General features: G+C 40.2%; 9 protein-coding genes and 1 pseudogene across 10 annotated transcripts; 6 read left to right on the forward strand and 4 right to left on the reverse strand.

Annotated features, from left to right (window-relative positions):
- Positions 1 to 26,993: 26,993 nt before the first annotated feature.
- LOC131394621 (olfactory receptor 7D2) lies at positions 26,994 to 28,585 on the reverse strand. Its single transcript, XM_058526008.1, has one exon. It carries the CDS (start codon positions 28,325 to 28,327, stop codon positions 27,389 to 27,391), a length of 939 nt encoding a protein of 312 aa, XP_058381991.1. The 5' UTR covers positions 28,328 to 28,585; the 3' UTR covers positions 26,994 to 27,388.
- Positions 28,586 to 35,512: 6,927 nt separating this feature from the next.
- LOC131394622 (olfactory receptor 7E178-like) lies at positions 35,513 to 36,074 on the reverse strand (annotated as a pseudogene).
- Positions 36,075 to 46,776: 10,702 nt separating this feature from the next.
- Positions 46,777 to 47,735, forward strand: LOC131394623 (olfactory receptor 7D4-like). The gene has a single exon (XM_058526010.1). It carries the CDS (start codon positions 46,780 to 46,782, stop codon positions 47,716 to 47,718), a length of 939 nt encoding a protein of 312 aa, XP_058381993.1. The 5' UTR covers positions 46,777 to 46,779; the 3' UTR covers positions 47,719 to 47,735.
- Positions 47,736 to 61,043: 13,308 nt separating this feature from the next.
- ZNF317 (zinc finger protein 317) lies at positions 61,044 to 74,198 on the reverse strand. The gene is made up of 8 exons (XM_058525819.1): positions 73,960 to 74,198; positions 71,586 to 71,798; positions 66,371 to 66,493; positions 65,700 to 65,839; positions 65,107 to 65,233; positions 64,570 to 64,665; positions 63,266 to 63,348; positions 61,044 to 62,462 (listed from the first exon to the last, which is right to left on the reverse strand). Exons 3-8 carry the CDS (start codon positions 66,399 to 66,401, stop codon positions 61,143 to 61,145), a joined length of 1,797 nt encoding a protein of 598 aa, XP_058381802.1. The 5' UTR covers positions 66,402 to 66,493; positions 71,586 to 71,798; positions 73,960 to 74,198; the 3' UTR covers positions 61,044 to 61,142.
- A 12,358-nt stretch (positions 74,199 to 86,556) lies between these two features.
- LOC131394624 (olfactory receptor 7G3-like) lies at positions 86,557 to 87,636 on the reverse strand. The gene has a single exon (XM_058526011.1). The coding sequence runs from the start codon at positions 87,634 to 87,636 to the stop codon at positions 86,614 to 86,616; it is 1,023 nt and encodes a 340-aa protein (XP_058381994.1). The 3' UTR covers positions 86,557 to 86,613.
- Positions 87,637 to 101,388: 13,752 nt separating this feature from the next.
- LOC131394209 (zinc finger protein OZF-like) lies at positions 101,389 to 111,442 on the forward strand. Its single transcript, XM_058525436.1, has 5 exons — positions 101,389 to 101,488; positions 108,445 to 108,540; positions 109,155 to 109,237; positions 109,963 to 111,203; positions 111,313 to 111,442. Exons 1-5 carry the CDS (start codon positions 101,389 to 101,391, stop codon positions 111,440 to 111,442), a joined length of 1,650 nt encoding a protein of 549 aa, XP_058381419.1.
- On the forward strand, positions 101,428 to 122,264 carry LOC131394452 (olfactory receptor 7G3-like). Of its 2 annotated transcripts, none has more exons than XM_058525824.1 (2): positions 101,428 to 101,488; positions 120,065 to 122,264. In XM_058525824.1, exon 2 carries the CDS (start codon positions 120,078 to 120,080, stop codon positions 121,014 to 121,016), a length of 939 nt encoding a protein of 312 aa, XP_058381807.1. In that variant the 5' UTR covers positions 101,428 to 101,488; positions 120,065 to 120,077; the 3' UTR covers positions 121,017 to 122,264. The 2 variants fall into 2 exon arrangements, with proteins under 2 accessions (XP_058381807.1, XP_058381806.1); XM_058525823.1 differs by lacking the exon at positions 101,428 to 101,488 and adding an exon at positions 111,759 to 112,157.
- On the forward strand, positions 101,428 to 136,372 carry LOC131394458 (olfactory receptor 7G1-like). Its single transcript, XM_058525831.1, has 2 exons — positions 101,428 to 101,488; positions 133,790 to 136,372. Exon 2 carries the CDS (start codon positions 133,845 to 133,847, stop codon positions 134,724 to 134,726), a length of 882 nt encoding a protein of 293 aa, XP_058381814.1. The 5' UTR covers positions 101,428 to 101,488; positions 133,790 to 133,844; the 3' UTR covers positions 134,727 to 136,372.
- On the forward strand, positions 124,014 to 126,580 carry LOC131394453 (olfactory receptor 7G2-like). Its single transcript, XM_058525825.1, has one exon. It carries the CDS (start codon positions 124,100 to 124,102, stop codon positions 125,036 to 125,038), a length of 939 nt encoding a protein of 312 aa, XP_058381808.1. The 5' UTR covers positions 124,014 to 124,099; the 3' UTR covers positions 125,039 to 126,580.
- Positions 136,373 to 139,945: 3,573 nt separating the features above from the next.
- LOC131394454 (olfactory receptor 7G1-like) lies at positions 139,946 to 143,889 on the forward strand. Its single transcript, XM_058525826.1, has one exon. The coding sequence runs from the start codon at positions 140,075 to 140,077 to the stop codon at positions 141,011 to 141,013; it is 939 nt and encodes a 312-aa protein (XP_058381809.1). The 5' UTR covers positions 139,946 to 140,074; the 3' UTR covers positions 141,014 to 143,889.
- The last annotated feature ends 290 nt before the right edge of the window (positions 143,890 to 144,179 follow it).

Consider the following 144,179-nt stretch of genomic DNA (forward strand, 5'->3'; position numbering starts at 1 on the left):
TTTATATGTGTGTAACCATCAGACTTTAATTAAGCAGAAATCTCTTTCTCCCCACCCCTTATTATCTCCCACTCACTGGTTCTAATTCTCCTATTCAAATCTATGGACATAAACCATTTTTTTCTTTGATATGACTCTTCCAACATAATTGAAGACATTGAAAAACTTTTCTTTGGAAATATCCCTACTTTCTTCATTATAATAACTCTGTAATAGTGATCAAGACCTGGAGTTTCAACCCAAACAACCTTAGTTTTGTGAGCTGGTGCTTCCTATTGATGTCACAGTTAACTCTTATGTGTCATTTTTTTTTCTAAAAATGTAGTTATTGCTATTATCTTCTTTGTGAGGTTAGAAATGCCTTTATGTGGGAGTGACATCAGCATCATGTTGGATTAAGTTGTTCCTTTTGTCTCTCCTAAGTTACAACTAAAGAGACATCCATTAACTAACAGAGCATTCCCTACACAGCACAACAGGATGCCTGAGAGATCCATGCAGGTATACATTTGAAGGTGGGTGCCCTGGACCCTCAGAAAGCAGTGGAACTAAAGGAGTGTGCCCCTCCCCCTCCACAGCAGCGACCCAGGTCACGGATCTTGACAAAGCAGCCGGCATGACTGTGAGTGGGGGTGGGCCAGTCCAGCCTGCATATGAACGCTTTTGGAGTGGTATCCCAGCCTGCAGGTGTACCCACCCACTGCAGCAGTCACACCCACGCAAACACTCCCCACTGAATGGCAGCAACTCAGCCCATGCAAAAGCACCCTGCCCACCAATGCAGCAGCCCCACCCACATGAGCACAACCTGATGAGTGGCTGCCTGTGTGAATGCAGAGTGGCCCAACAGGCACAGCTACAGCAGAAGGGGCAAGAATAGAAAACACAGCTCCTGCCTACCCCCCAGGTTAGCAGGTGGAATCCGCAACCAGATACTATGACTAATGTGCTGGCAGAGGACCAATTCATCAAACATCATGAAGGAATACAGTAACACTACAGAACAGAAGGAAAATTACAACTTTTCAGAAAACAAATCTGAAGTCACAGAAGATTACAACCTAAATGACAGAGAATTCAAAATATCTGTCATAAAGAAACTCAGTGAGTTACAAGAAAACTCAGAAAGACACTTCAATGAGCTCAGGAATAAAATTAATGAACAGAAGGAATGCTTCACCAAAGAGAGTGAAGACCTTAAAAAAAATACAGAAATTCTGGTTATGAAGAACACAATTAATGAGATAAAAAATAATGTATAAAGCCTAAAAATTAGAGAAGACCTTATGGAGGAGAGACTTGGGACCTGGAAGATAGAAATCTAGAAATGCTTCAGGTGGAGAAGAGAGAACTAGGATTTTATTTTTTTTTTATTTTTTATTTTTTTATAATTTTATTTATTTTTTCCCCTAAAGCCCCAGCAGACAGTTGCATGTCACAGCTGCACAGCCTTCCAGTTGCTGTATGTGGGACGTGGCCTCAGCATGGCCGGAGAAGTGGTGTGTCGGTGCGCACCCGGGATCCAAACCCAGGCCGCCAGCAGCGGAGTGCATGCACCCAACCGCCAAGCCATGGGGCCAGCCCAAGAGAACTAAGATTTAAAAAAAAAATAAAGAAATTCTTCGAGAAATATCTAATTCCATTAGGAAAAGTAACATAGGACTATAGGTATCAAAGAGGAAGAAGAGAGGGACAAAGAAGCAGAGAGCTTGTTCAAAGAAATAATAGCTGAGAACTTCTCCAACCTGGGGAAGGAACTGGACATACAAGTACATGAAGCCAATAGAACTCCTAATTACATCAGTGCAAAAAAGACCCCCAAGGCATATAATACTAAAGTTGGCAAAAGTCAATGACAAATAAAAACTATTAAGGACAGTAAGGCACAAGAAAATAACCTACAAAGCAACCTCTATCAGACTTTCAGTGGATTTCTCAGCAGAAAGCTTATAGACAAGGAGATAATGGAATGATATATTCAAAATACTGAAAGACAAAAACTATCAACCAAGAATACTCTATCCAGAGAAATTATCTTTCAGATATGACAGAGAAATAAAATCATTCCCAGATAAACAAAAGCTGAGGGAGTTCATCACCACTAAATGTGCCTTTCAAGAAATGATGAAGGTGGCCCTCATACCTGAAACAGAGAGGCAAACGTTTATAAAGCTTTCTGCAAGGAGATAAATCGACAAAATCAGAAAATTTCGGCTCTATATCAGAATAGGTTACCAAACAATTATAACATAAAACATAAAGGAAAAGAAAGCCTCAAAAATAACTATAAACCGTTCAATTTAGTCACAAACTCAAGACACACAAAAAAAGTAATTTGTGACAACAATAACACAGAAGGGGAAGAGAAAAGGGATGGAACCTGCTTAGGCTAATGGAGATAAGAGGCTAACAGAAAATGAACAGTCTCATCTAGGAGATCTTTTATACAAACCTCATGATAACCACTAAATAAAAAACTGAAGCAGAGCCACAAATCATAAATAAAGAGAAAACTGGGAAAACCACAACAGAAAATCACCAAACTGAAATGGCAGACAGAAAAACAAGAGAAGGGGCCAGCCCAGTGGTGCAGCAGTTAAGTGTGTGCGCTCTGCTTCAGCAGCCCGGGGTTCGTAGGTTTGGATCCCAGGTGCACACTGATGCATCGCTTGTCAAGCCATGCTGTGGTGGCGTCCCATATAAAGTAGAGGAAGATGGGCACAGATGTTAGCCCAGGGCCAATCTTTCTCAACAAAAAGAGGAGGATTGGCATCAGATGTTAGCTCAGGGCTGATCTGCCTCATAAAAAAAAAAAAAAGAAAAGTGTGAAAAAAAAGAAAAACAAGAGGACAAAAACAATGGAAATATAGAACAACCAGAAAACAAGAGCTAAAATGGCAGTAGTGATCCTCATATGCCAATAATCACTTTAAATGTATCGGGATTGAATTCACCCATCAAAAGATACAGAGTGGCTGGATGGATTAAAAAACAAGACCCAACAATATGCTGCCTCCAGGAAACACATCTCAGCTCTAAAGACAAACAGGCTCAGAGTGAAGGGATGGAAGATGATATTCCAAGAAAATGGCAAGCAAAAGAAAGCAGGTATAGCCATATTTACATCAGACAAAGCAGACTTGGAAATAAGAAGGATAATGTGAGACAAAGAGAGGCAGTACATAATGATAAAAGGGAGATTCCAACAAGAGGACATAATACTTATTAATATATATTCACCTAACACAGGAGCACCTACATATATAAAGCAACTATTAACAGACCTGAAAGGAGAAATTGACAGCAACACAATAACAGTAGGGGACCTCAGCACCCCACTTACATCAATGGATAGATCATCCAGACAGAATGTCAACAAGAAAACAGTGGTCTTGAATGAAACACTAGACCAGATGGCCTTAACAGGTATATATAGAACATTCTGTCCAAAAACAGAAGAATACACATTCTTCTCCAGTTCACATGGAACATTCTCAAAGGTAGATCATATGTTGGGAAACAAAACAAGCCTCAATAAATTTAAGAAGATTGAAATCACATCAAGCATCTTTTCCAATCACTATGGGATGAAACTAGAAATTAACTACAAGAAAAAAGCTGAGAAAGTCACAAATATGTGGAGACTAAACAACATGCTACTGAACAACCATTGAATCAATGAAGAAATCAAAGGAGAAATAAAAAAACACCTGGAGACAAATGAAAATGTCAACATAACATACCATTCTTAACGGATGCAGCAAAAGTGGTACTAAGAAGGAAATTTATAGCAATACAGGCCTAACTCAACAATCAAGAACAATCTCAAATAAGTAATCTTAAATTACACCTAAAAGAACTAGAAAAAGAAGAAAAAACAAAAGCTAAAGTTAGCAGAACGAGGGAAATAACAAAAATCAGAGCTGAAATAAATGATATAGAGACTAAAAATACAATAGAAAAGATCAATGAAACTAAGAGCTGGTACTTTGAGAAGATAAACAAAATTGACAAACCCTTAGACAGACTGAATAAGAACAAAAGAGAGAAGACTCAAATAAATGAAATCAGAAATGAAAGAGGAGAAATTACAATGGATACCACAGAAATACAACGGATTATAAGAGAATACTATGAAAAACTATATGCCAACAAATTGGATAGGCTAGATGAAATGGATAAATTTTTAGAACCATACAACCTCCCAAATCAAGAAGAAATAGAGAATCTGAATAGACCAATCACAAGTAAAGAGATTGAAACAGTCATCAAAAATTTCCGGTGACAGATAAATTTAGACTATTGGTGGTGAGCATGATGCAGTCTATACAGAAATGGATAAATAATAATGTACACCTGAAATTACACAATATTATAAACGATTATGACCTAAATAAAATAACTGCGAAAAAAAAAAGCATCCCAAAGAACAAAAGCCCAGGATCAAATGGCTTCTTTGGAGAATTCTACTAACATTCAAAGAAGATTTAATACCTATCCTTCTCAAATTATTCCAAAAAATTGAAGAATGTAGGATGCATCCTAGCTCATTCTATGAGGCCAACACCACCCTGATATCCAAACCAGACAAGGACAACACAAAAAAGGAAAATTACAGGCCAACGTCGTCAATGAAGGTAGACTTAAAAATCCTTAACAAAATATTAGTAAATCAAACACAGCAATACATTAAAAGAATCATACACCATGATCAACTGGGATTTATTCCAGGGATGCAGGGATGATTCAACATCCACAGACCAATCAATGTGATGCACTGCATTAACAAAATGAAGAATAACACTCACATGATCATTTCAATAGATGCAGATAAAGCATTTGACAAGATCCAACATCCATGAAGAATAACACTCACATGATCATTTCAATAGATGCAGATAAAGCATTTGACAAGATCCAACATCCATTTATGATAAATACTCTCAATAAAATGGGTATAGAAGGAAAGCACCTCAACTTAATAAAGTCCATATACGATAAACACACAGCCAACATCATGCTTAATGGTGAAAAACTGGAAACCATTCCTCTGAGAACAGGAACAACATAAGGGTGCCCATTCTTGTCACTCCTATTCAACATAGTACTGGAAGTTTTGGCCAGAGCAATTAGGCAAAGAAAAGTAATAAAAGCAATCCATATTGGAAAGGACGAAGTAAAACTTTTGATGCTTGTGGATGACATGATTCTATATATAAAAAACCCTAAATAATCCATTAGAAATAACAACTACAGCAAAGTTGCATGGTACAAAATCAACATAAAAAAATCAGTTGCGTTTCTATACACCAATAATGAACTAGCAGAAAGAGACCTCAAGAATACAATCTCATTTACAATCATAACAAAAAGAATAAAATATCTAGGAATAAATTTAACCAAGGAAGTAAAAGACCTATACATTGAAAACTATAAGACACTATTGAAAGAAATGAAAGACATAAAGAAAAATGGAAAGATATTCCATGCTCATGGATTGGAAGGAAAAAAATAGTTAAAATGTCCATATTACATAAAGCGATCTATAGATTCAATGCAAACCCAATCAGAATCCCAATGACATGCTTCATAGAAATAGAACAAAAAATCCTAAAATTTATATGGAACAACAAAAGACCCCCAATAGCCAAAGCAATCCTGAGAAAAAAGAGCAAAGCTAGAAGTATCACAATCGCTGACTTCAAAATGTACTACATGGGCCGGCCCCGTGGCTTAGCGGTTGAGTGTGTGCATTCCGCTGCTGGCGGCCCGGGTTTGGATCCCGGGCGCACACCGACGCACCTCTTCTCCGCCATGCTGAGGCCACGTCCCACATACAGCCACTAGAGGGATGTGCAGCTATGATACACAACTATCTACTGGTGCTTTGGGGGGAAAAAATAAATAAATAAATAAAAACCTTTTAAAAAATAAAAAAAAATGTACTACAAAGCTATAGTAATCAAAACAGCATGTTACAGGCACAAAAATAGACGCACAGATCAATGGAACAGAATTGAAAGCCCAGAAATAAAACCACACATCTACGGACAGCTAATATTTGAGAAACGAGCCAAGAACATACAATGGAGAAAAGAAAGTCTCTGCAATGAGTGGTGCTTGGAAAACTGGACAGCCACATGCAAAAGAATGAAAGTAGACCATTACCTTCCACCACAGAGAAAAATTAACTCAATATCAATTAAAGACTTGAACGAAAGACCTAAAACCATAAAACTCCAAGAAGAAAATAAAGGCAGTACAGTCTTTGACATCGGTCTTAGCAGTATCTCTTCGTATACCACGTCTACTCAGGCAAGGGAAACAAAAGAAAAAATAAACAAATAGGACTACATCTGACTAAAAAACTTCTGCAAGGCAAAGGAAACCATGGACAAAATAAAAGACAACCCACCCACTGGGAGAAAATATTTGCAAATCTTATATCTGACAAGAGGTTAATTTCTAAAAGATATAAAGTACTCATACAACCCAACAACAAAAAAAGAAACAACCCAATCAAAAAATAAGCCGAGTATATGAACAGAGATTTTTTCAAGAAGACATACAGAGGGCCAACAGGCACATGAAAAGATGTTCAACATCACTAAGCACTAGGGAAATGCAAATCAAAACTACAATGAGATATCACCTTACACCTGTGAGAATGGCTGTAATTAACAAGACAAAAAATAACAAATGTTGGAGAAGATGTGGAGAAAAGGGAACCCTCATACTCTGCTGGTGGGAATGCAAACTTGTGCAGCCACTGTGGAAAATAATATGGAGATTTCTCAAAAAATTTAAAAAGAAATACCATCCGATCCAGCTATCTCACTACTGGGTAGTTATCCAAAGAACATGAAATTAACAATTTAAAGAGATTTATGCATCCCTATGTTCATTGCAGCATTATTCACAATAGCTAAGATGTGGAAGCAACTCAAGTGCCCATCAACTGATGAATAGATAAAGAAGATGTGGCATGTATACATATATATTATACATATATATACACACACACACAATGGAACACTACTCAGACACAAAAAAAAGACAAAACTGTGCCATTTGCAACAACATGGGTCAAACTTGAGGGTATTATGCTAAGCAAAATGAACCAGACAGAGAAAGAGAAACAGCATACGATCTCATTCATATGTGGAAGATAAACATATACATGGATAAGGAGAACAGACTAGTGATTACCAGAGGGGAAGGGGATGAGGGGGAGGGTGAAGGGGGTAACAGGGGACATATGGATGGTGACAGATAAAAACTAGACTATTGGGGTTTAGCACGATGCAGCCTATACAGAAACTGATATATAGTAATGTACACCTGAAATTACGCAATGTTATAAGCCAATATGACCTCAATAAAATAATTAAATAAAAAAAGAAATGCTGGGGCCGGCCCAGTGGCGTATCAGTTGTTTGCGCACTCTGCTTCGGTGGCCCGGGGTTCACAGGTTCGCATCCTGGGCACGGACCTACTCATTGCTCATCAAGCCATGCTGAGGTGGAGTCCCATATAAGGTAGAGGAAGATGGGCACAGATGTTAGCCCAGGGCCAATCTTGCTCAGCAAAAAGAGGAGGATTGGCAACAGGTGTTAGTTCAGAGCTGATCTTCCTCACACACACACAAAAAATGCCCTTATGCACAGTAGAATCTCAATAAATGATAGCTATTATTATCATTATTAATATGTTCCTTTTATGACAATTATTTTTGATATTTAGCTCTCCCAAAGTACAGTATAGAACTGTGATTTAGAAAATGGGATCTTGAGTCAGACTTCCTAGAATTGAATTTTGCTCCACCAAGTTACTATCTGTGTGACCTTAAGAAAGTTAATCTCTCTTAGCTGCAGACACCTCACCTCTACAATGGGAGTAGTAAATATTCCCTACATTGTAAGACTGATGAATGAATTAAATGAGATAATGCATGTAATTTTTCTTGTGATTCCTGTGACATACAAGGGACATGTGATAAATGGGAGCTTCTGTTCTTCAAGTCACAATAAATCTGTCTTGCATGGCTATCAATTATCAATATTTCTCTTAAACTGGGACAGTCATCAAAGATTGAATTATTATTAAACACAACAGGTCTGTTACCTCTTTTGATTGCCATGCAGCACTAATTAATGAAGATCTCTATGTCTCCCTCTTTCAGAGACTGACTGTCAGGTGGATTCTTTCAAGAGAGAGAAAAGCACGTGGACTACATAGATAAAAGGAGGGAACAAAATCAAAAAAACGTTAAAATAAACTACAAAGCATGTGAGAGTGTGTGCTCATGTGTGCATGCTCAGAAGTGGAAATGTATTGTATTAAAAATTTATGAATTTATTTATTTTTTTATTTTTGTGAGGAAGATCAGCCCTGAGCTAACATCCGATGTCAAGCCTCCTCTTTTTGCTGAGGAAGACTGGCCCTGGGCTAACATCCACGCCCATCTTCCTCTACTTTATATGGGACGCCGCCACAGCATGGCTTGACAAGCTACGCGTCAGTGCGCGCCCGGGATCCGAACCTGCAGAGCCACGGGCCGCCGCAGTGGAGCGCACGCGCTTAACTGCTGCACTGCCAGCAGGCTCCCAAAATTTGTATGTTTAATTGCAAAGATAAAAAAGATTGATAGATTTGATAAAAAATATTCAAAGATTCCATAAATCAAATCATCCTAAAAATTGAAAGGCAAATTTAAGATTTGAGAATAAATGTTTACATTCTCCATGTTAGAAAAAAGGTCAGTGTTATTAAGAGAATGCTACTAGAAAATGTTAATTAATTGAAGAGAGAAGAAAATCATTGAGGACAAATTTAGTCTGGGGAGGTGTATGGAAAAGGCCTCTCTGGAACATGAATATTTGAGCTGTGAGAGGAAGGATGGGTAATAGTTAACCAAGGGAAATAAGAAAAGGGCAAGCATTTTGGGTGGAGAGAACAGAATTTATGGTTGCCCTATGGGTTGGTGAGCTTGGAAATGGAAGGGATTTGAGAAGCCAGTGAGATGGAGAACAAGGGTCAGGAGGACAGAGTGGAGGAGGCCCACAAGTCCAGCATCCTGTACTATTCTTTCATGTCCCTCACACGTTGGTAATTTTATGTTTATTTGTGGGTCAGAGGACGTGACAGTTTTTGCTCACCATTCACCTTCCAGGTACTTACATGGTGCCTGGTACATAGTGGTGCTCAACGCTTACAAATGTTTGCATGAAATAACAACCAGGAGGCCGCTCACCGAATACAGCACAATATAACTGTTGAGAGAATTAGAACAGGCAAACTTAGCACCTCAGCCAAGTCACAGAAGAAGTGTGGAATTTGTGTGTGCATACAAAATGAGAGACACAACACCATCAGACTGCGGAGGATGGAGACTAGGACACTGAAGGACCAAGAGATTAGAGCCAGCAGGCCACAGAGGTGGAGTTTCATCACGACACTCTAGTGCGGGGGATGGCAGATGCCCACAAACCTATCATAGGCCATCACAGTCAGGAAGTTGTCCAAATACCCCAAAACCAAGAAAAAATACATTTGATGATACAGCCTACATAGGTGATGGCTTTGTTCTCTGTCTGAATGTTCATCAGCAGTTTTGGAACTATGGTGGAATTGAGACAAATATCAGAAAAGGACAGGTGGGAGAGGAAGAAGTATATGGGAGTATGGAGGTGGGAGTCAGAGCTGATGGCCGAGATGATAAGCAGATTCCCACGCACAGTGACCAGTTACATGGACAGGAAAAGCTCAAAGAGGAAGGACGGCTGTTCCAGATCCTCTGAGTGGCCCAGGAGGAGGAATTCTGAGAGACCTGTTTAGTTCCAGGATCTATATAGCTGATAATTCTGCCAGGAAACTGGCAAAGCAATGTTAAATAAAACCACCAAAAGGAGTCACCAAATATAAAAACATTTTTATCCTATTAATACCCAAAGGAAAACAGAAAATCACGAATTTTGACTAACAATCTAATATTCATTCATTGAGAGGTATTAGAAATGCCCTTATCTTGTACAAGTATCACTTTGGGGAAAATCTATTCCCTCCTTCTGACCTTTATCACATATTAGCACTGCCTTCCTGATCTATCTCAATAGACCATCAACCTTTGTGGTGTCCAGCTCAGCATCGGCCCGTTTCAGGTGTAGCACATCAATGGTTTCAATATTCTTCCTTCTTTGGGGCTGAATTTTGCCCCTTGGATAATTCTGCCTTTTCCTACATTTCTTTAGTATTTTAGCAGATTCATGTGTGCTGGTGGTGCTGAGGCCCCACTTTGCTTTGTGGTCCTGCCCCTTTATAACAGCTAATTGGGTCAGAGAGCAGTTTCTGGCCCAACCTGGCCAACCAGTTTCTCCCCTGAGAATTATAAAATTCAGATTTTAGTTAATTATCTGAAAGGGTAGACTTGATGGGACACATCAACCAAGGGTCTGGGGTTTAGGGCCAGCCATCACTAGGTTTCCAAAGAAGGCAGCCTATGCTCAGAGCCAGTGTAGTGAACCACTAGGCATGGCAGTAAGTATAACACTCAAAGATGGACCCTGGAGTCTGATTGCTCAGGCATGAATTCTGGCTCTACAGCTCATTGATTTCGGACAAGTTATTTGATCTCTTGGTGCCTCAGTTTCCTACTTGGTGATATGGGTTTTTTTATTAATAGTACCTACTCCATAGGATTGTTAAGAGGGTTAAATGAGTTAATTTTTTAAAGAACAGTGCCTGGTACACAATAGAAACCTATAGAAATGATGGTTCAATAAATTTTAAAAGCTTGGAAATATAGTCTGCAGAGAGGAAGGCAGTGAGGCAAGAACTTAGAGAGAATTGGATATCAAGGATCACTTGGCGTGAGAGAATGTGATATTCTGAGAGAGAGAAAAGGGAAGACACACAGAAGATAACCTTGGTTCTGAGACTTTCCAGTTTGAGGATCAGCCCTTTAAGACTTTTGGTCACATTCTTGCCTTCTATTCTACTCAAATATACTTGTATTTTCCTGATAATCTTACCTTTTCTATGGAATCTGGTTTTACCAGGTTTCTACAACTTGCATTCAAGAGAGCATTCACCAAGACATGTGCCTATGGAAAATACATCTTCTTGTTGACATTGCAACATTCAATTAGTTGAGGTAGTTATTCTAAAACATTCCTTCAGAGAGGCAAGGTTGACACTGCAGTTTAGAGGACTGTTTTATGAGTCAGACAGACGTGGATTTGAATTTTGCTCCATCACATCTTAGCTTTGTGACTGTAGGGAATTATAGGATCTCTCTGAGCTGTTAGTGACAAGGATGACAATGATGCAATGCCATACTAAATGCAAAGAACCTGGCACATAGTAGGTGTTTAATAAAAGTAATTACTATTATTATTTATGGACTTCTCCAATGACATAGTTGTTAATTTTTGCAGCCCATCTGTCATCTCTAGATTCAGTATTCTTTCTTGATATCCTTATTTAGAGACAGCTGACAATGACTATAGTAAAACACAACTGATTTGATAATTACAAAATAGAAAGGGCACATTACCTTCTTTGATTTCCACATGGGGTGTCTGTCGATGAAGATAGCTATGACATACTTTGAACCCAACTAACATAGCTTGTTAATTGGCAAGCTCTTGGTATGACTACTCACAAGTGGTCTAGAATCTTTGAACAATCCCCCTATTACTCTGCCTCATGAACACAAATAAAATGCAATTTTTGTCAAGATCCAGTGGTACTGAGCTAAATCAGTGCTCTTGTCTAATAAAGATATAAATAAAGGAAATGAAGGTAGTTCAAAACACTCCACTCTTAATGGGCTGACACAGGCTTCTAACAGTCAATACTTTCTCATGTAAGAATTGAGTCACATGTCTAATCATCTTCCCCAGACCCCACCTATAGTGAAACCATTTACAGATTTATACTTGCTATGCCCATCTTTTCACTCTTTTAGAAAATGGTGACAACCTTGGAATATTTCTAGTCATCCAAACCCTCTTTTGTTCATGAAAAGTGTTTCATCAAACTCTTTCAAAAGTTTTTTGTGTGCCATGGATGATGACTTGTTCAAATCCAAAGTGATTTCAAATTGTGAAGTGCTTACCTGTCTTCACCTCTTTTTACTGGGGTTTGTTTTCATTGATTAAAATAACACTAAGTAATATATACTATGGTATAACCATTTTTTCAAATAATACTAATATTATCAAGTAAACGTCAAATATCCACCTCATCTTTCCTTTGTCCTTCCTCTCACTTCTATTTAATAAATAGTGTTAATATTTTGGTGAGTTTCTTTCTAGATTAGCATTTTTTAAAAACATGTATTTACCTTCACATAGGAGTAGAGACAACCCTGAGTGATATTCATCTGATGTGGAACAGTGCAGTGGAACTGTGCACCAAAATACTCTTTATGTTTTGGCAAATAGCAGCTGTCTGGCATACCCCGAGTATTCCCAGTGAGCCCCAAACTAAAGGATTATCACCTGAAATCTCCAGAACCTGCATAAGCCTGTGCCCACAGCTGGTTGTTAACTAGTTTGAATATCATACACTCCCTTAGTTTGGCAACTTGCTTTCTTGCAATCCACAGTGTAAATCTCAGACCACCACCAGCATGTTGGATGCCTGAAAGTCCTGCTTCTCAAGTTCAGTCTTTACAGTGAGTCGCTGAGCAGAGGATGGATCCTAGATCCTGAAAGAAATATCATCCCCCCAAAACACCTCTGAGTGCTTCTGCCTCTCCCACCACCCACAGTGAGAGGAAGGATGGAAGGAAAAGGGAAACTTGGAGGCTGCACTTCCTGAGATTGGCCAGGAGCAGCCCCTGAAACTTACTCTTGACTATTGTCTTCAAAGATGCTGTAGGTTGCTTTTATCCCCATGCCAAACTCCTATCACAGCGGCCTCTGCATTTCAGCACTTCCGGTCTCTAAATAACAGACAACTTGCTTCTTGCTTAATGATGGCTATTGCATATATAATAGCAACAGGCACTGTTTTATGCACTTTACCAATATTAACTTCCTTAATCCTCACCACAACTCTAGGCAGCAGGTATTATTTTAACCTCTACCTTAACTGAGGTCCAGGGAGGTCAGATGACTTGCCTAAGGTCACACAGCCCATATGATACAGAGTGGAGATTTATAGCCCAGCACCCTGCTTTGTGCCTCTCATAAGTGGACATTCCAAAGTTCAACAAGTATTAAAGATTGTGCAATTTCATTAAAAGTAAAAGTGAATAGAAACAAAATCAAAATTCCCTATTTCATCTCTGAAATTACAAGTATTTTAAAATATAACAATTATCAAATTTATTAATCTCATTTCTGGTGGGAGAACACTTGTTAAACCAGTCACAGCCTGGAAGGGTCAAATCAGGAAATAATGTTTTGTATGTAAATATGTAAGTGCACACAGACAGGTGGCCACAAGTAAATGCATCAAAATGTCAATTGTGGTTAGACTTTGGGTTTCCTATCATTTATCTTATTATTTGCATTTTCCAAGTTTTCTAACATTGTTATACATTACTTTTTTGTATCATAAGGACTTAAAGTGTTAAAAGAGTTTTAAATATTGGAAAAATGACTAAGAAAATAAACTTACTGAAAGAAGCAGTAAATATTAAAAATAAAAGTGTAAATCAAAGAATTTTTAAAAACAAGCAAGTGTTCATATTGATTGATCCAAGAGCTTGGTTTTTATAAACAACAATAAAGTCAAAATTATGTCAAATCAAATTTAAAAATTTGAGAAATCCATACATACAAAATTAAGGAGATGGGGATATAAAATTAGATGGAGAGAAAAAAAGTAAAATTTGTAATCGATTATCACATAAAACTTTACATTAAATTGTTAAAATACCAAAGAAATAGATTACTTTCTAAAAAAATATGAAGTACCAAAATTCATTCCGATAAGAGATAAAATACACCAATTAAAAAGAAAAAGTTAGTAGAGTGATGAAATTATTTCTTTGGGTCACATGGCCTTTAAAAACTCTTCTGAACATATTAAAACTTTTCTATGCATTGATTTTATGATGCTGTATAACAATAATACAAAGAGCTGCCAAAGATAGTACAAAAAAGAAAATTAAAATGAATCCTATGTGACCAAGAAGCATTAATCCTCAGGGTCAAAGACTGCTTAATAAATAAGAAATCTTGGGGCAAGCCCCGTGGCATAGCGGTTAAGTGCTCACACTCCACTGCTGGCGGCCAGGGGTGTTCAGATACCGGGTGCGCACCGACGCACCGCTTGTCAGGCCATGCTGTGGTGGCGTCCCACGTAAAGTGGAGGAAGATGGGCAAGGATGTTAGCTCAGGGCCAGTCTTCCTCAGCGAAAAGAGGAGGATTAGCATCAATGTTAGCTCTGGGCTGATCTTCTTCACACACACACAAAAAAAGTAATCTATTATAGATGAATAAATGTATACCTCGCACAAATAGATGCATGCTGAAAAAAATGATACAACCATTTACCAAAATTTAATATTATTTGTAAATTTAAAAGTGCTTTCAAAGGGAAGGGGGTTAGAATGAAATGTATGTGGTTGGAGGGGCACTTATAGTCCATAAAGAAGGAGAGGCTATTTCCCTAAATGATAAAGACTTTATTTAGCTCCAACCAATAGGCAATAGCATACCATTGAAATGGTAGTTGGATTACCGTTAAAGTTATAAATAAGATAAGCTGTCTGCTGTCATCATCATCATCATTTAACTCACTCTAGATTCTAGAGTACAGACTAAGCCACAAACTTAAAATCACAAACCTAAAATCTTTAGGAATTTTTAATTAGACTCTCTTAGTCACTACACACGTCCTTGTTCCTGGAGTTACTGCTAGTAAAAGCCTTTTACATGTGCATGGTCTTTCCCAAAACACTTACTATTCTCAAATGGATCATCCAGATTGTAGCAGGGAAGAAGAATCTGGTTGCACTGATGGATGGAATGATGAATGGCAAGAGGTATCCAGAAATGGCAGAGAAATAAAGTTACTGATGGCATCCAAATAGACTGGGGTTCAGCAGGACCACAATATTATTCTTCAGTGAGCTGGGAACAAAGAGGCAGACGAGGAGCATCTATCCTTTCAGAGACATTCAGGGTTGAATTCTCAAAGCTCTTGATTAAATAAATGTTCTTATTGTTGCTCTATTTCTGAGAGCTTAGCTCCTTGGGAGAGAGAGAGAAAGAACCACAATAAAATGGAAACTGTGCTTGATAATTCTATTCCCACGTGGGAAATTTGGGGGCAGTTGTGTTTTTCTCACATTGGGAGATCTCCTCTGCTTATGTATGATCTCATAGTTCAGGACTCTCTAAAAAATATCCCATTAGTGTCTGATCTACATGTTCTTTGCCTATCAAAATATTTAAATAGCAATTGTGTAGGGCCCATTAAGTCTCAGACAGCACCCTAAACCAAATACCTGCCCTATCAGATATAAATAGAATAACACATAACACTGTCAATAAAACATTAACAAAAACAATGACAGTGAACACCACACACTTTATCATTAATAATATATAATAATATTATTGTTAATATTATTTAACATGCATAGCAACCCTTGACATGAGGGTTATCATTTCTATTTTAGAGATGAGTAACAGAAGTTGAGGGAAGCTGACCAACTGGCCGCGATCATATGCTGTAGAAGGCAGAGTTGAAATTAGACCAGGTGCCTGACTTCAAAATAGATAGGAAATTGTGGTATGGTAATTTGAAAATAAAAAGGTGCCTTTAGAGCCAGCCTTGATGGCCTAGTGGTTAAAGTTCGGTGCACTCCACTTTGGTGGCCTGGGTTCGGTTCCCAGGCATAGAACCACACCTCTCGTCTGTCAGTAGCCATGCTGTGACGGCAGCTCACATAGAAGAACTAGAAGGACTTACAACTAAAATATACAACTATGTACTGGGGCTTTAGGGGGGAGGGGAAAGATGAAGATTGGCAACAGATGTTAGCTCAGAGGGAATCTCTCCCAGCAAAAAAAAAAATAAAAGTTGCCTTTATAAGTCAATGGGAAAGGAAGGACTAGTATAAACAGTGTCAGAACAGATTAGTTTTTCATATGAAAAGAGTAGATCTTTACACCCCACTGAACAAAAATAAATCATGAGTGAAGTAAATTTAAAAAACGAAAACGCTTGATGTTTGGGCAGGCCTCGTGGCTTAGTGGTTGGGTACTTGTGCTCCGCTGCTGGCGGCCTGGGTTCGGATCTCAGGCGCGCACCGACTCCCCGCTTCTCCGGCCATGCTGAGGCCGTGTCCCACATACAGCAACTAGAAGGATGTGCAGCTATGACATACAACTATCTACTGAGGCTTTGGGGTAAACAAATAAATAAATAAATAAAATTAAAAAAAAACAAAAAAATTTATTTGAACTATTAGAAGGAACTGTTGAAAAATGTTTGTTACAAAAAATAGAGATTTTAACAAGGTGATGCAAAGTAGCGATCCATAAAGAGAAAGATTGGTAACTTTGAATGCATAAAAATGTATGACAAAATCTATCATAAATAAATTTAAAAGACAAGCCACAGATGAAAGAAGGCATCGAAATGTAGATAGCAGGCAAAGGATTAGTATTTGGAACGTTAAAAAAAAAAAAAGAAAAAAAAACCTGGATACTCCTCAAAATTGACAAGGAAATGTCAAACAGTCAATTGGAAATTGGGAAAGAGATATGAATTTGCAATTCTGAAGTAGAAATACAAATGATCAATGAAACAAGAAGAATGGACTGGGGCTGGCCCCACGGCTTAGCGGTTAAGTGCGCACACTCCGCGGCTGGCGGCCCGGGTTCGGATCCCGGGCGGTGGCCGGGTCCCACATACAGCAACTAGAAGAATGTGCAGCTAAGACATACAACTATCTACTGGGACTTTGGGCGAAAAAAAAAATTAAACAATTTAAAAAATAAATAATTATAAAAAAAAAAGAAGAAGAATGGACTGGAAGGAGGCACAACCAAATTATAATACCAAGAGCCTCCAGATAGGTAGTGAGGTAATTGTGAGTCAAAGAAGACTTTAGTTTCATCTCTAAAGTTGTAGTGCTCCTTTTTAAAAAAAAAAAAAAATAAGGATATACAGTATAGACACATGTACTCATGAAAATTACATTGGTAGTATATGTATGTATAATCCATAAGTAAGAAAAATGAAGGGAAGCAAATATCTTCTAACGTTAATATAAGATATTTCCGAGAGGTGGGGATACGCTTACTTACTATTACTCTATATACTTTCCAGTATTTTAAAGAAAAATCTCAAAATAATAAAAGAAAGAAATTACCCAGGAGCAATAATTTTCTATGATCTAGAAAATAAGTGAAGTTACTTTAAAATATGCCAATTATATCAAAAGATCTGTGAAATATTGTACTCACGTTCTACTTGTATAAGCGCATGTAGTAGAATTTTTTCTCATTATGAATAATAAAATAAGGATACAAATTTTTTTTTTAATATTATACATATAGAAAGAAAATACTTAAATGTGAATAGCTGCATGTTTGGGTAATGGGATTCATCATAATTAATTTTTATTTTCTCTATATTTTCATGAAAGATGATTCTAAAATAAAATACCCATTTTAAATTTTAAAAATTAGAAAATAAAATTACAATACATTATCATTACAAGTAAATACATGAAAAATTCTTTATAGATTAAACTTTTTTTAGATTAATTTTTTTATTGATGTCTTAATAGTTTATAACATTGTGAAATTTTGGTTGTATGTTTTTGTTTGTCAATCACCATATACATGTTTCCTTTCACCCTTTGTGCCCACTCCCCACCCCCTTTGTCCCTAGTAACCACGACACAGTTCTTTCTGACCATGTGTTGGTTTATATTCCACATATGAATGAGCTCATGCAGTGTTTGTCTTTCTCTTTATGGATTATTTCACTTAACATAATACCCTCCAGGTCCATCCATGTTGTTGCAAATGGGACAATTTTGTCTTTTTTTATGGCTGAGTAGTATTCCATTGTATATATATGCCACATTTTCTTGATCCAATCACCAGTCAAGGGACACTTGCGTTGCTTCCACTTCTTGGCTATGGTGAATAATGCTGCAATGAACATAGGGGTGCATAAGCCTCTTTGGATTGTCGATTTCAGGTTTGTTGGATATATTCCCAGTAGTGGGATAGCTGGATCACAGGGTATTTCTATTTTTAATTTTTTGAGGAATCTCCATACCGTTTCCCATAGAGGCTGCACCAATTTGCATTCCCACCAGCTGTGTATGAGGGTTCCCATTTCTTCACATTCTCTCCAACATTTGTTGTTTTTTATCTTAGTGATTATAGCTATTCTAATGGGCGTGAGGTGATATCTTACTGTTGTTTTGATTTGTATTTCCCTGAAGATTAGTGATGTTGAACACCTTTTCATATGCCTATTGACCATCTGTATATCTTCTTTGGAGAGTGTCTGTTCATTTCCTCTGCCCATTTTTTGATCAGGTTGTTTGTTTTTCTGTTGTTTAGTTGTGTGAGTTCTTTATATATTATGGAGATTAACCCCTTGTTAGATATACGTTTTGCAAATATTTTCTCCCAGATGGTGGGTTGTCTTTTCATTTTGATCCTGGTTTCATTTGTCTTGTAGAAGCTCTTTAATCTGATGAAGTCCCACAGGTTTATTTTTTCTTTAGTTTCCCTAGCCTGACTAGGCATGGCATCTGAAAAGATTCCTTTATGACCAATGTCAAATAGTGTGTTGCCTGTATTTTCTTCTATGAGTTTTATAGTTTCAGGTCTCACCTTCAGGTCTTTGATCCATTTTGAGTTAATTTTTGAAAATGGCGATAGCAGATGGTCCACTTTCATTCTTTTGCATGTGGCTATCCAGTTTTCCCAACACCATTTATTGAAGAGACTTTCTTTTCTCCATTGTATGTTCTTAGCTCCTTTGTTGAGAATTAGCTGTCCATATATGTGTGGCTTTATTTCTGGGCTTTCACTTCTGTTCCATTGATGTGTGTGTCTGTTTCTGTACCAGTACCATGCTGTTTTGATTACTATTGCTTTGTAGTACGTTTTGAAGACAGGGATTGTGATGCCTCCAGCTTTGTTCTTTTTTCTTAGGATTGTGTTATGAGAGGTTCGGGGATTCGATCGGAGACGTAAAAGAAACTTTCCACTCCAAACAAATGGACTGAAGGTATATTTTATTATATAAAGGATAGTAAAGGCGATAGTCCGCAAACAGATCCAAATAGGTCAAATAATAAGAGGGAAAAAACATCAGCTCGACTGGAAAGGGAAAACATCCACATCGGCTGAGATAGCAGCAGATCCGAATAGGTCATATAATAAGAGGGAAAAACATCAGATCAATCGGAAAGGGAAACACCAGATCGACTGAAGGGAAATGACACAAATCAACCGGAAAGAGAAACACCAGGTTGAACGAAAAGAGAACACATCAAATCAGTTACTTCACAATAAATCAATTACTCACAACATCCACGCCCCACTGCCGGGAGATTCCTGTCAATCGACATGGCTGGTCAAGGATCACACATCCTGGGCAAGGTGTCCCTTCCACAGCTGGAACTCTCACAGGGTCTCAGTCTCCAGCAGTTTATATAAGCAGTTACAGAGTTTACAGAGCAAGCATCTAGTGTTCCCATGCACAAATGGTTATCAGTGGCGTATGTGCATTGAGCCCCTTGGCTAACGTCCCAGCCCAGTAATTGTGTACGTGCATTGTTCTCTTTGGTTATCGTCTTAGCCCGGCACAGATGGCCAGTCCATCCCGTGCTACCATGCTCCAAGAGCCTTGAAATGTTACAACTTGCAACTCTCTCCGTGGGAGAAGGGCCAGTTCCCACCACGCAGAAAGCAGTTTTTATATTTCTTTTTGTGCTGGTGGCTGTAGGGCAATGGAGCCGCCAAACATCGCTGTACTCATGTCAAGACAGATTGCTTTAGCTATTCTGGGTCTTTTGTTGCCCCAAATGAATTTTAGTATTCTTTTGTCTATTTCTGTGAAGAATGTCATTGGGATTCTGATTGGGATTGCATTGAATCTGTAGATTGCTTTAGGTAATATAGACATTTTAACTATGTTTATTCTTCCAATCCATGTGCATGGGCTATCTTTCCATTTCTTTATGTCGTTATCAATTTCTTTCAATAATGTCTTGTAGTTTTCATTGTATAGGCCTTTCACTTCCTTGGTGAGATTTATTCATAAATATTTTATTCTTTTTGATGCAATTGTAAATGGTATTATCATTTTGAGCTCTGTTTCTGTTAGTTTGTTATTAGCATACAGAAATGCAACTGATTTTTGTAGGTTGATTTTGTACCCTGCTACTTTGCTGCAGTTGATGATTATTTCTAATAGTTTTCCAATGGATTCTTTAGGGTTTTCTATATATAAAATCATGTCATCTGCAAATAGTGAGAGTTTCACTTCTTCATTGCCTATTTGGATTCCTTTTATTTCTTTTTCTTGCCTAATTGGCCAAAACCTCCAGAACTATGTTGAATAAGAGTGGCGAGAGTGGGCAGCCTTGTCTCATTCCTGTTCTCAGAAGAATGGCTTCCAGACTTTCCCCGTTGAGTATGATGTTGGCTGGGGATGGATTTGTCATAAATAGCCTTTATTATGTTGAGGAACTTTCCTTCTATACCCATTTTGATGAGAGTTTTTATCATAAATGGATGCTGGATCTCATCAAATGCCTTCTCTGCATCTATTGAGATGACAGTGTGGTTTTTATTGCTCGTTTTGTTGATATGGTGTATCACGTTGATTGATTTGCAGATGTTGAACCATCCCTGTGTCCCGGTATAAATCCCACTTGATCATGGTGCATGATCTTTTTAATGTATTGCTGTATTTGGTTTGCCAATATTGTGTTGAGGATTTTTGCATCTATATTCATCAGCGATATTGGCCTGTAATTTTCCTTTTTTGTATTGTCTTTGTCTGGCTTTGGTATTAGGGTGATGTTGGCCTTGTAGAATGAGTTAAGAAGTGTTCTACCTTCCTCTATTTTTTGGAATAGTTTGAGAAGGATGGGTGTTAGATCTTCTTTGAATGTTTGGTAAAATTCACTGGAGAAGCTGTCTGGTCTTGGACTTTTATTTTTGGGGACGTTTTTGATTACTATTTCAATCTCTTTACTAGTGATTGGTCTATTCAGATTCTCTATTTCTTCTTGGTTCAGTTTTGGGAGGTTGTATGAGTCTAAGAATTTATCCATTTCTTCTAGATTGTCCAATTTGTTGGCATATAGTTTCTCATAGTATTCTCTTATAATCCTTTGTATTTCCACGGTATCCGTTGTAATTTCTCCTCTTTCATTTATCATTTTATTTATTTGAGCCTTTTATCTTTTTTTCGTAGTAAGTCTGGCTAAGGGTTTGTAGATTTCGTTTATCTTCTCAAAGAACCAACTCTTTGTTTCATTAATCCTTTCTACTGTTTTTTTGGTCTCAATTTCATTTATTTCAGCTCTAATTTTTATTATTTCTCTCCTTCTGCTGACTTTGGGCTTTGTTTGTTCTTTTTCTACTACTTTTAGGTATAGTTTAAGGTTGCTTATTTGGGCTTTTTCTTGTTTGTTGAGGTGGGCCTGTATTGCTGTGAATTTCCCTCTCAGGACTGCTTTTGCTGCATCTCATATGAGTTGGTATGGCATATTATCATTTTTGTTTGTTTCTGGATATTTTTTTATTTATCCTTTAATTTCATCAACGATCCATTGGTTGTTCAGTAGCATGTTGTTTAATCTCCACATCTTTGTCACTTTCCCAGTTTTTTTCTTGTGGCTGATTTCCAGTTTCATAGCATTATGTTCTGAAAAGATGCTTGTTATGATTTCCATCTTCTTGAATTTATTGAGGCTTGCCTTGTTTCCCAACATATGGTCTATCCTTGAGAATGTTCCATGCGTGCTTGAGAAGAATGTGTAATCAGCTTTTTTTGAACGGAGTGCTCTGTATATGTCTACGAGGTCCATCTTGTCCAGTTTTTCATTTAAGTCCACTGTTTCTTTATTGATTTTTTGTCTGGATGATTGACCCATTGATGTAAGTGGGGTATTAAGATCCCCTACTATAATTGTGGTGTTGTTAATAGTTCCTTTTAGGTTTGTTAATAGTTGCTTTATGTACTTTGGTGCTCCTATTTTGGGTGCATATATATTTATAAGTGATAAGTCTTCTTGGTGGAGTGTCCCTTTTATCATTATGTATTGGCCCTCTTTGTCTCTCTTAACCTGTTTTATCTTGAAGTCTACTTTGTCTGATATGAGTATGGCAACACCTGCTTTCTTTTTTTTGCCTTTAGCTTGGAGTATTGTCTTCCATCCTTTCACTCTGAGCCTGTGTTTGTCTTTAGAGCTGATATGTGTTATCTGGAGGAAGCATATTGTTGGGTCTTGCTTTTTAATCCATCCTGCCACTCTGTATCATTTGATTGGAGAGCTCAATCCATTTACATTTAGTGTAATTATTGATATATGAGGGCTTAATGTTGCTGTTTTATAGCTTATTTTCCAGTTCTTTTGCATTTCTTTTGTTTCTTGTCCCATGTGTTTCAGCCTGCCAGTTCAGTTTGGTTGTTCTGTCTTATGACTCTTTTAGTTTTCTCTTTATTTATCCTATGTGATTTTGTTCTGATTATTTGTTTAGTGGTTACCTTGAGGTTTGTATAAAAAATCTTGTGTATGAGATAGTCCATTAGCTGATAGCCTTTTATTCTCTTTTACTAAGTCACTTTGATCTCTTTCCTCTCCCCCTTCTAAGTTATTCTTGTCACATCTTATTCTATCTTGTGTTGTGGGTGTGTGTTTAAAGTGATGAGGTTATGTTTATTTTTGATGATTTCCTTCCTTTGATCTTTGATTTTGGTATTTAAGTGGTTGCTATCCTATTCCAGTGGAAATCTACTATTTTTCTGACTTTGTCTACCTATTTTTATCCTTGCTCCAAGCTTTATATTCCCTTTCTCTTCTTTTTATCAGGCCTGAGGTCCTTCTTGAGCATTTCTTCTGGTGGGAGTCTCATGGCCATGAACTCCCTTAGCTTCTTTTTATCTGGGAAAGTTATTATTTATCCATCATGTTTGAAGTATATTTTTGCTGAATAGAGTATTCTTGGCTGAAAGTTTTTGTCTTTCAGTATTTTGAATATACCATTCCAGTCTCTCCTAGCCTATAAAGTTTCTGTTGAGAAATCCTCTGAGACCCTGTTGGGAGTTCCTTTCTACGTTATTCTTTATTCTTGTCTAGCTGCCCTTAATATTGTTTCTTTGTCATTGACCTTTGCCAGTTTTAGTACTATACACCTTGGAGTGGGCCTTCGCCTGTTGACATATTTAGGCTACCTATTGGCTTTACTTACTGGTATTTCCTGCTCCTTCCCCAGATTTGAGACGTTCTCAGCTATTATTTCCTTGAATAGGCTCTCTGTTCCTCTTTCCCTCTCTTCTCCTTCAGGAATACCTATAATTCTTATGTTACATTTCCTAATTGAGTAGGATATTTCTCAGATACTTTCTTCAGTTCTTTTTAGTCTTATTTCTCTCTCCTCCTCCATCTGGAGCATATCTGTATTCCTATCCCCTATAATGCTAATTCTTTCCTCCATATTGTCAGCTCTGCTCTTTAAAGATTCCAAATTCTCCTTTATCTCCTCCATTGTGTTCTTCATTTCCTTCAATACTGATTGGTTTTTCTTTATGATTTCAATCTCTTTTGTGAAGAAACTCATCTCGTTGAATTGTTTATCTGTGTTTTCTTGTATTTTGTTGAGCATTTTTATGATAGCTATTTTGAATTCTCTGTCATTTAGGTTATGGATTTCTGTGCCTTCAGGGTTGATTTCTGAGTGCCTGTCATTTTCCTTCTGGTCTGGCTATTTAATGTACTTTTGCATCATGGTTGCTGTATTGGCTTTGTTTTTCCTCACCCTGGAAATATCTGGTTGCAGTTTCCACCTGCTGTCACCGTGTGGGGGTCAAGGGCTGTGTAATCTGACCCCCCTACATTCTGCCATGGCCATTCTGCTGCCACAGGCTGCCCGCGCTCTGCTTCGCCTCGGCTATTCTGCTGCCGCGGTCCACCTGGGCTCCACCCTGGCTACTCCGCCACCACCGCGGGCTGCCTGCACTCTGCTGGGGCTGCTCAGACTGGTCAGCTGATCTGCAGTGTCGGGCATGCGAGGAGCAAGGGGCTCTCTCCATTGTCTGCTGGGTCTCTGGGTGTGGGGTGTTATCCACTCTCCTGGGGTGCTCAGATGTTGATGGCACCCCTGCAGCAGTTCTGAGTCCTCTGTGTGGAGTTTCTCACTGGCTGAGAGAACCTGAAGAGCTACGGTTTCCCTGCAGAGGGCCACCCCTCCCCTCTCTCTGGGAGCCACGCCACCTGAGTCACCCATCTGGTGGGGAGGGAGAGGATTTCTCCATACCTCTCCCCACTTACTCTAGGGGCCCCAGCAGGTCCACTCTTAGATGTGTGGCAGTGTGGGTATTTCCGATATCTCTCTGTGCAGTGTGAGTGTCTCTTCTTGGTCCATGCTTGATCCTTTTGTTACATCTTATTGGGGGAAGAGTTTACTGGAATGCTCACTCTGCCATGATGCTGACATCACTCCCCCAGATTAAATTTTTCTAAAAAGGATATACAGTATTACAAAGAAAATTTAAGAAGAGCCAAGGGAACAAAAGAATAGAAACTGTCGGAGTAAAAATAGACAAAGTATTGATTTGGTCAAAAAAATGGAGGGCTAATTCCTGAGGAAAATACTCAAACTTCTGGCAAATCTTATCAAGAGAAAAAGAATAACCAAATATATAAATTAAGAATAACAATAGCAGTAGGGGAAATTTTAAATGATCAAGTGAAAATTAAGAAATACGCTATTGAAGATTTGGAAATATGGAAATCAATAATGTACTAAAACCAAATTACTAATATGTAGAATGAACTAAAATTTAAAAAAGAAATTAAATAAAATTTAAAAAACTTCTTCAAAGCCATATGATTTGTCTTGGAGAATCAGTCATACTTTTAAGAAACAAGTAAATACCTACTCAATAAAAAATGGTCAAGTCCATTCTTCTAGATTAGCCACTAAAATAAATGTAGGGCCTAAGAGGTATGATTCCTGGATCTCTTTTCAAGAAAGAACTTGCCATTCAGTTTCAAGGAATATGGTTAGATGGCAGCCCATAGCTATTACTATTTTCAGGATCTGCCTGAGTTTTCAAGGCCACACTCTTCCCGGGGTAATAGGGCCTGGTCATATCTGCCCAATGTGGGACTCCTCCAAAGGGCAATCCATGTTCCAGAACACCTCACTGTCTTGGCTCAAACTGAGATCTGCATAACCATCTTTATGGACTTCTCCCTTTTGACATCCTAAGGAGATAGTGTTCCAGTATTCTTAGTATCCTTGGGCTTAACTTAGGAATCTTGTCCAAGCTGTAACCATTTGGGCTTCTCAGAGAGATAAAAGAAGTTTTGTTATCATTTTGGATAAAAACACTTAACTAAAAAAAAAAAAGCTACAGATTTTATTCTCATGTTATATGAAGAGCTATATGGATTCAAAGAATTTGGGGGCTGATCTAGGAAAAGATATGACCATAAGGGGTAGTTGCACACATCACTTTTACTGGGTGATGTCTTGACAGGTTTGCATTTGGGGGAAGTCCTGCGTAGCAGGAGTCTGTCCAAAGGCTACAAATGGGAACTCCTGGAGGAAAGGGGGTTGGAGAGGGGGCTTAAGTGTCTAGGTGATGTCTCTCCAGAGCACAGGGGAGTCACTAGGTCAGAGAGCTCCAAAGGGAAGGATCACAAAGCCCTATCTTATCAATAGGTAATAGCTGTCCAGTGAGGTTTTTCAGGGAATGCAAAGGAGGCAGGATCTAAATGGCTAAAAAATGACTAGATGTGTGAAAATTTGAGTTTGGCGCTGGCAGGCTTTTGCACTAAAGAGTCTCAGCCTGCAGTGAAGAAACATTCTAGGGGCCAAAATTTAGAGCCATCTTTGGCTCATTCATACAACAAAAGCAAAACATTTCTGGGGGAAGAGAAAGTAAACATTCTCTATCTTTATTTCATATACTTTTCTGTATCTTGGGAGGTGAGGACTCTGCAGGAGCACCAAGAAATCCCAGAGAATTGTATTTGCCCATAATAGGATAGACAAGTGCTATCCAATAGAATTTTTTTGTGATAATGACAATGTTTTATACCCGCACTGTCCGATATGGTAGCCACTAGGCACATGGGTTGGTGAGTACTTGAAATGTGGTTAACATGGATGAGAAACTGAATTTTTTTAATTTAATTTTAATTCATTTAAATTTGTATAATCACATGTAGCTAGTGGCTACCATATTGGACAGCACTGTGGTAGACTAAGAGACAACTCCAGAGATGGTGAGCAGCTGATTAAGTTCAGGGCATTCACATGAGCTTCAGACTAGCTTAGAAGTGACACATCACTTCCACTCACATTTTATTGGACAGATCAAAACACATTGCCACCCTTAACTTCAGGGGAGAAGGGAAATGCAATTCTTTTGGGTGTCCAATAGGATAGGATAACCAGAAATACTGTCAATAAGCAGTAAAATCCACAACAGAGATGTACACAACATCCAAATCCATGTGAAAAACTGTGCAGTCTATTAGGTAAGAATACAGGCTCAGGATCAGAGTTCCAGGTTTGAATCCTGGTTTTACTACTTGGTCCCTCTGTAACTTTGGGGAATTTTTTTTTTTAGCTCTTAGAGTTTCAATCTCCTCACCTCTAAAATGGGGACAGTATGCATTCCTATTGGGAAGATTACATAAGATATAGAAAGCAGCATAGGCTTACCATATAATAAGCACTAAAACATAACTATATTTTGATATGTATTTTAACCATACTTTATTTAGTAAAAAAAAAAACACTGTTGATGATACACACACATAAGCAACACATACCCACAATCAAACACCTAGAAATAAACTAAGGGAACAATCAATAATTTAAGTACTCTATGCCAATATTTGAGATAACAAAGCTGTAGTAAATGTTTCAAATCCAAGCTAAAACTCACCCATGTGGAAGTAAGAAAATAGACCAAGGACATAATTTTTGGAGCAGATAGGGCAGAAAGGTCATCATAGAAATTATAGGGAGACTAGTTGTTTAAAAGTGCATTAAAAACTAGGAGAGAGCAAAACCATAGATCCTTCAGGACTATGGTTTGGAGATGGTTATGGAGATTCAAGAGAAAGAACTTCAGAATAAAAGTTTTGGCCAGTGGTACCCACAAAACTTCTTAGTGCTGGGTCCAGTGGATTTATCACAGACAAGAGGCTGCTCTGCTGAGAAGCCTTCTCAGCGCCCCCTTCACATCCTTGTTCCTCAGGCTGTAAATGAAGGGATTCAGCATGGGGGTGACCACGGTGTACATCACTGAGGCCACTGAAACTTTCTGGGAGGAGTGAGTCACTGCAGAAGTGAAGTGGACCCCAACGCCTGTCCCATAAAATAAAGAAACAACTGAGAGGTGAGACCCACAGGTGGAAAATTCTTTTTGCTTTCCCCTGGATGATGACATCTTCCTTATGGATGAAGCAATTCGTGAGTAGGAGAAAAGGATCCCAATGAGGGGAAAAACACCCAGCACACCAGTCATAAAATATATGAATGTGCTGTTCAGGAAGGTATCAGAGCAGACCAACTTGAGAATGTGTGTCAGCTCACAGAAGAAATGTGGAATTTCAAGATCTCTACAGAAGCTCAGATGCCTCATCAGAAAGATATGAAGGAGAAATATCATGACACCAATGAACCAGGTAATAAAAACCAGCAAGCCACAGAGGCAGGGGTTCATGATGATTGTGTAGTGCAGGGGGTGACAGATGGCCACAAACTGATCATAGGCCATCACAGTAAGAAGCAGAGTGTCCAGGATAGGAAAAAACATGGTAAGATATACCTGAGTGAGGCAGTCCATGTAGGAGATGGCTTTGTTTTCTGTATGGATGCTCACCAGCATTTTGGGCACTATGGTGGTACTGAAACAGATGTCGACCAAAGACAGGTTGGAGAGGAAGAAGTACATGGGGGTGTGGAGGTGAGAGTCAGAGACGATGGCTAGGATGATGAGCAGGTTCCCAAGCACAGTGACCAGGTACATGGACAAGAAGAGTCCAAATATGAAGGGTTGCAGTTCTGGATCCTCAGAGAATCCGAGGAGGATGAACTCTAAAATTCTTGTTTGGTTTTCTGCTTCCATATAGCTGATATATCTATGAAGGAAGAGACAAGGGCAACAGGAATTGGCAGCAAACTGTTATCCTCCACATAATAGAAATGTTGACCACGCTTTTCACTCAAGTTATTTATTAAGTCAGTCATTTTGTGTAAGGGTTGGGTCTCCTTTCACACGTAAGTGGAATCCTAAGAAATGGAGTCTGTCATCTCCACCACTCATCTCAAGTATCAATTTTATGACAATAAAACCAAAATGGAATATTACAAAATGGAGTCTAGAACTTCCGGCTGCCTATTTTAAGCATCCATTTTATAACAATCCTGTCAGAGGGTCACAGAGCTTCAAAATGGGACAGATCAACATCATGTACCTCCTGGTATGAGGCACTGGAAAGGACACAATGTTGCTTCTGTGGGACTCTTGCCAAAGATGCAGGACTTCAATCTAAAGACTAAGGAGCTTCAGATGAACCCAAATTGAGGGATATTCTAAATAATATCTTATCTGTGCCCTTCAAAAATGTCAATGTCACCAAATACAAAGAAAGTCTAGGAACTGTTCTGGATTAAAGGAGGCTAAAGAGACATGGCAATTAAATGTAATGCATGATCTTGGATTTTTCCTTTGCTACAGATGACATTATTGGGATAATTGTTGAAATAGGAATGAATTCTGTAAATTTCATAATAGTTTTATATCAATGTTAGTTTCCTGATTTTGATCATTGTACTGTGGTTATATGAGGAAAATGTCCTTGTTTTTAGGGAATATTAAAGATTTAGAGGTAAAGAGGAACCATATCTGTAGTGCAATGTACTGTACTCTCAAATGGTTTGGGAAACACATACACACACACAAAGAAAAGGAAGAGAGAGAAAAGTGGATAAAGAAAAAAGTTAAGATGGTAAACATGTTAACGTTTGGGGGATCCAGTAAAGGATATACATAGGGACTATTTATATTGTTCTTTCAAATTTTCTGTAAATCTGAAATGGTGTCAAAATTAGAAGTTAAGAAATAGCACTTTCACAGAATGCCCAATTGAAGATGGTAGAAAAAAAGGAAGAAAATCCACCCATGAGTTGTTGTCAGAAAACGACTTCAAAGAACACTGCAGCTGAGGTTACCACTCACAGAATTACAGCCCACATTCACCTTACCTAGAAACCCCCAGCCAAAGAAATTTAGTCTAAAGTGGTCCTGGATGAATTATACCCTAGGCCCCAGGCAGAAGCAACACAAATCTGCTCTGGAAGATGCTTTCATCCGAGGATTTTTGCCTCCATGTCCATAACGGAGATTGGTCTGCAATTTTTCTTTCATTTAACACCCTTTCTAGGTTAGCCTGCACATTGTGGTTCCTTCCTACCTCCCAGTCTTAATAAGCATCACACCAGAAATTCACTCTCAAGTTGCGACACCTTTTGCTTACTTGGAAGTTCTAAAATTGCTATGATTCTTCCCCCAGCAATGCTGTGTAAATACTGCCCTCTCTGCCCAAGTACAGTCCCCCAATCCATGTCTTCATAGCCCCCTGTAATTTTCTTCACTGCACAAATCATAATTATATTTTTGTGTTAACTTATGGGATTGTTTGATGAATATCTGTCCCCCTCACCACTGAATCATAAATTCAGATCACATGTTATAAAGTTTACTTATCCTCATATCCCCAATGCTTAGTACTCGAAGAGCACAGAAAATTGAGTGAAGGCGGAAACCAAAAATGATCACATATAACACAAACAAGAAATCAACAGGTTAATCTCACATTGACTATAGATGCACGAACCTGAAAAAGGAGTAAGATGAAGTTAACTATTTGATAAAATAACATACTCCGTTACTAATTACCATTCATCTGAAGGGTGCTAAAAATGTTTAACATTAGAAAGCCTGATAACAAAGTATTTGCATGAATAGATAAAGGCATAAAATAATGATAGTTTCAACATAAATCAAAATTCATTTAATAAAATTTAGCAGTCTTCGATGGGAAGAGAACAGAGTAAAATTTCAGTCATGTAGAATAGAAGGATACTGCCAAAGGTGATAAAGAATAGTTATGTTAAACCAAGTGTTAACCCAAGATCCATCAGTCAACACTAAAAAAACAAAACAAACAAAAATAAAAACAAACAAAAAGCAGAGGGGAAATTATACCTGCTGTTATCATCATTATTTAACAGTTTCTAATAATTCAAAAGAAATGCCATAAGAAAAGAAAAGTGAATGATATATAATATCAGGAAATCAAAATCAAAACTGGTCACCATCAGCTGCTGATATGATCACCTTTTTATGACACGAAAGAAAGTTTAAACACAATTAGAACTAATCAGTGTCATCAGCTTTCTTATGTATCTGAAAACAATCATTAGGAAAGATAATAGACATAAAAAAGTCCGTTCACAATCGCAATAACAACATAGATAACTCCTGGCACAGAGTGGGTATTCAGTACATATTTGTTGAATCAAAGAGTGTAGACAACCTAGTAGAAACCAAGTGATGATGGGGGTGGGGTGGAGAAGCAGATACTTTGCTGGAGCAGAGGTTCTCCAATGATAGCATGCATCAAAATCACCTAGAGGGCTTGTTAAACAGATTGTTGGGCCCCATCCCCAGAGTTTCTGTCAATAGGTCTTGGGCAAGGCTTGAGAATCTGCATTTCTAACAAGCTCCCGGGAGATACTGATGCTGCGGCTCCAGGAATTCCACTTTGAGAACTGCTGTGCTAGAGAAGAACAAGGAAGGTATCAGCAGGTGGAATGGAAACTCTTAAGAAACGAGTACATTTGAGAGAGTGCCAATTCCTACTGACACTGAGAAAGTCATTAGTTTCCAGAATGAGGGTCCATCAGAGCTAGAGTTGACAGAAAACAGCTGCAGTGGAATCTACGAAGACAAATAACCAGAGAAATAAATTCAATAAATTAAAAAAAAAATTGTCATGGGTCATTATCAATTATGTTATCTCCTTCCCCCACCACCTTTTTAATCCTCATTTTCATCTACAGTACTCACCAGGACAGTGGACTCACTCGGCTGGCATTGACTAAAGAAATATTTGTGCAACCTCTTTCTCCTCTGACTGTTGGATGCTGAAGACAGACTTTCCCAGGGAATGGGGGGGAGATGGAAGCTGTCACAAAGGCGTGTCTGTGAGAGGCACCAAGGTCTCTTCCTGGTCAGTGTCACTGAACTATGGGTGAGGATGCTGGGAAGTATTTATGGTTTCTCAAGTCCCAGGAGGACAATTTCTCATTGTTTCTCATTAAATAAATTGGCCGTGTTATGTTCTAGTATTCAAGTCACTCACCTCCTTTGGGGTAAAAATCAAATGGCAGAACGGATCTGTGTGTGCTATTTCCAGGAAGGCAGCTTTGGAGCCAGATGGAACTCTCTGCCCCCAAGGGCCTCTTCTTTGGAAGAGCTTTCATCACTATTGATTTGGCTTTAAGGAAAAGAGGTTCTCCCTCAGGAACGTGTCTCTCCTGGAAAGACCCATCTCCCTGTAGCCACAGTACTTAGGGTCTGAGAGTAACAGAAGGAAACAGAGATGCATCTTTCTCGGTGAATCCCTTGTGGCTGTACAGGCTATGTGGTGTTGAACATGCTGTGATGGTAGAGATCAAGTCCTGTTTCAAGAGAGGGAGAGTCGTGTGTGTAAAATGACGATAGTAGGTCAAGTAATAAAGGCTGAACAATAGCCCTTGGATTTAGTGACATGGAAAACAATAGAAAGAGCAGTTTTGGTAGTGTGGTGGGGAAGAGCCTATATGTAGCAGTCTTGGGAGTGACTTGGCAGTGAGGAAATTGACCTCATGGGTATAGAACACTCTGTCCAGAACTTTGGCTGTGAAGAGAAAGAGAGAGAGAATAGTACCATAAGTTGTGTTTTTTCATTTCAGACATGAGAAAATATTTAAATGGGTAACAAAATGCTCCAATAGATTATAGGAAATTAAGTTGATACTCTATGATTTACCATAAAAATTGGAGTTCTGCGATATGTTTTTAAATGATTGAATCATTTATTTGATAAAATTTTTATTCTTAATTCTAAGTGAAAGGTATCATCTTTTTTTATTTATCTTTATCAGTTTATTTAGTCCCATGATATCAATTCTTGATCTTAATCCTCTATTAGCAGTTTTACAAAGTCATCAGTTTCTTAGTTAGAATTTTGTAATATTTTACCCAGTTTAGTTTTACTATCTGAAAGTCTATCTTTAATTAGTTGAGGAAATTAAAACTAAAGCAGTGAAATCAAAGTCAGAGATGTTATTAACACAAGTTTAGTAAGTAACAGTCATTTCCTATCACTAGGCATAACATGGTTAAATGAATAGTTTTCTACCATGTATACATAACTTGACAAACATTTATAATCTTCTTCTTTTTTTTTTTTTTTTTTGCTGAGGAAGATTCACCCTGAGCTAACATCCATGCCAATCTGCCTCTATTTTTTAGTATGTGGGTTGCCAGCTTAGCATGGCCGCTAACAGAGCGGTGTAGGTCTGCGCCCGGGAACGGAACCCAGGCTGCTGAAGCAGAGCTCGCTGAACTTAACTGCTAGGCCACCGGGGCTGGCTCCAAACATTTGTATTCTTAATGGTATAATCCAACAACCATTGGAACTATAAATACAAGACTTCAAATATTATATAGGAAATTCCTTTGTATCTTTTAGTAGACAGTCTTAGCAACAACTCCATTATGACAAGATTCAAAAAATCTATGCCATGAATTCATATTTTTAGGCTATGAATTGAACACAGTTCTTAATAAATTTGGAAATCCTTTGAGACAAAGTGTAGCAAAACGTTAATTGGGGGGCCAGCCCCATGGCATAGCGGCTAAGTGCGCGTGCTCTGCTGCTGGCGGCCTGGGTTTGGATCCTGGGCGCGCACCAACACACCGCTTGTCAGGTCATGCTGTGGTGGCGTCCCATATAAAGTGGAGGAAGATGGGCACGGATGTTAGCCCAGGGCCAGTCTTCCTCAGCAAAAAGAGGAGAATTGGCATGGATGTTAGCTCAGGGCTGATCTTCCTCACAACAAAAAAAAAGTAAAAACAAACAAACAAACAAAAACATTCATTGGGCAGGATCTCTTATACTGCAAAACTCAGTTAAATAAACGTACTTGCATTTTGTCTAATTTTGAATCAGTTGTTCTCCGATATTCTAAGAAAGGTCTTTATTCTATAGGCAATTGTTCAGTGGCTTAATTGAATCTTGCACATTAAAAAAATATCTTTTTTAGTCTTTTCCTGCTAATTTCCCAATAGAATTTCTATAACTGAAAAAATAACTTTTTATCATCTATCTAAAAAATGTTTTTCTTTATTTTGTGTGCACGATTCCAAGCTATTTTATAGCTGACCAAAGTTACAAGCTCAGATCTGTTAGAAAATGGTTTTAAAACATCCGTTGGTTGTACATCCATGTTCATAGCAGCATTACTCACAAGAGCCCAAAGGTGGAAGCAACCCAAATATCCAGTGACAGAAAAATGGATAAGGAAAATGTGGTAATACGTACAAGAGAGTATTATTCAGTCTTAAAAAGGAAGGGAATTCTGACACATGCTACAACACGGATGAACCTTGAAGGCATTATGCTAAATGAAATAAGGCACCCACGAAAGAACAGATATTGATTCTCTTATATGAAGTTCCTAGGGTAGTCAAATTCATAAAAACAGAAAGTATAATCGTGGTTGCTGGGACTGGGGGAAGGGAGAATGGGGAGTTAGCGTTTAATGGGGACAGAGTTTCAGTTGGGGAAGATGAAAAAGTTCTGGAGATGGATGGTGGTGATTGTTGTATAACAATGTGAATGCACTTAATGCCACATACTGTACACTAAAAAATGGTTAAAATAGTAACTTGTATGTTATATTTTTATATATATTATATTTATATTTCACCATAATACAAAAAAAGCAAGTTAAAAAAAAAGAACTTCAGCTAGATATTAGTCTCTTGATTTTAGGTGACAAAATTAATCAACTTTTTGACCATTGACAGGAAATTTCTTATCAAATTCATTAATTATTTGCTAAAAATATCTAATTTTGTCCACTTCATTGTCTCTGAAAAATTTTTACACAACAAACATCTTTTTCACTTTGCTCTACTGCAGCAAGTTGCAGTTGCCATCATTATGACACACCTTTTCCAGTCTCTTTTTTTTAAATATTCCAGTCATAGTATTACTTTCTGCGTCCCCACTTAATTCTGAATCAGTAGTATGTCTTCATTTGAAATTCAAAAACTTGTCCATACTTATTTTTTAAACTACAAAAATAACTTAATTGTACAACAATTAAATGTTTCAATTTAATTACTGGTTACAACGTACAGAGCATCACCGTAACTTGTGCTTTATATTCATATAAAGATGTTATAATGTTACATTGGTGCATTAAAAAAAAAATCATTCGAACTGAATGAATCTGTTGCACCAACTAGATGACCCACCAGACACATACACTACAATACAACTCACTATGATAGTGAAATGTAATATCAACAAGAAAATAGAGTTATATTTTACCCTGCTTAAGTTCATGTGTGTGTGTGTATTGGATACTTTTTTTTCAGTTGTGGTAAAATACAGATAACATAAAATTTACCATTTAACCATTTTTAAGTGTACAGTTCTGTGGCATTAAGAACATTTACAGTGTTGTGCAACCATCACCATGAATCCCTGGTAGTGAGATCCAGGCATGAGGATTTTTAAATCTCACCAGGTGCTTCCAATATGAAGCCAAGATTGAGGACCAGTGACACGCATTCTCTCACATAACCTGTTTCAATAGATTTGATCAATGTCAAAGTTTTTGGACAATAGACATGGACTGTGAAAAATGTTGAGAATTGTATATATATTTAAAAAAGAGAGTTGTGCATTTCACCAGGGTGCCTGGTCATAAGTAAAAAATACAGAAAATTCCAAAGGTGCTATAGGATTCAAACTCAGGTAGGATCCCAGAATATTCCTCCAATCCTGTTAAATGTGCCAAAAGAAGAAATATTCAGATATGAAACATGAAAAGGAATGAAATCCATGAGAGTTACAAAAATTAGATGACCAGAGAGGCATGCTTTCCAATTCCTGATGTTTGATTTTGCAATCTTTTCTAATCCACAGACCAAAAAATGGCCAGGTATTGCAAATAGGCTGGTCTGCTGAGGAGCCTCTGCATGGCCCTCTTGACATCCCTCTTCCTCAGACCATATATGAAAAGGTTCAGCATGGGGGTGACCACAGGCTACACCATCGAGGCCACCACATCTTTCCTGGGGGAATATGAAACAGTTGAACCAAGGTCCACTCCAATGTTTGTTCCATAAAATAAGCAAACAACTAACAGGTGAGAGCCACAGGTGGAGAAGGCTTTGTACTTCCCACCTGATGAGGGGACTCTCAGATAGAGGAAACAATTTTATAATAAGAGAAAAGGACTCCTCAGATAGGGAGAAAATCAGAGATGGCATCAACAAAAGACATGACTATGTTATTTGTGAAAGTGTCAGAACAGGCAAGGTTGAGGAGTTGAGAAGGGTCACAGAAGAAATTCGAAATTTCCACATCCTTGAAGCAGGTAAGTTGTGACACAATCAAATTGTGCAGCTGGGATTGCAAAAGGCTAACAAGAAAAGACACCAAAACTGAGAAGCCACTGAGGCATGGGTTCACGATGACTGGGTAGTGCAGAGGGTGACAGATGGCCACAAACTAGTCATAGGCCATCATGGCCAGAAACATACAATCCATACATCCAAAAAGGATCAAAAAAGACATCTGTGTCAGGCAGCCCACATAGGAGATGACTTGCTGTGTGTTTGGATGTCCACCATCATCTTGGGGATCATGGTGAAGATGAAACCAATGTCAACTAAGGACAGGATGGAGAGGAAGAAGTACTTGGGGGTGCCAGGATGATGAGCAGATTCTCAAGCATGGTGACCAGGTACATGGACAAGAAAAGCTAGAAGAAGAGAGGGCTGCAGTTCCAGATCTTCTGAGAGACCCACGAGGAGGAATTCTGAGACATGTGTTAGATTGTGTGGTTCTATGTAGCCTGGACACTTTGAATGTTGTAAATGCTCACAAATGGAAAATAATTGGTCCCATGCGTCCGTTACATAGACACAAACAAGCACTACTTTATCTTCTTTCTAGTTCAATGGGACATCCATGAATTTGTGGAAGCCATATTGTCTACACTCTATTGACCAAGGAAGGTTGTATTCACTATTTAAAAGAGATTTTTGTTTTGTTTTGTTTTTGATACCTCTTCTGTGCCAATAAAGTATGGGCTCCAGGGAATCAGAAATAAATGAGACCTGGTTTTTTTCCTCCAAATACTCAGTATCTACTTGAATGAGGACAAAAATAAAATGTCCTTTCAGAGAACAAGGGAAACCATAACTTCAGTTCACAGGATATTTAAGTTGAATGACACGAGGATCAGCATTATCATGACTGAAGATAATAATATCTAAAATTTATTTTGCCCTTACTTTATGCACTCATTACAAATGGATCCCATAAGGAGCATCCATTATTTGTTAATCATTATTCAGCACAGTTGTATCAACAAGGTATCAAATCAGATGACAATACTGAAGCTCTGAGATACTCTAAGAACTTGCCTCTTTTCACACAGATAATAAGTAGAGCAGACAAGGATTCAAAATTAAATTGTCAATCTCTGAGTCTGACTGCATTCAGATGACACTAAACTTCTTCACAGTATCCTGACCTGTAAAAAGTTTTAAGCAGCCCAGAGGTCTTAAACACAGGTACGTCTAGAGACATTCAGCTGTTTCCAGTTTCCTGAGTAGAAATGGAATCCAAGACCCTAAGTTTATTTCTCCTTTTGAGACTGAGTGGGCTGATTATACCTGAATGGAGGAGGAAGTGGACAGCTGGAGGGATATCCGGCAGTGGGGGCTTTGCCTTCAATTATCATGAGGCAACTCTTTCTGTGCTCTTTGGCTGTGATCTCAGCTATCCTTCCTGTAGTTGATGCAGCAGGTGCCACCCACTGCTCTCTGCTGTGGTCTACGAGAAACCTCCAAAGGGAAGAACACAGTGAGTAGGTGATCTCTTCCTGAAGTGTCCATGGAAGTGAAATAGCCATTTGGGTTGGCACGGAGTAGATACCAACCAGGTGCCCTGTGTCGGGAGTCAGACTGCCCGATTTAAACGTGGGTTCACTCCTTTCTACCTTATGACCTGTACAAATTACATAAAAATGCTGTGCTCCTTTCCTCTTCTATAAAATAATAATAAGGTACGCACCTAGATTTTGAGGGTGATTATGCAGATGAAATGAAACAAGCTACATGGACTGCATAGTTCAGAGCCTGGCACTTAGGACGCCCTCCAGAAAGGTTCAGATTTTAAGGTTACTATCATCCTTCTCTTCTTCATTCCCTCATTCTAATCATCCCCTTCATGATCCTTTTGGAATGCTTAGGGGATACTTTAGAAGGACCTATTTCCTGCTCTGGCTGGCAAGATGCCTGTGGGAGCTTGAACAGGTGTGGGAGAAAAGCAGAACTTTGGAGGAGACTCCTTGGACCCCCTGTCAGAACCAAGAACATAAACTCCACAGTCCTCGGTGCTGAAACTTTGCACATTGCTGCTCTACCATCTGTCTGTCCCAATGTCCTCTTTGTTCTGATGATGAGGAAAAACTGCTCCCGACAGTCCCTCTCATTCCTCCCACATACCTCAGAACCCCAAGTTAGGAATATGTAGTGGAATCCCAGGCTCACACAGACCCAACGAGTCTCTTTGAAGGTACAGTACTTCCCATCCTGAAATCCTAATGTCAGATCTGGGAGGAAGAAAAAGCTACTGGTGGGGTAACAGGCACAGGCTGGCTGGCTGGCTGCTCTCCTCTTTTTCTCTAGGCGGTTGGCATTTTCCTAGGGTCTAAGTCTTGGAAATTTGATTGTGTTCTTTGGGGATGATCAGGTCAGAATTAAACTAACTGAAAATACACAAGACAAATGGATGGATCAGAATGAAAATCTCCTTATGAGTATGGATAATTGTTGCTATCGCTCCCCAAGATGATGGCGATGTCTCCTCACTTGTCTCCCCATCTCCACTGTGGCGCCCCCTACAGCCCACTCTCTATACAGTGGCCAGAGCAAACTTAGAAACCATAAAAAGACATTGCATCACATCATGTTTGCTGCAAAGACTTCCAATGGCTTCCCACCTCTCGTATGTTAAAACCCTGACTCCTTACACGGGTCTAGTCAGCCCTGAATGGTCAAGGCCCTGATTTTTGACCACATCCATCTCACACCATATTCCACATTGGCCACTATGCTTCTGCAACACAGGCCTGTGCCTCAAATATGTCAAATCAGTTTCCATCTCAGGGCCTTTGCACATGATCTCTCTTCTTCCATGAGTGCCCTAGACTTTTGCCTGGTTGGCACTTTCTCATCATTTTGATCTTAGCTCCAAATGTCACCTCCTCTGACAAGCCCCCAGGCATGCTCCAGCACATAGCTCTATTGTATTTTAAATATACTTGTCATTATCTATTTACCTGTTAATTTGTTTATCTTCGGTCTCCTTGAATAACACCACCCACAACTAGAAGGAAATTCCATGAGGGCAAGGTCCTCATCTGTCTTATTGCTCTATCACACATGGAAAGTGCTCAATCAATACTTACTTGCTGAAGGTGCTCAAAAAATAATTATATGTTGAATGCCAAATGACCAAGACAGCATCTGTTAGGCTGACTGCAAAGCAGACCACAGGGCCCTGTGAAGGTCCCAACACACCAATTATTCAGTGACTCCTGACCGCAGGCTCACTCTCTCAGAAACATGGTGGTCAAGGTGTTTGTATCGGTTTGTGACTGGGCATGGTCAACATCAATGCCTTGTCACTCTGGTGGCCCTTTGGAAAGCTTGCCCTCCTCTCCACCCCTCCTCTCTATTGTTTTGATTTTTTGTTCCAAAGGGTGGTCCACAGCCAACCCTGGGAACCTTGGAAAAGGCTTTGGACACTGAGCAAGACTTGACCAAAGATGTTTCTTAATCCTTAGAATTGTAAAGAAACTAGCGATGGAGTGAGATGTTTCCTTAAGGGAAGGTGGATACCCCGGAGGCCACATCTAAGAGGAGAGGAATTGCTTTAGGAAGAAAAAAGCCCAGTGGGGGCTGAGGTGTGAGGCTGGAGGATGTGTGAGTGGGAAGGGCAGATCCTACATTTGGCGCTAACTCTGCTCCCACTGGGTAGACTCTGCAGAACAAATTACTCCCCTGACCCCGGGCAGGGGTGGGGGGAACTCTCCAGAAACAGATAGTCAAAACAGCAATATATTTAATGAGAGGTGAGAGTATTCAGATCCAAATAACCCTCCTGTGCCCTTTGGCTCAGGATCACCTACCCTAGGCCAGGAGGAAATGCCCTTGAGGCATCCACATTTAGCTCTCTGTCCCTGCTCCTCCATCCTTATTTATCCTCCATCAGAAGAAGCAAAGATAATAGAACTCAGACTTACAGAAATTCTATTGTGATATCCCAGTGTTGTTCAGAAACTGCTGTGGCAAAGAGGTAAGAGGGAGGCCAAAGCTTTAACTTGCATGCTTTCCCGGCACATAGGAAGGGACATGTAGAGGGAGGAAAGCCCATCAAAATCAAATCTAAGTCCCTGGCTCTGGACAGGTCTCTCCAAGCCCCACTACACCTTATATTCTCCTACCTCTATCTCTAGGTCTGCTCTCGTTTCCCTGCCTCTCAGTTTCTGGGCATGCCCCTCATAATCCTCTCTCCAGCCACTTGAACATCCCCCTCCCTTTTTTAGAGGGGACGTTTTCACTTCTACAGAGCATCTCCCTTGTGCCTAACACTGAGCTAGGTACTGCACATAGAGAGGTAACTGTAATGTATTTCTCTCCTGGGAGGATGAAAAGTCCAGAAATAAACACATGCATGCAATGTTATAGCTTGCTCCATGTGTAGTCCAGTTTCTACAAGGTACAGAGGAGGTCCAAAGAGACAGTGGTCAGCACTGTGTGGGGGTGTCCATGAAGATTTCAAGACACAGTGTGGAAGGAGGGGTGGGACTTTTCCCGGTGAATATAGGAGAAAGAGGACTCCAGGTGAGTGTACATGCAAAGGTCCAGAGTTATGAAACTGTATAGGATGCTCCTAGAATTGGAATATGTTGAGTATCTAATGTCAAAGCATTATTTTCCAATAGATAAAAAGGTGAATCCCATACAAATATATAATGAGCATGTGTCAAAGACTTATTTATTAATGAGGGAGCCAGGAGAGTAAAGCTAGTTCGCAGAGCACTTGAGGAACAGGAATTTATATAGTCAGAAAAGGAATGATGGAATTAGTGTTCCAAGTTAGATGCAGAAATACAAGAAAATAAAACCACAGCCTTTGGGGTTATATTTTCCAGATAGGGATGTCCCACAGGGCAATAAATGATAACCTCTGGGGTAATCTTTTAGCTGAACAGAAATAATTTGCACTTCCATTAGACAAAAATCATTTGCAATTTATTAATCTCCTATGAGTTAGCACTAACTTCACAGAGTCTAGGTCCCAAGCAAAAACATATTCCCCCAGAAAATCAGAGAATTAGGCAGGCCTATTAGTCAATACTTCAGCGTGATGGTGAAAGAAAATGTGGTCATCCTTTTGCCTCAGTGAAAAGTAATTTCCTTCTTAATACAAAGGATTGATTAGAAGACAAGAAGAGGATGGTGCAATGGGAAATGAAGCTGGAACAATAATACAGGGATCAGATCATGGACATCATTGGAGTTTGAGCTTTCTCCTAGAGGGATATGGAGCCACTGAATGATTTTTAAGATGCACACAATGATGAGATTGGAGCTCTTCTGACATCCCCTGCAGAATGGGCTAGAAGAGTACCAGTCAATTTGTAGCCCAGATGAGAGATTATGAGGATCTGAATTAAAGCAGCATTGGTGAGCAGAGAAAGTGTCCAGTGGCAGTTTATACTGCCATTTTGATACCAAAGACAGACTGTTCCTAAATAACAATCTTCATATATTCATCTACTTTATTACTGTAGCAATAGCCATCCTCACCCATTCCTGACTCCCCATGACCTACTGTATCTCTGAGTCTCAGATGTTCCCACTGGCAAAGTTCTTTTCACTCGTCTTCCTATGATCCATGGAATCCTGAAGCAATGAAATTTGCATCTGTCATCTAGGCTGATTGTATTCCTCCCCTATCTGAAAAACCTGCCCCAAACCAGATCTTTTATTCTGTATCACACACACACACACACACACACACACACACACACACAGAGAGAGAGAGAGAGAGACACCAACAATTATTCAAAATTAAAGTAAGCATATTCAGTTCTTTGCTGGAGTCAGGCCCAATGTCTGCCTCTCATCAAAGATGCTTGAAAGCATCGGACACTATTTGCAATTCGCAATCAGACTCATTATTATTGCAGCCAGGTGAAGACCTTTTTAGTTCTGCAGGCTTTTACCTTTGAATTGAACAAACTAATTATGATCTATACGATTCTGTGATGGTAGATATTTGGTCAAACATTATTCTGGGTGTGTCTGTGAGGGTGTTTCTGGATAAGATTAACATTTGAATCTGCAGACTCAGTAAAGCAGATTGTCCTTCTGAACGTGGGTGGGCCTCATCCAATCAGCTGAAGGCAGGAATAGAACAAAAGAGCTGTGTAAGAGAGAATTCCTTCTGCCTGACTGCCTTTGGGCTGGGACATTCATTTTTTTCACTGCTTTCAGACTAGAATTGAAACGTCAGCTTTTCCTGGGTCTATACCATTGTCTCTCCTGGTTCTCAGGCTTTTGGACTTTGACTGCAACTACACATAGGATTTCCTGGGTTTCCAGCTTGCCAACTGCAGATTTTGGGACTTGTCAGCCTCCATAATCACGTGAGCCAAATCTTTATAATAAATCTCTTGATACACACACACACACACACATACACACACACATCCTGTTGGTTCCCTTTCCCTGGAGAACCTTGACTTATTATGCAGTTTCTTTTCCTTGTTTTCATCTCTAAATTTTTGTTTCTCTTACTCTTGCTTTCCCTTTTCTTTCCTCTTCCAAATACTAGCATAATGGTTCATGATAAGTTCTCTCTCATTGAGGGATTACTCTATACCTGACCTGCCCCTGAGGAACTGGGAGAATGGAGGGGCCATCCTGAAATCTGTTCTAAGATATGAATATATTTCTCTATAAATAATTTTTTCTGATCACAAAGTAATATATGCTCATTGTGGGGAATTAAGAAAATGTAGAAAAATGGGGAAAAAAAGAAAGAAAATAGGCACCCATAGTCCCACGTCTCAGAGATACAAGCACATGACATTCTGATGAATTTCTTTCCAGTCACAGTTCATCTCCAAATTTTGCTGTTGTTCTATATGAATGGCGTTCTGTCCTATTCTTTCTCTTTAACATTATAGTATGGACACTTTGTCATGTTGGCTAGTGTTTTTCAACCATCCCATTAGATTGTTCAAAAATTTCACTACTATAAACATTATACTCCAACAGCAATGCTCTAAACAGTATACTTTAATAACAATACTCTAAGCAGCATATTCTTTTGTGTGCGTGTGTGTGTGAGGAAGATCAGCCCTGAGCTAACATCCATGCTAATCCTCCTCTTTTTGCTGAGGAAGACCAGCTCTGAGCTAACATCTATTACCAATCCTCCTCTTTTTTGCCCCCCAAAGCCCCAGTAGATAGTTGTATGTCATAGTTGCACATCCTGCTAGTTGCTGTATGTGGGACGCGGCCTCAGCATGGCCGGACAAGCGGTGCATCAGTGCGTGCCTGGGATCCGAATCCAGGCCACCAGTAGCGGAGCATGCGCACTTAACCGCTAAGCCACGGGGCCGGCCCAAAGCAGCATATTCTACCAGTAATGTTCTAGCGTGCATTCTAAAGTACCATAAGCAGTAATGTTATCAACAGTCTCATACCTAAATCTTTTTTGGCCAATTTGATAATCTTTTTTCCTAGAATTAAAATAGATTTGTAAGTATATACACTTGGAAGTTTCTTAATACTTACTAACTTGATCTCCAGAATATCTGACCCAAAAGGAGTCTTTTCATACACCATCATGCCAATTTCACTCATTATTACCAACATTCGATATTCTCATTAAATTTGGTGGGGTTTTTTTTTCACTATTTCTTTAAATGAAAACGTAGTCTTACCACATGATCCAGCAGCTGCACTCCTAGTATTGACCCAAGTGAGTTGCAAACTTATGTCCACACAAAAACCTGCACACAAATTTTATGCAGTTTTATTTATAAATGTCAAAAATTGGAAGCAACCAGGATGTTCTTCAATAGGTGAATGGATAAACAAACTGTGGTACATCCAGACAATGGAATATTATTTAGCAATAAAAAGAAATGAGCTATCAAGCCACAAAAAGACATGGAGGAAACTTAAATATATATTGCTAAGTGAAAGCAGCCAATTTGAAAAGGTTACATGATTCCAAACATATGACATTCTAGAAAAGGCAAAATTATAGTGATAGTAAAAAGATCAGTGGGGGCCAGCCCGGTGGCATAGCGGTTAAGTTCGCATGTTCCACTTTGGCGGCCCGGGTTTTGCCGGTTCGGGTCCTGGGCACGGACCTACTCACCGCTCATCAAGCCATGCTGAGGCGGTGTCCCACATAGAACAACTAGAAGAAGCTACAACTAGGATATACAACTATGTACTGGGGCTTTGGGGAGAAAAAAGAAAAAGGGGAAGATTGGCAACAGATGTTAGCTCAGGACCAATCTTCCTAAAAAAAAAAAAAAGATCAGTGGTTGGAGAGGGGAGGGATGAATAGGTGGAGCACAGGGGATTTTTAAGGGAGTCTGTATGATACTTTAATGGTGGGTAAATAACATTATGCATTTGGCAAAACCCATAGACCTGTACAACACAAAGAGATAACCCTAAGGTAAACTATGGGCATTAGTTAATAATGCATCAGTATTGGTTCATCAATTGTAACAAATGTATCATACCAGTGCAAAATGTTAATAATGGGCAAAACTGAGGGTAAGTCGGGGGTAATACAGGGGAAGTCTCTGTTCTTTCTGCTCAATTTTTCTGTAAATTTAAAACTGCTCTAAAAACTAAAGTCTATAAAAATGGCATTTAATTCTTGCTATGTTTTGGTTTTCATTGATTAGTATGGAACTTGAGCATTTCTTCGTGTTTTTATTCACTTGTATTGAGCCTCTTATTTTTATTTTTTAAATTTTTTTCTTACTGTTTTTAAGACCTTTCAAATATACTGTTACCACACTTTTATATTTTCTTATAAATTATAAATTCCCTCTCCTTCAGATTTTAAAATGCCTTTTAATGTCATTTGGTATTATTGATAAACAAATGATTTATTGTGTAGATTTGCTGATCTACTCCTTTGTGATTTCTTTCACTGCTCTTCCGTTTAGGAAGTTTGCACACTACAAGAAGTCACATAAATATATTATCTATATTCATTTCTTTTTTTTTAATTTTTTTTTCCCCCAAAGCCCCAGTAGATAGTCGTATGTCATAGCTGCACATCCTTCTAGTTGCTGTATGTGGGACGCGGCCTCAGCGTGGCCGCAGAAGCAGTGCGTCGGTAAGCGCCCAGGATCCGAACCCGGGCCGCCAGCAGCGGAGCGCGCGCACTTAACCGCTAAGCCCCGGGACCGGCCCTATATTCATTTCTGATGATGTTCTGATTTCAATTTTTCAAGGCACTCTCTTTTCTGTTAGTTATCTATTTTGAAGTACTTTTAAAAAGTTTTCTAGTTTTCTAAACACCATTTATTATGTCATTTACCTTTTATAGGTTGATTAGTGATACATCTAAATTGTGAACTAAATTCTCGTATCGTGTCTGTTTCTGGACTATCCAATTTGTTCCATCGATCTCTTTGTATTTATGTTTACCACACTCTTTTAAAAGTTGTCCATCCTCATCATTCATCTTCTTTACAAACTTTCTTGGATTTTCAACTAAGTTAATATTCCTTAAGCTTAACCAGTTTATGTTCCTAATCACTTTCCTCAAGTGGATCATAAGGATCATAATCAGAATAATTACTGCAGAGGAGTCAAAGGCAGTGATATTTCCATGGTACTCAAACCTACAGGAAGGCAGAGCCCATGCCTCTTATCTCTCTATACTTGGTCCTAACCCAGTTCCTGGTATACAGTAGGCACTCAAATAATTGTGGAATAAATGAAAGATGAGGATACATAGTCATTTGGATGTTTACAAATATTTAATCATCATGGCAAAGAGAAATGATCTTCAGAGAGACGAACTAAGATCATGTAAGTTATAAAGAGATATATCTCAACTCAAAGGAAGGCTCTTTTTCTTACATGTGTATAAAATTGAAGACAATTGCCTCTGAGTTTAGAAATTGTCTCTTGTTGTGGAGATCTAATATTCAAACAGAAACTAAGGTTTTTTTTTTTAATGGAGCGAAATTAAAAGTAGAAGGTTCATTCTCTTCATATTCAGTTGAAGAGCTTTCATGATAAATGTCTTTGTTCTTGGTTAAAGGGCTTTATGATAGGGCATTGCCTCTAGTATGCCCTGAAAATTTCTTCTAATCTGTCATTCATTCAACAAATATTTATAGAGCATGTATTACGTACCAGGTACTGTGCTAAGTGTTGGGGATATGAAATAGAAAAGACAGTGTCCTCCCAACCTAAAGAAATTTAACAACTACAATACACACATGCGGGGCATAAACAGAATGTATGCTGGGGGGTCTGATTTGGTCTTTGGAATTGAGGCATATTATGGCACATTGATCATTATGATGATGCAGGAGGGATAAACTGGAACAGTAATGGGAAGTTACTATAATAATGGAGGAATTATCTATAAAATCATTTCCAGTACCCTTCTCTGACAAACTCGAGACAGTGAACAGCCTGTTTCAAGACACTGGCAAATGGCATGAGGGCAAAAAGCCTCACTAATTTCTGCAAATCCCAATGATCTCCCTCTTCTCTCTATATTTTCCTGGGACTTGAAGAGACCATAGCTACAAGGCAGAAAGGAAGTGTTCATAAGACTGATGGTCTTTTCACAGGAATTATACAGCAGAGGTAGAATAGCCATGAGTTGGGGACGATACATAGGAGACCCTTGCATGGTGTGGGACATTCATCTTAAAGAGAAGGTGCTCCTGGTAGTAGAGGTAGAAGCAGTGAAGGGAGGGTATTATTGAAGAGATTTTGGTCAACCAAAGAAAATAAAACTTTTAGAGAAAACAGAAGAATTCATGAGTGAACATTCAGAGTGTGAAACATATGACACATTCCTCTTTTGTCACTGTTTTAATATTATTCTTGCCTCTTTCCAGGCAACTTCCATAAGTTATATGGAAGCGGGGAACCACACAGCTATTTCAAAATTCATCCTTCTGGGACTTTCGGAAGATATGGACCTGCAGTCTCTCCTTTTTGGGCTGTTCCTCTACATGTACCTGGTCTGTGTTATAGGGAATCTGCTAATCATCCTGGCTATCATCTCTGACTCCCACCTCCACACTCCCATGTACTTCTTCCTCTCCAACTTGTCCTTCACTGACATCTGTTTCACCTCCACCACCATCCTCAAGATGTTAGTGAACATCCAGATGCAGAGCAAAGCCATCACGTATGAAGGCTGTCTCACCCAGATGTATTTTTTCATGATTTTTGCTGGGCTAGATAATTTGCTGTTGACCGTGATGGCCTATGACCGGTTTGTGGCCATCTGTCACCCCTTGTACTACACGGTCATCATGAACTCTCACCTTTGTGGTCTCCTGCTTCTGCTTTCTTGGTTAATCTGCCTGACATATTCTTTGTTGCAAAGTTTGATGGTTTTGAGGGTGTCCTTCTGCAAAGAGACAAAAATCCCCCACTTCTTCTGTGAACTTGCTCAGGTCCTCAAGCTCGCCTGCTCTGACACTCTTGTCAACAACATCCTGCTATATTTTGTAACCGGCCTCCTAGGTGTTATTCCTCTGACTGGGATCTTTTTTTCTTATTCTAGAATTATCTCCTCCATAATGGGCATTTCATCTGCTGGGGGGAAGTATAAAGCCTTTTCCACCTGTGGTTCTCACCTCTCAGTTGTCTCTTTGTTCTATGGTGCGGGCCTTGGGGTTTACCTCACTTCTGGAACAGCCCACCCCTCCAGAAAGGGCTCCATAGCCTCAGTGATGTACACAGTGGTCACTCCCATGCTGAACCCCTTCATCTACAGTCTGAGAAACAGGGACATGAAGGCGGCTCTGAGGAGACTCTTCAGTAGAGGAGCTTACTCTCAGTGAGATCATCGAAGTTAAGGACAGACAACAGAGATCCAAAGTGCTGATAACTAGTGTTCCTGAATATGTAACCTGAAGACCTAGAAAAGATATACTATTCATGATATACTAGAAGACATTCCTGAACTGAAGACAAACGTGAAGCAGCACACCAAAAGGCTCACCACCTACCAAGGAGAAAGAATGGCCAACCAATAACTAAACTTCTCATGAAAATAAACTATTTCAAGGATACAGACTCCTATAAGCATCAAGGGAGAAGGCAAGTCAAAAAATGCAGCTGGAGGGGCTGGCCCAGTGGTGTAGCAGTTAAGTTCGCACATTCCGCTTTGGTGGCCCAAGGTTCGCAGGTTGGGATCCTAGGGCGCAGGCCTACTCACCGTTCATCAAGTCATGCTGAGGAGGCATCCCACACAGAAGAACTAGAAGGACCTACAACTAGGATGTACAACTATGTACTGGGGCTTTGGGGAGAAAAAAGAAAAAAAGAGGAAGCTTGGCAATAGATTTTAGCCCAGGGCTAATCTTTCTCAAAAAAAAAAAAAAAGGAAGTTGAGCCTCCAACATTCATCTTAAAAAAATGCAGGGGCCAGCCCAGTGGCACCGTGGTTAAGTTCACGTGCTCTACTTCGGCAGCCTGAGGTTCGCAGGTTTGAATCCCAGGTGTGGACCAATGCACCGCTCACCAAGCCACGCTATGGTGGCATCCCACAGACAAAATGGAGGAAGTTGGGCACAGATGTTAGCTCAGGGCCAACCTTCCTCCAAAAAAATAAATAAATAAAATTTTAAAAAAATACAGCAGGGGAAAAGAGAGGACTAGAGTGACAACAAACTTTTACACATTGTTGACTCATCTGTACCCCTCTCAGTTATGTTCTAGCTAGAACATAGCACCAAGCCTGCTGGACCATGTTTTTCCCTGGTCTGTCTGGAAATGCCATCTGGACTATCTCATACTGACCTCCATTGCTCCATAAAATTTTACTTACTGTATCTTCCTTTGGTGGTGGCCATTGACCTATACTGAGGACTTTAATAGGAAACTTTTTGTAGTGTCGACTTTAAGAGAAAGTAAATGCTAATCTTTGTCGACATGAGCCAGATCTGAAATAAAAGTCCAAAGCAATCTACTCGCTGTCTTTCTTGCCTGGGCCTCGCTTCACCAAATCTTCACAGGCCTGGCTCCTTCTCACAAACTAAGGTTCAAATCAAAACTGCCAGCTCTTCAGAGAGGCATACCCTGACACCATCCTACTATTCATTCCAGTTTTCATAGCACTTATATTTTGAAGGGAAGCAGAGCATAGAAGCTAAGAGGGCTCTGGGTTCAAATCTCTCTTCATCATTCACTAATGTGATGTTGAGCAAGTTACTTCTCTGTGACTCTACACTCTCATCAGTAACATGGCTGACAATACATTTCCTGGAGTTCTGGTGGGGATTAAATCTTACACATAAGAGAGCTCAAAATAGTGTCTGGCATAAGTACTCAATAATTCTTAGCCGTCACAAAATGCATGAGGGCAATCAAGGTCAATGTTGACCACACAAAGGTGCAAAGTGATTGTGAACAGCCAGCCAGGGACTCTTCTGCTGCTTTAACCCTATTAACTACAACAGCTTGCACTACCATGGGGTGCGGGCTGCAGTGCAGTGCAGCGGAGGGATCCATTACCAGCAGAACAGAGTTGGAAAAACTGACTAGAGAGGGTTGATCAGGCTATGGGTTCAGATGGGGCTGAGCGCACCCTCAGAGCTCTGACTCAGAGCAGCAAGGAAACCCTGCAGGTGAAGGGGCCCTGTCCAAGGCTCAGCCTTCTGAACAGCACGAGGAGCACCACATGCTGGAGGTCAGATCTGTAGAGTCCAGGAGAGAATGTTCCTGTACCTAGACACTAAAGATTGGAAATGGCTCCAGACAAGGACTCCCTACAATAGGGAACTGGAAGGACAAAGTATCCTTTATACTGGTTCAGCTCCATGGGGAGATTCTTTAGAACTGAAAGCAAAAAATTAAAAACCTTAAAACCTGTCTTGAAGACTGCTGAACCCTCTTGGTGATCAATGGATTAGGACACAGGCAGATTCCAATGTCTTAATCCTAATTTTACCATTTATTAGGATATTTACTCTCTGTCCTTAATCAGCCTCTGATTCTTCATCGGTAAATAATTGTTGGTGTGATCACAGAAAATCAGTCTCTAATGTACAGATTTTCAAAAAGTAATGTGTTCCATATTTATGAACATATCATTTATTTATTTGTGTCCCCGTCTTGTGCTACAAAGAGGTAATTCTATTGGCAGGATCCTGTACCCAAAAGCTCTGCCCAGCTACATCCTCCAGCAGGTGTCTGAGAGTGAGATACAAACTGATGGCTCCTGGGAAAAAAAAAATCCCTTTATTCAGTGCAGTAAGGTCTTAGCTTCCAACCATTCTATGGAACTCCTGGCCCTGGTGACCAGGGCTATTAGGATTAGATGAAGCCAAAAGGATAACACCATCCTAACAAGCCTGGAGGAATATCTGATTGTCCTCCATCTTTCAATTAGTTCCTGGTATAGAAATTATTACTCCACCCTGGGGTTTTTCAATCTAGGTACTGTTAACATTTGGGGCCAGATAATTCTTTCTGGTGGGGGCTGTCCTATGCATTGTAGGACATTTAGTAGCATCCGTGGCCTTATACACTAAATGCTAATAGCTTCCCCCACACCCATGACCCAGTCATAAAAATAAAAAATGTCTCCAGACATTGCCAAACATCCTGTAGGTACAAAATCACTGCTGGATGAGATCCACTGATTCCATGACCCACAGACTCCAGGAAAGGAAAACGCAGGAAAAATGAAGTGAGGGGAAGACCCTGGTTTTCCTAAGGCCCAGAACAGAATGCACCTAAGATACTGGCCTCTAGTTGAGAGCACTCGCATGGAGAAAGTGGCCTTAGGTCCGGAATAGAAGCACCAATGCACATTTGTTGAATAAAGAGATGAACAAATTTTAGTGACGTTGAAACTCCAGAGGACAAGAACCTTGTCTATTCATTGGCTATTGGGGGTTCACCATCTTGATTGTGGTGATGGTTGCACAAGTGTACATACAGGTCAAAACTTACCAAATTGCCTATTGTAAGAACATGCAGTTTATTATATGTCAATTACATCTATAAAAAGCTGTTCCCTCTCATTTGGACTCTTGCAACACAAACACTGGCCCTGTGCTGACTGCACAAACAGCTACCATTTCTTCTCTTTCCTGTTCCCACGCCCCATCTGTATAACTCTGAGTACACTTCCACTCTGGGCTCATTCATTGACTGCACTGGACAGTGGGGGGCAGGCCAACACAACACAAGCAAGGACTTGAAAATTCCTCATTTGCACCGCCTGGAAGCCTCCAGCAGCATGCGCACAGGCTCCATCTAGACTGCTGGAGGATGAGATCTGAGTGAAGAGCAAGTAGAGCCCAAGCCAAAGTGGCAGCTGATTGCAGACACAGGAGTAAGCCCAGCTAAAAACCAGCTAAGAACCACCCAAACTGTCAACCAACAGAACTGTACACTAAATAAATGGTGGATGATTTAAACCACTGTGCTTTGAGTAGTTTATTATCCAGTAAATATAAACAGGCCTCCTTCAGTCCATTCTACTCAGGGGCACGGTTTGCCTTTCTAAACTGCAAATCTCATCAAACCCAATGGATTTCCCTCCAACAAACATTTAAATTGAGACTGAGACACAAAGTGGCACGGGTTGCCTTTCTAAACTGCAAATCTCATCAAACCCAATGGATTTCCCTCCAACAAACATTTAAAGTGAGACTGATACACAAAGTGTTGATGTGTATGTGTCTAAGTGGGTGTGTGTGTTATATAATCTGTCCCATGTTACCCCTCCAGCTTTCTCTTCTACTTCCAAGATTGTCCTTTTATACATGTCAGAGAATGTGAGATATTTTTTCTGTCTTTGCACTCAGGATTGGCATGCTTATTCAAATCAGATCCTGTAAATAAGCCTTTTACACTTAGCTTGCACCACCTCTTCTATGCGGCTTTCCTTGACTGCTACAAGTTCAACATCCCCTCCTTGGTCCTTCCTGAATGGATTAACTGGCCACACTAGCTATCTTATTGTTTATATCTGTCTCTCCTCCTAGACAAAGTTTACTCCTTTAAGGACAGTACCACGTCTTATTGTTTTTCTCCCCAAAGCCTAATTCAGTGTGAGGCAGTTAACTGATATTAATTGGTTCCCTAGAGAGGAAAAAATCCTGAGTGGATTGGAGTTAACCAAACATTACAGAAGACAGAGCTGGTTCCTGTGGAGAGGATCCAAGAATCAGAAGCTATAGTGAGACAAGAAGATTGTGTGAGAGTACAATTAGAAGCTCCCTCCAGAGAGATTGTGTAAGGTATTATGTCTGTTCCCAGAATTGGAAGGGAATTGCAATGAAGTGCAAGAGCTCTGGGCCACTTAGGTGGAGATGGTAATTCAGCTTCCTTCTGCCCTGATAATTGATGTGATGGAGGGATTGGGCACAAAGGGAGTAGCTGCACTGGATTCCCAAGGCTCCTAATTAGTCTCCTGCTTTACTCAACGCTGAGAGAAAGCGCTTTCCTCCCCTTGGGCCTGGCCTCTAGGGTACACATTTTTTTTCAGATCTAGGCAAGAGCCAGTCAATGATTCCCATTTCTTCACTAATGAGCCTAGGAAAACTTTTGACGACGGCCTGCAACACATTCAGCACCTTCACTCATGGATGTGCAAGCGTCCTCACCACTCACCCAAAGATCTGCAGGGAGGCACTGCAAGTGGAAGAGGGAAGGGATTCCAGGAAGGCAAATGGAAGACAGAAGCCCTGGGACCATGCGCTCCTCCCATCCAGAAGAGATGAAGCGAGCTCTGACAGAGAGTAAGCACTCAACAAATGGGCCCAGGTTACGGCTGGCAAGCTGACTCTTCACACCTGTGTCTTCTGCAAGTGAATGACTACCTTAGTGTGTGGAAGACTGTAGTTAATCTATGTAAAGCAAATCTGCCATCTTCTTGGCTAAGGTGAGAAACTATTTTTAAAAAAATTATGACAAGTATTAAGTCAAAACAATTGTCAAAGACCCAAGGCTGGAACTCGCCTTTAGGAAGATTTATTTATTTATTTAGGTTCTCAAGGAGTAGTTGGGTAGGTTTAAAGAAAAAATCAGCTTTGATTCTGAGTTCAGAAAAGTAGCAGTGGGCTAAACACAACCATAAAGGAGCTCATGTTGCTTAAACCAAAGGGTGAGAAGGGTTTTCTTGGGCTCCTCTATAACAGGGCACTACAGTTAAAAGAAATGCTAGTCTTGGTCCCTGCTTAAGAACTCTCTAGAATAACCCAAAGAAAACAGGGGAGACAAAAATAAGGACACCAGAGGAAAACTTTAGCCTCTGACACAATAGCCACAGCCAATAGTAACCACAGGCTAATTCTAGCCAAAAACACATAAAACACCTATCTACTGCTGTTTCTTTTACCCAACACATCATGTCAAGTTTTCAACAAAAAATTGCAAGTCATGATAAAAGGCAAGAAAAAATAACGAACAAAAACGAGACAGCAAGCAGCAGAGCCAGACTCAATTATGGCAGAGATTTTGGAATTATCAGACCAGGAATTTAAAATAACTATGGTTAATATGTTAAGGGTTCTAATGGGAAAAGTGAACATTCAAAACAAATGGGTAAGGGAAGCAGGGAAAAAGAATCTCTAAGAATCAAAAGTAAATGCTAGAAATTAAAAACTTCCAAACTGAAATGCAAAGAGAAAAAAGAATGAAAAGGACGAACAGAACATCTGAGAACTGTGGGACAACTACAAAAGGTGTAACATATGTGGAATGGGAATGGGAATACCAGAAGAATCAGAGAAAGGAAGAGAATATTTGAAGTAATAATGGAGGAACATTTTCCAAAATTAATGACCAACACTAAACCACAGATCCAGAAAGCTAAGAGATCACCAAGCAGGATCAATACCAAAAAAATCTACATTGAGGCATGTCATACTCAAATTGCAGAAAAACTGACATATGAAAAACCTAGAATGAATTTATTAACAAAAACAAAAAAAGATTCTTCTATCTGAAAATTTAAAAGCCTCTTATTAACTCTTGAGTGAAAGGGGAAATACAAACTAAAATTACAGAATTTTAAAGAAATAATGACAATCAAGACTACATATCAGAATCTACGGAATGCTTTTTAGAGCAATGATCAGAGGAAATTCACTGCACATAACACTTGTCAATAAAATGAAACATTAAGAATTAATTTCCAGTTAAGAAAAGAAAAACCAAAAGAAAGCATAAAGAAGGAATAGAGATAAAAGCAGAAATTAATGAGAAAAACAGAAAACAGATTAGTCAAAACTCCATTTTGGGGGTAAAAATAAATCACTAGCTCATTTGGTCCAGGACAAGAGACAGTGAATACACAAAAAATAGGTAATGACCATTGAATTAGAAAATACTTTAAAAATCATGAGACTACTTCGCTAACCTCTTACTATGCTAGACAAAATGAACAACTTGCCTGGAAAATACAGATCAGCAGCACTGTCTCAATATTCAAGTAAGAAACCTTAAAACAGACCAATATCCATAAAAGAAATAAAGTTCCAAAGTAAATATCCCACTGCAAAGCACTTGACCCAGATGATTCCACAGGGAACTTTACAAAATCTTCCAAAACCAGAGTCCTAACGCTGTATCAATTATTCCAGAGCATTGAAAAGAAAATTCCTAATTCCTCTTACGAAGCAAGTGTAATACTAATACCTAAACCAGATAAAGACACTACAAAGAAAACTACAGACCAATTATCATTCATGAATACAAATGCAAAATTCTCAACAAATTACTAACAAACAGAATCCAAAACCACATTAACAAAATATAGGGGGTGGCCTGGTGGCATAGTGGTTATGTTAGCGTGCTCCGTTTCAGCGGCCCGGGGTTTGCAGGTTCTAATCCCGGTACGAACCTACTCACCACTCTTCAAACCATGCCCTGGCGGCATCCCAATACAAACGAGAGGAAGACTGGCACAGATGTTAGCTCAGAGTCAATCTTCCTTAAGCAAAAAAAAGGAAGATTGGCAACAGATGTAAGCTCAGGGCCAATCTTCCTCACCAAAAAAAATAAAGATAAAAATAATACACCATGACCAAGTGAAATTCATTCCAGCAATGCAAGATTTGTTGAATATTGAGAAATTTATTTTATTTATTTATTTTTTGTAAGGAAGATCAGCCCTGAGCCAACATCCATGCTAATCCTCCTCTTTTTTTTTTTGCTGAGGAAGACGGGCTCGAGCTAACATCTATTGCCAATCCTCCTCCTTTTTTTTCCCCCCAAAGCCCCAGTAGATAGTTGTATGTCATAGTTGCACATCCTTCTAGTTGCTGTATGTGGAACGCAGCCTCAGCATGGCCGAACAAGCGGTGCGTCGGTGTGCGCCCAGGATCTGAACCCGGGCCGCCAGCAGCAGAGCGCGCGCACTTAACCGCTAAGCCATGGGGCCGGCCCCAAGAAATTTATTAATATCATACACTATATTAATAAATCAGCAGAAAAGAATTATGACTTTTTTTCATTAAGATGTTTAGAAAAATTTTGACGAACTTCAACACCCATTCATGATAAACCATCTAAGAATATAAGATACCTTCTCAATATGATAAAATAAATATAAACCTTAGTTCTAAAAGACATTATCTTAATTAATGGAAAAACAATAGGGACATTAACCCTAGAACAAGGCAAGGACGCCCATTACCTCTGCTACTATTTACCACTATACTAAAGGTACTAGCCAATGCAATCAGACAAGCAAAAAACAATTAGAGGTGTAAGAATTGGGAAACAAGATATCTCAATTTGCAGATGATACGTTAGCATGCCTGGAAGACTCCAGAAAAGCAATAATAAAACTAACTCAAAAAAATAAAAGAATTCAGTGAAGTAGCAAGTTATAAAATTAAGATACATGTTTAGTAGCTTTCATATATAGAAACTGTGAAGAGAAGATGTTAACAGTAGAGAAAATCTCATTTACAATAAAAGACTAAATACTTAGGGAAAACTTAACAAGAATGTATAAAACTTGCATAAGGAAAATTTTTAAACATTCCTGACTAATGCTAAAGTAGACTTGAGCAAATGGAAAGGCATTCCCTGTTCTTGCATAAGACGACTTAACATTATAGAGATGTTAGTTCTCCTCCAAAGTTAACTTTTAATTCAAGGTAATGCCAATAAAAATACCAAAAAGCTTATTCAATGGAGTTGGACAAGATCATAGTGAAGTGCATATTAAAAAAAACAAACAAGGAAGAATACCTAGGAAAACACTGAAAAAGAAAAGAAAAACATAAGGGGAACCAGACCTCCCAGACATTGAAACTTATTATAAAGCCCCTTATAATTTAAACCCTGTGGCATGGTACATGAACAGAAAAACAGACCAGAATAGAATAAAGTCCAGAAATAGTACAAATACATATGGAATTCAGTTCACGACAAAGATGACATCTCAAATGATAAAGACACATTTTTTTAATAAAAGATGCTGGGTCAATATGGAGAAAATAAAACCTAATCCTATGTCACACAATACACAAAAAAATCAATTTCAGATGGACTGTAGATCTAAGTGTGTATACTAAAACAATACAACTTGTAGAAGAAAATGTAAAATATCTTCTTGCCCCCATAGTAGGCAAATATTTCTTACACAGGAACAGAGACTAGCGTTGTCCATAAAGATTAGATGACATTAAAATTATGAACTCATTTCATCAAAAGACATCAATTAAAACATGAAGAGGAAAGCCACAGAGTGTGAGAAAATATCTGCAAAACATATCCATCCATAGGGCTCACATCTGGAATATAAACTCAGTAAGAAAAAGGCAGGCAACTTTAGTATCATCTTATCTAACTCCATAAAATAGCTTGTTGGAAAAGAAATTTGCACAACCACTTTGGAAAACTGCCATCATCCACAAAAGTGAACGTATGCATCCCACAAGACCCAGTAATTTCAGTCCAGGTTATACACCCAAGAGAAACACATGTACTTGCGCACTATCAGAAATATTAAAATATGCTCAAAGCAGTATTATTCACAACAGCCCCAAACTGAAAAGTCTAATGTCATCAGCACAAACTGCTTAATAAATTGTGGAACATTCAAACAATGGAACACAATAAAATCTACCAGCCAGAGATACTCAAAACAATATGGATCAATTTCACAAAAATATTGGGAAAATTAAGACATACAGGGCCGGCCTCGTGGCTTAGCGGTTAAGTGTGTGTGCTCTGCTGCTGGCTGCCTGGGTTCAGATCCCGGGTGCGCACCGACGCACCGCTTCTCTGGCCATGCTGGGGCCGCATCCCACATGCAGCAGCTAGAAGGATATGCAGCTATGACATACAACTATCTACTGGGGCTTTGAGGGAAAAAAATAAATAAATAAAACTTAAAAAAAAAAAAAAGACATACACAAAAGAACATATACTGAGTGGTTCCATTTGTACAGGATTCAAAAACAAAAAATCCAAGCCATGTTGTCAGGGTCAGAATATTAGTTACCTGCAGAGAGTAGGGAAGGATTTGTCATTTGGATGAGGCAAGAAGGGTACCATCAGAAATGCTGGTAATACTTTTTCTTGCCTGATTACATGGATGTGTTCATGTGATAAGTCAGCTGTACATGAATTAAGCAGATTTCTGCATTTCAGTACAACCTGTTTTAAGTGTTACTACATACACAAAAGATTATCATTACACAACCACTGTAGAAACGACTTTCGCTTTATACTGGTAAGTGGAACATGCACAGAGCTTACAGCTCAGCAATTTCACACTCCTGGAACAACTCACCAATGCTACAGAAGCTATGTACACAATTTCTTTTTCTGTTTTTTTGTTTTCTTTTTGTGAGGAAGATCAGCCCTGAGCTAACATCCGTGCTAATCCTTTTTTGCTGAGGAAGACCGGCTCTGAGCTAACATCTATTGCCACTCCTCCTCCTTTTTTTCCCCAAAGCTCCAGTAGGTAGTTGTATGTCATAGTTGCACATCCCTCTAGTTGCTGTATGTGGGACGCAGCCTCAGCATGGCCGGAGAAGTGGTGCGTCGGTGCGCGCCCGGGATCCCTGGGCCGCCAGTAGCAGAGCGTGCGCGCTTAACCGCTAAGCCACAGGGCCGGCCCGTACACAATTTCTTAAAGCAGCATTTGCCCATAACTTGGAAAAATGGGAACTGTACATCAGCAGTAGAAAAGGTAAATAAATTGTGGGATAATACAAAGGATAACTTTCCAGAAGAAAAAATGAAACTACAGCTTTCTTCATCAACGTGACTAACTCTTAAACCACACATACTACCGAGAATCTGGGCACCAATATATCTGACTTGAGTACTGAAATGGCTTACTAACAAGTTTATTTGCGCCTTGTCCCTCTTTAGCCTATCAACCCAGAAGGCACTGTGACCCTTTTAAAACAGAAATTGAATAGTTGTCACTCCTGTGTTGAAAACTCCACTGATTTTCCACCACACTGAGCATGAAAGGTAAAGTCCTGCCATTTAACCCACATGACACTCCCACGATCCGGACCCTGATACAGCTCTGACTTCATCATCTTCCACAACTCCCAAACATGCTCCACTTGAGTCACACCAATCCCTTTGTTACTGCATGGCTGTCCCAAGCACAATTCTTTTTCATGGCCTTTGAACTGCTGAGAGTGCTCTTCCCCAGATTACAATATGGTGCATGCTTGCAGTTCATTCACATCTCTGCTCAAACGTCCTCTTAAATGAAATGCTTTCCTGATCCATCCATTAGTTCCGCTGAACTCCCATATTCCCTATCATCACCACATTTAATTTTCCCCCATTGCATTCACCACCATCTGACATCCAGTATTTACCCATTTGTTTATCAGGTGCCTCACTCCCAAGTAGAATGTAAGCACCATGAGGGCAAAAATCCTGATTCACTGTTATAGACTCAGGGCACAGAACTGGGCCTGACATAGAGAGGGATGGAATCAAATACAAGCACTACTACTTGTTAATGGGTTGAAGTTTAGACAAGTAACCTAACCTTCCTTGCCTCAGTCTCTGATGCTCCTCACGCAAAAGGGAGATACTGGTAGTACCTGCTTCTTAGGGCTTTTGTGAAAACTAATACACTTCTTTCAATTCAAGTCAAGAAAATAAATGTTTAAGTATATCAAAGATTTGAAATACAATTTAAAAACTTGGTTTAAACACTTTAAAAAGCCATATCCAACAACTGAAAGTATGAGCAGATTATACCCATACATGTAGCAGTTATGAAATCTCACTGATGACAGGTGTATGGGTTACAGACAGCATCCAGCTGAGTATAGCAGAAACCTCCCCCCACCAACAAAACAATTATTAAATAGATAAACAATCAAATATCCAAAGCAGTTTAAACCAAAAGTTTTATTTTGTCTCATGTAATAGCAAGTCTGGAAATAACAAATCCAGGGCTAGTGCAGACAGTCCAGGAAGCCACCGTGGAAGCCAGGATCATTGTGATTTTTCTGCAGTATCCCCCTTAGCTTGTGGCTTCTATCCTCATGGTCACAAGAGAGATTTTTTAACACTAGGTACTGGCTCTCCTCACAAAGTAAGATGTAGAGGGAGGAGCAAAAAAAAGAAAAAACCATGTAGAGAAAAATCCAGGTAAGAATGACCCCTTTTCAAGAGCTTTCTCACAGCCCATACAGCGACATGTGCTTATTCGTCAATGGTCAGGCTGTGGGACGTGGACTGTACTAGATGCAAGAAAAACTGTAAAAGGTTTTAAAAAGTAGTATACCTCACTAATCTGACAAAACTTGGATTTTCTTGATATGGAAGAAGATGAGACACTAGGGTAGCAACTAGAAGTGCACGCCACCCTTGGTTGGACAGGAGGCCGAAAACATTCCAAAAGGATCCATCTGATGAAGACATCATGCTCTGATCACAATGCATTTGAATTATACTCGTAACAAATAGGTACTAAAAACAGGTACTAAAAATACCCACGTTACACAGTACATAACATATTCTAAACAGTCTATTGTTCAAGGAAGTTATCCAAAAGGGAATGAACACATGTCAAGAATGAAGTTATAGTAAAAATACTATATACAAACGTTTCATGATGAGTCATAAGGGTTATTTAGAGGAACATCACCTTAAAAATAAAGCCTAAAAATTAATGAGCTAGGGTCTGTTTTCATAATGAAAGACTGATAAATGAAATTCCATATTTACTAGAAAATCCCATTGGGGTGTGAGTTCTCTTATGTAGAAGTGAGGACGCTGTGGCTGAAATCATGTCCACATATGGACTATCTGCAGCGTGGGTTCTCATGTGTTTCCTGAAAGAATTACACTGATTATATTTTTGAAGTTTTAAATAGAAATTTTTCCTAGTGTGAGTACTCAGGTGTTTCAAAAATCGAGGGATTGCTGTACGGCAACGTTTCTCAACCTCAGCAATACTGACATTTTGGGGCACATAATTCTTTGTTGTGGTGGGCTCCTGTGCACTATAGGATATTTTTAGCAGCATCCCTGCTGTCTTCCAACTATATGCCAGTAGCACTTCCCCTCAGTTTTGCCAACCAAAAATGTCTCCAGACATCACCAAATGTCCCCTGGGGACCAAAATCACCCCCAGTTGAGAAATACTGCGTAGACCAAGGTTTGGCCAAGTTTTTCTGTTAACGGCCAGACAGTAAGTAATTTTAGGCTTTGTGGGCCACCTATATGGTGTCTGTCACACATTTTTCTTCTTTAAAATTTAACAACTATTCTTAGCTTGCAAGCTGTACGAAAACAGACAGCTGGCCATAGTTTGCTTACCCATTACAGACTTGCCCCCATTCTTACTTGATAGATTTTTCTCCTCAGTATGATTTCCCCCACAAGGAATACAGTGTGAGACCAGGAAAGATTTGCCCAGTCAGTGAATTTACAGAGATTCTCTCTAGTGTGCTTACTCACGGGCCCAGAAGGTGCAAGGCAGTGCTAAGAAGACATTTCAACATTAAATACCAGGCTAGGGTTTCTCCCCCTAAATTTTCATGTTTTTTTAAGAGCTGAATGTACAGTGACAGCCTCTCGACACCACAGACAGACATTTTCTCCCCCAGCGTGAGCTCTCACAAATCTCCAAAGTGATGATAAAAAACTCAAGTCTTTCCAGGTCATCACACAAACTGAATTTCTCCCAAGTTAACATGTATTCTTTTGTGCCCAATAAGATGAGTTCATCAAGGCTCTCTTGCCTTCCTGAACCTGTGAGGTTTCCTCCCAGTCTGAGCTCTTGGGTTTTCTTAAAGATGTGTCATTGGAGCCTTTTCCACACCGATGATGCAAACAGCTTCTCTCCTCGGTGAGTTTTCACATGACTCCGAAGGGATGAATGATCACTGAAGGCTTTCCCACAGGCCAGGCATTCATAGGGTTTCTCCCCGGTGTGTATCCTCCTGTGCACATTAAGGTTCGAGCCTATGCTGAAGGCTTTCCCACAATGATCACACTCATACGGCTTCTCTCCTGTGTGACTTCTCATGTGTGTCTTAAGGGTCGACTGGTTTCTGAACGCTTTCCCACACTGTCTACATTCAACACGCTTCTTTACAAGATGAATGCTCATATGCCTTCTCCGGGATAAATAATCACCAAAGACTTTCCCACAGGCAGCACATTCATAGCGTCTCTCTTGAGTGTGTATTTTCCTGTGTGCAGTTAGGTTTGAGCTCGCGCTGAAGGCTTTTCCACATAGATCACACCCGTACGGTTTCTCTCCAGTGTGAGAATTCATGTGTGTCTTAAGGATGGACTGGTTTCTGAACGCTTTCCCACACTGTCTACATTCAACGGGTTTCTTTACAATATGAATTCTCATGTGTTTTCTCCGTGATAAGACATCACCAAAGGATTTCCCACATTCTTTACATTCGTATGTTTTCTCTACCATGTGGTTCTTCTTGTGCAAATTAAAGTTAGACTTCCATCGGAAGGCTTTTCCACATTGCGTGCATTCATAGGGTTTCTCTCCAGTGTGATTCCTGACATGCTCTTTGAGATGTGAGGGATGCTGAAAAGCTTTCCCACAGTCGACACATTCATAAGGTCTCTCTCCAGTGTGTGTTCGTTTGTGTGCAATGAGGTGGCAGCTCCTGCCATACGCCTTCCCACACTCATCGCACTTGTAAGGTCTCTCCCCAGTGTGAACTCTCATGTGTATCTTCAGGGAAGAGAGCGTTCGGAATGCGTTTCCACACTGACTGCAGTCAAAGGGCTTCTCTGTGAGGTGAGTTCTCGCATGACTCCTAAGGGCTGAGGGATCATTGAAAGCCTTCCCACAGGCGCTGCATTCGTAGGGTTTCTCTCCAGTGTGTATTCTCCTGTGCCGGGTAAGGGAAGCGCTTGTGGTGAAGGCTTTTTGGCACTGATGACATTCATGCATTTTTCGCCCATTGTAAATGCTCACATGTTGGGTTAGATGTGACCTGTTCTTGAGAGCTATCCCATAGCCCCGGCGGTGATACGGCCTCTTGCCAGTGTGTCTTCCCATTTGCTGAGTAAGATGAGTGCCCATACTGAAGACTTCAAACAGGTGAGCATATTCAGTGGATTTCTCTCCAAGAGGAGTTCTCTCCTGTTGATTAAGAGATGAGTGCTAAGGCATTTCCCGTATTCATTACATTCCTAAGTTATCCCCATATAAATTGGCAAAAATTGAAGCACAAATTATGATGTCATAATTTGCAGTGCAAAAGTACAGTTTCTGCCCCATTTGGGCTCTATCAAATAGAATAGGTGGATGCTATGCCCTAAGGCTCCAAGTGTCTAACTTTTACAAAGCTTTTTACACATACAGGTATATCTCACAGGTATTGTGGGTTCAGTTTCAGACAACCATAATGAAGCGAATACTGCAATAAAACAAGTCTCATGAATTTTTTGGCTTCCCAGTACACATACAAGTTATGTTTACACTCTACTGCAGTCTACTAAGTGTGCAAGAGCATTATGTCTAAATAAACCAATGTATATACCTTAATTTAAAAACACTATATTGCTCAAAAATGCTAACCATCATCTAAGCCTCCAGCAAGTTGTAATCTTTTTGCTGGTGAAGGTACCTGCCCTTCACACAGTATCTGCAAAGCACAATAAAACGAGGTATGACTATCCTTTGTTAACTGTTTACATCTGAACTGAGCCCCAACACTCAATATCTGAGACATAGTTAGTGAAATGTTTACTCATCGGAATTCTAAGTGGAGCAGTTTGCAGCTGGATTTAGGGCTTTCTCCCAAATTAGCAATACTCAGAGTCTCTGACACTACTCCCTCTTGAGCATGTCACTCGCCTGGTTCTTGAGCTGCTTTTGTAACTTAGCCTGCCTCAGTCTTCTCCCAATATGGAAGATCCAGAATTATCCCAAGGAAATCTTACCATTGTCACACCACTGGGAGTTTCCTTCCCAAAAATATCTTCCATGAGAATGGACCATTTGGTTTTAGATGGAGTCTCCCAATCTGAAAAAAATTGGGAAACTATTAATTTGTTGGAAAAAGAAAATGGTGGAATGATGGTCACAAAAATAAGTGGATTTCTCTGCAAATATTAACCCTAAAGAAGGAAAGGCAATGTGAAAGAGAAGAATGTACAGATGAGTATAAACAACTGTGAAAAATTTGGCTGCGTGAGATACACAGCAATGATAGGGGTGGACATTTAAGTCAATTCACTAAGAAGTAATTTTTCAAAGATTGATATTGATAATGACAGGAAGAGTACGATCAGGAATGTTAAGTTTGGAAGGATGGGAGAAAGACACCATGTGGACATGTCACTGTTAAAGATGAAACCCAGCAATTCCACTTCTGGGTATTTCCAAAGAAAACAAAAACACTAACTCAAAAAGATATCCACACCCCCATATTCCTTGCAGCATTATTTACAATAGTCAAGATATGGAAACAACCTGTGTCCATCAACAGCTAAACAGATAAAGAAAATGCAGTATACATATATCATTGGACTATTATTCAGCCATAAAAAAGGACATCCTGCCATTTCTAACAACACAGTTGGAGCTTGAGGGCATATTATGCTAAGTGAAATAAGTCAGATGGAGAAAGACAAGTACTGTATGATCTCATTTATATGTGGAACCTTAAAAAAAAAACAAAACCAAGCTCACTGATACAGAGAATAGATAGGTGGTTGTCAGAGGCAGGGCAAGTGGAGGGTAGGTGAAATTGGCAAAGGAGGTCAAAAGGTACAAATTTCCAGTTATAAAATAAATAAGTCCTGGGGATGTGATACACAGCATGGTGACTCTAGTTAATAATACTCTATTGCATACATGAAAGCTGCTATGAGAGCAAATCTTAAAATTTCTCATCATAATAAAAAAAATTTTTGTAACTACGTGAGGTGATTGATGTTAAACTATGAAGTAGACTTACTGTGGTGATTGTTTCACAATATATACAAATACCAAATCATTATGCTGTACACCTGAAACTAATATAATGTTATCTGTCAATTATACCTCAATAAAAATAATTAAATACACAGATAAATAAAGATGAAGGGACATAGAGACCAAAGGACTTGTGAGAGAATGGAGGGGCAGCGAAATAGAAGGAAATTCCAAATTTCCCTGGTGACATTTCCTCATGGATCTCCCTCTACCCCAATCACTGGACAGAGACAATACTCAAAAGCATTTGTGTCTGTCTGGTGCTTACCGGGGCAAGAGCCTCCGTGAAGTCCCCTCTCCTCTGTCCTCAGCTCCTCTTCTTGCTCCAAGTGGGAGATGAGGCTCGGTTTGTCCACCTGACACCCTACTCACGGGGAAAGACACGTGTTGAGAGAGGATCATGCAAGAGAACCTCTTTCATTAGACTGGTGTTAGTGTTTCAGTCTTCAGTGTTCTGAAGATGGACAAATCTGACTTAGGAGCAGCCAAATGATGGTGCCAAATTTCTAAGGAACACAGTGAAAGGCTTTCATAAAACACAAAACCACAAACACCCACACGTTTTGCCCTTCAGAGGAATGAGGGCTTAACTCAGAAACCTATGCTCAATCTCAGACACACTTGACAACCACCATGGTCAATGCAATGGACAGGTCTCAATATTCATGGGGAGATACCAAGAGGGTGGGCACCAGGTCGGCTGGTTCACAACTGTGTTCCGAATCCCCACATAGTTCCTGGGTCATGGTAAGTACCTAAAACAAAAACATCCGATTCATCAATGAATAAATGATGCCAGCCTTACCCACTGAGGCGAGGTTGCTATAGTTCTCCAACATCACATCCTTGTACAGTTTTCTCTGAGAAGAATCCAGCAAGGGCCACTCCTTCTCAGTGAAGTCCACAGCAACATCCTGGAAAGTCACTGATTCCTAAAATGCCACACACATTTGAGGTCAGTGAGAAACCAGCCTATGTGTTCACATATGGCTGAGGCTCAAGACTGGGCACGAGAGACTTGAAACACAGGGTTTTCAGATGCCGTTTGGGGGGTCTCAACATTTACTCTAGAAGTCTGCAAACTCTTTCCCATGAGGTGATCTCATCCCAACTCATTGTCAAATGCAACTCTGACACAGGACCAAATCTCTCTCCATTTCTAGCCTGGCCTAAGCACTCTAAGCTATATTATGAGAGAAACAACTGGTACATAAGTCATTTCCCCTAACAACTCTGATACCAGGACAGCCTCACAACATTCTTTGGCTCTTTCTCTTGTGCCCTGATCAGGCATCAATCAGCCTGAATGAAGATCTAAAAGAATTCTAACACGTGATATTGGGAGTGTTCTTGGGAATGGCCTCTCCCACCCTCAGAGGCCCTGAGATCTTGGTGTACCTGGGAACCACCAATGGTTTGCATATGAAGCTCCAAGCCATTGCAAGCAAACAGGTCCACATCTTGGGGACAGGAATGATCTTTTGAAGAAAAAGGAATTTCTGACTCCTGGAGACAGGCAGGGTCCTGGGTGGACATAGCTAGAGAAGAGAGGATCCATGAGGATTAAAGCCTGCTGGATACTCACAAATCAGGAAATTGCCCACACTATCAGTGTACAGTACACATCCCTCAATCAATACACACACATACACACAATGTTTTGTAACAAGCCAGAACAGTCCTGTTCCACTCAAGCACAGGTGGGCTTACATATCCATCAACAAAGTGATACATATTCTCAATTTATGATTTAAGTAATTAAAGCTCTAAGAGGTAAAGCTGTTACTTTGCTCAGATTTATCAAAGTAATAAATAGGATAGTGCAGGGTTATACATTACCTGTGTTCTTTACACACCAACTACACACCCTCCCTCCCTTACTGAAACTCACAAAAACCTTGAATCAGACACAGTCACCTGAGGAGCTCCCAGGGCTTTGCTTCCACCTCATTTCATCCATCCCCCACTGGCAGCCCTCCCGTGGCTATGCACACCCCTGACACCTCAGTGAAGTGTCAGGGGCCACTTAAGCTTGATTTCTGAGGGCATTCATCAACCCAAGAACTTACCACATGTGGGAGACAGATCAAGAGCTGCCATCCTGTGAGAATGATAGCAAATTTGCCTGAACAACAGGGCACTGGCACCAGGAAGCTATTCTCTTGCTGTCATGGGATTCCTCCAGCTGGCATCTGTAGTAAATGAGAAGAGACGAGACTACTAGGTGTAGTCAAAGGCTTTCTGTCTCTCCCACTCACAGGACAATTCTGACTTTTGTTGTCAAGCATTTCTTCTTTTGAGCAGCAAGTTCTGTATGATCTTAGGCCTTTATCTTACTTAGGCAAAACCTCCAGGAAATGTGGTGGAGGGCCCTGACCTGCCTCAAGTAAGAGTCAGATTCACTCTCCCAAGTAATTTGTCACGGAGCACAACTCTGTTAAACTCCCCCGCTCATTAAACATTCCAGTCCCAGACTTCTGTTCTTCCTTTCAACTTCAAAGCTGGCCATGGTTTAGGATGATTCTAGTATCCACGAGGATGGTCCACCTAGGATCACATATTCCAATCTCCAATGCTCTTTGACCCCACACTCTACACCAACACACACATGCAGGGGCCAGCAGCCTAGGCCTTGTCATTATTAGAATCAGCTTCACCTCACAGACAATGATTCAGAAATCTGTTCTGGGGACGAAACCTACACAACATTCTTTGCACATTAACTCTCCCAATTTAGAGAGTTTCAGGCCACCTGTTTTCCTACCATCTTGTACCTCTTCTCACTATAACACTTATCCAACTGAGATTCATCACTTCTACAATTTATTTGTCCAAATTCCTTTACCTCCTGCCTATTAGAACCCCTAACAAGCAAAAGACCAACACTGGATGATTCCAACCATCTGCCTTCTCTATGAAGGTACTTGGGAATACCTTCGGCACACAAGTCAGTCACACTGGTAGCTTCTGAAACAAAGTCACTAACCCTAAAAGAGCACCTACACTAAATAAAAGCATACTAGGCAATCTAATCTTCCCATCTCCCAAAACCATGTAAAGTTTTTCTGAACCAACAACTGTGTTACCGTTACTCTTACTTTCAGCAAATACTCTTATTTTCACTTCATAGTAATCACAACTAAAATAACGTTCCTCAGCAAAGAACTGGAAAATGAGACAAAAAAGTAATTCCACATATGATAGCAGAAAATATATAAACTACATTGAAATAAATCAAAAGCTGCACTATAAGATCTTGACAATAAAAACTATAAAACACTGCTGAAAGAAATTAAAGACTTAAATAAATGGGACGGAATATTATTTTCACAGACTGCAAGAGTCAATATTATTAAGCTATTCACTCTCCAAATTCATTTGCAGATACAATGCAGTCGCTATCAAAATCCCAGCAGACTGCTTTCTAGAAATTGAAAGCCAAATCTAAAATGTATATCAAAATGCAAAAGATCTACAAGAGCCAGAACAACGTTAAGAAAGAAAAACAGGGCCGGCCCCGTGGCTTAGCAGTTAAGTGCGCGAGCTCCGTTGCTAGTGGCCCGGGTTCGGATCCCGGGCGCGCACCGACGCACTGCTTCTCCGGCCATGCTGAGGCCGCGTCCCACATACAGCAACTAGAGGCAAGTGCAGCTATGACATACAACTATCTACTGGGGCTTTGGGGGAAAAAATAAATAAAATTAAAAAAAGAAAAACAAACTTGGCGGATTCATACCTACTAACCTTACCATAGTAATGAACAAGGACTGGAATAAGTATAGACAAATAGGTCAATGGAACAGAAGAGAATTAGAAATAGACCTAGAGGTGCAGGGTCAAATGATTTTCAATAAGGGATCAAAGCAATTCAATAGGCAAAGCAGTCTTTTTAATAAATGGTGCTGAAAGAACTCAATGGAAAAAAAGGAACTATGACCTCTATTATCACTGCATTAAAAAAACTAATTTGAAATTTTAAAAACCTTTTTGAAATGAATCAGACACCAAAAAATAAAATACAAAGAGATTGTTTTCACAACCCAGAGAACACAACCGTATTTTAAGACTAAACACAAATAGGGGGCCGGCTTGGTGGTGTGGCGGTTAAGTGCACGCACTCCACTGCGGCGGCCCAGGGTTCGGATCCCTGGCGCACACCGACGCACCGCTTGTCAAGGCATGCTGTGGCGGCGTCCCACATAAAGTGGAGGAACATGGGCACGGATGTTAGCCCAGGGCCAGTCTTCCTCAACAAAAAAAAGAGGAGGATTGGCAGATGTTAGCTCAGGGCTGATCTTCCTCACAAAAAAAAAAAAAAAGACTAAACACAAATAGAATTAAACAAAAAAAATAAATCAGACTTCACCGAAATTAAAAATTTCTAGTCATCAAATAACAGCACTAAAAAAATAAACAGGCTGGCATAAAAACGACACATAGATCAATGGAACAGAACTGAGAGCCCAGAAATAAACCTATGCATATACAGTCAATTAATTCACAACAAAGGAGCCAAGAATATACAATGCGGAAACAGTCTCTTCAAGAGAAAACTGGACATCCACATGCAAAAGAATGAAACTGAACCGCTATCCTACAATATACATAAAAATTAATTCAAAATGGATTAAAGACTTGAACATAAGACTGGATATCATAAAATTCCCAGAAGAAAACATAGCAGGTTACCTCCCTGACATCAGTCTTGGCAATGAGTTTTTGGATTTGACACTAAACGCAAAGGCAACGAAAACAAAAATAAACAAGTAGGACTACACTGAACTAAAAAGCTTCTGCACAGCAAAGGGAACCATTAACAAAATGGAAAGGCAACCTACTGAATGGAAGAAAATATTTGCAAATCATGTATCTTATAAGAGGTAATATCCAATATAAAAAACTCATACAGCTCAATAGCAAAAAAATGATCTAATTTAAAAACTGGCAGAGGATCCAAATAGATATTTTTTCTTTTTTTTTTCTTTTTTTTTTTGTGAGGAAGATCAGCCCTGAGCTAACATCTGACGCCAATCCTCCTCTTTTTGCTGAGGAAGACTGGCCCTGAGCTAACATCCATGCCCATCTTCCTCTACTTTATATGGGATGCCGCCACAGCATGGCTTGACAAGCGGTGCGTCAGTGCGCGCCCAGGATCCAAACCTGCGAACCCTGAGCCACCGAAGCGGAGCGCGTGCACTTAACCGCTGCGCCAATGGGCCAGCCCCATTAATAGATATTTTTTCAAAGAAGACATACAGATGACCAACAGGTACAGAAAGAGATGCTCAACACTACTAATCATCAGGGAAATGCAAATCAAAACCACAATGAGATATTCCCTCACACCTGTTAGAAACTATCAACAAGACAAGACATAACAAGTGTTGGCAGGCTGTGGAGAAAATGGTGCCCTTGTGTACTGTTGGTAGGAATGTACACTGGTGCAGCCACTATGGAAAACAACATGGAGGTTCCTCAAAAAATTAAAAACAGAACTACCATATGATCCAACAATTCCACTCTGGGTATTTATCTGAAGAAAATGGAAACATTAATTCAAAAAGATACATGCACCCCATGTTCACTGTGGCATTATTTACAACAGCCAAGACACAGAAACAACCAAAGTGGCCATCAACTGATGAATGGATAAAGAATGTGGTGTGTATACACACACACACACACACTCACACAATGGAATATTATTCAGCCACAAAAAAGAATGAAATCTTGCCATTTGCGACAACATGGATGGACCTTGAGGGCACTATGCTTAGTGAAATAAGTTAGACAGGAAATGATAAATACCACATGTTCTCATTTATATGTGGAATCTGCCAAAAAAAAACAAAAAAACCAAGCTCATAGACACAAAGAACACACTGGGGCTGCCTGGGGGGAGTCAAATGGGTTAAGATGGTCAAAAGGTACAAATTTCCAGTTATAAAATGAGTAAGTCAGGGGTCGGCCTGGTGGCATAGTGGTTGGGTTCACTTGCTCTGCTTCAGTGGCCCAGGGTTCGCAGGTTCAGATCCCCAGTGACCTGCACACTGCTCATCAAGCCACGCTGTGGCGGCATCCCATATACAAAATGGAGGAAGATGGGCAGGGATGTTAGCTCAGGGCCGATCTTTTCACCAAAAAAAAACCAAAATGGGGTGGCCAGGCCCGTGGCGTAGTGGTAAAGTTCACGCACTATGCTTTGGCGGCCAGGGGTTCACAGGTTTGGATCCCAGGCATGCACCAATGCACCGCTTATCAAGCCACGCTGTGGCAGTGTCCCACATATCAACTAAAGGAAGATGGGCACGGATGTTAGCCCAGGGCCAATCCTCCTCAGCAAAAAGAGGAGGATCGGCAACGGATGTTAGCTCAGAGCTAATCTTCCTCATCAAAAACAAAAAAAGAAAGAAAAGAAAAGAAAAAAATGAATAAGTCACAGGGATGTAACTATACAAAGACTGAACAAGATGAAACAATATTTCCTAACTATAAAATCCAACCACATGGGGCACAATGCTTATCTCAGAAAATGGCATCAATCTCTGACCACAGAGCAATGAAGTCAGCAAACAATAAGCAGAAAAATGTCACAGGAATGGAAATTAAAAGCCCTAAATAATTCTCATGCCAAAGAAGTCATAATATTCAATAATATTCAGAACTGAAACATAATATACTATCCCTGCAATTCTTTGGGATGTGACAGGTATCCAATGTAAGAAATTGAAAAGAAAAATCCCCAAAAAGTAAAAGGAAGAAAATTATAAGGAACAGAAAGTCTGAAATAGAAAACATCACATATCATGAAGTGGTTCAATCAAGCCAAAAGTACTTTGAAAAAAACAAAATCCTGGCAAGATTTAAAAAAAAAAAAAAACATATAAGAATGAAAAACTAGGGGCCGGCCCCGTGGCTAGTGGTTAAGTGCTCGAGCTCCGCTGCTGGCGGCCCGAGTTCGGATCCCAGGCGCGCACTGACGCACCACTTGTCAAGCCATGCTGTGGCAGTGTCTCATATAAAGTGGAGGAAGATGGGCTTGGATGTTAGCCCAGGGCCAGTATTCCTCAGCAAAAAGAGGAGGATTGGCACGGATGTTAGCTCAGGGCTGATCTTCCTTGCAAAAATAAATAAATAACTAAATAAATAAAAGAATGAAAAACTAGATAAGGTTGCAAATGTAGTAAGTATTAACAATACAATAACAGCATATGATTAACAACTTTGACTACACAATTTAAACCTTAGATGAAATGAATAAATTCCTAAAGAAATTTTACTTACCATATGAAATAGAGAACTTGGATGCCCTATGACCCTTAGGGGAACTGAAACAACAGCTTTAAAACTTTCCACAAAGAAAACTCCAGACCCCAATGGTTTTTCCTGGTGTAACTCCCTTTTAAGGAACAAGTGATTCTATTCTTAGGCAAAATATTCCAGAAGTTACAAAAAAGAGGGAACACTCCCACCTCATTTTATGAGGCTGGCACAAACCTGAAACACAAAAGGAAAGTTACAAGCCAATTTCACTCAAACACAGACCCAAATTACCAAATAAAATACTAGCAAACAGAAGCAGAAAATGATACAACAGACCCACCCTTTCCAAGTAAGTTATTTACCAAGGCAAATGTAATGTCACATTACAAAATCAATTGGTTTAATTCACCCCATTATCAGAGAAGTAAGAAAATCATATTATTCACTGATTCCATTCAATGTACCTATTACAGGCCAGGAAACATTTAAGATACTTGCAATACATCAACAAAGAGATATCAAACTAGATAGTGGAAACAAAAAAAAAAAATCACTTAAAAGCCTAAAGCTGTTCATGAGAAAAACTCAAACTAGGAAAAGAAGGGAGCTTCCTTGACCTAATAAATGCAAGTATTCAAGTTAATTACCCTTAAGGTCAGAGAGAAAACAAGACTGTCTACTATCCAAACTCCATTCGATGCTACTGAAATCCGCAGCCAGTCCAGCAAAGAAAGTAAATAATAAAAAATGTGTACAAGGCAAAAGGAAAATATATTTACTTATTCATTTTATACAGACAAAACTGTCAATGGAGAATATCCAAAATGGTACACAAAAATTAAGAGAATTATATACCTCAGCATGCTTGCTGAACCCAAATATACAAAGCTGTTGGGAAAAAAATGTAATTTCTTTCTTTTTTTTTTTTTTTAAGATTTTATTTATTTATTTTTTCCCCGAAAGCCCCAGTAGATAGTTGTATGTCATAGCTGCACATCCTTCTAGTTGCTGTATGTGGGACGGGGCCTCAGCATTGCTGGAGAAGCGGCACGTCTGTGTGCGCCCGGGATCCGAACCCGGGCCGCCAGCAGCGGAGCGCGCGCACTTAACCACTAAGCCACGGGGCCGGCCCAAAAAATGTAATTTCTGAGCACCAAAAAACAAAGTTCCTAGGAAAAAATCTAACAACAACAACAACAACAAAAACCCTTAAATCCTGTTTGCTGATACTCATAAAACTTTATTGAAAGGCATTATAGAAGATGTAAATAAACAAACAAAATTCGACTAACTGTAAGATTCAAAGGCATAATAATGTCAATGTTCTCAAAACTCATATAAAGATTCAACCCAACCTGAAAACCAAACCCCAGTAGGTGGAACTTTGTAAACTGACTCTAAAATTGAAGCCATGAGGTACCTGAACAAGAGCCGGTTGGGGTACATACTTCACCTACAAGATATTTAGAAATCTCTTAATTAAAATGTGTACTTGCATCAATACAGAAAAAAGTATGTCTCTGAAAACACTTAAGAGTGTGAGTTCATTCACAAATAATTACCAAAATTAGGAAATACATTTGGGGGAAAATATATAATGCAGTAAAATCCAATAAGAAAATCATTATGGAAGAACAGGAGGATGCAGTTTAGAAGGAGTACACAGGTTTCTGAGGTTTCATAACATTTTCTTTCTTGGCCTACTTTGTGAATTTACAATTTACTGTTGTCCTTTTAATTGTGTGTGTTTTCTGCATACATGTTCCATATCTCAATAAAAAAAACACTTCAAAGGAAAGGATAAGTAGAAAGCAACAAATAAATAAGATGGCAAAAATAAATGCAAAACATTAGTCATCACAATAAATACTGGTGGACTAACTCAAGTTACATAATATTGAACTCAATTTTTAAATCTAGTTATAAGCTACTTGCACGAAAGTCAACTAAAGTATATAAAAACAGATGAGCGCACCAACAAGTTAAAACATAAAACGCATTCAATACAAATGTGAACAAAAAGAAAACCAGTGTGCCTCTATTAATGAGACTAAATTGACCACACAGCAAAACGAAGTTTAACTTTGTGGTCTCCAATTCCCGACTCCCTATAATGTTCTGAACTCACTTCGGTCGGGCTTTCCCGTCCCCACCCCAAAGAGTCCGTTTTTTCGGCCAGATCACCAGTGCCTCCCCCTCGTCGCTAAACACAGAGGTCCTAAATTTCAATCCTCGCGTCATCAGCGTTTCATATCACTGATCACAGAGTCCTAACACACACTCGCCGCCTGGCTGCCTGGCTTCCCAGTCCCAGGTCCCCGTCCCCGCCTTGTGGGCCGCTCGTATCCTCAGGGAGACGGGGTGTAAAGGGTTAAGTGAGAAAAGCGGGGCTTACACGCCTGAGGGTAGAATCGCGGGCAGCGGAGGTCACAGAAGCTGCCGCCGAAGGGACAAGAAGTTCATACGGAAAGTCCGGTCTGTCGCGGGGAAGCGGAGGGTCCCCAACGGCACAGGGGAAGCCGCCAGAGACCTCTCGTAGGCCCATGTGTACAGCGGCAATCGCCTCCCCAGACTAATGGCTTCCGCTTCACTTCCGCCTTCTAAATCTCGCGGGACTGATTCACAGCCTCTAACCCGGAAGCCTGCGGGGAGAAAGGATTCTGGGAAATGTAGTTCTGAAAGCTTAGACGAGCCTGGTGGCGGTGCCCAGGTGGAGTCTGGTTGTAGAGCACATTTCTCCAACTTTTAATTGTTCCAGTGGCCCAGGACTCAGTTCTCAGGCTTATTTTCGTCTTATAATCATTCTCTCTGTGGTAGCAGCGAATCTCAACGGTTTAAGTACTGTTCTTATGCTCAAGACTCAAATTTCCATCCACAGCCCCACGCCTCTACCTTGAATTCCAGAGGGAATGAGATGTTCTCTCCCCACTAGGTATTTTATAGACACTTTAAAATGGCACAAATCAAACTCCTGACTCCACCTTCTCAACCTCAAATAATAGCAACCTCATCTTTCCACTTGTCCACTGTAAACCTTGGCAACACCCTCGATCTTTTTGCCCCATTGATCAATCAGGGAATCTTCAGTTCTACCTCGACCATCAACCCAGAACCTGATTATTTTGCCAGAAATCTTTTTCTTGTTCCTGAGTTAAGAAAGGTCATGGCAGGACTCAGAAAAGTCGAAGTTAGCGTTTTGTGGTCCTCTTTTACACTATCTGAGTCAGAAAGTTAGGAGGCCCAGCTTCAAAGTGAGGGCGCTTACCTGGGGGAGGTGAGCACGCAGGGAGCGGAAGAGAGGTCCTCCCTGGCCTCCTAGCGCTAGTTCTAATGCTAATTCCACCAAGGCAGGCATGTGGAGTAAATTGCCTATAGCCTGTTTCTCCTGTATAAATGAGCCATCTCCTAAAATTTTTGCCAAGACTCAAATGGGGAATGCAAGTAACTCTGATTACTGCCCGCAGGGACAAGAAGAGGGCAGAATGAGCCAAATGCAGGCAGAAAGGTGAGCAAAAATGGAAAGATCTGGGGCAGGGGATGCCCCGGTTCCAGGCTGGGGAAACTCCAGAGGAGGGAAAAGGTAGGATCTTCAAGATCTGGAGCCAGCACAAAGGAGGAAGAAAAGAAAAAATGATTCAATTAAAATTCAGGCAGGATCTGGGAGCATAAAAACAGAAATTGAGTAGTTAAAATTAGAAAACAGTGCTGGGTCAGGATTGGAGCTTGTCTTATCAATGCTGAATTCCAGTAAGTTCACTAGAAAGATTAATTGATTGAATGAATGAAGCACAAAAATATCGTTCACTTAACCCTTCAAAATTAAGAGCAGGACATACACTGCTGATGGGAGTGCCAACTGGTGCAGCCACTATGGAAAACAGTATAGAGATTCCTCAAAAAATTAAGGATAGAACTACCATATGATCCAGCTATTCCACTGCTGGGTATTTATCCAAAGAACTTGAAAACACCATTGCATAAAGATACATGCACCCCTGTGTTCATTGCAGCATTATTCACAATAGCCAAGACTTGGAAGCAACCTAAGTGCCCATCAAGCGACAAATGGATAAAGAAGATGTGGTATATATACACAATGGAATACTACTCAGCCATAAGAAACAATGAAATCCAGCCATTTGTGACAACATGGATGGACATTGAGGGTATTATGCAAAGTGAAATAAGTCAGAGGGAGAAGGTCAAATACCATATGATTTCCGTCATTAAGTAGTAGATAATAACAACAACAAACAAACACATAGAGACAGAGATTGGATTGGTGGTTACCAGAGGGGAAGTGGGGGAGGAGGAGGGTGAAAGGGATAATTTGGCACATGTGTGTGGTGATGGGCTGTAATTAGTATTTGGGTGGTGAACAAGATGTAATCTATGCAGAAATAGAAGTATAATGATGTAAACCTGAAATTTTTACAATGTTATAAACCAATGTTACTGCACTAAACAAAAAATTAAAAAAAGAAAAAAAACTCAACCCCCAAAAAAATTAAGAGTGGGAAAATTCTGCAATACTTCTCAGTGGGAAGCATTATTAAGGTAAACAATACCTCAGAAGGTTAGAGAAACCTCATGCACATTCTGTTTCTATATAAAGATATGATTATTGTAGGGAGATAAAATATTAATGAGTTAATACTGGTGAATGTCCCCCACCCTTGTAAATGAGTTTTAGTCAGTCATTCACATTGCCTAGAGAAGCTGGAGAGAGATAGTTAAAGTGGACTTTTATTTATTTTTAAAAAATTATTTGTTGAGGGGCCAGCCGTAGCATAGCAGTTAAGTGCACGTGCTCTGCTTCTGGCGGCCGGGGTTCGGATCCCAGGTACACACCGACACACCGCTTGTCAGGCCATGCTGTGGCGGCATCCCACATAACGTGGAGGAAGATGAGCACGGATGTTAGCCCACAGCCAGTCTTCCTCAGCAAAAAAGAGGAGGATTGGCATGGGTGTTAGCTCAGGGCTGATCTTTCTCACAAAAAGCAAAAATAAAATTATTTGTTGAAGTACAACAATCATACAGAAAGCCCATAAATCCATTTTTAAAGTGAACACACCTATGCACAAATCATAAAAATGTCCACAAAGTGCAAACACTTATGCAATTACTACCCAAGTTTTTAAATAAGAAAATTACCAGTCACTCAGAAGCCCCCTTCATGGTCCTCCTGGTCACTATATCCTCTCATTCTCTAAGGGAAACCCTGTCATGACTTATTATAATATCTGACAGGTTTCAGAACACAACTTCCTTAAAATATGCACCTTAGCATATTGGATATTTTAAGCTGAAGGAATTTGAGAAACGGCAGGTTCAGGAAGGACTCTCTGACCTTCCTTTGAAGCAGGTCGTGAGACCCCTATGTGGTAGGTGTCCTCCTTACACCAGGGGAAAGGAGTATTCTTATCTCCAAAGATGGAGTGACGGGGAGAGGAATCCAAATGAACAGGATTGCTAAATTTCCCACAGTTTGCTATCTTTCGCTCATACCATTTTGTCCTATCACATTTTCCATGACTCTTCATCAAACCTAGCACAAAAAACGCTGAGTTTTAACCACTTCTTTGCATCTTCATTTGCTCATGAAGGCTCCAGTGTTACATAAAACAAATAAATTTGCATGCTTTTCTCTTGTTAATCTCTTTTGTTACAAAGCCCCAGCCTAGAACCTAGAAGGATAGAAGGAAAGATTTTTTTTCCTCTCCTACATATCTTAGAAGAATTTTGCCTGTTTTTTTTTTTTTTTTTTGGCAGGGAAAGAGTTGCCCTGAGCTAAAATCTGTTACCAATCTTCCTCTTTTTTTTCCCCTCCCCAAAGCCCCAGTACCTGGTTGTATATACTAGTTGTAAGTCATTCTAGTTCTTCTATGTGAGCTGCTACCACAGCGTGGCAACTGAGAGATGGATGGTGTGGTTCCACAACCCAAAAGCGAACCGAGGCTGCCAAAGCAGGGAGCTTGAACTTTAACCATTAGGCCATCAGGGCTGGCTTAGCCTGTTTTTTGAACCTTACGTAAGGAGAATCCAAGCTCTCTCCTTTGGGATTGGTGCAAGAGTAGAAAATTGACCAATGCAAGAGGACAGAACCACATACACAGGGCCACCTAGTGTATGACACAATGACTACAGTGGGGCAAGGATGGTCTTTTCAATAAAGCTGGGTCCATTGGATATTCACATGGAAAAAAATTAAAATCGTCTCTATCTCGTACTATATACAAAAATCATTCCAGAATGATTACATAGGGGCCAGTCTGGTGGTGCAGCAGTTAAGTGTGTACGTTCTGCTTGGGCTACCAGGGTTCACAGGTTCGGATCCTGGGCGTGTACCGACCCACTGCTTGTCAAGCCATACTGTGACGGCATCCCATAAAAGTGGAGGAAGATGGGCACAAATGTTAGCCCAGGGCCAATCGTTCTCAGCAAAAAGAGGAGGATTGGCATTGGATGTTAGCTCAGGGCTGATCTTCCTCACAAAAAAAAAAAAAAAAAAATCCGGAATGATTCCAGAACGAAATGTGAAATGTAAAACATGAAGTCTGTAGACAAAAACATGACTTCATGGCTCAAAGTAGGCAGAGATTTCTTAAATTGGAGACAAAAGGGAAGAAATATTTGATGAACTGGAATACATTAAAATTAAGAACTGCTCATCAAAAGACATCATTGGTAGTAAAAAGGTAACCCACAAAGTGGAAGAAAAACATATATATCTAGAAAATAATCCATATTCAGAATATATAAAGAACTGTAACACTCAATAAGACAAATACAAACAACTCAATTTAAAAATCTCCCCCCTTCCCTACATCTGGACAAATCACAAAGCAGGATATCCAAATGGCCAATAAACATACAAAAATGTTCTCAACTTCTCAGGGAAATGCTAGTTAAGCACTCATTTAAACCATAATGAGACACCTGACAGAATGGCTATAGTGAAAAAGTCTGAAAACACCAAGTATTAGTAAGGATATGGAGGAAGCAGAACTTACATGTTGCTGGTGGGAGAGTAATTTGTTAGAGTCACATTGCAAAACTGGTAGAATCTACTAGAGCTGCCTGTGTGTAACTCCTATAAGCCAGAAATTCCACTCCCCAGCAAAAGACAAGTGCAAAAAATATTCACTGCAGCACTGTTATTAGTAGCCATAGTTTGGAAACTATCCAAGTGCCCATTCATTAACAGTGTAATGAATAAGTAAATTGTAGCATATTCACACACTGAGAATGAACTAAGTGCCACTATATGTAACATTCTGGATGAATATCACAAACATAATGAATTGAGCAAAAAAGCCAAACACAAATGAGGACATAGCATATGATTCTCTTGACACACAAAGTACGAAACAGGTAAAATAATCCGAACTGTTAGACATCAGGATGGTCATTATCCAGTGGGCAGGGAAATGTTGACTGCTAGGGAAACCAAGGAGGCTTCCTGGATGCTGATGGAGTTCTCCTTGATCTGGATGGATGCTGGACATGGGTGTGACTAGTTTGTGAAAACGTGTCAAATTATACGTCTCCTTTTCTGAATGCATATTATGGTTCAATAAAAAATTAAAACCTAACTCCATTCTCACTCCCATCCCTTAAGCTTCAGTTTCGTCATCTCAGAAAATGGCAGCTCTTTAGTTCAAGTCAAAAAACCCTGGAGTCAGTCTTGACTGCTTTCTTTCTCTCATCCCCCCATACCTCAAAAAATATTGATGGTCTACTTTAAAAATGGATCCAGAATCAGCCCACTTCTCACCACCTGCACTGTTATCTTTCTGGTCCAAGCCTCCTTCAACTCTCCACTTAATTGTTGTGATTCTTGCTCTCTAGTCTTCCTGTTCTGCCCTTATCCACACTGAACTCAACTACCAGAGTGATTCTTTCAAAACTTCAGTAAGATCGTATTAGTCCTCTGCTCAAATCTCTCTAATGACTTCTCACTGATGTTGGATATATTCCATTTGCTATTCTAGCCAATATTTGACCCTCCCTGTTGCCTCGGAAGGCTGTTTTTTATTCTACATCAAGATATTTCTTTGCCCTCTAGCTTCCCATTGGGTTGGGCCAGTGGGGAGGATTCACAAGAGATCACAGAGAAGAAGAATGAAATTCAGGTATTTATCCACCTATCTCCCTCCCTGCCGGTCACTGAAGGCTGGCTGCATCCCTCAGACCAAGATCTCTGCTCCTGTCATGCAGCCTTCTCTCCTTATTTTTTTTTTTTTGTGAGGAAGATCAACCCTGAGCTAACATCCGTGCTAATCCTCCTCTTTTTGCTGAGAAAGACCGGCTCTGAGCTAACATCTATTGCCAATCCTCCTCCTTTTTCTCCCCCAAAGCCCCAGTAGATAGTTGTATGTCATAGTTGCACATCCTTCCAGTTGCTGTATGTCGGACGGGGCCTCAGCATGGCCAGACAAGTGGTGCGTCAGGTGCACGCCCGGGATCTGAACCCGGGCCGCCAGTAGCAGAGCGTGCGTGCTTAACCGCTAAGCCACGGGGCTGGCCCCAGTGCAGCCTTCTCTTAAAAGCCATAGGGTACTGCACTACTCCTCGTGATTTCCCTAAACCCTGCCTATACCTTTGTAAATAATACCTTATTAAACTCTACTCAAGTTACTCTAAATTCAGTGGGTCATCTGAATCCTAGTGGGACTGGTGGATACAATAAAGGGTACCCAGGATTGGCCCCAAGAAAGAGACTCTCAAAATAGGAGTCTGGGATTGGCTTGGTTATGAAGTTGGGCACCTGAGGGGTGCTGTAGATATTAAATCAATTGGCTGTTTTTCCTTTTTAACTTGAGGGATGACTCAGGGGTCTCGAGGATTTGTGAGCTTGTTTTGCAGGAGAAGGAGAATGCCTCAGGGAGGTCGATGGCCAGCCCTCGGCAGCTGTTGAAGCCGAGAAGTCAGATTGCCAAGAGGCTTATTGGGAATGACCCCTTTGTTTCCCTAAAGCCTCTCCTGCCAAGCCTCTTAGCTCTATAAAACACTCCTCCTTTCTGTTCTTGGAGAAGTGGATTTGAGTGAACCCAGGCTTCCACCTGCTTGTTTTTTTTGTGTGTCTATGTGAGGAAGATCAGCCCTCAGTTAACATCCATGCCAATCCTCCTCTTTTTGCTGAGGAAGACTGGCCCTGACCTCACATCTGTGCCGATCTTCCTCCACTTTATATGGGACGCTGCCACAGCATGGTCTGACAAGCGGTGCGTCGGTGCATGTCTGGGATCCGAACCTGGGCCGCCAGCAGCAGAGCGTGCGAACTTAACCGCTATGCCATGGGGCCAGCCCCCTCCCACCTACCTGTTTTGGCCAATTCTAATAAATCTTTCTCCATCTCCAAGCGCTAATGTCTCAGTGTTTGGCTTGCTGGGCGTCAAGCGCACGAACTTGAGATTAAGGGATTTGGTATCAGTTATATACTTTAGGAGCTCATGGCTCATCTATCTGTGAGGAGGAAACAGGGGTGGGTAACACGTGGCAGCTAGTAGGATTACAATTACTCAAGTTATCATCAGCAGTTGCATTGGAGGATGTGCAGCTGTTAGCACTGGGAAATTAAGTGGTGTGGCACCCACTTCATTGCTGTGACAATAGTGATTATGAAGTTTGTAGAGTCCCCTGCTTCTTAGGATATCCCCAGAGAGAGACACATGGGCAAAGGGGGACATGAAAAGCTGTAAATATAAAATTGAGACCATGCATAGAAAGTTAGAAACCCTGGGAAAAGAATGGGAATTTGGAGAGTGTGTGTCTGGCCTTGTCATAGGTAACCAAGGGAGTCATCAGCAAGTCTTATCCAATCATATGAGCAAGGGAGGCTCTTTGCAGTAAGTAGTTTCCAGAACACAAAAGGGTGGGAGAATTAACTGTCCTGGTTTTCCAGCGGCACAAGTAAAGTTCAATATTGTCACTCTCCTTTATGTATTAGTATTTGAACCACAGATATAAATGACTAGCTTACTCAAAGATACCTTACCTGTCTTCATTTAAAATATTTCTTGGGGGGCTGGCCTGGTGACATAGTGGTTAAGTTCGCGTGCTCTGCTTCAGCGGCGTGGGGTTCACAGGTTGAATTCCGGGCGCGGACCCGTGCATTGCTCACCAAGCCATGCTGTGGCAGCATCCCACGTAGAAAATAGAGGAAGATTGGCATGGATGTTAGCTCAGAGCCAATCTTCCTCGAGCCAAAAAAAGAGAAAGATTGGCAACAGCTGTTAGCTCAGGGCCAATCTTCCCCACCAAAAAATACGTATATATATACACGTATTTTTTTGATCAGTTGTTCTCAACAGGGAATGATTTGGCAATGCTTGCAGATAGTTGTGTCACAACTGGGTTTGGGTGGGGTGCTACCGGCATCTAGTGGTGGAAACTGGGGATGCAGCTATACATTTCTGCACAGGACAGCCTCCTACGACAAAAGAGTTATCAGGCTGCAAATGTGATTAGTGCTGAGGTGTGTGTGTGTGTGAGGGGGTGGTGTGTGCAGAGGGTTGGGAAGAAAAATCGCTACCCACCTCTCCTTTGAGGACCAGGGCTTTAGACACTGGGCAACAATGTCTGAAAACCTAAATTCCTTCTGAGACGCAGAAAACAAGCAGGCTCTAGGATTTTTAAGCGCCTCTTGATTTTCCCTTGGAGTTACTGATCATTATTCATTTATTTGTTTGTTACCTTTTATTTGAAACACAGCAGCTCAAACTTGTAGGATTTTTATATGAAGTTTGTCAAATTTTAGTTGTAAAAACTCAGAAAGAAGTGAAACCAGCACATTGTTAGACATTGATGATTAAGTAGCTAGAAACTAAAGTTTCTTCCTTTTTGCAACCATTGGCTATAGCTTTTAGCTGTTTACCCACCCATTGTTAACTGTGCTCTTTAGGCAATATGCTATCTGACTCCCACTAGATTCCTATAGATAACTCCTCCCTGGTTATCACCATGGTAATGGATGTTAGCTGTTTTTCAGGAATTTGAACCCCTTGTCCATTTCAGACCTGTTGAGACCACCAACCCATCAACTGGGCTCGAGCAGATGTCCGATATGTGACCTTTTGACGTCAAGAGGCTAAAAACTCCATCCTCGGGTCATGCCAATGCCTCTATTTTGTGAACTTGCGTCCTATGAAGAGGCATGAAGTCTGACTATGCTTGCGCAGATCATCAATTACCTCACCTCTCCTCATCTCCAATCATCTATCTCCACATTTTAGACCACCTTGCCCATTTCCCCATAAAGATCCCTGAGTCCCTATTTTCGGGGAGGCGGATTTGAGACTTCTTCTCCCATTTTCCTCACCTGGCTGCCTTGTGATTAAACCCTCTGTCTCTGCAATCTCGCCGTCTCAGTGATTGGTTTTCTGGGAGGCAGGCAAAACGAAGCTGGTTTGGTAACAGAAGGACCTCAGACTTTAGCTGAGAACCAGGAAAGGGCAGAGAGCAATCTTTTTCCGTAAGGGATTGTATAGTAAATATTTTAGGCTTTGTAGGTCTAGAGAAAAACTCACTTTCCCCTGTGTGTCTCCTTGAATCTCACACTACACTCAATACTTCATTTCTGACACTTCTGGCCACCAAATGTGTGTGGGTGTGTGTATGGAAGGGGATTTCCCCCACGCTAGATAATTCTGACTCTCTGGACATCAGAGGGATGTCTTACAATTTAACTGAATTCTGACACTATCCACCTGGAGAGAATGTAAGATGCCACAGGTTAAGGGTTCAGTCCCACAAGACTGCCCCTCTCCCCACTGCAGATGTCAGTTGCAAGGCCAGATTGTCACCTGTGCTTGACCTGGCTATAAATCATAGGTTCCCTTGACCGCTCCCCTCAGTTTCAATTAATTTGCTAGAGCAGTTCACAGAACTCAGGAAAACAGGTTACTTACTAGATTACTTTGTTTCAGAGGATATTAAAGGATATGAATGAACAGCCAGATGAAGAGATACATAGGGCGGGGTCCAGGAGGGTCCTGAGCACAGGAGCGTCTGATTCCCTGGAGTTTTGGATGAGTCACCCTCCCGCCACGTAGATGCATTCTTGTTCACCAACTTGGAAGCTCTCCAAACCTCATCCTTTTAAGTTTTTATGGAGGCTTCATTACATAGAGGTGATTCGTTAAATCATTGGTCACTGGTAATTGGTTCAACCTCCAAGGCTTCTCCCCTCCCTGGAGGTCAAGAGTTTAAGGCTGAAAGTTCCAACCCTCTAATCAGTTTGGTCTTGCTAGCAAGCAGCCCTGAAGCTATCTAGGAGCTGCTAAGCCAAGAGTTATCTCATTAGCATACCAAAGGCACTCTTATTACTCAGGAGATTCCAAGGGTTTGGAGTTCTGTGCCAGGAACTTGGGACAAAGACCAAATATTTTTTATTATACCATATAGACAAAAACTGGCCCTCAATTTAAACAAGCAGTGTCCCCATCCTACTCTCAACGAACACACAGAACGCACCTCAGAAGATAGGTACCTCTGCTTGAAAAGACTGTGCCCTCCATGAAGCTGGCTTAGCTGGTGCAGAAATTTAGCTTCAAACCTAAGATAGCATTGATTTAATGATTTGTATTCGGGACTTCTGCTGCAGGTTGGGAAATGTGGACCAACGCTCCAGCTGAACACAACTGAAAGTCTGCGTGCAGTGTACATTAAAAAAATATATCTTAAAAGCACCAAAGATCTAAATACTAGAAGGAAATCACTGTATTTGAATGTAAAAAAGCTGAACTCATAGAAACAGAGGGTAGAATAGTGGGTTTTAAGGGCTGGGGGGTGGGGAAAATTGAGAGAGATTGGTCAAAGGGTACAAACTTCCAGGTAGAAGATGAATAAGTCCTGGGGATCTAATGAACAGCATGGTGACTATGGTTAATAATACTGTATTGTTTACTTGAAAGTTGCTAACAGAGTAGATCTTAAATGTTCTCACCACAAAAAAAGAAATGTCAATTATGTAACATGATGGAGGTGTTAGCTAATGCTGCAGTGATGACCATTTTGCAACACATAAATGTATCAAATCAACAAATTGTACACCTTAAACTTACACAATGTTGTATGTCAATTATATCTCAATAAAGCTGGGAAAAAAACCTGGGAGAGACAAGGAAAAAAAAAAAAAAGAAATCACTGCATGGAGACCAGGAGAGGATAGGGCTCCAGAGAGGTGAGTGAGATACCAGGGTTGGTTTTCTTTACCTTTGAGGTGGTCTAGAAGAGGCACCTGAGGGACCAATGTGAGCTTCAAGTGTCTGCAGGCTCAGGAGTGAAGAGTGAGAGTCAGGGACTCCCTTCTTTGGGCCCCAAAGGAATGTTTTTTAAGAATAGAAGAGAGGATCTGGCCTGGTGGTGTAGTGGTTAAGTCCCTGTGCTCTGCTTCAGTGGCCCAGCATTCGCAGGTTCAAATCCTGGGCGTAGACTTATGCACCACTCATCAAGCCATGTGTGGTGGCATCCCGTATACAAAATAGAGGAGATGGGCACAAATTTTAGAGCCAATCTTCCTCACAGAAAATAAAAAAAAAAGAATAGAGGAGAACTGGAAGCAAACCAATCATGGCATGGATTGCAGGCAGGTTTCCCATCACCTGAGAGGTCTAGGAAAACTTGTGTAACTACAGTGCATTACTACTAGACAAAGTAGACTTTAATGCAAAATCACACTCAGTGACAATAAACATAACTTCATAAAGATAAAAGATTCAATGCACCAGGAAGACATAACAATTCTCAATTTGTACACAGTAGTCTATTGATTGAACTACAAGCAGAAATAAATACAAAATCGCACTGGGTTATTTTAACATATATCACTCCATGATTGATACAAAGAAACAAAAAACATCAGTCAAAATAACTAAGATTTGAACATGATTAACAAACTTGACCTATTGGACATACATAGAAAATGCACTCGATTATTGTAGAACACACATTTATCTTTCAACACAAACAGACCATGTACAAAATTTGAACACAAGTGTTGCATAAGGCAAGTGTCAATAAATTTCAAAGAATTAAAATCATGCAGAATATGTTTTCCGGCCGCAATGCAACTATAATAGAAATCAATTCAAAGCATAAAAAAAAAGTCCTCCATGTATTTGGACATTAAGAAATACACTTTTGGGGCCAGCTCCGTGGCTTATCGGTTAAGTGCCCGCGCTCCGCTACTGGCGGCCTGGGTTCGGATCCCAGGCACCCACCGACACACTGCTTGTCCAGCTGTGCTGAGGCGGCATCCCACATACAGCAACTGGAAGGATATACAACTATGACATACAACTATCTACTGGGGCTTTGGGGAGAAAAAGGGAAAAAAAAGGAGGAGGATTGGAATAGATGTTAGCTCAGGGCTGATCTTCCTCACAAAAGAAAAAAAAAAAAAAAAGAAATAACTTTTCTGTAACTCAAGGATTAAATAAGAATCTCTATGGACTTAATTCAAGCATATTTCTCTGCATGCAATCTAGCAGAAATGAGGACAAAATAAAGAGGAAAATGAAGATGACTCAAAGAGGAGAAGGTGAAATGAGAATTCGTTTACCAATATCCTAATGTGGAAGCAAATGAGTGTCTACTGAAGTTTACTAACACATGGATTGTACTCCCCATATTTACTATTTTTTCCCTAGCTTTATTGAGATTTAACTGACTTTTTTAACATCTCATAATTATTCATTTAATTTTACTAGTGCTTAATAAGACACATTTTTGCATCTATAATATATTAAATTATCTCCTATATCCCAATATATGAGATATATTCCTAGATCACTGTTTGTAATATTACTCTGCCCATTTTATAGATGTTGAACTAAACTCAGAGAGTTAAGTTAGTTGATAAATGATGGGTAGTAAAACACAGGACAGCAGGATTTGATACTAAATTATTTGACTTGAAAGCCAGTGATTAATCACCTTGCTAGGAGAATTGAATGACGGATGAGTCAGGATTTGAGGCATACTTGGTATTTTATTCCCTTTGACTCATTCCAGAAGCCCACACCCAAGGCAGATGACAGGATCATGAAAAGGAAAATGTTCCAGAGATGAGTTTCCTCAAGGCCCCCTTCATGTCCCTGTTCCTGAGGCTGTAGATGAAGGGGTTCATCATGGGAGTGACCACAGTGTACATCACTGAGGCCACTGCCCTCCTCCTGGAGGAGAAATTAGCTGCAGAACTAAGGTAGACAACAACACAAGTCCCATAGAACAGGAAAACAACAGACAGGTGAGACCCACAGGTGGAAAAAGCTTTATACTTTCCACCAGTTGATGGGATTCTTTGGATGGAGGAGACAATTCGAGTGTAAGAGAAAATTATCCCTGAGAGGGGACCAACACCTAACAGACTAGTCACTAAATACACCAGGATGTTATTGATAAGAGTATCAGAACAGATGAGTTTGAGGATCTCAGCGAGTTCGCAGAAGAAGTGGGGAATTTTCAAGTCTGTGCAGAAGGACAGATGCAACACCATCACAGTGTGGAGCAAGGCATTCATAATGCTAATTAACAAGGAGAAAAGAATCAGAAGGCCACAGAGGCAGGGGTTCATGATGACCGTGTAATACAGAGGGTGGCAGATGGCCACATAGCGGTCGTAAGCCATCATGGTCAGGAGTATATTGTCCATACATATAAAAACCACAAAAAAATATACCTGAGTGAGGCAGCCTGCGTAGGTGATGGCATTGTTCTCTGTCTGTATGTTCACCAGCATCTTGGGGACTATAGTGGAGGTGAAACAGATGTCAACAAAGGACAGGTGGGAGAGGAAGAAATACATGGGCGTGTGGAAGTGGGAGGCAGAGATAACCACTAGGATGATGAGCAGGTTTCCGAACACTGTGACCAGGTACATGGTCAGGAACATCACAAAAAGAAGGGGCTGCAGTTCTGGATCCTCTGAGAGACCCAGGAGGAGGAATTCTGAAACTCCTGTCTGGTTTCTTGATTCCGTGTTGTTGACGAGTCTGGAAAATAGAGACATGAATGACAATGAAACAGACACACAGACTTTGCTTGTTTGAGAGAAGTCTTTCATTTATGCCTTCAATTCTACTAATATGTAAACAGTTCTTCCATTCAGGTTTTTCCTCTCATTCCTTCCTTCCTCAAGTAATTTTTGAGTGACCTCTATTTTAGCATACATTTTTCTAATGCTGAAATTAAAAAATGAAAACAAGCACTTTTTTTTTAGTGACTATAATGTCTGCATGCCATTTTATATCTAGGATTAAATCCTAGTAGTTTCTTCATACAGCATCAAACCTGGTTAGATGATTTCATTTTCTTAAAGAATCTTAACTCTGTAAGTAACTCTATACTACCTGAGTCTGCTTATAATTATAAATCTCAGGTACTGCTAGAAATTATAATCTCATATTCTCTGCTGCCTCAATGTGAAAAATAACATCATACATCCATTCCTTTAAATATTCTCTATTTTATAATTATACCAAACCACTCTATTGGGGCCCATCTATTTTGAAGGAATTGCTTCAGCCACCGAAATTGCTTTTGCTGGACTATGATTAGTCATTTGTCATCAGCCTACAGTGAAGGACATCATAAGGAAAGTTTGAATGAGTCTCTGTATTGTGTCTATTGTAGAAACGTCACACCTATAGGGGAAATTCCTGTCTGGTCCTTAAAACAAGAATAGCTATGGCTGGCCTAGTGGTGCAGCAGTTAAGTGGACACGCTCTGTTCCAGCGGCCTGGGGTTCACAGGTTCAGATCCCGGGTGCGCACCAAAGCACTGCTTGTCAGGCCATGTTGTGGCGGCATCCCATATAAAGTAGACGAAGATGGGCATGGATGTTAGCCCAGCGCCAATCTTCCTCAGCAAAAAAGAGGAGGATTGGCATTGGATGTTAGCTTAGGGCTTATCTTCCTCCCCCATCTCCCCCCAAAAAAGAATAGCTAATGTTTTTTCTGAACAACTGGTTTATTTTCTCTAGTAATCACTGTTTCTTTCATTTCTTTGGCTACTAGGAAGCTTAGAGCCACATATGTGGACCATGTCTTGAAACTCAGAGTCAGTATACAGCATATTTCTTTCAACTAATTTTTCCTTGGTAGCCACCTTCTAGGACATGTTCATATGTCAATGGTTTTGTAATTATCCTCCACCATCCAAGCACTCTTTTTTTTTATAATTTTATTTATTTATTTATTTTTCACCCACAGCCCCAGTAGACAGTTGTATGTCATAGCTATACATCCTTCTAGTTGCTGTATGTGGGACGTGGCCTCAGCATGGCCAGAGAAGCGGTGCGTCGGTGCGCGCCCGGGATCCGAACCCGGGCCACCAGCAGCGGAGCGCACGCACTTAACCGCTAAGCCACGGGGCTAGCCCCTACTCTCCATTTTCTAATACACAGGTTGTTATCTATTTCAACAGTTACTATTCTGGAAACATGAATGGAGGATATACATTTGGAAAATTTAAAGGTGCAAGAAAGAGACTTGACAACTTTTCTGCGTTAAAATGTTGAAGGATTTCTCAAAAAATTAAAAATAGAATTACCATACGATCCAGTAACACTGCTTCTGGATATATACCTAAAAGAATGGAAAGCAGGATCTCAAAGAGATATCTGTACACTCATGTTCATTATTATTATAGCAGTACTATTCGCAATAGCTGAAAGGTGGAAAAAACCCAAGTGTCCATTGACAGAGGAATGGAAAAGCAAAATGTGGAATACGCATACCATGGAATATTAAATATTATTCAGCCTTAAAAGGAAGGAAATTCTGACACATGCTATAACATGGGGAGGACATTATAACTTGAGGACATCATGCTAAGTGAAATAAGTCAGTCACAAAAAGACAAATACTGTATGATTCCGCTTATATGAGGTCCCTAGAGGAGTCGAATTCATAGAAGAGAAAGCAGAAGAGTGGTTGTCCGGGGCTGTGAGAGGCAGAACAGATAGTTAGTGTTTAATGGTATCCGAGGTTCAGTTTTGAAAATGAAAAGAGTTCTGGAGATGGACAGCGGTGATGGTCTCACAACAATAGAAATGTACTTAATGCCACTGAACTGTACACTTAAAAATGATTAAAATGGTAAATTTTGTTATGCATATTTTACAACGATTGAAAAATAAATTAATTAATAAAAATTGTTGAAGAAACTCTTTCTGATTTGCTTTACTCAGGCTCCTGTTCTTCATGGTGCTTTGAGAAATCAGTCATTCCTCATTTCTTGCACGTTGTGGATGTTCTTAGGGAACATAGACCCACCCTCACTTCTGTCTCTTCCTTTTCCCTTAGCCAGAGAATCCTGCAGAACAAGAGACCACTTAACACCATTCACGGAGACTCAGACCTTACCTCCTCTTGTTCTTGGTAGAATTATATCCAAGTCCAGCTCAGAAATGACTCAGGATGAATGTTGTCTCCTGGAAGAATCCACACCATGTGCAAATCTTAGATCTTTACCTATTCTGTCCCCTCAGTCTACTTTGGGATCCTGGTAGGCTAGTCATTGGGCCCTTCCAAAGAGGCAAGAAAGGATTGACTGGGCGGGTCTCTAAGTGTTTATCAATTGTTCTTAGGAATGAAGGGGTAGGAACCATCCAGAATGAGCCACCAGGGTCAGGGGTTAAAAAGATAATGAGAATTACAGAGCTCTCAACATCCAGCCTCCATGCCCCACAAACTGGGGGACAAAACAGAGACAGAGACTGATGAGTTGGTTAGTCTAGAGGAAGACAGCAATTACTGTTACTGTAGCGCTGTGGCTCTCAAACTCTCCAAAGTGTGCATCAGAAATCACCCAAAGAGGGGCGGGCCCCGTGGCTTAGCGGTTAAGTGCCCATGCTCCGCTACTGACTGCCCGGTTTCGGATCCCGGATGCGCACTGACGCACCGCTTCCTGGCCATGCTGAGGCCGCGTCCCACATACAGCAACTAGAAGGATATGCAATTATGACATACAACTATCCACTGGGGCCTTGGGGAAAAAAAAAAGGAGGAGGATTGGCAATAGATGTTAGCTCAGAGCCGGTCTTCCTCAGCAAAAAGAGGAGGATTAACACAGATGTTAGCTCAGGGCTGACCTTCCTCACAAAAAAAAAAAAAAAGAAAAGAAAAGAAATCGCCCAAAGAGCTAGTTAAAACTCAGATTTCTGGGTCCCACCCAAGGGTTTCTGATTTACTAGGTCTGAGGTGGGGCCCCAAAATTTGCATTTCTAATAAGTACCTAGGTAATGCTGATACTGCACTGAGGAGGGGCGCATACTTTGAGAATCACTGCTGTAGAAATTTCTAAGGCATGGTGTAGAATCAGCCATAGGTGGATTCAAATACTGTGTAAAGCCAAGAAAGGAAATCCTTGAACATGCTTGAGTGTTTCTCCTCTGGGTAGTAAGAATGAGAATATAGTATCTACATCCCAGGAATATGCTTGAAAAGGAAAAAATAAAGCACAATGCAGAGTTTGCACTCATTGTCCATATTATTACTATTACTAGGGCTTGAGAAGAGATCTTGACATGATTCTTTCCTTAGACGGGTGTGTGTTGGATGGTGTAGGAGAGAACGGCAGGAAGATAAAGGAGGAGGAGGAGGGAGAAGAGAGAGAGAACATTCATGGGACAATGTCTGTGAATTGTGAGGAAAGACTACCATTTTGCAAATTCTGCTGGGACCCTTGACCACATCAAGGAGCGAGTTGACTGGGGAGGCTGATCTCCTTCCCTTGAATCTCAGTGTCTCCCTTAAAGGATTAGATCTAAAACCAGTGCCATGAGGATCAGCAGCACAGGTCCCATCCTGCCCTTCCTGGTGCATCAGAACAGACTGGAATCCTTAGAAAATTTTAGAAAGTCTTGGTTCCTTTGAGTAGGGTTCCTTTGACTAGGTTTCTGCAATTTTAGGGTGAGAGAAAGGGATCAGCAGAGCCAGGAACAATTGCAAATATAGTGCCAGGGGAATTGGAAATACGCCAAGCAGTTAATGAAAACTTGGAGGTGGCCTTAGACAGCCATTCTCAATCTTGACCGTGCATCAGAGTCACCAGAAGTCACCCGTGTTTCTTTGCTGGATGCCACCCCAGAGTCTCTGATTCAGCATGTCTAGGTGAGGCTTGAGAAAGAGCATTTCAAATAACTCCCCAGGTAATGCTATTGATGGCAGGACCAGCTACATAATTTTTGGGTCCCAGTTCAAAACAAAAATGTGGGACCCGTTGCTCAAAAACTTCAAGACAGTGACAGCAGAGCACGAAACCAAGGGTGGGGTCCTCTGTGACTGTCCAGGTCGCACGCCCATGAACCCAGCCCTGGCTGCTAGTCTGGGGACAACATTTTGAGAACCATTGGTTTAGACTTCCTACTTAATTAACATAGGACTATCCTCAGATGGGATTAATAATATTAATAATATTAATAATATTAATAAATTGCCCCTTTTCCTCCTGAGCTTACAAGGGATTGTATCTCCAGGATGGCTCCACAGAAGATCACAGGAGCTGAGTTTCTCCCCAGGATGTGGATGTTGAAGACAAATCGACCCTTGTGAATTTCAAGGAGACAATCCTGTATGGAGTTTCTGGACAAGACCCAATCTCTAAGAAGAGACAGTGTCTTCTTTCTGGTCTGGCAGGGATGAGATTGTGTTGATAGGGGACAGGTGGTCTATGTACATTTTTTTTCTGTCCCTAGGGGCCTTATCTCCAAAGCTCCTCATTAGTCAAATTATTCTCTTCATTCCAACCCTTCAGCAGAAGGAAGGAAACTATTGATTTGCTAATTACCCCAGTGAGGATAAGCATGTGCCTTCTTCTCTCCTTTGCCTCTGCTCTCTTCCAGAATTAAAGCTCACTGTCCAGGGCTGATCAAGAGACCCAACAGAGGTGACAGTCACTCTTCACCAAGCACCACTCACTTTTCCAGGAGGCAGTTTCCCAAACGTCAGTCATTCCTGATGTCTTCATAATTGTAACCAATATTCTCATGGACTTGAAAGAGACTCTTAACTGGCTCACATTTTTAACTGAGCTCAATTTTGAACAAAGTTTTTTTGTGCTGGTGATGTATTTTCTAATACATATTAAAATACGCAGTCTTTAAAATGCTGTCTGCATCCCGTTTTGGAAACACTAATGATTGCCTCTCTACAGCTTCTAGATTTTCACTTCAAGAGCACTCGCTCAGATAGCCCCCTCTGATGCTCACCCTAGGTGAGGGTTCTTGGTTTGGAGCTCTCTTGTAGGGTGCTTCAGTTATTGATGGCATTCATCTACAATTGCACTGAGATCCAGGACTTTGACAATTATTTGATGAAAGCCCACTTTGCCCTGAAAACTACAAGTCTGAGAAAACAAGGACTTGTCAGTTTTTGCTCACTATGGCTTAACACAGTGCTAGACCCAAATAGGAGATGACTAAATATTACCAGTATGAGCCAAGAAATCATTTCAACCTATGAGTTAGGTGCCATCATTATACCCATAACAGAGATGAAGAGACCGAGGATTAGAGGAAATGGTTTGCTGGGAAGTCAGTAAAACTTCTGATTTGTAGCACTGGCTGATTTCTGTGGTGTAAATTCTCTCACCACAGTCAATTTCAAGCTACCAACGGGGGTTCACTGAAGGCAGAGTTGGGAAGAGATTGCATGGATGGCTCTGCAGAGTGGACTTCAGCTCACCACTCAGAGGGATTCTGTATGCTTTATTTTATTTATTTATTTATTTATTTGTGAGGAAGATCAGCCCTGAGCTAACATCCATGCCATTTCTCCTCTTTTTGCTGAGGAAGACTGGCCTTGAGCTAACATCTATTGCCAATCCTCCTCCTTTTTTTTTTTCCTTTTTCTCCCCAAAGCCCCAGTAGATAGTTGTATGTCATAGGTGCACATCCTTCTAGTTGTTATATGTGGGACACTGCCTCAGCATGGCCAGGCAAGCGGTGCGTCGGCGAGCGCGCCCGGAATCCGATCCCAGTCCACCAGTAGCGGAGGGCGCACTTAAACGCTAAGCCACCAGGCCAGCCCAGGATTCTGTGTGCTTTAAACTCCCCGAGCGTCTTCATGCCTTAAGGGCTTTGTACAGCATTTCTGGCATTTTTCTCTTGAAGCTTCTTCTCCCAGTTCTTCCCATAGTTGGCTCTTATAATTCAGGTTGCCAAATTGAAAAAAAAAAAAGAAAGCCACTTTGAATGTTAGTAAGGAAGGACTTTATTAAGGGGGACAATTGTAACAGAAAGATGAGAAAAGTGTTAGCCAGAAACGTCTCAGGGAAGGAGTAGAGGAACAAAGCTTTAATATGCAAAGCCGGTGGCTGCAGAGAGAGGAAGGGGCATGCTAAAAACTGCTATGTGGGTGGGGGTGGGGGTGGGGGTGGTGGGGGTGGGGAGCAGGGAATGGTGGGCGGTTGGGGTGGGAGTGAGGAATGGTGGGGGGTAGGGGGTGAGGGGGAGGAGGGTAGAGGATGGTGGGAGGTGGGGGGGTCTGGAAACATAACAAACTGCATTAAATATTGCAATAATAGGAAAGGTGAGGCAGGAAATATTCCTTTGTTGTCAGGGACATGGTGGGGGGAGGGCTGGGATCTGGGCCTGCTGTGGAGCAAACAAGTTATAGTGCTGGAAGTCAGCATAAAATTCAGGGTCTAGCGGCTGGCCCATTGGCCTAGTGACTAAGTTTGAGCGCTTTGCTTTGGCAGCCTGAGGTTCGCAGGTTCGGATCCCTGGTGCCGACATACACACCACTTATGAAGCTATGCTGTGGTGACATCCCACATATAAAATAGAGGAAGATGGGCACAGATGTTAGCCCAGGGCCAGGGCCAATCTTCCTCAACAAAAAGAGGAAGATTGACAATGAATGTTAGCTCATGGCCAATCTCTCTCACCAAAAAAAAAATTCAGGTTCTAGCTGTTCTAGTTAATCCAGCGTAAATTATGCCATCACAAAATTTGATCAGCCTTGTCAAGTCTCAGCTGGCATATTAACTCCTCAAAGAGTGCCCGTGTTCAGCTACCATCAATTGTTCATCATCCCATTTCTGTTTACTCTTCTTCCAGCATTTGCCATCTGCTCAAGCTTTCTTATTTGATTTCTCTGTATATAGTGTGTTGTTTCTTTTACATTTGTGGTATTTAGAATAGTGTCTGAGGGGGCCGGCCCGTGGCTTAGCGGTTAAGTGTGCGCGCTCTGCCAATGGCGGCCAGGGTTCCGATCCCGGGCGCGCACCGCCGCACCGCTTGCCCGGCCATGCTGAGGCCGCATCCCACATACAGCAACTAGAAGGATGTGCATCTATGACATACAGCTATCTACTGGGGCTTTGGGGGAAAAAAGAAAAAAGGAGGAGGATTGGCAATAGATGTTAGCTCAGAGCCGGTCTTCCTCAGCAAAAAGAGGAGAATTGGCATGGATGTTAGCTCAGGGCCGATCTTCCTCACAAAAAAAATAATAATAATAAAATAGAATAGTGTCTGGTATACAGTAGTATACCAGTATCAATAAATACTTATTCAATGAATGAATGAATGATAATTGCCCTGTGAAAAGATGAAACAATTTAGACTTTCCTAGGCAGTGGAACCACTCTACTGAAATTTCTGAATACTTGTATCTTTCTGGATATGTAGGAAATATCAAGAAAGTAGAATTAGGGCAAATACGGTGTATTCTGTGGTATACCAATAATCCTACACAAAGTTCACTGTGTAAATCTAATCAAGGAGAACAGGGTGTGTCTTTTAATCCTTTAGTCCTTTCAATTGTATCAATAGATAAAAGTCAGTGACTTTGAGGATTTCTCCAGACGGAAAGCATGCTGTTGCTCACAAGTGTGTGAATATCAGCCTGGCCCAGACCCTTACCTTGCTGACCTGTGGATTTCTGTGTGCCTTGGTGAGTAATGAACAGAACTTGTTCCCTGCTGCGCTTCACTTTGTAAGACATTTTTTTTTTGGGGGGTGAGGAAGGTTCGCCCTCAGCTAACATCTGTTGCCAATCTTCCTCTTTTTGCTTGAGGAAGATTGTCCCTGAGCTAACATCTGTGCCAATCTTCCTCTATTTTTTGTACGTGGGATGCTGCCACAGCGTGGCTTGATGAGTGGTGTGTAGGTCTGAACTGGGATCTGAACCCGAGAACCCTGGGCCAACGAAGCAGAGTGTGCAAACTTAACCACTACGCCGCCTGGCAGGCCCCGTGTGAGAGAATTTTTAACATGCAAAATGTTTGCTCTTGACTGTGGGCACTGGAGTGTGCTTTGAGTTTGGAAACAAAATTTTTCAGGTATTTGTGTTGGGTGGCTTTTGTTCACAAAGTATCAGGATGCACAGTTTATTATCTTTGAATGACGAATTCTGTCAAGGTCAGCTTTGTTGTTTTCAAGAGAGCTGGGCTGACATTACAACCCCCAACGCTTGAAAGTCAAGAGATTCTAAAAAAGAATGATGCAAACTTTATTAAGGTATGACCTGAAATTAAAGCTGAATTGACTCTATATAGAAGGAGTTTTGACCTCATGTTGTATAATGAAGTAAATATTTACTCCCCCCCGAAACAGGATAAAACATAATGGAGGCAAATTCAGTATCGCCTTTGGTTTTAAATGGAACAGATTTGGTTACAAAAAAGTATTCTCTTACAGAAGTTGATGGCTTGTTTACTTAAATAGAATTCATCTTATTTTAAAAACTCACTAATAAACCTCATTGCTTTTATCTTTTATTATATGTTTTAGTATATACGTGTTTTATAGTTTAGTGTGTTCGCACTAATAAATTGTTGGGGTGAGTTTTTGTTGCCTGTCAGTGGTCCACAAATATTTATGACATGCCTACACTGAGCTTGTTACTGTTTGCTCAGTCCCTGGGTACAACGGCAAACAAAATTTATAAAGCTCAGGTTCCCTGGAGTTTACAATTCCGCCATTAAGCCTAGCTGTAAACGATAGCTGATTGTGAGTTATTTTAAATGAGAGCATGTCAGAGGAGGACTCAATCTAAGGGTTCATAAAGCCTCTTGGAAAGAAAAGATACTAAAGCGACAACCTTAGAAATGACTAGGATAAAGCCAGGCAGGGAGAATGGCCCCTCATTCCTGTGGGGCCAGGAATGAGGAGTGGGTGGAGTGCACTTTAGCGGGAGGGGTCTGCAAATGCAAAATCCCTGAAGCAACTGAGAGCCTGGAGTGTTCCAGGAACTGAAGAAGACAGGACATGGCTGAAAACAAGCAAGAGAGGATGAAGGTAAAGTAAATTGCAAGAGCCCCGGCCACATCTCTCGGAACCTTAAAAGCAAGGTAAGGACTTAATTCTAAGGCTGGTGGGAAGCCATTGTGCACAGAGGTATAAGATGATTAGTTTTGTATTTAGCAGAGCTAGCTGCACGGTGAGGATGGAGTGCAGGAAGGACAAGCTGGGCTGAATGGAGAAAAGATTAAGGATTAGTAGTAGGGGTCAGGAATGAGTGATGGGAATCTAGAATCTGGAGGGTTGCAAAGTAGAACAAAGTGATGATTTGGGGGACAGATGGAATTGGGGGAAAGTGGAATTAATACTCTGGTGACTTGTTAATTTCTTCATCCAGAATATTGGACACTTACCATGTGGCTAGCAAGGTGCTAGTGACTGGGTCTAGGGTTTTAATAAGAGAAGACCACTCTCGTGTTTTTGGACGTTGCAATCTAGAGGAAGAGAAAGAACATGATTAAATAAGCAAAGAACTACATATATAATCACAAATAGTGACGAGGTCTACATAGGAACAATAGAGAGAGTTCTTAGACAATAAAATAAGAGGAGACTGGCTTTATATTGGATATAGGGCTCACAATAAAGGTGATTCTGAGGAAATGACATTTAAATGGGCAGAAAAATAACAAAGAGGAAGATTTATCCATGTGTGGCAGGGGGTGGGGGAGAGTTCAGTAGTTGGGGAAATTTTTTTCTGGAGAAAGTACCATTGAATAATTGATTGGATTTGGATGTTGAGAGAGAATGGCGTGGTTTCGATTAGTCTGAGTTTCAATAGATTTGTGCTGTGTGGTAGGGTGGAGGAGCCTATCAAGGAATAGTTTTAGGTTTCAAGTGATTGTTGCTGCCTTTTGGGGATGGGGGAGAGAATGTGCCTATATTAAAATTTCAATTGCTGTTGTGGGCTGCTGGAGAGAAGTCAAAGATTCTTTTACATTTTAATTGATTCCAGCCCACAGGAGGGGAGAAGGGCTTGTCAAGTGATTCATCTTCACTTTCCAGTAATTAACAGCTGTGGGGTGGGGTGAAGGGAGGGGTTTGATACCATTGATCCCTTTTGCCTGCTTTGAATACCCACAACACTAATGCTTCTTACTGAGTGCAAACATTTGAAGTAAAACAATGTTTTTGGAAGAGATGGTAAGTTTAGTCTTTGATAAGTTTCATCAGAGGTGGTTAGGAAAATTAAAGTTAAAAACAGGATATGTGGGTCTTAAGCTTAAATTTGAGACCCCAAACTGGAGATTTGGGTGTTATGAGCACAGAGATGGGAAGTAAGTTCAAGGGAATGGATAGGTATAGAATGCACAGAATAAGGTGAGAAATAGAGGCCAGGACTGAGCCTTGGGAACAGTCAACAGTGGGAGAGGAGCTTGCCAAAGAGCCTGAAAGAGAGTGGCCAGAGAAATAATATGACCACCAGGAGATTACGGTCCCAAAAGACCAGGGAAGAGAATAATTTATAGAAGAGAGTAGAGACAGAATTCTCCTGAGGGGACCAACTAAGTCAAAGGCAGAAATGCATTCCCTGGATTAATTCTCATTAATTCTCTTAAATGCTTGGCAGTCTTGGCAGAGTGGTATCAGTGAAGTGGTGGTGGGATGGAGCGTATTAAGGGAGGTGAGGAAATGAGGAGAGTGTGGGGATAGACTACTGTTTTAAGAAGTTTGATGGGGAACAGGAAGAGAGATTGAGCAGTAACTGGAGGGCTAAGTAGGACCCAAGGCATGAATTTGTTTCAAGATGGGAGATATTTGATTACGTTTCCATGATAAAGGGATGAGTAGGTGGAATAGAAGCTGATGGTGATGGAAAGGAAGAACCCAGGAATAATCAATAAAGCAAGCTTTCTGAGAAGATAGGAAGGGAGTAGATCAGCGGTTCTTAATGTGGCAATTTTGCCCCCTAGGGGACATTTGACAATACCTGGAAACATTTTTTATTTTACAACTAGAGTAGATACTACTGACATCTAGTGGGTAGAGTCCAAGGATGCTGCTAAGCATCCTACAATGCACAAGATGTTGCCCCCATAACAAAGAAGTATCCAGCTCCAAGTGTGAGTAGTGCCAAAGATAGGAAACCCAGGCAGAGCAAAGTAGGAGATGCTGGCTTTAGATAAGAAGACAGACTTCTCCTTGTTTGCAAAGTGAAAGAGAAAAGAAACCATGATGTTGTGGGACTGCTTTTGAATTAGCAGCAAGAAGATGAGAAATCCTTCTTATTGTTAACCATTTCTCTTTGAAGTAAGATGGAAGATCACTTGTTATTAAAGAGGGAAAGTTGAGACCACATGAGATTTAAAATCCTGGAGAAATTATGAAAAGATCTTTGGATAATGAGAAGATTAAATTGCCTGTTGAGATTTTCCTCTAGTGTTGAGGGTCCATTTAGAGTAGGTGGTCTCAAATTTTTAGTGGTTCCCATATAACTGGTTGTGTAGGAATTGCCCAGGCAGGATAAGCAGGTGGTTGGAATTATATAGGGCAGATGTTATAATAGGACAGAGAAAGAGGAATATGAGGTTTTTGAAAAATATATTATTGAAATGATAGGTCATGGCATTTCATACGCAGTGCCAAGCTAATGTGAGTATAAATAGCAATATAATGGGAGGATGGACAGCTTGGAGGTCTCTGGGGTAGGAGAGCAGATTCAGTACAGGTTAAAAAGTGAACAAGGTGGAAGTATACCAACTGCATTCAGAGACTGGGATGTTGGTCTTTTTGCCTAGGAGAGGGGAAGAGTCTCAGGTGATGATAAGTTCAAGGTGTGTGGCTGAAATGAGGAAGTCATGGATGTTTGCTAGTTTATGCCCAAGAACATAGAATCACCTTGAATCAAGGCAGGACTGGGAGTCAAAATGAAGCATGACAGTCAGGTGCCAATGACTTTAATTGGTGCCAATTCAGATGAGAAGTGAGTCAACTGCTCAGTGGAGATGGGATTTTTGATAAGTGGTGGGTGATGTGGTTTGATAATGTGGTGGATATACCTTAGGGATGGGGAAGGTCAAGAACACCCACCGTATTGCTTCGAGGTTATACATGGCATGCAAAGCAAAGACCCAGGATCAAAGACAGCTTCAATCTGAAAGGGACACATCCTGGATGCACTAGGATGGAATTGTCCTCAGTGCAAAGGAAAAATGGAAAGCTTGTGATTTCTCTTGTTAATGTTTATTTCAGAGCCCTGCTTGTTTTGGACGATAGTAGCAAGAACAGGAGCATCCTGGGTCTCCTGGTTGCTGTCCAGGCGTATTACTCACAGACTTGCAAAATGGCAGCCACACATCTGTCCACTATATTTGGTAAGTTCCTGGGGTAGATGCACTTCACCAGGATTAAGTGATCTCACCACCTTAAAGTGGGCACAAAGGAAGAGACCTGAGTAGCCACAGAGGAGAATGGGAAGGAGGGGCTGAAATGAGAGGAGGTGGGTGTGTAGCTCCGTGAGCCCTTGGAGCCCCAGAATTTGCTCATGTCTGATTCAAAGCCCTTTGCGATTTTGGAGGAAGCACATGTGTGCATGGTGGGGAGGGGAAAAAAAATTGATGAGTGGCACTTCGTTATCCCATCCACTTGTTTTATAAAGTTGGGAAAGATAACAAGTACACTTTTCTGAATTTCAATTTCATTGCTAAGAAAATTGAGACTGTGTATCCATTCCTCATGAGTAGCAAGGTACCCTATGTTCTGGCTGAATGGGGCAGGTTGCTCTGGCTAATATGCATTGTGTGCATGTATGTGTGACTCAATTGATGTTGGGCAATTTCTCTAGGCTTGTGAATGTTAAAATATTGGATCTGCCTAGACTCTCATGTCACCCTTTCCTCTTAGCTCTGCCTGCTCAGGACACTGCCTGTGCCCATGAGAAGATTACAGAGGTGGAAAACTTTCACTCTGGGTTACAAGTGAGTCAAAATTTTTTTTTCTTTCTCCTAAAATACATTCCTGGGGTGAATCTGTCTCCTTCTAGTACTCTGAAGTCTCACCACCCAACCTGTGCCTTGAGACCTCTGATGGTGGTTCAGGAACTTCTAAAAAAATTCTTCCACTAGCCTACTATTTACAAATTTTTTTAGCCATCCTTCCTGCTTAGTGCTGTTAGGGAAAGTAAAAGAAAGATATAAGACTGTCTGAGCCTCAAAAAATGGGTGATCACTTTGAGGAAATAATTTACTCACTCAGCAAGTATTTCTCTCTGCTTATAATGTGTTCAGGTCTGTGTTGGATCTTGGAGATAGAAGAGAGTAAGACTGTAAAAGACCTCAGGCTACAAGTAGAGAGATACATTTCATCACGTGTTAAGAGATGCTTTAAATTCTTGAGACTGGATGAGATCATTTAACGAGTGAGCAGGAATAGAGAAGGGAAGATTCTGAGAACTGAATCCTGAGTTAAATGAATAGAGTCCTCAGAATCTTGAAATTACTATGAAACAGATCTTTCATCCTCAGTTCTGTCAACCACGACCCTCTTGCCAGGACCATTGGCGGCGTTGATTCCTGGTTGAGACAGAATGTGTTGATATTTTAGAACCCAATAACATTTGAGGATGTGGCCATGGACTTCACCCAAGAGGAATGGGCATTGCTGAATTCATCTCAGAGAAAACTGTACAGAGATGTGATGCTGGAGAACTATAGAAACTTGGCTTCACTGGGTAAGGCTGATATAATCCTTTCATTTATTTATTGAGTTTGTGCATGGATTTCTGGGACAAGTAACCCCCAATCACCTTGGGGTACAGCCTAGGGTTTTTGTAGATTTTTACTTTAAAATAAAAATATAGCTGTATTGAGATATAATTCACATGTCATAATTTACCCATTTAAAGTGTACAAAACAAATTTTTTTTTTAGTATATTCACAGAGTTATGCAAGCAACACCACTATCTAATTACATAACATTCTCATTGCCCTGCCTACATTTTCATTCCTCCCTGCCTACAGCCGCTGGCAACAACTAATCTACTTTCCATGTCTATAGATTTGCCTGCTCTGAACAGTTCATATTAATGGAATCATATAACACGTGGTCTTTTGTGATTGGCTTATTTTACTTAGCATAATGCTTTCAAGGTTCATCCATGTTGTAGCACATATCAGTACTTAATTACTATTTATTGCTGAATAATATTCTCTTGTGCTGATAAAACCACATTTTGTTTATCCATTCATCAGTTGATGGATAGTTGGATTTTTGACACTTTTGCTATTATGAATAATGCTGCTGCAAACATTCATGTACAAGTTTTTGTGTGGACATATGTTTTCATTATCTTAGGTATGTGCTTAAGAGTGGAATTGCTGGGCCATTTGGTAACTCTATACTTAATATTTTGAGGAACTGCTAAACTGTTTTCCAAACTGCTAAACTGTTTTCCAAACTGACTGTATCATTTTACATTCCCACCAGCAATATATGAAGGTTCCAAATTCTCCACATTCTTATCAACACTTATTATTGCCTGTCTTTTTTTTGTGTGTGTGTGAGGAGGACCAGCCCTGAGCTAACATCCAATGCCAATCCTCATCTTTTTTGCTGAGGAAGACTGGCCCTGGGCTAACATCCATACCCATCTTCCTCTACTTTATATGCGACACTGCCACAGCATGGCTTAACAAGCGGTGTGTCATATATGGGACGCTGCCACAAAATGGCTTAAAAAGCGGTGCATCGGTGCGCGCCCGGGATCTGAATTCGCGAACCCCGGGCCGTCACGACAGAGTGCACGCACTTAACCGCTTGCTCCACCCGGCCAGCTGCTGCCTGTCTTTTTAATTATAGCCATTCTAGTGGCTGTGAAAAGGTATCTCATTGTGGTTTTATTTGCATTTCACTAATGATTAATGATGTTGAGCATCTTTTCATGTGTTTATTGGCCAGTTGTATATCTTCTTTTGAGAAATGTCTATTTAAATCCTTTGCCCCGGGCCGGCCCTGTGGCTTAGCGGTTAAGTGTGTGCTCCACTACCGGCGGCCCGGGTTCGGATCCAGAGTGCACACCGATGCACCACTTCTCCGACCATGCTGAGGCCACATCCCACATACAGCAACTAGAAGGATGTGCAGCTATGACATACAACTATCTACTGGGGCTTTGGGGAAAAAAGGAGGAGGATTGGCAGTAGATGTTAGCTCATGGCTGGTCTTCCTCACAAAAAAAAAAAAAAAAAAAAAATAAACCCTTTACCCATTTAAAAATTGGGTTGTAGGGGCCGGCCCGGTGGCTTGGCGGTTAGGTGCACACACTCCGCTACTGGTGGCCCGGATTCGGATCCCGGGCGTGCACTGACCCACCGCTTCTCTGGCCATGCTGAGGCCGCATCCCACATACAGCAACTAGAAGGATGTGCAACTATGACATACAACTGTCTACTGGGAGGCTTTGGGGAAGACAGAAAAAGGAGGAGGATTGGCAATGGATGTTAGCTCAGAGCCGGTCTGCCTCAGCAAAAAGAGGAGGATTAGCACGGATGTTAGCTCAGGGCTGATCTCCCTCACAAAAAAAAAAAAAAAAAAAAAAATTGGCTTGTAGGCCGACCCCGTGGCTTGGCAGTTAAGTGCGAGCTCTCCACTGCTGGCGGCCCGGGTTTGGATCCCAGGCGCACACCGACGCACCGCTTCTCTGGCCATGCTGAGGCCACGTCCCACACACGGCAACTAGAAGGATGTGCAACTATGACATATGGCTATCTACTGGGGCTTTGGGGAAAAAAAAAGGAGGAGGATTGGTAAGAGATGTTAGCTCAGAGCCGGTCTTCCTCAGCAAAAAGAGGAGGATTAGCATGGATGTTAGCTCAGGGCTGATCTTCCTCACAAAAAAAATAAATAAATAAAAAAAATAAAAATTGGATTGTCTTTCTTTTTTCTACTGAGTTATAAAATGTTCTTTATGTATTTGGGATACAAATTCTTTGTCAGATATATGATTTGCAAATGTTTTCTCTTATTCTGTGTTCCCTTTTCATTTTTTTTTTTTTTTTGTAAGGAACATCAGCCCTAAGCTAACATCTGATGCCAGTCCTCTTCTTTTTTTTATTTTTTTTGCTGAGGAAGATTGGCCCTGGGCTAACATCTGTGCCCATCTTCCTCTACTGTATATGAGACACCACCACAGCATGGCTTGATAAACGGTGCGTTGGTGTGCACCTGGGATCCAAATCAGCGAACTCCAGACTGCCGAAGCAGAGTGTGCACTTCACCTCTGTGCCACCTGGCCAGCCCCATCTTTTCACTTTCTTGATGGTGTCATTTGTAGCATAAAAGTTTTTAATTTTTATAAAGTCAATTTGTGTATTTTTTCCTGGATGCTCAATTCTATTCCAATGGTATATATGTCTATCCTTAGGCCAGTACCATGCTATTGATTGCTATAGCTTTGTGTGGTAAGTTTTGAAATTGGGAAGTGTGAGGTCTCCAACTTTGTTTTTCTTTTTCAATCGGTTTTGACTACTCCGGATTCCCTGCATTTTCATATGAATTTTGGGGTCAACTTGTCAGTTTCTGCAAAGAATCCAGGTGGGACTTTGGTAAAGGTCACATTGAATGTATAGATGAATCTGGAAAATATTGCCATCTTAATATTAAGTTTTGCAATCTATGAACAAGGGATGTCTTTCCATTTATTGAGGTCTTTAAATTCTGTCAACAGTGTTTTGTAGTTTTCAATATCTAAGTCTTACACTTCTTTTGTTAAATTTATTGTTTTTTTTAATGCTATTGTCAAATGAATTGTTTTCTTAACTTCGTTTTCAGTATGTTCATTGCTTTGTATAGAAATACCACTAATAGTTTGTGCATAATATTGTACTTTGCAACTTTGTTGAACTTGGTTGGTAGTTTTAATAGCTTTTTGTGGATGCCTTCAGATTTTCTGTTTATAAGCTCATGACATCTGTGAATAGAGATAGTTTATCTTCTTTCCAAACTGTATGACTTTTATTTCTTTTTGCTTGCCTAGCTGCAGTGGCTAGAATCTCCAGTATAATGTTGAATGGAGATGTCCAGAGTGGACATTCTCTTCTTGTTTCCAATCTTTGGGGAAAGTTTTCAGTCTTTGTCCATTATATTAGATGATTTTATTTTACTGTTTTTCTTCAGGAAGATTGTTCCTGAGCTAACATCTATGCCAATCTTCCTCTATTTTGTATGTGGAATGCTGCCACAACATGGCTTTTTTTTTTTTTTTTTTTTTGGTGAGGAAGATCAGCCCTGAGCTAAAATCCATGCCAATCCTCCTCTTTTTGCTGAGGAAGACTGGCCCTGGGCTAACATCTGTGCCCATCTTCCTCCTCTTTATATGGGACGCCGCCATAGCATGGCCTGACAAGTGGTGCGTCGGTGCGTGCCTGGGATCCGAACATAGGCCGCCAGCAGCGGAGCATGCACACTTAACCGCTACGCCATGGGGCTGGCCCCATACAACATGGCTTGATGAGTGGTGTGTATGTCTGAGCCCAGGATCTGAACCTGTGAACCCTGGGCTGCCAAAGCAGAGCACACAAACTTAACCACTATGCCACCAGGCCAGCTCCTAATAGATGATTTTAAATCTTTATCTACTAAATCCAAAATCTGGACCCCTTGAGGAATATTTTCTGTTGGCTGCCTTTCTTCCCCTTGTATATGTGGTATATACTTTCCTGTGTTTTTTACATGTCTCCTATTTTTTTGTTGAAAACTGGACATTTTATTTTATTTATTTATTTTTTTTGTGAGGAGGACTAGCCCTGAACTAACGTCCAATGCCAATCCTCCACTTTTTTCTTGAGGAAGACTGGCCCTGGGCTAACATCCGTGCCCACCTTCCTCCACTTTATATGGGACGCCGCCACGGCATGGCTTAAGAAGCCGTGCGTCGGTGTGCACCCAGGATCCAAACCTGCGAACCCCTAGGCCACCACAGCGGAGCGTGTGCACTTAACTGCTGCTCCACCGGGCTGGCCCCAAAAACTGGACATTTTAGATAATGTATTCTAACAACTCCGGTATTGGATCCCTCTGCCATCAAGGTTTACTGTTGCCAATTTTTGTTTTCTTGTTGGTGCTTATTTGTTTAGCGACTTCTCTAAATGAATTCTACAGATTCTGTATTTTCTGCAGTGTGCAGCCACAGTTTTCTGCTAGCTTTTTTTTTTTTAAGTTCTTGTTTTTATTTTTAAGCCTGGCTTCCTAGGAGTCACTACCTGGTCATTATAATTTAGTAGTCCACTAGTGGTTTGAGTTAAAAGTTTTCTTCAGTGCCTTGCCTACATCTCTTCCACTCTTTGCCAAGGTGATCTGTGTGAGAATTCCTGCCTTTAAGCTTCAGGCAACTTATAAGGTTTAGCTCTCAATTCCTTAGACAGGGCCTAATAGTCAATCAAAGCTGAGTGACTTAGGACTTATCCCTTTGAGGGGGAGGAAGACTATCCTCTATCCACCTTGGGTCCTTTCTGGCTGGGCTGCAAATTAAATTGACATGAGACAGAATAGCAGAAGAAAATCAAACAAAGCTTCATAACATGTATACATGGGAGAGACCCGGAAAAACTGGGTAACTCGACAAAATGGTGGAGGGTCTCTTTTTTTTTTGGGAGGATGATTAGCCCTGAGCTAACTCTGTTGCCAATCCTCCTTTTTTTTTTTTTGCTGAGGAAGATTGGCCCTAGGCTAACATCTGTGCCCATCTTCCTCTACTTTGTATGTGGGATGCCTGCCACAGCATGGCTTGATAAACGGTGCGTAGGTCCATGCCTTGGATCCGAACATGTGAACCCCGGGCCACCAAAGCAGAGCATGCAAACTTAACTACTATGCCACTGGCCCGGCCCTTGCGGGTTCTCCTCTTAAATAGAATATTCAGCTAAAGACAAAGGAGGGTGTTGGGGATGGGGGATTAGCTATGGAAGATTACCAGAAAAGCACAGTAAACAAGAGTAAGGTTATTAATGCAGATTTAAGTCCACACCTTCTGCACTAAGTTTCTAGAGACAGCTCAACACACATTCTTCCCCTTACAGAGAGGGAGATATCTTTACAAATGGAGATTTCCTTTACAAATGTAAATGTCTCTTACAAAGGGTAACTACTACTTTTACTTGGTTTTCAGAGCTTTGGTAAGAATGGGCTTACCAAGGACCCTCCCAGTCTATCCATACCCAGACGTATCTATGGTGATGGCCTGTCCTGGGGACAGGCCTTCTATCTTAAATCCTTTTAGGCAGTTGTGGGGTGTGTGTGTGTGTGTGTCAACGTGTCTTTCAGAAAGTAATCAAGGTAAAGAGGCATATTTTGAGATGGACAATTCTGATCCCCATCACTTGCCTACATCTTTCCTGGGCATGTGCACAGCCTTGCTAACGCACACAGACTTTTAGATCCTCAGGAATTTGTTGGAAATTTTCAAAATTCCCATTGATTGTCTAGATCTTCCTGTTTTCCATTCAAATTCCCAGCCAACCTCTTGTTTGCCCCAAGTGAAATCATACCTATAAGCATTTAGCTATGTTGCTAGCAGGTTGCTATTGCTTTGGTAATGCCTTGTGGGAGGGGCTTATTTTCTGCTAAATGAGATCTGAGTCAAATCAAATAGCTGTAACACCCCCAGGAGACAGATTTTCTAGGGAGTTGCAAGTTTAGTAAAAAAAATACTGAATGTGGTCTGGGGATTTTTTTTTTAAGAGACCTGCAAAAGAGATGAGACCACTCTTGACTCCAAAGCTGGTAGTTTTTAGCTAACATGCCACAGAACTGGAGATGGAGGAGGGATAGAAATAATCTCAAGTTAAAATGTCACAGATCCTGATCTTTCATGAAGTTTCAGTAATTTCTCTTGGAAATTATTTTCCGTTTTTTCTGTGGCTTTTGTTTATCTCCAGAGTTCTGAAAGGATCGATTCTAGTTGTTTTGCCCATCATTGTTGTTTTAGTTGGAGGATGAGTTAACCAAGGTCGTCATTCTGTCATTCTGGAAGTTGATCTCCTGTCAACCTGCAAAAACAGAAACCAGTTTAAGAGGAAAAGCGCTTCATTGGGATCAAAGAATTGCAATGCAGGGAGTACCAATTCAGGTAGAAACCCAGGTGGTGTCCCCATTACAAGAGAGGGGCTCAGGGTGTTTATTGGGAAAAAAGAGAGGAAGATAAGGTAGGTTGTATCAAAGAAGAGTTTATTGGTGCTAGATGAGTAAGGCTAGGTTTGCATTTCACAGATTGGCTTGAGTTTCGGTCATCAGGCAAAAGGCTAGACTTATACTTCATTTGTTGGTTAGGGATTTGGTCATCAGCAAAGTCCAATTTCATCAGTCTTTACAGACAGGGTATTCTTGTCCTTACTGACTTCTTGGAATGTTGGTTGTTTGGTCCAGTTTGGAAGATTTAGAAAACAAGACATGCAAGGCAATTCCTCTGAAATGGCTGCTCTGGCTATTTTAAAATAACTTCACTCATGTTATCTTTCACGCTCACACATGCTTTACTTTGTTTTTTCTATTAGAAATTGTCATCATTTTGCTGCTGCTAAAGTCACACTTGCCTGTCTTCAGAACCTCAAAGACCAAGGTGTTGCCATAGTTTTGTGGTAGTTTTTGTGTATACTGCATGGTCCTCTTACGTTTATCATTGCCCATTATAGGACCTCAATTCAGAAAACCCACTCTGATCACCCATATGGAGCAGAAAGATGAAATGCAGATAGTGGAGAGAAGAATTCACCAAGACACCTGTTCAGGTGAACACCAGACATATATGAATGTTTTGCCTATCAGATCTGGCTGGGGTGAGGAGGAGGTACATTATGGAACGTCAATCAGTAAACTTTTAAAAATACCCTCTAAATTTAAAGAGAAATCAGAAACCATTTTTTGTGAGCTTCCTCATGTAGTTTCAGCTTTCCCAAATCTTTCACCTTTTACCTATCATTTCATACTTTCCCATGCTCTGTGAGAAAGATCTGTCTTGCTCTTTGATATTTACATTTGGAATCATCGTCTAATTCTCCCCATTTTGCATATATAATAATAGCCATTGCCTGTCAACATAATTTTCAATCATGAAAGAACTATTCGTTAGTAAATTATATAAAATACTAAACCATGTAAGTGTCATTCCTTTGATCGTGGGTGCATGTTTCTTTCACATTGTCTTGCTAAGTTTAGGGTCAATATTTAAAGAGAAATCCACATGGGCCTCACTTTTTTTGTTGCCGTCATCCCACCATTTCCTACTCTAGCAATTTGGTTAGGTTTCCCATTTGTTTCAGATTGGGTTTGGGCTTTACTTGCTTTTTGTCAACATATTGTCACCATGTCTTTTCCAAAACTTATTTTTCCCCAATTTGTTCAGATGGGATGATTTTCCTGAAAACCAAACAATCACAACATAAACAAGATATTGTGGAGAAAGAAACATTCAGTGTCAAGAAGGAGGTAAGATTCACATGGGATAATTTCTTGTCCTCCATATTAGAAGTCCAGAACTCCATTTGATAGAAAAGGAGCACATGAACTATAGGGTAATTTCAGGCAAGTGATAACACATTGGTTTCACCAACAGAAAGCAGGAGATTCTCTAAATATCATTAATTTGAAGGAAACTCACAACCTAGCACCAAAAATGGTTACGGAGAATCCCCAAAGTAAATATTTTCATAATGGAGATTATAATTTTATACGTTTATTTATTTTTTGCCCCAAAGCCCCAGTAGATAGTTGTATGTCATAGCTGCACATCCTTCTAGTTGCCGTATGTGGGACGCGGCCTCAGCATGGCCAGAGAAGCGGTGCGTTGGTGCCCGCCCCGGATCCGAACCCGGGCCGCCAGCAGCAGAGCACGCGTACTTAACTGCTAAGCCACGGGGCCGGCCCCATAAAGGAGATTAGATATTAAATACTTAAAATATAGTTCATTCTAAAGCGATTATATGTTAAAACTCTGTTTGAAGAGACTCTGATGGAGCTATCTGGTATAACACTCAGCTTATTCAAGCCGATAAACTCAGTCAGAAACTGCATATTCACTAAGAAAGTGTTAAGTAAACTAATGCTAATAAAGTACTTGTTAGACATGTCAGAATTTATGTGAAGGGAGAGTCTCAATCAATATAAAGAATATGATAAATCTTGTGATCATAATTCAATATTTTAATCAATAGGAGCAAACTCATGAAGGCAAACCTATGGAGTGGAGTGAAATCGTTGAAACCTTAAGCGTGAAATCTAGTATTACTCAGAATCAGAGAATTCATCCTGGAGAGAAACCCCACCAATGCCTTGACTCTGGGAAAGCTCTCACAGATTGTTCACATCTTAAGCCACCTGAGAGAATTCTTCATGGGGAAAAATCCTATGAAGGTAGAAAAGATGAAAATGCCTTCAACAGGAGCTCTTACTTAGCTGTGCACAAGAGACAATATACAAGAGAGAAATCCTGTGAATACAGCGACGGTGGGAAAGTCTTAAGTTCAACCTTATACCTTGAGAAGCATGAAAAAACTCACATTAGAGAGAAATCTTTTGAATGTAGTCAGTGTGGTAAAGTATTACAGAGCCACTCATCCATGAAGTTGCACATGAGAACCCACACTGGAGAAAAACGTTTTAAGTGTAATCAGTGTGGGAAAACCTACAGCTCAACCTCTTACCTTACACGGCACAAAAGAATTCATACTGGGGAGAAACCTTATAAATGTCATGACTGTGGAAAAACCTTCAGAGATAGCTCACTTCTCAGACAACATCAAGGAGTTCATTTAAGAGAAAAACTCTACAAATGTAATCAATGCAGCAAAACCTTCAGTAGGAGCTCTACACTTACCCTGCACAAGACAATACATACTGGAGAGAAACCCTACGCATGTGATGATTGTGGGAAAACCTTCAGCATTCTCCCATACCTTAGAAGACATGAGAGAATCCACACTAGAGAGAAGAAGTCCATTGAATGTAGCCACTGTGGAAAAGTACTAAGTTGTCAGTCATCCCTTAAGACACACCTGCGGATGCATACCGGAGAGAAACCTTACAAGTGCGATCAATGCGGAAAAACTTTTAGGATGAGCTCTAATCTTATTGTGCACAAGAAAATTCATACTGGCGAGAAACCCTGTAAGTGCAATGACTGTGGAAAAGCCTTCAGGGATCACACATGCCTGAAAGAACATGTGAGAATTCACACGGGAGAAAAACCCTTTACATGTAATCAATGTGGAAAAGCCTTCAGGGTGAAATCTTTCCTTATTTTGCACAAGAAAATTCACATGAGAAGGAAAGAATATGAATGTAAGGAATGCGGGAAAGTCTTCAGTGGTCTCTTATCTCACAAGAGACATATGAAAAGTCATACCAGAGAAAAGAAACCCTTTAAGTGTAGTGAGTGTGGAAAAGCCTTTAGGAGGCATGTGTCCCTTACAATACACATAAGAACTCACACTGGAGAGAAACCCTATGAGTGTAATCAATGTGGGAAAGCCTTCAGTGTAAGGAGTAATCTTACTGTGCACAAGAGAGTACATACTGGAGAAAAACCCTATAAATGCAATGTCTGTGGGCAAGCTTTCAGTAAACTCGTATCCCTTCGGCATCATGAGAAAACTCATGCTGGATAAAACTTCTAATGACATCCATGTAGAATAGCTTCCAGTGAACTCTCATTCTTTAAGACATAAGAAGCAAATGCTAACCAAAGGGAAAAACTGGATGTAAAGAATGTGAATGATACATATGTGGGAGAAACCTAAGTTAATGCAGTGACCACGAGAAATCCTTTTTCATTCATCATCCATTAGAAGATAAGTGACAACTCAACATGGAAGGGAAAAACTTTTAATATCTTCAAGACTTGTTACTTGAGAAAAGTAAACACCTAATGTTTTAAGCCACCGTGTTTTCAGTGTGTTTGTGTGTGTTTGTGTGGGTGTGTGGTGGTGGTGGTGGTGGTGGTGGGAGGGAGGTTGTTGAAAACAATTATTATTTGGTACAGGGATGTGTGTTTAGTAGATCTTTACCTATTAGATAAAGCTTTTAAGTTGTGCTTACAAATCATTTATATGCTTATACATTTCATGTCTCTTAATCTATCATTTCCTGATACAAGGTCTGTAATGAATCTTCCCACCAGGATTGTGGATGGTTAAATCCTTGGAATTCTGTACTTTTTGCAACACATTCTGTTGTTTGCATTTTGGACACGTAAAAATAATGTACAACTCCATGGATTTTTACACGATAGAACACATCTATATGAAGAACTACACACACTGGTCAAGAAATCGAACACTATCAGCACCCAAGAATCATCCTTTAATGCTCCCTTTCAATAACTAGTCACTCTGATTCCTACCACCAGAATGTAAGTACTGTATGGAATCATATGCATTTTTAACAGTTTTGCTGAGATATAATTCACATAACATAAAGTTCACTCATTTGAAGTGTACAATTCAATGGTTGTAGTATATTTACAGAGTTACATGCATTCTTGTACTTAATCATGTGTAATCATTTGTGCCTGGCTTTTTTGCTCAACTTTGTTTTTGTTGAGTATATATTTTGGAGTGCAATTTCTGGGTCATAGGGAATACATATGGTCACATTTATTTAATGCTATCAAATAATTTTCCAAAGTTGCACCAATTTACATTCCCACTATCTTGCCAGTATTTCACATTGTCTTTTTCATTTTGGCCATTTTGCCAAGTATGTAGTAGTACTCTATTTTGTGTTCAAAATTTTTAACTTTTTATTGAACTACTACTTTACACTTATAAAAAGTTGAAATAACAGTACAGAGAATTCTTGTATATCCCTCAGAGTTTCCCAGGGTAATGCCATCAATTTATCAATTGCTTCCTTTACAGTTTGTGGTTTTTTGGTGATCTCTTTAAGATTGTTGGTTTTAACGTCTGTTTTTTAGGCAACCTGTAAAAGCCTGCCCAGGTAACTAGTAAATTGGTTTCTATGCTACCTCTTTCCTACAATAGTACTAACCTCATTCATAAAAGGACTTTAAGAAAATAGAAAAATTTCTTGGGGTGACTTTGTGGAGATGATCTTATGATATATTCTCTGTATCCCTGAGTCTCTGGCTTAACACCACTCTGGTTCTTAACACCACTCTGTGGGGACTTAACACCACTCTGGTTCTCTAGTCTTTTAGTGATAATCTCTGACTCAGAGAAATCTGAGACTTGGTCCAAGGAGAAGCCCACCAGTTCCCTTAAGGTCAGACCTAAAAATCCAAGGATGGGATTCCCTGCCTGGAGTTGAGAAGAAACGTGTGGGAAGAGAATGACTTAAACCCGTCTTCTCAGGGTCAGGAATCAACCATCCAGGAGTTCTCTTCTATGAGCTATGCTCCTTTAGGATTTGAGCTGCCTTGGGAAAGAAATGACACTATACATTTAGCTAATGGGGAGCTTTGGATATTGAGCCCCTAGGGCCACAGAGACTGCAAATAGTCTACCTGTGACCACTCCACTCAACAGCCCTATTCAGGTCAGGAAACAGCACACTTGAGTCTCTTAAACTGAGATGATCCCTCTTGCCCAAGAATCCAGTTGCCTTACTTGGTCCATCCGCCCTTTCTGGGGACAGATTTCCCATCTTTTTTTTTTTTTTTTTTTTTGTGAGGAGATCAGCCCTGTGCTAACATCTGCCAATCTTCCTCTTTTTTTTTTTTTTTTTTTTTTTTTGCTGAGGAAGACTGGCCCTGGGCTAACATCCTTGCTCACCTTCCTCCACTTTCTATGGGATGCTGCCACAGCATGGCTTGACAAGCAGTGCATTGGTGTACGCCCGGGATCCGAACCAGCAAACCCCGGGCTGCCGCAGCGGAGCGCTCACACTTAACCGCTTGCGCCACCGGGCTGGCCCCAGATTTCCCACCTTTAAACTTCAATATCCAGAGGAAAGATAAATTACTCACTGATGGATCCAAGGTAATTGGAGGTGCCCTAATAAATTCTGTGAGAAATTAAACATTTTTTTTTAACCAACCTATCCAGAAGACATCCAAGAGGTAAGAGAATGTTCAGTGGGATTAAGTTATAAGTGAGATTCTAAACTAATTTTTGACCCTCTTCTTGATGTATTTACTTTTCTTTCATCCAATTTGCAATCAGCTTTCATTATTTCTGGCTTCTAGTCTGTCTTCTTAATTCTAGGGACTCTTTACCCACCTGAGCATGAATTAGCCCCTTCAGAAATTGAACAGATATTCTACAGTTCTCTGGTTTCCCTCATTTTTTTGACAGTGAGTGGGGCTGGAGGGGAGTGAGTTTGGCTTCTCAATTTTCCCATTCCTGGTTCCATATTTCATCCTTAGAGTACAAATCAAGCCTCATCCCTATCTCTCTTCTGTGAGGGCTCTGGGGGAGGAGGTTGAGACCCATTAGTCCAGCTATCCAGTCTTTGTTTAAAAGCCCCAAAACAAAACATCATGAAATATTTTAAACAATGAGAACAGCACAGTCAGTAGAAAAATAAACAGCCATGCAACCACCTTCCAAATTAATGCTGACTTTTTGCCATATTAGCTTCAGATGCCTTTTAAACTTTTTTTTTTTTTTTTTTTTTGGTGAGATCAGCCCTGTGCTAACATCCGCCAATCCTCCTCTTTTTTTGCTGAGGAAGACGGCCCTGGGCTAACATCTGTGCCCATCTTCCTCCACTTTATATGGGACGCCGCCACAGCAGGGCTTGCCAAGCGGTGCGTCGATGCGCGCCCGGGATCTGAACCAGCGAACCCCGGGCCGCCGCAGCGGAGCGCGCGCACTTAACCGCTTGCGCCACCGGGCCAGCCCCTTGCCTTTTAAACTTAATAAAGTATCACACATACACATGAAGTCCTCTTTATTATTATTTCTCTCTTTACTTTCCCAGAGTTTTACCACTCTGGAGTTTGGTGGGTATTTGCCATGCTTAGTTTAACACTATTACATGTGAATGTGTCTCTATAAACACTTCTCTACTATAGAAGAAAGAAATCATATCGAACCCAAATGATTATTTTTTTTTTTCCTGAGGAAGATCAGCCCTGAGCTAACATCCGCTGCCAATCCTCCTCTTTTTTTTGCTGAGGAAGACTGGCCCTGGGCTAACATCTGTGCCCATCTTCCTCCACTTTACATGGGACGCCGCCACAGCATGGCCTGATAAGTAGTGTGTTGGTGCGCACCCGGGATCCGAACCTGGGAACCCTGGACCACCGAATTGAAGTGCACACGCTTAAGCGCTTGTGCCACAAGGCGGCCCCCCTAAATGATTATTGATGTGAGACTATATGTTAAAATTAATGAACCTGACCTGCTTTACCAATCTTGATAAATAGAAGAAACACTGTGAAGGCAAAAACAAAGTTGCTGAATTAAATATGTAATAAGATACCATGTATACAAATATGAACATGTAATATATAACATAAAGAGAATGTGTTTTTTTTTTTTTTTGTGAGGAAGATCGGCCCTGAGCTAACATCTGCCAATCCTCCTCTTTTTTCTGAGGAAGACTGGCTGTGGGCTAACATCCGTGCCCATTTTCCTCCACTTTATATGGAAGGCTGCCACAGCATGGCTTGCCAAGCGGTGCGTCAGTGCGCACCCGGGATCCGAACCAGCGAACCCTGGGCCGCCGCAGCAGAGCGCACACACTTAACCGCTTGTGTCACCAGGCAGGCCCTAAACAGAATGTTTATAGATACATCATAACTGATATAAAACAACTGTAGGCAATTGATACATGTGAAGTTTGGTGTCATGGTTACACCTTGGGAGGGAAGGTCAGCATTGATTGTGCAAGAATACACTTGGGCTTTAAGAAGATCTTTATTAAAAAAAAAAAAATGAAGTGTAACACAATATTTGAATTTGAATTTGATCATGCTGGCTGGTGGGTTTAAGCCCCATTCATTGTCATTCTTTGTACTTTTTTGGATGCTTGAAATATAACGTTATAAAACATTATAAAAATAAACAATTATTTTCAATTTACATAAATTTCACCATACTATAGCTTTCATTGTGTAAGTTGCTTTTCTCCTTTAATAATTTCTCAGTTTAATTTTATACATCTAGAACTAATATAACTATTTTGATTTTGAATATTTAAAAAAATTATGATGAACATTTAAAAAATTAAGGATGAAATAGTATTAAAATAGTATTAGCATAACATGGCATAACATGGGTATACCTTAACTTGTGTATGTATTCTCATCCTGATGTTTATTTAGATTATTTCCTCCTCTACCTCAATACACTGAGAGGGCTCCCAGTGGGGATTTGAGCACATCCCTCCTTTCTCAGCCCTGAGACATTATTCTTGGAGTGCCCTCCCTCTTTTTTCCCTCCTTCCTCTTTCACCCAGTCTCACCCTCAAGTTTCCTTCTAGGCATCAAGACTTGTCCACGGCTAAAACTGAAAATGATAGAAGTCATTGCAGGGTCCCATGTGCTGAGTGCTGGTGCTTGATGCTTTTCATCTACTCATTTCTCATCCCTGCAACACCCTTGTACAATTTTGTAGTAGTTCCCAATATAAAGGAGAAAATTGAATCTGTTCAGGGAGGTTCAGAGATCTTCCCAAGTCACAGATTGGTGTCACAATTGGAGGATTCATAATTGAACTAAGGAGTGTCTGAGTTCAAGTCTTATCCCCATATGGTTGATGTTTTCATCATCACTTGTCTTTCTGCAGGAAAGAGTCAACTTCCTGCTCACGGCCTCAATTTATGAAGCAAAGGGCTTGGCTTTGGTGGAATCACTGCACCGTTCAACTATAGTACACATGTGAATCTATGATGTATTTGACTGAGATGCCATTACAGAAGTGACTTTAACTCATTAGTTCATAAGAACAGTAGGCAGATGCTTGGACACTGCCAGTACACGCCAATCTTTTGTCTCTTTTGGGTGCTCCAGGATCTCTAATTTCTTAGGAATCTGGATAAGACAGGGGATAGGAGAGGCCTGGAGTTGGTCCTGAATTGGACCCCAGGGGGGTCCTCACCTGAACCAGGGACTGAGGTGGCTGAACGAGGAATAAGTGGAGGGAGGATCTGATGGATAACTTACTCTACATTTTCTTTTTTTCTTCTTTTTAGATTGAGACATAATTGGTATATAACATTGTATTAGTTTTCAGTGTACAACATAATGGTTTGAAATACGTATATATTGCAAAATGACAGAACAAGGTCAGTTGACATCCATTACCACTCATAGTTAAACATTTTTCTTTCTTGTGATGAGAACTTTTGAAATAAACAATTTTTAATATTATCTATGGTACAAATGAAAGACATGGGTTAAGACAATTAAAAATAAAGGGAGGGACCTATGCTACCAAGTAAAGAGGGCTTAATTTTCATTTTTAGAAATTGCAATAAGAAAGAAAACCTGATGGGAAAGAAAGACACTGATGAGATATCTATGAAGGAAGTAAAGAAAAGGGCAAACAGATCTATCTAGACTATTCTGTGCATGGAGATTAAGTGTAATGACTCCCATTAATATTTAAATATTTTTGCAGTTAATTATCCCTCCCTTTTTTTAACCTCCATTCATGTGGTCAAAGACTGCTAAGCAGAAAAAGGCATGTGTGTTTATTTTAGAAATTACTGAGGAAAAGGTAAGGAATTTCGAAAACTGAGTGTCTTATTTTCTCTCCTACACAAAAAGATAATTAGATAAAATGAAGTTTTACCATTTGCACATACTATGCCTAACATTTTGCATTTATTCTTGTAAGTCCCATCATTACCCTGAAAGCATAATTATCCAAGTGTATTAGCTTCTATTTCCCTTCTATCTCTTCAGCAGCCATTCTGGGGCTGCTGTTAAGTGGGCTGGATTGCAGGGGTAGCTAATTAAGAGATACTTTCTGTCTAGGACTCTGAAGACGTCACACTTAAATATTGTTATTTTATTTGCTTAAGACTCCTTATACGTTATTCTCTCTCACACTATTCTTTCTTTCTTTCTTTCTTTCTTTCTTTCTTTATTTTTCCCCCCAAAGCCCCAGTAGATAGTTGTATGTCATAGATGCACATCCTTCTAGTTGCTGTACGTGGGACACGGCGTCAGCATGGCCAGAGAAGCGGTGCGTCGGTGCCCGCCCCGGATCCGAACCCAGGTCGCCAGCAGCAGAGCGTGCGCACTTAACCGCTAAGCCACGGGGCCGGCCCTCTCTCACACTATTCTGTTATGGAAGAGAAATGCTTCACTCTAGTTTCAGAGAAGGACATTTTAGCCTTCAAATAATAAAGAGTTTTCCCAGTATACTTATCTCTCTCCTTAATGGAAAGCATCAAAGAATTTGTGGGCATATTTTAAATCCACCACGTTTGTCATGAAAGGGCCACATATTCCAAATGATACAGATATAAGACTGTGGAGCCCCTATCAGGCTGGGTTCCTAAGTGACTGTGGAGAAGGACACCTGTGCCCAGTGTCTGTTAAAATAATTCACATATATTTGATGCATGACAGATTCATGCAAGTGACTGTGGAGAAGGACACCTGTGCCCAGTGTCTGTTAAAATAATTCACATATATTTGATGCATGACAGATTCATGCAAGCCTTCATTTGGTCAGGCAGCATTTTCTTTCTTTCTTTTTTTTTTTCAATTTTATTTATTTATTTTTCCCCCCAAAGCCCCAGTAGATAGTTGTATGTCATAGTTGCACATCCTTCTAGTTGCTGTACGTGGGATACGGCCTCAGCATGGCCAGAGAAGCAGTGCGTCGGTGCGCGCCCGGGATCCGAACCCAGGCCGCCAGCGGCGGAGCGCGCGCACTTAACCGCTAAGCCACGGGGCCTGCTCCAGGCAGCATTTTCTAATCTTGATTGATCTCAGGTCCTGCAGATGTGCCCTGTTTTGGTGGTGTCAGCCAATACACACTATGTGGGAACATGGGAACACAGGAGACTGAAGACCAAGGCATTGATGGGCATAGACAATCTTTCATGCCCAAGTTAAGAGAGATATGAGAGTGCTAGGTTCACTTCACAAGGGCTCAGGAGGCAAGGTGAGGAGGCTTTCACTGGCCAAAGATGGGGCAATTTGAGAATCAATCTGAATAATAACTGCAATGTGTTGAAATATATCAAATACATTTAAAATCCGGTAGTTCACGATCACATAATGTTCGTCTTTGGATAATGCTGAAAATAAATGTCTTATCTTAAAAAGTGATTAATACAGCAATCAAGATGTATTCTTGGGGTTGGCCCTGTGGCGTAGCGGTTAAGTGCGTGCTCTCTGCTACTGGTGGCCCGGGTTCAGATCCCGGGCGCACACCGACGCACAGCTTGTCAGGCCATGCTGTGGCTGTGTCGCATATAAAGTGGAGGACGATGGGCACGGATGTTAGCCCAGGGCCAGTCTTCCTCAGTGAAAAGAGGAGGATTGGCATGGATATTAGCTCAGGGCTGATCTTCTTCACCAAAAAAAAAAAAAAAAGATGTATTCTGCCTTTCTTATAAGAACTCTATGTCAGAATGACCACCTATTTGATTAGGGAAAGTTCCTTTATATGGAAGTATTTCAACCAACAAATGAAGAGAGAATTAGGATGTCAGCATTTTGTAACTCCTGATGAATTAATGGATCCAGGCAATAATTGCCAGAAGCAAGACAGACAGTATGTGCTTCCTCATGAAAATACGTAAGGATGTTTGCCAAAAATTGAATCTAAATTTAATTAGGCTTATAGACTAGAGGGAGGTGGACTTTTTTAGTAAAGAGCCGGAAAGTAAATATTTTAGGTTTTGTGGGCCATATGGCCTCTGTCACAAGTATTCAACTCGGATGTTGTAGCACGCAAGCCGCCATGGTCAATACATAAATGAATGGCTGTGTTTCAGTAAACCTTTATTTACCAAAAGAAACAGCAGGCAGGATTTTGCCCACTGGCTGCATTTTCCCAAACTGGATTCTAGAAATCAGATTTAATAATTTTATTTTGGAATTATTATTTGCTTGGAAGCATCTTAAGGGAGAAGATGGTGTTTCTCTCCTATTTTCTTCTCAGTAAGTCCCTCTACTTGACAAAGAATAGGTGGAAAATAAAAACTTGGGATAGGAGGTGGTGCAGGGGGAAGTATTGTGGGAACGTAAAGCCATAAAGGGAGAGGGAAGGAGAGAAGTGAGGGCAGCAGGAGGAAAGATTTATAACTGATTTGATTTCAAAATATAGACAGGATTCAGGAAGATTCTCTTAAGGTTTGTTTTCTTGTCACCTTCATCTTTTCTATCAGGACCATCAACAACATGAAATCAGGAAACCTCTCTGAGACTGCAGAATTCCTCCTCCTGGGACTGTCAGAGGATTCAGAACTGCAGCCTCTCCTGTTCTGCCTGTTCCTGTCCATGTACCTGGTCACTGTGCTTGGTAACCTGCTCATCATGCTGGCCATTATCTCTGATGCCCACCTCCACACCCCCATGTACTTCTTCCTCTCTAATCTGTCTTTCATTGACATCTGTTTTACCATGACCACGATCCCAAAGATGCTCGTGAACATCCAGACACAGAGCAAATCCATCAGTTACATGGGCTGCCTCACCCAGATCTGCTTTGTCCTGACTTTTGCTGGATTGGAAAATGGAATTCTCGTAATGATGGCCTGTGATCGATTTGTGGCCATCTGTCACCCACTGAGGTACAATGTTATCATGAACTCCAAATTCTGTGGGCTTCTGGTTCTGCTGTCCTTCTTTATTAGTATTCTGGATGCCCTGGTCCATACATTGAAGGCACTGCAGCTGTCCTTCTGCACAGACCTCAACATTCCTCACTTTTTCTGTGAACTAACTCATATTCTCAAGCTCGCCTGTTCTGATACCCTCATCAATAACATCCTTGTGTATTTAGTGACCAGTCTGTTGGGTGTTGTTCCTCTCTCTGGAATAAGTTTCTCTTATACTCAAATTGTCTCCTCTATCCTAAAAATCCCATCAGCTGGTGGAAAGTATAAGGCATTTTCCATCTGTGGGTCACACTTAATAGTTGTTACCTTGTTCTATGGGACAGGTTTTGGGGTGTACCTTAGTTCTGAAGCTACTCGCTCCTCCAGGAAGAGTGCAATAGTCTCAGTAATGTACACGGTGGTCACTCCTATGATGAACCCCTTTATCTACAGTCTGAGGAACAAAGACGTGATGGAGGCTTTGAGGAAACTCATCACTAGAATATCATCTTTCCATTGATGTGTCAATTGCTTTGGGCTTACGCTGCAGGAACATGACAGAGAGAAGTAAATCATGAGCGATCCAGAAAGCACGACTTCTTTAAATACACGTGACCAGAGATCAAATGGTTAAGAGTGAGAATTTTGGAATCAGACCAACTGGGTTTGAATCCTACCTCTGCTAAACCATAGCTATGTGGCCTTTGACAATTTATTCCAACTCTCTAAGCTCAGTTTCGTCATCTATAAAATTGGCATAGTTATATTACTTTACATTTTGGGAATATTTGAGATCCTTCAACTTTATCAGTGAGGATGCATGCCTTCAGCAGTAATAATGCAAAAGTCTCGATGCCAATAGCGTCTAATGATAAAAACAATGATCATCTTTCCATTGTTAGGAGATTGAGTAGGCCCAGGCACAGAACCACAGGGCTGCATTTCATTTTGCCATATTTTAGCTTCTTCCTAAGGCTGTTGTCCTGATGGTCACCAACGCAAGCAGCAGTGCAGGGACACTCCAGACACAATAACCAGAAATAGAAAACTGACTGCTTCTTCTTGGATCTCTTTGCAATGCAGACGTAATCTTTACAAACAGACATCCAGAGCCATTATTTTTATCCTCAGCCTGAATTGGGACATGTGTCTGTTTTAGTGTCTGATTGTCATTGTAATGCTTTACTACAAACTTAGTAGCTTAAAACAACACAAACGTATTCTCTTGTAGTCTTGGAGGTCAGAAGTCTGAAGACTGCTACATTGGGCTGAAGTCAAAGTATTGGGTTCCTTCTGAAATCTCTGGGAAGAGAATGAAATGGGGAGTCATTATTTCATGGGTACAGAGTTTCTATTTGGGATGATGAAAAAGTTCAGAAAATAGATAGTGGTGATGGTCATTAAACATTGTGAATGCTTTTAATGCCACGTTCTTAAAATGGCTGAAATAGTAAATTTTATTTTATATATATTTTACCACTATAAAAAAAACTCTCAAAAAAGGAATTGAAAATGACAAATAATATTTTGCTTTCTAGATCAAAAACAAACAAATATCATTCCAGCATACCAAAGTGTTAAACACAAAAGTTGAAATGATTAACTGTTTCAGAAGACAATATATGAAAATATTTTTATGGCCTCAGAGGAGTCAAGCATTTCTTTTTTTTTTAAATTAATTAATTAATTAATTAATTTTCCCCCAAAGCCCCAGTAGATAGTTGTATGTCATAGCTGCACATCCTTCTAGTTGCTGTATGTGGGATGCGGCCACAGCATGGCCGGAGAAGTGGTGCATCGGTGCACGCCTGGGATCCGAACCCGGGCCGCCCGCAGCAGAGTGCGAGCACTCAACCGCTAAGCCACGGGGCCGGCCCAGTCAAGCATTTCTTAAGAGAGTAAGCGCGATGCAAAAGATAAAGACTGAGACATACAAGCATTTAAAAATAAGCTGCTAAAACAAGTGACTCAAGAATGAAAATTCAGAGTTGTTCTTTCAATATAACAAGAAAAGTAGAGTAAATCAACTTCCCAAGAAATATGTTCATATGTGACCTTGCTCACACCATCAATATCAGTGTGATTTATTACTCATTACAGACATAAACAACTATTAATATATTCTAGCACACTCAAAAATCAATCCTTCTCTCCCGCTCCCCTGGTAACCACCATTCTACTTTCTGTCTTTATGAATTTACCTATTCTAGGGTATCTTACAACTGAAATCATACAATATGTGTCCTTTTTCAGCTTGTTTCACTAAGCATAATGTTTTCAAGGTTCATCCATGTGTCAGACTTTTATTCCTCCTTATGGCTGAAAAAATATATATATGCAATAACAATCAGGCTTCCTGACATCATTGATTACATAGATATGTCATTGGTTGTACCTAAAAAAATAATACTGGAATCCGATTAGAGAAGGGTAGTGGGTCCACATTTGCAAGGTCTGTGAAAGACGTGAGCAGAAACAGGTGGAGAAGTGAAGGTGAAAACTTGGCCTCATAGCATCAGGGAATCAACCATCCTGAATTCCCCCATTCTATAGTTTTGGTCTTTAAGGATTTGCACAGCTCTGGGATCAGAATGACAATAAAATTGGCTAATGAGAAGCTTCGGATATTGATTCTCAAGGGATACAGAGACTTGAAAGAGCCTGTCTGTGACCACCTCATTCAATAGATTTTTCCCAGTAAAGAAACAGTACACCTGAGTCTCTTCCCAGAGATGATTCCTCTTGCCCAGGAGCCCGGTGCTTCATTCAGTCCCTCTCCTCCTCTTAAGGATATAGCTTCAGTCTCCATCATTCAATATATAGGAGAAATGTCCAGCATCATTCCACAGTGATGTCGTCCAGGTAACCTAATGTTCCTTAGTTAATGTTTGGGAATGAAGGCAGGTGTTTTACTACAAGTTCATCCAGGGGGAACTGTGAGGAGCATACATGCATCAGATGATGAGAACTAAGACATACGTTTGCCTCCTGCCTGTCTTCCTTCTTCTTGACATGTTCCCTTGTATCTTTCCTCCGATGCTCAAACAACCCTCATTCTGCTAGTCTCGTACTGTCTCTACCATGGCAAAGAACAATTTTCTCAGCAGGAATACCCTCATCTGCAAACATAGTGATTGTTATAAAATTGACTGGCATTTACTTAGTTCTTACAGTGGTCATAGAGACAAGGTTTTGTCAGTTTCACTGCATCTTCCAATTCTGGGGTTCTAACACACTTTTGTACTATCTCTGTTTCCAGGCTGTGAGGTCTCTGGGGAAGGAGGTGCAGATCCAGATATCGTCATCAGCCTGCCTCCCTGGACTACCTGTTTCTCCTCATAAAATTACAAAATATTTTAAACAATCAGAAAAGCACAGACAGTGTAATATTTAAAGTGATCATTCCTTAACCCCTTCTAGAATTAATAACTGTTGACATACTGCTTTATTAACTTGCGGTCTGTTTTCAAAATAACAAAATTACACGCATACAGGAAACAGCCCTGCATTTGACTCCTTCTCTTCCCAGATGGTGTTTGCCTCAGATGATACTCTTGCTCCTGGTCTAGGGACCACATCTCTCCCACCAGATGCATCAACAACATGGGACCCAGAAACAAAACAGACGTTTCAGAATTTCTTCTCATGAGACTGACAGAGGATCCAGAACTGAAGACCATACTCTTCAGCCTGTTCCTGTCCATGTACCTCGTCACCGTCCTGGGAAACCTGCTCATTGTCCTGGCTGTCATCTCTGACTCCCACCTCCACACACCCATGTATTTCTTTCTCTCCAATCTTTCCTTTACTGACATCTGTTTAAGCACAACCACAATCCCAAAGATCCTGGTGAACATCCAAAAACAGAATCAGGGCATCACTTATGCAGGCTGCATCAGCCAGATCTGCTTTGTCCTGACTTTTGTTTGTTGGGAAAATTTTCTCCTTGCCGTAATGGCCTATGACCGCTATGTGGCCATTTGCCATCCACTGAGGTACAGAGTTATCATGAACCCCCGACTCTGTGGACTGCTGATTCTACTCTCCTTGTTCATTAGTATTGTGGATGCCTTGCTCAACAGTCTGATGGTGTTGCGACTGTCCTTCTGCACAGACCTGGAAATCCCTCTTTTCTTCTGTGAAGTTGTTCAGCTCATCAAGCTTGCATGTTCTGATACCCTCATCAATAATGTTCTGATATATTTTGCTGCTAATGTATTTGCTGGTGTTCCACTTTCTGGAATAATTTTCTCTTATATTCAAATTGTTTCCTCTATCTTGAGAATGTCATCATCAGGGAGAAAGTATAAAGCTTTTTCCACTTGTGGGTCTCACCTCTCAGTTGTTACCTTGTTCTATGGGACAGCTTTTGGAGTGTATATTAGTTCTGCAGTGACAAACTCTTCCAGGAAGATGGCAGTGGCTTCAATGATGTACACTGTGGTCACTTCCATGATGAATCCCTTTATTTACAGCCTGAGGAACAGGGACATGAAGGGATCCTTGAGGAAACTCATTGGTAGGATACCTTCTTTCCTGTGATTGTGTCATCTAATTTAGGCTGGGTTCACTAGAATGAGCCAGAATGCCTGACTCCTCCATCACCAAGTTCTTCTTAAATGAATAGGTATTATGATGGCTAAGTGCACTTTAACTGAGGGTGAAACCTGACTTGCTCTTTGTCTAGCTGTGTGATGTTTGACAAATGATTTCCATTGTCTAAGATAAGTTTCTTTGTTCAGGCTTCATAGAAGCTGAATCTGAGGCAGGAGTTTCTTGGTATAGTAATTTTGTGAGAATGTTCTCAGCACAAAGGAAGTGAAAGGAGGTGGATAGGTCAGGGAAAAGACTTAAACAGGGCTGTGGTCATCGCAGAGACTAGATTCTGCCTGATCCCATGGATAGCGCCATGTGAATTGCACCCAACAGTTAAGCCTACTATGAGATGTGGTGGCTGATCTTTCATACCTTACTTCAGTAATTACTGACAATGGTCAGTGGTAAATTGTACATGTGCAACATTAGCATCCACAATACTCAGCTTCATCATCTGTAAAATCACTGTGATTAGGTTATATGAGTGGTTTGAAATGATTGTGAGATATTTGAACTTGATGAGTGAGGCAGACTTAGTTTCTAACAAGAGAAAGAAATCTTGACTCTAATATGCTCAAACAATAAAGAGAGTTTATAAAAGAGAGAGTTATCTTTCATTACAAGGACTTGAGAGGTAGGGAATGTACAGGAGTGAGAGAGTAGAGATTTGTTCAGTCCTCTATGAAGTCACTTCAGTTAGGGCTGGTTCCCTTCATGAAGCCAGATAACTGCAACAGATGCAGGTCTCAATCATATATAGACATGATTCCTGGAGACAGGAAACTGATTGTCCTTCCCTGAGCCTATTATTAATAGAGGATCTATATATAATAGACATTTCCATGGCATTATCCATTAGACATCACCTTTAATCTCATCACCGAGTGTAGGATCATGTGCCACCTACTTAATCTAATTCTTGGTGTGAGGAAAATGATTACAACAAGAGCCTTAGACTGACCATATGGAGTGCAACTCCTGTTGGCAAGTCCACCTCCATAAGCACTACAAACACTTAGGACAATGCCTGGCACCTAGTAAGTACTCAATAAAATTTAACTACTATCATTGTGTTCCATATCTTGCCTATATTCTTAAGTCTTGTAATCCTGTTGGTCTCTCATATTTTCACCACTTGCTTCAGCAGTTAGATTTGTATTCTGTTATTGTTATATTTATCAGTTGCTTTTTTCTAGTCTGAGTAATGTAATAAAATAAATAATTATGTAGGCAGGAAAAGGTAAGTAATCTTCTAGCATCTTATTTGCTTTGAAACCTTGTTGATCTATTTGTAAGAATGTATCTGAGTTTTCACTTCTCCCCTTAGTCATCTTGTATGGCTGTGTTTCTTACGCATCTCTGGTGGAGTCCACACAGAGAAACATAATTCAATAAAATTAATTGTATCGTTGATGTCATAGAGGACTGTGTGCAGTCTTAGGGCTCTAATGCAAAACTTTTTAATGTGTTTATTAGGAAAGTTATTTTATGGAGAACTACTTTGACAAGGAGATATTCAGTGTGAGACAAGAGATGAGAAAAGGTAAGGCGGCAGAGTTAGGAGAATCAGTTTTCCCATAAGCATAAAAAAGCAGGGCCATGAGTTAGAATCATCACAGAAGATGAGAGGGTGAAAACAATGGAGGTCTCAAATGAGAATCAAAGTTGTTGCTGGAGAGCTTTCTGTTCTGGTCATCAGTGGAATTTCAGATTGGTTTTATTTTCAGCACCATAACTTGGAAACAGCTCCCTGCCCGGCGCTTGAGGTATCTTCTAGTGCAGAGCTTCCTCCACTGATGTCCACAGAACAGCTGCAGAGGTTAATCACTTGAGACCTTCCTTCATACAAAGGAGATATCCTTGTCCTCCAGCAAGAACTACTGATGTTGAACCTCTGGGGAGACGTGAGTAATGAGACTTTTTAATAAGCATTTTGTGAGATTCTGATGATCTCTGAAGTCTGAGTTCCATGACTTTCATATTAGAAAAACACGGGAAAATATATTTAGAATTAGGAATATGGAAGGGCCTTTTCTCAATTTTACTTGTTGAAATATAATATGCAAGGTAGTACATAAGATCTATGTGTAGTTCTGAAAGAACAGTAACATAACCACACATATACCCATCCTAGGGTTAAAAATAAAGCAATGCTATCATTATAGAATCCAACTGAATGGTCTACCACTCACATCACCCTCTCCTCTCCTATTGACAAAGACAATCCTGAATTCTTTATTAGTCATTTTCTTTGATGTTCTTTTATTAGGTTGAATCCTGTGAAATTGCCAGCATTTGATCATATTTACCCTAAAAAACTGTCAATAGGATTAAATATCACTGTCTTATCGTCTGTGTATGTATTCCTTCACAATTTAGAAATTCGCCTCTTTTCAAACTTGTTAAATGTTTAACATTAATACATGAATTTTGTGTCCTGATTGTTTTTCTCCTTATTGCACTTTTGAGATTCAGTGACATTGTTGAGTGTATTAGTAAGTGATTTATCTCTAATACCCTGTATTTTTGCATTGTGTATGGTGATGTTTCAAACTAGATCCTTTATGATCTTGTTGGAAATTTTGTGTGCTTATAGCTGCTTTTTTGCTATTATGAATAAATATGTTTGAATATTCTTTTGTACATCTCCTGGTAGAAATGAGAAAGAGTCTTATATTTGAGTGAAATTATTGGTTAAAAAGACTATGCAGGGGCCAGCCCAGTGGCGCAAGCGTTAAGTGCGCGTGCTCCACTGCGGTGGCCAGGGCTTCACTGGTTGGGATCCTGGGCGCGCACAGAGGCACAGCTTGTCAAGCCAAGCTGTGGCGGCGTCCCATATAAAGTAGAGGAAGATGGGCAAGGATGTTAGCCCAGGGCCAGTCTTCCTCAGCAAAAAAGAGGATGATTGGCATTGGATGTTAGCTCTGGGCTGGTCTTCCTCACAAAAAAAAAAAAAAAAAGAAAGGAATATGTATTCTCCTTTGGGTACTCCCCAAGAGTTTTCCTAAGTGGATGAACAAATTCACACCCATACTAAATGTTCCTGTTGATCCGTGTCATCACCAACACATTTTTAATTTATACTGACAATTTTGTGGATATAAAAATTATTTATCGGGGCCGGCCTGATGGCGCACAGTGGTTAAGTGCGCGCACTCAGCTTCAGCGGCGGCAGCCTGGGGTTCACAGGTTTGGATCCCGGGCATGCACCGATACACCACCGGTCAAGCCATGCTGCGGCAGCGTCCCATATAAAGTAGAGGAAGATGGGCACAGATATTAGCCCAGGGCCAATCTTCCTCAGCAAAAAAAAAAAAAAAAAAGAAAGAGGAGGATTGGCATTGGATGTTAGCTTGGGGCCAATCTTCTTCACACACACAAAAATAATAAATAAAATAAAATAAAAATTATTCATCAACTGGTATAATCTTATTACATGGTTGAAAGTATTTTCACACGTATTTTTTCTTTTCTGTAAACTATCTATTTGTGGTAATTCTTCTGAGTTGTTGATCTTTTAGTTATTAATTCTTTTTTTTAAAAGATTTTATTTGTTTATTTATTTTTCCCCAAAGCCCCAGTAGATAGTTGTATGTCATAGCTGCACATCCTTCTAGTTGCTGTATGTGGGAGGCGGCCTCAGCATTGCTGCAGAAGGGTGCGTCGGTGTGCGCCTGGGATCCGAACCCAGGCCGCCAGTAGCGGAGCACGTGCACTTAACCGCTAAGCCACGGGGTCAGCCCTAGTTATTAATTCTTATGAGTTCTTTATATAATCAGGATATTAGTCTTAGTCAGTTATATGCATTCCAAATTTTTTCCTTAAGTGTATGACTTCTTTTTGGATATCCTTTATAGTTTTCTTTTGAATGACTACAAGTGCTTCATTTTAATATAGTTTGTCAATACTTTCCATAATGGCTTGTACTCAATTGGTCTTGTTTATGAAACCCGTAGTAGATTGTCCTGAAGAACTTTCATTTTTGGCTTTTACATTTGAAGCATGAACCCTCCTGGAATTTAGTTTTCCCTTTGATGTGAAGCAGGATCCAAATTCATTTTTATGTTCCTACATAAACTGCCCAATTATGTGGTGGCTTCTTTCTGGGCTCTGTCTTCTGATCAATAGGTCTTGTATTTACCCATACACCAATACAACACGTCTTAATAATTATAGCACAGCAGTCAGCTAAAAATATGTTTACTGTGGTTGGCAAAGAAGCCCCAAACTCTGCTCATTACAACCACAAGGTACATTGTTTCATAATTTGATTCTTTGATAATTCACAACTTAACAGTAACGATATTGATAACAAAAAGGACCATAATTTCAATGAGTGGTCCATAATTATGTGGAACAAATACGTTGAATCTACTACTTTGAAATTTGGAAAAGCTGGTATTGAAATTCTGTAATGGAAATAAAATACCTATTACATGCTCAGTCTATTTTGTGTGTGTGTGTGTGAGGAAGATCAGCCCTGAGCTAACATCCGATGCTAATCCTCCTCTCTCTCTCTCTTTTTTTTTTTGCTGAGGAAGATTGGCCCTGGGCTAACATCCATGCCCATCTTCCTCTACTTTATATGGGACACCGCTACAGCATGGCTTGACAAGCGGTGCGTCGGTGCAAGCCTGGGATCTGAACCTGTGAACCCCAGGCCGCCAAAGTGGAGTGCACATACTTAACCGCTGTGTCACTGGGCCGGCCCATCAGTCTGTTTTTCTTTAATTGTGGTACCACATATACTATAAAATTTGCAATTTTAATGATTTTAAGCATGCAATTTGGTGGCATAATTACATTCACAATGTTGTGCAGCCATTATCACTATCTGTTTCCACAAGTTTTTCATCACCTCAGTCTCTCCTCCTGCCTCTGTCCCAGCAATCTCTGTCTGTATGTATGCTCTGTCTTTATGAAAACTCTGTCTGTATGAAAGCTCTTACTCAGGATATTTCATGTAAGAGGAATCATACAATATATATCCTTTTTTGCCCAGCTTTTTATTGTGAAAATTTTCAGACATACAGAAAAATTGAAAGAATAATACAATGAACACACATTTACTGACTACTGAGATCCAATAGTTGTTAATATTTTGCAATATTTGTTTCACCTATTTATGTATATTTTTTATCGTATTAAAATACACATAACAGGGGGCCTGCCCGGTGGTGCAAGCGGTTAAGTGCGCGCGCTCGGCTGTGGCGGCCCGGGGTTCGCCGGTTCGGATCCTGGGCGTTCACTGACACACTGCTAGTCAAGACATGCTGTGGCGGTGTCCCATATAAAGTGGAGGAAGATGGGCATGGATGTTAGCCCAGGGCCAGTCTTCCTCAGCAAAAAGAGGAGGATTGACAGATGTTAGCTCAGCGCCGATCCTCCTCACCAAAAAAACAAACAAACAAAAAATACACATAACATAGAATTTGCCATCTTAACCATTTTTAAGTGCAGAGTTTAGTAGTGTTAAGTATAAGAACTTTTTCCTCTTGCAAATCTGAAACTCTATTCCCTTTAAACAACAAGTCTCTTTTTTCACCTCCTCCCAGCCCCTGGTAACCACCATTCTACTTTCTGTTTCTATGAATTTCAGTACTTTAGATACTTCATACCAGTGGGATTTGTCTTTTTGTGATTGGCTTTTTTCACTTAACCTAATGTTCGCAAGTTTCACCCACGTTGTAGCACGTGGCAGAATTTCCTTCCTTCTAAGGCTAATAAAATATTGTTTATACATTCACCTTATTTTGTTTATCCATTCTTCCATTGATGGGCACATGGGTTGCTTCTATCTCTTGCCTATTGTGAATTGTTCAGCTATGAATGAGTGTGTAAATATCTCTTAGAATCTTTATTTTTTAAATGCACTGTCCATCTTAGAGTGCTATCTTTACTCATGTTTTAATCTTTCAAAAGTTTATCTTTAAAATTACCATACAGTAAAATGCACTTTTTGCATACTGTTATTTGTATTTTAACACATGTAAACTAACTTGTTACCACTGTAGTCACATGCTCCTTCATCTTTGTGAACAATTAATCTGTCCTCCATCCTCATAGCTTTGTATTTTTCATAATGTCATATAAATAGAATCATAAGTCATCATAACCCGTGCGTGAATACTTATAGTAGCTCTATTCATAATTGACAAAAAAATGAAACAACCTAAATGTACTTCAGTAGAGAATGCATATGTAAACTACGGTACATCAATATAATAGAATAAAGCAATAAAGAGGAATGAGATATTAATACAGCCAACAACTTGTATGATTCTCAAAGACTGTTATGCTGAGTGAAAGAAGCCACATACAAAAAGCAAACACTTATTTTAAAATTCTTGTCTTGGAATGAATTGATGTTCTGATTCTCGGTTTTGTAGGTTCTCCATTTTAGGATTATATTCTTCTTGGGTATTTAAATTTTGAACTGCAAATTCATTTTAATTGCTAGGTTTTTACTTCTCTCTCTTTCCATTTGTGTGCTCATGCTTTATCAACCAGCAGATTCACAGTTGCCCTTATCAATCACCAGTCCTTTAGCTTTGAATTCAGTCTTGCAACTGATTCTTGCTGCTCTGTGATTTTGAGAATATCAAACACCCAGCCACCAAACCATCAGGTAGCTTGATTCAGGTCTGCTTTGGAGGCTTTTTTGAAACTTTCTGCTGTTTTAAGTCCACAGTCATGGTTCCAGGCAGTGTCCACAACTTTTGTGTTCACTCACATTTCTGAATAACAAACCTCCACCTGTGCCCTTGGTTTTATATATTTTATATCTCTGTGTCTTTTTGTATTTTAACTATTATTGCATGTGTCTGAAGCATACAAGGTTAAAGGATGACATTACAATGCCATCTTGTATCAAGACTATTGTAGGTTAACAAAGTTCATACAGAAGCATTAACAATAGAGGATATAAATTGATAAACACATGAAAATATTGAATTCATTAAAGATTAAAAACGTTTTAATTAACATTAACATGGAATATCATCCCTACCAATTAGATAATGGGTGAACCCTAACTAAATGTACTGAGATTATACCTGAACACAAGTGCTTTCTCATGGCATTTTAACTTCTTACAACTCTATTAAAAATCAAGAAGCATAATTTCACCCACCATCCTCTGAAGTGAAGAAAAATGTACATTGAAGCTATTGTGATGAAATTAGACAAGATGATTGAGAAAATCTAAAAAGGGACTAACAGCTGTCTGTGTTGATCAAGACAGAATTGTCATACAGAATACATTAGAATTGATTGTATAGAATATACATAGTGAATGTTAAGTCAGGAAACATTCAGTAACACTTGGAAAGAAAAAACAACTCTTGAGTCTTTCTAACTTTACCATAACTTGGCTATATTTTTAAAAGTATTATTTTAATCCACATACCTACTATATTTTGACACCCAAAATTGGAATCAGACTTCCTGATATCATTGCTTAGATAGATACGACTTTGTTCCTGCTTAAAAAAAGAAGACTGGAATCCAATCATAGAAGGATTGTGTGTCCATGTTTGCAACATATTTGAAATGGAGATGAGTAGATGGTGTACGCCTGGTCTCATAGGGTCAGGGAAGCAGCCATCCTGAATTCCTCCTGTCTAGAGTCTTAGTCTTTAAGGGTTTGCACTGCCCTGGGATCTCAGTGACAAAAAAGTGCTTGGCTAATGAGGAGTTTTGGAAATTGAATCTCTAGGGATACAGAGACTGCAACTGCCTGTGACCAGCTCAGTCAACAGACCTTTTCCAGAAAAGTAGTAGCACACCTGAGTCTCCTCCCGTAGATGGTCCCTCTTACCCAGGAGGCTGGATCTCACTCAATCCCTCTGCCTTTCTTGAGGACAGATCTCCCAGATGGTACATCCAGAGAAGATGTCAAGCCTCATTCCACTGTGATGCCAGTCAGGTAACTTACTATCCCTTAGTCAATATTCGGAAACGAGGGCAGGTGTTTTACTACAGGTTCATCCAGGGGAATCTGTGAAGACAGTACATACATCAGATGACTAGAGCTAAGTCACCCATGGTCCTCCTGCTTAACTGTCTGTCATCTTCTTCCCATGTCCTCATACTTTGCACCAATAATCATGTACCTCTCATCTACTGATCTCATACTCAGTCTCTACTATATCCAAGAGCATTGTCTTCCTAAGTAGAAATTGGCCTCTTCTAAAACTAGGTGACTTTTATAGACTTTTCTCACATTTTCTCACATTCCTGTGGTGGTGTGAGGCAGAAAGGTTAGTGAAGTTCACCTTATCTTCCCATTCCTGGTTCTTGTCATACTTATGTATTATCTCTGTTGCCTGTCTCTGAGGTCCCTGGAGATCCAGATGGTATCTTCAAACTGCCTCCCTACTCTATCTATTTCTCATTATAAAATTACCAAAGGTTTTAAATAATCATAGCAACACAGATAGTGTAAGTTAAAAAAAAGAAAAAGAAAAAACAGTCAGTTCTTAACCATTCTCAGAATTAATAGTTGATACTTTGCTATATCAGCTTTAGGTTTTTAAAAAATGTAACAGAAAAATAGGCGCACAGAAGGCACTCCTTTTTTTTTTCTCTTCATTAGTCTCCTTCCCCTCCCAAGATGTTTTTCCCTCTGGTGATGCCCTGGCTGTTTGTCTAGGGATCACACATTTCATTGTCTTGTTACCACATCTTTTCCATTAGATTTATCAACAACGTGGAACCCAGAAATGAAACAGTTGTTTCAGAATTCTTTCTCATGGAAGTGACAGAGAGTCCAGAACTGCAATCACTTGTTTTCAGCCTGTTCCTGTCCATGTACCTGGTCACCATCCTAGGAAACCTGCTCATCATCCTGGTTGTCAGCTCTGACACCCACCTGCACACCCCCATGTATTTCTTTCTCTCCAATCTGTCCTTTATTGACATCTGTTTAAGCACAACCACTATCCCAAAGATCCTGAGGAACGTCCAAGCTCAGAATCAGAGCATCAGTTATACAGGCTGCCTCACACAGGTCTGCTTTGTCCTGGCTTTTGCAACTTTGGATAGTTGTCTTCTTTCAGTAATGGCCTATGATCGCTATGTGGCCATTTGTCACCCACTAAGGTACATGGTCATCATGAACCCCCACCTCTGCGGACTGCTGATTCTTCTCTCCCTGTTTATTAGCATTATGGATGCCCTCCTCCACAGTCTGATGGTGTTGCGACTGTCCTTCTGCACAGACCTGGAAATCCCCCTCTTCTTCTGTGAAATTGTTCAGCTCACCAAGCTTGCATGTTCTGATACCCTCATCAATAACATTCTGATATATTTTGCATCCAGCATATTTGGTGGCATTCCTGTGTGTGGAATCATTTTCTCTTATTTTCAAATAGTCTCCTCTGTTTTGAGAATGCCAACACTTGGTGGAAAGTTTAAAGCTTTTTCCACCTGTGGGTCTCACCTTGCAGTTGTATCCTTATTCTATGGGACAGCTTTTGGCGTGTACTTTAGTTCTTCTCTTACTAACTCTTCCAGAATCACTGCAGTGGTTTCAATGATGTATACTATTTTCCCTCAAATGATGAACCCCTTCATCTATAGCCTGAGGAACAGGGACATGAAGGGAGCCCTGAGGACACTCATCAGTATCTAGAATACCTTTCCTTCTTGATTGTGTCATCTGCTTAGGCCTGGGGTTCCTAGAATGACTCAAAGTGGCAGAAATATTGGGTGAGCCAGGATGCCTGATTCTTGCATCATTATATTTTTCTAAAGTAACCAGATAACATAACAGGTAAGTGAATTTTAACTTGGGGTTGAAACTTGACTTGCTCTTGGTATAGCTCTGTGATGTTTCAAAAATGGGTTCCATTATCTAAGTTCAGTTTCTTTGGTCAGGTCCATTGAGCTGAACCTGAGGCAAAGATTTTAGTGATTTTGTATGAGCATTCCACAGAAGAAGAAAAGTAGAGAAGTTGGGTGGGTCAGGGAGAGGATCCAAACAAGTGTGTGGTCATCGAGACGTGATTCTGCCGATTCCATAACTAGTGGCATATGAATGCACCCCAGAAATAATCCTACTGTGAGACATGGGAGTAGCTTATCTTTCATACCTAATTCAGTAATTTCCAAGACTGGTCACTAGAAAACTGTATCTGTGCAAAGGCACCATCAGCATTCACTACACTCAGTTTCATTATCTGTACAATTGCTTAATTTGATTATCTCAAGTGGTTTGAGATGATTGTGAAACATTTGATCTTGATCAGTGAGGAAGCCCTTGTTTGTACTAAGAGAAAGTAACCCTGATTCTAATATACACAAACAATAAAGCGAGTTATGTTATTGACAAGGGCTTCAGAGGTAGGGAATGTAGAGGAAAATTCATTCACTGTTCTATTTGGTGGCTATGTCTTGGGCTAGTTACCCCCATGGGTCCACACAGCTGCAACACATACAGGCATCATATCCAGGCATGATGCCCAGAGACAGAAATCTGACTGTCCTACTCTGGCTCCGTTTTTACTTGACATTGCACGGAATCATCCAGAATATATCCCCTTTAATCTCTTCACTGAGAATAGGATCATATATTACCTACTTAATCTAATTCTTGGTGTGTAGAAAATGATTGCTATGAGAGTCTCAGACTGACAATATGGAGTGAAAATCCTGCTAGGAAGTCTATCCGCATAAGCACTACAAACACTTAGGACACTGCCTGACACCTACTAAGTACTCAATAAAGTTTAACTGCTGTCATTGTGTTCCATACTTTGCCTATATAGTCTTTTTTTGTGTGTGTGAGGAAGACTAGCCCTGAGCTAACATCCGATGCCAATCCTCCTCTTTTTTCGCTGAAGAAGAGTGGCCCTGGGCTAAGATCCGTGCCTATCTTCCTCTGCTTTACGTGGGACGCCCCTTTAGCATGGCTTGACAAGGTGCGTCAGTGTGTGCCGGGGATCCGAACTCGCGTACCCCGGGCCACTGAAGCGGAGCGCGCAGCGCACTTAACCTCTGTGCCACCTGGCCAGCCCCTTGCCTATGTATTCTTAAATCTTGTAATCCTATTGGTCTCTCATACTTTTACTACTTGCTTCAGCAATTAGATTTGTTTTCTTTTATTGCTATATTTATCAGTTGCTTTTTCCGGTCTGAGTAATAAAATAAATAATTATTAGATAAGCAGGGCAAAGGTTGGTAATCTCCTTCTGGAATCTTAGTGCTGTTAACATTCTCATTGACTTATTTATAAGAATATATCTGGGTTTTCACTTTTGTCCTTGGTCATCTTTTATTACTGTGTATCTTACACAGTAATCTGTGTAAGAGATCTTACACATCTCTGGTGGAGCCCACACAAAGAAACATAATTGAATAACATTAATTATCTCATCTATGTCATAAAGCATTGGGTGCAGTCTTAGGGTTCTAATGCAATCCTTTTTAGTGTGTCTTTATGAGGACGGTTATTCTATGCAAAACTGCTTTCCTTTGACAAAGAGATGTTGAGTGTAACACAAGAGAGGAGAAAAGGATACTTGTCAAGATTAGAAGAATTACTTTTCCCATAAGCACAAAAAACCAGGACCATAAGTTAGAATCATCTCTGTGGGTGAAGGGGTGAAAACAGTGCAGGTTTCAAATGAGAATCCAAGTTGTTGCTGGAGAGCTTTCTGTTCTGGTCATCAGTGGAGGTTGAGGGAGGTATCCTTTTTCAGCACCACATTAGGAAACATCTCCCTACCTGGCATTTGAGGTATCTGCTAGTGCAGAGCTTCCTCCACTAATGTCCACAGAACAGCTGCAGAGATGAATCACCTGAGACCTGTGTTCATACTGAGGTGTACCTGACTTCCAGAAAGAACTACTGACTTTGAACCTCTGAGGAAACTTGTGAGGGATGTGCATTCGTTTTTACACTCAGAATTATATTTCAAATATTCCCAAAGTATGGCCCATTTTTATAAAAAATTGAAAGAATTAAAAAACATCTTTAGATCAGATAAGCATTTTTAATAAGTGCTCTGTGAAATTCTGGTGACCTCTGAAATCTGAGATGCGTGACTTCAGTATAAAAGAATATGGGAGGGCTGACCCTGTGGCATAGCAGTTAAGTGTGCATGCTCTGCTGCTGGTGCTCCGGGGTTCGGATCCCGGGCGTGCACGGATGCACCGCTTGTCAGGCCATGCTGTGGCGGCGTCCCACATAAAGTGGAGGAAGATGGGCATGGATGTTAGCTCACGGCCAGTCTTCCTCAGCAAAAAGAGGAGGATTGGCATGGATGTTAGCTCAGGGCTGATCTTCCTCACACACACACACACACACACACACACACACAAAATAGAAAAAAGAAGAATATGGGAGAATGTGTTTAGAATTAGGGAGACATCAGACATTTCCTCAATATGCTTTTTAATATAGCATGTACTAAATTTTGCATAAAATCGATCTGTAGTTCTGAAAGGATAGTCACATAATAAAAACATATATATCTTTCCAAAGGTTAAAAATAGAGCAATGCCATCACCACAGAATCCACCTAAGTGGTCTCCCACTTACACTACCCTCTCTGATTCCAGGGGCAAACGCTGCTAATTCTGACTTATGTTCTTTGAAGTTGTTTTTTTGGGTTGAATCCTATAAAATTGTCAATTTTTGATTATATTTTCCCTAGGAAACTGGCAATAGGATTTAAATGTCATTGTCCTATCACTTAAATGTATGTTCCTATCCAATTTATAGTCTGTCTCTTTTCAAACTTGTTAAAAGATCAATCAAAATGTATCAATTTTTCATCCTCATTGTTTTTCTCATTATTGTACTTTTGAGATTTAATCCCGTTCTGGGCATAAGAATCACTATTTCCAATCCTCTGTGTTTTTACATTATGTATGGTGACTTTCCAAAGTAGATATTCTGTGCAATATTGATGGAAGTCTCGTTTGTTCTAGTTTTCTGATGTTATGAATTAATCTGTTTGAATATTGTCACATATATGTCTCTTGGTGGAAATGAGAGAGAGTTTTATACTCGCAATGGAATTATTGGGGATAAAGGAGTAGGAATTTTCCTTTGGGTTGTTCCAAAGAGTAATCCTAAGTGATTGAATCAATTACACACATATGAGAAGGTCCTGATGATCTATATCATCACCAATATTTCAAGGGTACTGATAATCTAGTGGCTATAAAAATTATTTCATTAATTGGTACATTTCTTATTATTATGTGATTGAGAGTCTTTTCACGTATTCATTTCCCTTTCTTTTAAATCTACGTTTGTAGTATTTCTACTGATTTATCTTTTTCTTATTAATTCATTTGATTTCTTTACATAATTTCAAAACTGCAGTCCCCTATTGTGAACAAAAATTTACATTGAAACTGTTGTGAAAAAATTGGAAAAGATGGTTATGAAAATCTAATAAAGAAGTAACAGATCTGTTTGCATTGATCAGAGACAAAATTTTCACAGAGAATAAATTAGTATCTATTGTATAAATATACACAGTGAAAATTAAGATTCAGGAAACATTAATGACTCAGAAATACTCCTGAGAGATTCCAATTCTGCAATAACTTAGCAATATTTTTAAATATATTATTTATATGCACACATATAAACTATATTTTCACATCTAAAATTGGTATCAGACTTCCCGATGTCATTGATTAGATAGAGATCCCTTCATTCAGACCTAAAAAAAGGACTGGAATCTAATTAGAAAAGAATGATGTATCCATATTTGCAGAATTTGAAATGGAGATGAGCAGGCACAGATGGAGAAAAGTAGATGGTGAAAACCTGGTCTCGTGTGGTCAGGGAAGCAACCACTCTGAACTCCTTCCATCTAGAGTCTTGGTCTTTAAGGATTTGCACTGTCCTGGGATCTCAAGGACAATAAAATTGCTTGGCTAATGAGGAGCTTTGGAAATTGAACCTCTAGGGAAACAGAGACTACAATCTGCCTATTATCATCTCATTCAACAGTCCTTCCCATGAAAAGAAGTAGCTCATCTGAGCATCTTCCCATGGGTGATTCCTCTTGCCCAGGTGCCCAGGTCTCACTCAATCCCTCTGCCGTTCCTGAGGACAGATATCTGAGGTGGAATACTCAGATGAGATGTCAAGCATCATTCCATTGTGATGCCAGACAGGTAACTTAATGTCCCTTAGTTGATGTTTGGAAATGAGGACAGGTTCATCCAGGGGAAGCTGTGAAGAAAGTACACACATCAAATGGTTAGAACTAAGTCACCTGTGGTCCTCCTGCCTAACTGTCTGTCATCTTCTTCACGCATTTTCCTGTACTTTGTGCCAATACTCAAGAACCACTCATTTACTAATCTTACACCCAATTTCTGCTACGACCAGGACCATTTCTTCCAGAGAAGAAATATGCTTCTTTTTAAAACAGGATAACTGTTTTGAAATTCTCTGACATTTACTTGTCATCTTGTGGTGAGAGGGCAGCATCTGTGGTAAAGTTGATCTTATCTTCCCATTCCTGGTTCTTTACGTACCTATGTATTATCTCTGTGGCCTGCATCTTAGGTCTCAGGGGATCCAGACAGAATCTTAAAGCTGCCTCCCTAGTCTATTTGTTTCTCTTTATAAAATTACCAAACGTTTTAAATAATCAGAACAACATAGACAGTGTAATTTTAAACAATGACCACCTGTTAACTCTTTCCAGAATTAATGATTGTTAACGCTCTGCTATATCAACTTCAAGTATTTGTTTTTTTAAAGAAACAGAAAAAAAAATAAACAGAATAATATTTAATATTTTATAACTATTTAATAAATATTTTATAAATTTTATAAATATTTTATAAATATTTAATAAAATATACACATATTTTTTACTCCCCTCTCTCAGTCTCCTTCCCTTCCCAAGACGGTTTTTGCCTCTGGTGATGCTCCTTCTACTGGTTGAGAGAACACACATTTGATTGCCTTGTCACTCCACCTTTTCCATCAGATTCAACAACAATATGAATTCCAGAAACGAAACACATGTTTCAAATTTCCTTCTCATGGAAGTAACAGAGGATCCGGAACTGCAGTCCCTCTTTTTCAGCCTGTTCCTGTCCATGTATGCAGTCACCGTCCTGGGGAACGTGCTCATCATCCTGGCTGTCAGCTCTGACTCCCATCTGCACACCCCCATGTATTTCTTTCTCTCCAACCTGTCTGTTAATGACATCTGTTTAAGCACAACCACGATCCCAAAGATGCTGGTGAACATCCAAACACAGAATCAGAGCATCAGTTATCCAGGCTGCCTTACACAGGTCTGCTTTCTCCTGGTTTTTGCCAGTCTGGAAAGTTGTCTTCTTGCAGCAATGGCCTATGACCGCTATGTGGCCATTTGTCACCCACTGAGGTACACAGTCATTATGAACTCCCGCTTCTGTGTGCTGCTGATTCTACTCCCTCTGGTTTTTATCATTATGGATGCCCTGCTCCACAGTCTGATGGTGTTGCGACTGTTCTTCTGCACAAATGTGAAAATCCCCCTCTTCTTCTGTGAAGTTGTTCAGCTCATCAAGCTTGCGTGTTCTGATACCCTTATCAATAACATCCTGATGTATTTTGCAACTAGTGTATTTGGTGGTATTCCTGTGTGTGGAATCATTTTCTCTTACATTCAAATAGCCTCCTCTGTTTTGAGAATACCATCAGCGGGTGGAAAGTATAAAGCTTTTTCCACCTGTGGGTCTCACCTCTCAGTTATGTCCTTATTTTATGGGACAGGCATTGGAAATAACATTAGTTCTGCTCTCACAAACTCTTCTAGAAACACTGCAGTGGTTTCAATGATGTACACTCTTGTCCCTCAAATGATGAACCCTTTCATCTATAGCCTGAGGAACAGGGACATGAAGGGAGCCTTGAGGAAACTCATCAGTAGGACACCTTCTCTTCAGTGACTATGTCGCCTGCTTTGAACTGGGGTTTCTAGAATGAGTCAAAGTGACAGAAATACTGGGTGAGCCAGAATGTTTGATTTTCTCATCAACTTCTTCTAAAATGACTGCATAATATAATGGGTAAGTGAATTTTAACTTGGGGTTGAAATCCAACTTGCTGCTTCTGTAGCTTTGTGGTGTTTCAAAAATGAGTTCATTCCCTAAGTTCAGTGTCTTTGGTTGGGTCCTTAGAAGGTCACCTGAGGCAAGGTTTACGTTGATATTGTTGGGATGTCAGAAGGAAAAAAAGGGCGCTGTTGGATAGGTCAGTGGGAGGATCAAATGACTCCCTGGTCATAACAAAGACTCTATTGTGTCTGATCTCACGGTTGGGGCCATGTGAATTTCACCCCAGAGAACAAGCCTACTGTGAGATGTAGGGGGAGCTGGGTTTTCATACTCCAATTTAGTAATTCCTGAGATCTGTCAGTGGTTGACAGTATCTGTGCAGGGCAACCTCAGCATCCATTACACTCAGTTTTATAATCTACCAACCTGCCATAATGTGATTATTAGTGGTTGGAGATGATTCTGAGGCATATGATCTTGATTAGTGAAGAAGTCATTGTTTCTTCTTAGAGAAAGTATCCCTGATTCTAACATGCCAAAACATTAAAGAGAACTGTCTCTCCCTACAAGGGTGTCAGAGGTAGGGAATGTGGAGGAAAATTCATTTACTCCTCCATGTGATGCTTTTTTCCTGGGACTAGTTCCCCTCATGGACTCAGACGGCTGCAACAGATGCAGATATCATAGCTAAACATGATGACCAGAGAAAGAAATCTGACTCGTCTTCTTTAGGTCTATTGATACTTAAAATTGTATGGCATCATCCAGAATATATACCTTGCAATCCCTTCACTGTGGTTAGGATCATACGCCCCTTCTAAACCTCATTCCTGATGTGGAGAAAATGATTACTTTGAGAGTGTTAGACTGACTATATAAAGTGTAATTCTTACACTGTATTCCACCCCCACAAACACTGCAAGAACTTAGGACAATACCTGACATGTAGTAAGTACTCAATAAAATTAACTGGTATCATTGTGTTCCGTACATGGCTATGTTCATAACTTTGTATTCCTACTGTTCTCATGGATTTACTGTATACTTCAGCAATCAGATTTTTCTTTTATGTTATATTTCTCAGTTACTTTTTCTGGTCTGAGTAATATAATAATACAAACAGTGTTTAGGTAGGCAGAGCAAAGGTTGGTAATCTGCTTCTGACATATTATTTGCTTTGAAACCTTCTCATTGGCTGATTTGTAAGAATATATCTGAATTTTCACTTTTCTCCTTAGTCATCTGATCTTGTTTTGTTTCTTACTCATCTGTGGTGGAGTCCTCACGGAGATCATACTTGAATAAAATTAATTGTACCATTGATGTCTTAGAGCATTGACTGCACTCAGGGTTCTCATGCAAAACTTTTTAATGTGTCTTTAGGAGGAAAGTTATTCTGTGGAGGACTACTTTACTGTGAGAAGGAGATGTTGAGTGCAAAACAAGGGCGGAGAAAGGGAAGTTAGCAAAATTAGGACCATCACATTTCTCATAACAACATTTCAAAGAATGATCTCTATGTGTGTGGGGTGAAAACAGTGAAGGTCTCACAATAGAACAAAGAAGTTTCTGGAGATCCTTGTGTCCTGGTGGTCATCGGAGGTCGAGGAGGTTGTTTTATTTTCAGCACCACATATGGAGTACAGCTTTGCCTGGGAATCATGGTCTCTCCCAGTGCAGAGCTTCCAGCATTGATGTTCACAGAGCACCTGCAGAGTTGAATCACCTGGGGCCTTTGCACACACAACAGGTTTCCAAACTTCACCTAAGAACTACTGTCTTTGAATCTCTATGGAGACATGTGAGGAATGAGCCTCTTCAATAATCACCCTGTGAGATTCTGATGACCTCTGAAGTCTGAAGTGCATGAATTTAATATTAAAAGAATATGGGAAAATGTATTTAGTATTAAGAATATGGGAGGCCTTTCCTCAATTTCCTTTTTTAATATAACATATACTAAGTACTGCATAAAATCTATGTGTAGTTCTAAAAGAATAGTAACATAATAAGAACACATTTATCTATCTAGGGGTTAAAAACGGGGCAATGTCATTGTTATGGACTCTACCTGGAGCGTCTCCCACTCACATCCCTCTGTCCTCTCAAGTGGCAAACACTATCCTGAATTCCGTACTTATCATTTTCTTTGAAGTTTTTCTTTTAGGTTGAATTTTATGAAATTTCCAGTGTTTGATCATATTTGTCCTATGAAACAGGTATTAGTTTTAAAATCATTGACTTTTCACCCCTGTGTGTATTCCTATCCTATTTATAAATCTGCCTGTTTTCCAACTTGTTAAATCTTAGTGTATGAATTTTGTGTCTTTATTGTCTTCCTCTTTATTGCTTTTTTGGGATTCAATCATGTTGATGGTAGCAGTAAATAATTAATTTCCAATACTCTGGACCTTTTTATATTATTTATGGTATCTTTTCAAAATAGATGTCCTTGCTGTTACTGATGGAAATTTTGTTTTTTCGTAACCAGTTTTCTGGTATTATGAATAAACTTGTTTGCATATTCTCTTATATGTCTCCTGGTGGAAATGAGAGAGTGTATTATAATTGGGATGGTAATATTGGATACAAGAGAGTACCTTTTCTCTTTGAGTAGTTCCAAAGCATTTTCCTAAGTCAATGAACACATCTACACATACACATGAGAAAGTCCTGGTGATCCATATCATCACCAAGACATTTTCAAGTACACTGATAATCTAATGGGTGTAAAAATGATTTCATTAATTGATATGTCTCTTATTATAATATGGTTGATAGTCTTTTCAGATATTTATTTTATATTCTGTTAAATATCTGTTTCTGGTACTTCTGTTGAGCTGTTTGTCTTTTTCTTATTGATTCATATGACTTCTTTATATTGTCAGAATAGTATTCTTAGTCAGTGATAAGCACGGAAAATTTATTTTTAGATGCATTTCTTGTTTTTGGATAACTTTTATAATTTTTTTTTGGATGAACACAAGTGCTTAATTTTAATGTAGTTGAATTTGCCATTGCTTTCTATAATGGCTTGCACTCAATAGGTCTTGTTTAT

The sequence above is a fragment of the Diceros bicornis genome, chromosome 30, assembly GCF_020826845.1.
Source record: "Diceros bicornis minor isolate mBicDic1 chromosome 30, mDicBic1.mat.cur, whole genome shotgun sequence".
Taxonomy (NCBI): domain Eukaryota; kingdom Metazoa; phylum Chordata; class Mammalia; order Perissodactyla; family Rhinocerotidae; genus Diceros; species Diceros bicornis.

Coding starts and splice junctions, on each gene's coding strand:
- LOC131394621 (XM_058526008.1), bottom strand. CDS start 28,327: ATGGAAGCAGAAAACCAAACAAGAATTTTAGAGTTCATCCTCCTCGGA.
- LOC131394623 (XM_058526010.1), top strand. CDS start 46,780: ATGGAAGCGGGGAACCACACAGCTATTTCAAAATTCATCCTTCTGGGA.
- ZNF317 (XM_058525819.1), bottom strand. CDS start 66,401: ATGGCAGCTCTTGATCTGTCTCCCACATGTG. Junction 64,666..65,106: donor TAGCAACCTCGCCTCAGTGG/GTAAGGCTGGCA, acceptor CCCCGTGAGTAG/GGTGTCAGGTGGACAAACCG. Junction 63,349..64,569: donor TCACGGAGGCTCTTGCCCCG/GTAAGCACCAGA, acceptor AATTTTTTTCAG/ATTGGGAGACTCCATCTAAA.
- LOC131394624 (XM_058526011.1), bottom strand. CDS start 87,636: ATGAAAGACTTCTCTCAAACAAGCAAAGTCTGTGTGTCTGTTTCATTG.
- LOC131394209 (XM_058525436.1), top strand. CDS start 101,389: ATGGACTTCACCCAAGAGGAATGGGCATTGCTGAATTCATCTCAGAGA. Junction 109,238..109,962: donor CATTCAGTGTCAAGAAGGAG/GTAAGATTCACA, acceptor TTTAATCAATAG/GAGCAAACTCATGAAGGCAA. Junction 111,204..111,312: donor TGTGGAAAAGCCTTTAGGAG/GCATGTGTCCCT, acceptor ACTGTGCACAAG/AGAGTACATACTGGAGAAAA.
- LOC131394453 (XM_058525825.1), top strand. CDS start 124,100: ATGGGACCCAGAAACAAAACAGACGTTTCAGAATTTCTTCTCATGAGA.
- LOC131394458 (XM_058525831.1), top strand. CDS start 133,845: ATGGAAGTGACAGAGAGTCCAGAACTGCAATCACTTGTTTTCAGCCTG.
- LOC131394454 (XM_058525826.1), top strand. CDS start 140,075: ATGAATTCCAGAAACGAAACACATGTTTCAAATTTCCTTCTCATGGAA.